At 40.4% G+C, this 143,093-nt stretch overlaps 9 protein-coding genes, 1 long non-coding RNA gene and 3 other non-coding genes across 20 annotated transcripts; 6 read left to right on the forward strand and 7 right to left on the reverse strand.

Moving 5' to 3' along the window:
- Positions 1–6,348: 6,348 nt before the first annotated feature.
- On the reverse strand, positions 6,349–7,464 carry LOC139928578 (uncharacterized). The gene is made up of 3 exons (XR_011785379.2): positions 7,328–7,464; positions 7,095–7,224; positions 6,349–6,958 (listed from the first exon to the last, which is right to left on the reverse strand). It is a non-coding gene; the product is annotated as an uncharacterized LOC139928578 (long non-coding RNA).
- A 6,667-nt stretch (positions 7,465–14,131) lies between these two features.
- Positions 14,132–18,936, reverse strand: LOC139928540 (gamma-aminobutyric acid receptor-associated protein-like 2). Its single transcript, XM_071921131.2, has 4 exons — positions 18,716–18,936; positions 17,178–17,233; positions 16,908–17,080; positions 14,132–14,366 (listed from the first exon to the last, which is right to left on the reverse strand). Exons 1-4 carry the CDS (start codon positions 18,747–18,749, stop codon positions 14,276–14,278), a joined length of 354 nt encoding a protein of 117 aa, XP_071777232.1. The 5' UTR covers positions 18,750–18,936; the 3' UTR covers positions 14,132–14,275.
- A 369-nt stretch (positions 18,937–19,305) lies between these two features.
- nqo1 (NAD(P)H dehydrogenase, quinone 1) lies at positions 19,306–27,594 on the reverse strand. Its single transcript, XM_071921167.2, has 6 exons — positions 27,437–27,594; positions 23,115–23,282; positions 21,963–22,093; positions 21,275–21,388; positions 20,718–20,819; positions 19,306–20,032 (listed from the first exon to the last, which is right to left on the reverse strand). The coding sequence occupies exons 1-6, from the start codon at positions 27,438–27,440 to the stop codon at positions 19,691–19,693; spliced, it is 861 nt and encodes a 286-aa protein (XP_071777268.1). The 5' UTR covers positions 27,441–27,594; the 3' UTR covers positions 19,306–19,690.
- Positions 27,595–37,054: 9,460 nt separating this feature from the next.
- On the reverse strand, positions 37,055–47,511 carry LOC144539373 (uncharacterized). The gene is made up of 4 exons (XM_078283889.1): positions 47,499–47,511; positions 47,183–47,220; positions 38,990–39,261; positions 37,055–37,475 (listed from the first exon to the last, which is right to left on the reverse strand). Exons 1-4 carry the CDS (start codon positions 47,509–47,511, stop codon positions 37,232–37,234), a joined length of 567 nt encoding a protein of 188 aa, XP_078140015.1. The 3' UTR covers positions 37,055–37,231.
- LOC139916597 (beta-1,3-galactosyltransferase 2-like) lies at positions 42,003–56,420 on the forward strand. Of its 5 annotated transcripts, XM_078283240.1 has the most exons (4): positions 43,353–43,618; positions 51,288–51,489; positions 54,230–54,342; positions 54,628–56,420. In XM_078283240.1, exon 4 carries the CDS (start codon positions 54,647–54,649, stop codon positions 55,682–55,684), a length of 1,038 nt encoding a protein of 345 aa, XP_078139366.1. In that variant the 5' UTR covers positions 43,353–43,618; positions 51,288–51,489; positions 54,230–54,342; positions 54,628–54,646; the 3' UTR covers positions 55,685–56,420. The 5 variants fall into 5 exon arrangements, with proteins under 5 accessions (XP_078139363.1, XP_078139366.1, XP_078139362.1 ...); XM_078283237.1 differs by lacking the exons at positions 43,353–43,618; positions 54,230–54,342 and adding an exon at positions 42,003–42,033; XM_078283236.1 differs by lacking the exon at positions 54,230–54,342.
- A 23,876-nt stretch (positions 56,421–80,296) lies between these two features.
- LOC144539468 (uncharacterized) lies at positions 80,297–85,273 on the forward strand. Of its 2 annotated transcripts, none has more exons than XM_078284546.1 (4): positions 80,297–80,461; positions 80,596–80,867; positions 83,184–83,335; positions 85,164–85,273. In XM_078284546.1, the coding sequence occupies exons 1-4, from the start codon at positions 80,438–80,440 to the stop codon at positions 85,169–85,171; spliced, it is 456 nt and encodes a 151-aa protein (XP_078140672.1). In that variant the 5' UTR covers positions 80,297–80,437; the 3' UTR covers positions 85,172–85,273. The 2 variants fall into 2 exon arrangements, with proteins under 2 accessions (XP_078140672.1, XP_078140679.1); XM_078284553.1 differs by having other exon boundaries at positions 80,596–80,861.
- A 3,753-nt stretch (positions 85,274–89,026) lies between these two features.
- On the reverse strand, positions 89,027–91,055 carry LOC139914652 (beta-1,3-galactosyltransferase 1-like). Of its 2 annotated transcripts, none has more exons than XM_071903014.2 (2): positions 90,899–91,055; positions 89,027–90,353 (listed from the first exon to the last, which is right to left on the reverse strand). In XM_071903014.2, the coding sequence occupies exons 1-2, from the start codon at positions 90,931–90,933 to the stop codon at positions 89,093–89,095; spliced, it is 1,296 nt and encodes a 431-aa protein (XP_071759115.1). In that variant the 5' UTR covers positions 90,934–91,055; the 3' UTR covers positions 89,027–89,092. The 2 variants fall into 2 exon arrangements, with proteins under 2 accessions (XP_071759115.1, XP_071759116.1); XM_071903015.2 differs by having other exon boundaries at positions 89,027–90,349; positions 90,899–91,011.
- A 9,186-nt stretch (positions 91,056–100,241) lies between these two features.
- LOC139914654 (voltage-gated potassium channel regulatory subunit KCNG4-like) lies at positions 100,242–108,027 on the reverse strand. Its single transcript, XM_071903016.1, has 2 exons — positions 107,269–108,027; positions 100,242–101,090 (listed from the first exon to the last, which is right to left on the reverse strand). The coding sequence occupies exons 1-2, from the start codon at positions 108,025–108,027 to the stop codon at positions 100,242–100,244; spliced, it is 1,608 nt and encodes a 535-aa protein (XP_071759117.1).
- A 21,212-nt stretch (positions 108,028–129,239) lies between these two features.
- Positions 129,240–134,560, forward strand: rpl12 (ribosomal protein L12). 2 transcript variants are annotated; one of them, XM_071904444.2, is made up of 6 exons: positions 129,240–129,399; positions 131,250–131,323; positions 132,357–132,455; positions 132,698–132,779; positions 133,691–133,777; positions 134,402–134,560. In XM_071904444.2, exons 1-6 carry the CDS (start codon positions 129,363–129,365, stop codon positions 134,518–134,520), a joined length of 498 nt encoding a protein of 165 aa, XP_071760545.1. In that variant the 5' UTR covers positions 129,240–129,362; the 3' UTR covers positions 134,521–134,560. The 2 variants fall into 2 exon arrangements, with proteins under 2 accessions (XP_071760545.1, XP_078139395.1); XM_078283269.1 differs by having other exon boundaries at positions 129,372–129,492.
- Positions 131,384–131,510, forward strand: LOC139915758 (small nucleolar RNA SNORA65). The gene has a single exon (XR_011784825.1). It is a non-coding gene; the product is annotated as a small nucleolar RNA SNORA65 (small nucleolar RNA).
- LOC139915760 (small nucleolar RNA SNORA65) lies at positions 133,419–133,545 on the forward strand. Its single transcript, XR_011784827.1, has one exon. It is a non-coding gene; the product is annotated as a small nucleolar RNA SNORA65 (small nucleolar RNA).
- Positions 134,050–134,176, forward strand: LOC139915759 (small nucleolar RNA SNORA65). Its single transcript, XR_011784826.2, has one exon. It is a non-coding gene; the product is annotated as a small nucleolar RNA SNORA65 (small nucleolar RNA).
- A 594-nt stretch (positions 134,561–135,154) lies between the features above and the next one.
- pole3 (polymerase (DNA directed), epsilon 3 (p17 subunit)) lies at positions 135,155–139,263 on the reverse strand. The gene is made up of 4 exons (XM_071904451.2): positions 138,844–139,263; positions 138,620–138,705; positions 137,309–137,427; positions 135,155–136,666 (listed from the first exon to the last, which is right to left on the reverse strand). Exons 1-4 carry the CDS (start codon positions 138,907–138,909, stop codon positions 136,488–136,490), a joined length of 450 nt encoding a protein of 149 aa, XP_071760552.1. The 5' UTR covers positions 138,910–139,263; the 3' UTR covers positions 135,155–136,487.
- Positions 139,264–143,093: the final 3,830 nt, after the last annotated feature.

The following is a 143,093-nucleotide window of genomic DNA, read 5'->3' on the forward strand; positions in this document are numbered from 1 at the left end:
ACTTCAATACAGAGGTACTATCGGTCCAGAAAACTGACTCCCGCAGTGACATTCGCAACTCCTTCCTCCACAACTTGTCCATTCTGCTCGCAACCACTGCAGCAGTCAGCTCCATGCGAGGAATGGTGATGGATTTCAACGGAGCCACACGCGCCTTTCCCATTACAAATGCACAGTGGACCTGTCTGTGTATGTTATGCAGTAACAGGTAAGTCACCGTTCCATACCCATCCTCACTTGCGTCTGCAAAGTGGTGTAGCTGGGCAGAAGCTACTTCTCCAAAGTTGAGCGGTTTCAAGCACCTGTCAACCTTAACATCCTCAAGCTGATGGAGCTCCTCTAGCCAGACTGTCCACTCTTGGGCAGCAGCGACTGGCAAAGCATCGTCCCAACCCAGCTGACTTCTGCACAAGTTTTGAAGGATTCTTTTGGCAGATAGCACAACAGGCGCCAGGAATCCTAAGGGATCATAGATGGAGCTGATAGTAGATAAGATCCCTCTCCTTGTCAGTGGTCTGTCCCTGAGCGTGATCTTAAACTTGAATGAATCTGACTGTACACACCACTGCACACCCAAAGCTCTTTCCACAGGCAAAGTGTTGCTGTCCAAGTCCAGATCCTTAACCTCCATGGATCTTTCCTGTTGAGGTATGGCAGCAAGCACAGTGCGTCTGTTGCTAATCCATTTGGTGAGCTTAAAGCCTCCTTTAGCACAAAGAGCACGAAGTTCTTGATAAAGTGATACTGCCTCCTCTTCAGAACCAACTGATACAAGGCAATCATCCACATAGAAATTATGCAGAACAGTGTCAACAACCTTTAGACTGAACTGCTCCTGGTTATCTTCTGCACATTTCCTCAGGGCAAAACTCGCACAACTTGGAGAAGATGTGGCTCCAAACAGATGTGCAACCATTCTATGCTCCACCAGGTCCTGACCGTGGTCTCCATCTGGCCACCAAAGAAACCTTAACAGGTCTGAGTCTAAACTTGGTACTCTGACCTGATGGAACATAGCTTCAATGTCCGCCATAAGTACAACAGGCTCTTTTCGGAACCTGGTTATGACTCCAATCAGCAAGCTAGTAAGATCTGGGCCTTGAAGAAGTTGGGCATTTAGAGATGTTCCTTGGAATGTGGCTGCACAGTCAAAAACGACCCTCATCTTTTTCTTCTGTGGGTGGTACACCCCATGGTGTGGTATATACCATACCCTACCATCACAGCGACCCAGATCCTCGGTTGGCACCCTCTCAGCATAGCTCTTGGAGATGATATCGCTCATGAAGTTGGTGTAGTCAGCATGGAACAAACTGTCCTTGTTGAACCTCCTTTTGAGACTCAGAGCACGCTGTTCTGCAGCCTTCTTATTGTTGGGCATTTTCACATCACTTTGTCTCAAAGGTAAACCAATGTTGTAATGACCGTCAACCAACTTAGCTGACTCGGTGACAGACTCCATGAAGTGACGATCTTCTCTAGACAAACCAAGCTGCTCATCCTGAGTGCATTCAGGGAAGTCAGCCTTCGTCTGCTGCTCCCACAGTTCATCAAGTCTTGCGACGGAAATCCTGTTGACGGTGACATCACGCTTTACACAAGTAGCGTCTCTACTGCAGTCTCCTCTGAGAGGACCATTCACAGTCCAACCTAGCATAGTTTTAACTGCATAAGGACCGCCATCCACACTTCGAACAACTTCCCATGGCTCTAGGGCCTTGGGAACATTGGTTCCAATAAGTAGGTCCACCCCTGAGTCAATCTCTGTTGTCTTCACATGTTTAAGGTGTGGCCATCTTAGAAGATCCTCCTGTCTAGGAATGTTGCCTTGATGGACAGGCATGCATTTCTGCGTGAACATATCAGGTAGCTCACAGAAACAGTCTGCGTCCAGCCCAGCTACCTCCAAGCCTGACACGATGCAACTGCCAACAACTTTCTCCTGACCCATTGTCCGTAGGAGAATGCCTGTTCTTCTCCCTGTGAGATTCAGCCTGTTCATGAGCCCTTCTGTACAGAATGACGCTGAGCTCCCAGGATCCAGGAAGGCATAAGTAACCAGTGTTTCATGCCCTTTCTTAGACTTCACTTGTACTGGTAGTATGGAGAGTGTACAGTCACGTTCACCGGCCCCAGTGAGTCCACTGGATTGTACAGAGATTAAAGCACTTCCATCCGCTGTCTCTGCTTCCCTTTTAGCTTGCACTGAACCAGTTTCCCTTTCCTTGGAGTTGACATGCAACATGGTGGGATGCTTCAGATTGCATACTTTACATGAAAGACGTCTTCGACAATCTTTGCTCCTGTGCCCAATGCACAAACAGCCGAAACACACCCCATTTTCTTTCAAGAAGGACATCTTTTCACTGTGTGTCTTCCTTTCCAATAGAAGGCACAGATCCAAGGTATGTCCGGCTCCACAAAACAAGCAAACTTTTATAACAGGTGAGGCCTTTTCTCTCTTTATTCCAGATTCGACTTTCTTGTCCACCGTAGCAACGGTGGTGGCGAAGCTACTTCCCTCTGCCTTAGAACAAGGTTGAGATTTAGTGTGTCTAACATCCTTTCTTGCTGCTGCAGGAGAATCCTGTAGCTCTCCAAAGAGTGGGTCACTTGCAATTTTTACTTGCTTTTCAATAAACTCAACAATGTCACAAAAGGTAGCTCTGTGATGAAACCTCTCCTGTAAATCACAGGCAACATCTCTCCATCTATCCCTGAGTTTATAAGGCAATTTTTTTATGACTGTTTGCATATTAGCAGGGACATTCAACTCATGTGTGGACTCAACCTCTCCCATTGCATTGCAGCATCCCCGTAACAAGAAGCTATATGCCTGCAGGGCTTTCACGTCCTCAGATTTTATCACTGGCCACGTGAAAACTTTCTCCATATAGGCAGAAGCGATTGTCAGTGAATTGCCAAAGTGTTCTTGCAGCAAAGATTTGGCCTTAGCATATCCACTATCATGGGGCATGTGCTGACAGCTTCTGACCATCTCCCTAGGCTGCCCTCTGGTATATTGCTCAAGAAAGTATAAGCAATCTTTAGCACCGTGAGTCTTTTCTTCAATGCTATGTTCAAAGGCCCTCATGAAGGTTTGATACTGTAAAGGGTCCCCATCAAAAATCTGAATGTCTCGTCTTGGAAGGAAAAAGAGAGACTGTTGCTCAACCAGCAAGGATGTAATTTCATTTTGTTTCTCCAAGACCGTTATTAGGTGACGATGATCAGTACTGCTTTGCATTAGAGGTGCAGGATGGTCCGGTTGTAACTGAAACTGAGGACATGCTTGAATACTCTGTATTCCACTTTGTTGCGTCTTTGACTCCAGCTTGTTTGACGATGCGGCTTGAGGCTGTAGCTCCACATTTCTCACTTTAGGTCTCGCATCCAACAAATGTGGACGTAGCTGGTCACCTGTAGAAATATACTGAGATGGCTGCCCTACTGCCACAGGCACATATGTTTCAGCATCAGCATTCAATGTTTGAACTTTCCTTTGTTCTCTCTCCACATACGAATTCATTCCATCTGATTTACCAAGCACAGCACTAGACACTCGAAAGCTGTCAGAGGCCTTTAACACATTTATTTTAGCTATTGATGCAGCTATTTCCATCTCCAAGTCAAGCTGCTCCTTCCTTTTCCTGAGCTGCTCCTCCTGCTCTTCCAAAGCATGTTTGTCCTTTAACAGCCTTTGGCGAGCGATGAGTGCAGCCATGTCTGCCTCAGCTTTAATACGTGCCGACGAGGTAGATGAAACAGTGGACTTACTTCCTGCTGAGCTCCTTTTCCTTGACGATCTGCTTGCAACATTAGAGACACTGTCACTCGGTTTAACATCATCTACTGCAGCAGCGTTTCCCACGCTATTCTCAGAATGTCCAGAAACACAAGACTCATTTTCATTGTTTTGTGCATCAAATGGTTCAACACAAGGTGGGTGTGACTGAGGTAAGATGAAAATGCCATCTGTGTTTATCTGGGCTGTACTCTGGTTAACCTGCCCGTTTGCATCAGAAAGCCATTTCTTTACCTCTTCAACAAATCCAATGCTATGATCTCGTACACTTGAAAACCAAGCATTTTGTTTTTCTTGTTCTTCCTGAGGAAGCAACGGAATCACAGAATCATGGAGCTGGTTTGCATCCTCAAACAGCACAGATAAGTTTTCAAGATGAGTTTGGATAATTGGAGCATTATCTTCAGTTTGCATAAGCTCTTTAATTATTTTTACAGCACCTTTAATTTTGTGAACTTTTGCTTGTCGTTCTGTTTGGAGCCTTTCAATTTTATTTACCAATGCTTTGGCAGTGAGTTTCGTTTGTCTTCTCATTTCACCTTTTGCACTGACATCAGATCACGACCTTGATCCACTCGGCTCCATTTTCCATTTGTGAATGATCAGAAATCATGCTAAATCCATCCACACCCAAATACCATAATCAGTTCACACAGCCTTTTAACAGCGTCACTTGAGGAGAAAAAATGGCATTCACTGCAACACGCTTCGTAAGAATCAAATCAAAGCAACAGGCAAATAGGTAAAATTTATTCCCCCCTAAACTGCCTATAGAAAACTAAACTATCCGACTCACCCTAGTCTTCTGTGCATACTAGCGGTGGGTACTTATGTACCTGATGCCGTTAGTCTTGAACCAGACATTCTGTCTTAGAACAAGAACTACGGCGGTACACCCGAGCCGATGGCTCCACCCGCCTGATGACACGAAAACAACAAACGGCTAGAAAACGAAAAACAATACAACCACCTAACGTGGCTATACTGCTAAAGCCTAACAGGGGAATAGTTTAATTCACAAAAAGAACCTGTTGTGTGTGTGTAGCGGTAGCCATACCTCAATTCCAGTGGCTGTGATGAATGAACCGTAGTAGCAGGCTGGGAATGAATGAATGAATGTAGACTGGCGGTAAATTAACTGTTGTGCAATAGCGTCTATCCGCGCGCTCCAGCTTCCTTGTTTGAAGCGTTCCAAGAGGATCCCAGGAATCCGGCATCAACAAAACTTTTCCGTGGATCAACACTTCAGATACTTTTCTGTTGACTATGTTGCGGCTAACTGGTGAACACCAAAAATAAAAACAATAAGCCGCGGGAGGCTAAGCACGGGAGAAAACTGATGACGCGCACACCAAAAGATTCACGTCCACTTCTGAGGTTCTGTTTACCACTCTTTATTTCCATATCACCACGCTGCACAACCAATTCCACCTAACAGCTGCTTACATGCGCCAGTGCAAAGAAAAGAGAGGCCAAGACACAGGTAAAACTCACAATACGCAATCCAGTGCCTGTGATGCGGTCAACAGAAAATTTCACTCCCGATGCTCACCCTACCCCATGCCCAAAACCAGAAAAAGGTGAACAGGTGAGTGCAATTACTAGTAACCACCGAGTACACACCCATAATGACACTCCCACCACCCAGGTGCCAATGCAGTGTGCGCACACAAACCAAGCACATGAATATGCAAAAGACTTACATATATGGCTCCTACACATTTATATCATATTGCCGTTTATTTCCATGCACATGCACGAGCTCAGTCCACCTGACAGCTCTCTGTTCTGTCGGCGGAAAGAAGAGACACAGAAGCATGGAGGTTTCGACGCGTCGGTCAACGCTTCCCGGAGGTTCCCGGGGGCACGGTGGCGTATGAGAAATACGAAGATTTACGAAAAGAAAAAAAAGGGTGCGACCAAATAATGTGCTGGTGCAACCAACTGAGAAAGTTGGTAGCACCAGTGCTACCAGTGGAAAAGTTAGTCTGGAGCCCTGGAAGGTCAGCTAGCTAACTAGCTAACAGATAACTTAGTATGGCTAGATTTTTTCTGTTAGCAGCAGAGCGCTAGGCTTCATGATGCTTCCTCCTCTCTTACCTCTTGTCTTCTTCACTGGGCTTCAGAAACACTGAAGCCCAGTGTCTTTAGATGTCTTTAGTAACTTTAAGTCAAAAACCTTTATAACAGTACAAGAAAGGCTAAGTTTGTCAGTTGCTGATACAAGATTACTGGGACAACTCTCTTCTCTCCATCAGTAGTAGTAATTCATATTAATAATTCATTATTAATTATTATTACTTTTATGGTTAGTAGCAGTGTAGTCAAATTAGTATCATAGTATACATAGTATCAACAATTAACGTTAATTTGGACGTCATGACATGGATACTGAAATATTAGCGCACTGCTGAAGTAAAGACCTGACTCCGCCTCCTCTTGGTTTCACCAGGAGCAAAGCAGAGCTCCAAACTAATGAAAGCGTCTCGTGGACCAGCAAAATCATGAGAGCAGAACACCAGATCCCAAAAAAATAGAGCTTTTATTTAGATAGGGTCAGTATCAAAGGTAATAGTTCTGGACATATATTCTAACTACTATAATAAGATGAAAATAGCTGCTTGTCATCACTGCAAACATTCTTAACTTAACAATTCAGTAAAGTCAGACTACTCGGTCTACAGTGGTTTGAAGTACACTCTTGTCACAGAACACTTAAGAAACTCTGGCTGGGCTGATTAACATTTAAGAAGACAATGGCATGCTATAACTTAACATCACTAATCCAACACAAACATTTTAGGAGTAACAATGTCAGTAAGGCAGCAATTTTATCCTACAAACTAGCTTTTCCTTGTAATACTCAGTGCTCATCACTTGAGGGGTTACAACAGCCAATCACACCTACATTGAATTAATAAAAATACATAATGTATGATATGCAAAGCAACAGCATCCCAACACATTTGCACATTTTTTGACAGATGCACATTGGCAGTTAGATCGCAGCCTTCGTCAGCTTCTGTAGGAGTTGGACTCTAGCCTCTGGTTGTTGATACCCTTGCTGTCGTGGTCGATAACTTTGAGATATGATCCTTCACCCATTTCTGGTCGGGATCAGCACAAAACATCTTATTGGCCACAGTTGTAAATCTGTAAGAAACACACAACACATACCAAACACCATTAAAACTCACACAGTATAAGGTAGACAAAAGCGAAAATTGCACACTTGGCAATGCCAGTATCGATGATGGAGTCAAGACAGTCACAGTAGACTTATACTTACATCACTGCTTTGGGTTTACATTGACTTGCGGTCCAGGTTATCTCTTTCACTCTGCCCAGTGGAATTGTGTATTGAATGAACTTTGAACAGCAGTTGCCCCTAGATATATATGTTCCTGCTCCATGTGAATCTGTGAACACAGTAACACACTCATCAACAACAGAATTTGCAATATTTTATCTCTTCAGTGCGGTTATGCTGGCAGCTCCATGAAATCCCACAGAGGCACTGACCTGCAGATGGGAGGTGGAGGGAGCAGAGCAGCCCCAGAAGGACGAGAGACATCAGCATCTTCATGGAGAGAGAGAGAGAGAGAGAGAGAGGTGCTCCTGTCTGGCTGAGGGTCTTTGATCTGCTTGAGTGATCTTCTCTGATCTGTGTTGGAGACTCTGCTCTGGTCTCTCTTTATATAGAGCTGAACCACTGATGCCATACTCCGTCACTAACGGTGAGGTTCTTTCTAAGAAGCTGGCCGGTTCCTTCTGCTTCCTGTTCCTCCTTCCTTGTATTCACAGTATTTTCTGCACTACACAGAAAATGTTAAGTGGTTATGTGAAGTGATATTCTTCAGAACGCATGAGTCGGACAATCAGATGTGGGCTTCTACTGTTACATGCCTTTTACAATGTGCATATAACTGCCAGCAATAAGGGATTTTTGGCATTTATCTTTGTTCAGGAAGAAATCAGCAACATAAGCACTCTTCAATAAGCCATGAAAGGACTGTGATATAAAACCTCCTTGACTTGTGATGCATCTGTGACAGACACAGACAACTGTGGATTTTTTTTTTTTAAAGACCTTCAGTTTGCATTGGCAGTAATCTTTACTCTACCAGGGGTGAGTGAAGTGATGTGGAGGCCTTTTTCAAAAGCCTCCCATTCCCCACTGCACAGAACAATGAAATGCCGGTGCCACAAACAAAACAATACAGCAGGAAAACCACAGTCTACAGTGAGAACAGAGGAGCATTGCTCTGCTGATGCAGCCACTAATCCATCGCTTTTTCCAGGAGCGTCACTTCACCCTGAGCTATGGAAAAGTCCCTGCATTTAATATCACTTACTTCCAAACCTGCTTATATCAACTAGATTTTGAGTAGTAGCAGTAGTAGTAGTAGTAGTAGTAGTAGTAGTAGTAGTAATAGCAGTAGTAGCAGCAGTAGTAGTAGTAGTAATAACAGTAGTAGTAGTAGTAGCAGCAGTGGTAGTAGTAGTAGTAATAGCAGTTACTAGTACTAGCAGTAGTAGTAGTAGCAGTAATAGCAGTAGTCATAGTAGCAGTAGTAGTAGCAGTAGTGGTAATAGTATTAATAGTTGCAGTGGTAGCAGTACTAGTAGTAGTAGTAGTAGTAGTAGTAGTAGCAGCAGTAGTAGTTGCAGTAGTAGCAGTAGTATAGTTGCAGTAGTTGCAGTAGTAGTAGTAGTAGTATATAGTTGTAGTAGTAGTATGATGTTATGAACTCATTGACTGCATTAAACTGAATAAATGTTTTGTCTGAGAATGTCTATTCTCACTTCCTCATCCGTTGCCATCTGGTGAGTAGAACTGCTCTTCTAAGAACAAACTTTCACAAAACAGGACTGTTACATGGAAAAGCAGAGCGTCAAAAATAAATAGGTTGTTGATACTGCTTGATATCATACAATATAATTAAACTCAGCCTGCAAAAGGGTTAGGGTTTACTGTCAGAATAAATAATTAGAAAAAAAAAGAAGCTGGTTCTGGACTCCTGTAATGGCGCTCAGCTTTTGTGTTATCGAGCAGATTATGATAGTAATGAAAACGGAGAGAAACACTCTTTACAGAACATAGATCAGTTTTCCTAAATTATCTTAAATCTTTATCCCCCTTTAGTCTCCATGAGGAAATACTGCTGACTTGCTTCTGTATAAACTGTTGCTATTATGAATCTTAAACCTTGTACATTCCATTGATTATCCTGAATCACAAGTTGTTTTGTGTTTGATATAGCACAATTATATTCACAATTATATTCTATTGTATAGGCATTTTGTTTTGTTTAGTTTTTCTCTCCACTCCTTCCTAACTGGAAGGAACTGAGGTTGATCTGAAGATTGAAACATTTTCTTTCCACACTTTTCTGTTCTGCACTGTTTTTATTACATTGAGCACATTAAGTTACTACGTCTCAGTCCCTTTTTGCATCAGCTGTCCTCTACTGGAATATTAGTTAGTCAGAGTGTTAGTTTCTCTCATTTTATTCCAGAATTTGCCACAGCAGGGTTAGGGTTGGACACACAGATCCAACCAGGTCTCTTAAAAGGACCTGAGGCTCTCACTCTGATCATGGTCAATACAGCAGTAGGTGACAAGTGATGGTAAGCGATACTGGTTGAAGAACTTGCTGATGTACTATACCGTGCTAAAGGTCACATTCCACTAAAAATTATGAAGAATTTTAACAGGACGCTAACTCACAGCTACTGACAGAAACGGCCCAGATCATGTCACGTTAGCGATGCCCCCTGTCATGTGACACTGTGGTATTGTTGCCCCTGTGTGAGGGCGCCGGTGAGTCTTTTGAAGTTGTGGAAATGATTAACTACGATGGTAACGTTATATAACCAATGGGATGCCCTGTGAATAAAAATATCCACATGCTGCCGAACAATGTGCAGCTTGTCACGTTTGCATCACGTCGCGCAATATTGCCTTATATTATTCTATCACATGAACCAATCTTAGCTAGCTAGCTAGCTGGCTAACATATAGGCAGCAGGCTACATGCAAGATAACTCCTCAGTTACGACCATTACATCAAGTGTGCGTTCTGTAGAGATACGGGGATCTGATGGTTTTGACTGTTGAATCATGCTAGATTAGATATTGTTTACAGTCAATATGAAGCTACGTGTCGTGTGCGAACAGACCAACCTAACGCCACGTTAGCTTCTTTCTAGCTTGTGACATGAGCTGCTAGCTCTGTTCTTGAACATGCTTCATTCAGGTTGTGATGAATTTTCAACCAACAAGCAGATGTAGCTGATAGAAGTCGCCTTATTTTTTGTTATGAGATGATAACTTGTAATGTTCAAATTGGTTAAAATGTAATGCATGTTTTTTTTTTTTTATGTAATGTTAATTTTGGATGCTTACAGTTTGCTTACTATTTTCTCAGAAGCATTTTTTTTTTAAGTTGGAGTAGGCTAATAACTAACTAAAAACGAATATTTCAATCAATGATAAATGCACAGTATATTATATCTGTGCATAGTGTTGTGAATGAGTTTCATCTTTAACATAATGTTAAAGAGAGTGCTTTTCTGTAGGGGGCTAACCCCAAAAGCTCCAGTTCAGAGAGCGTTGGAGTGCCTGGTGATCAAGTAAAATACTTCTAATAGCTATAGTGAAATATCTATGGTATTCATTCATGGAGATATGAGATATGAATACAATCAAATACTTGGTTTTGGATGATACAGTGAAGTATATTAAATTTCCAATGACTCGAATTTGCAAAATCTACTTTTAAATTTTTACTTTACATGATGTATACAATATCAACTCATAATTATCTGAGTTCAAAGAGTTTATGTTTGAAGTTTGAATATTGTGGTTTTCACTTTTTTGGTTTCAAAAATGTTTCCTCAAAGTTTGAATGCTTTACACAGCTTCTGCTGTCTATAACAAGTAATTAAATGAAGGACCATTGTGCCGTGTTGAAACGGTGTGATCACCATACAGGTACACGTCTTTTACAATCAAATTGATAGATGGCAGTGTTAAGCTCAAGACGCAAAATCATATTGCTGCTTAAACTAGTTACAAGAAACTATATCTGCAATAATGTGTTAACTTCAAGGTCCCCACGGGTCCTTGAAATCCTTGAAAGTTTGTGAATTCGAGAAAAAAAAATCAAGGCCTTGAAAGTTTTTGAAAATAGACATAAATAGACATGGGTCATTGAAAGTGCTTGAATTTATATATTTGTGTTAGAGAAGGCAAGAGACCACATAGTCTGCCATCACTGTAACACAGCACAGTTGAGAAGTGTTCACACATTCAAGCCTCTCTCTTTTTAATTGTTGTCTGTGAGCTTTTGTAAAGCCTGCTAGTTCTCATTATAAAAATTCTCAGTGTTGTAACAGTAATTAACCTTGATCCGTGTCTCAAACTATGCCGTGTTGGGTCCTTGAATTTGAGGGAATTGGGCCTGGAAAGTCCTTGAAAAGTCCTTGAATTTGATGTTTAAGAAGGTGTGGGAACCCTATAACTTGCAGTGTGTAGTTTTTTTAATTTCATTAATCTTTAAAATTTAAAACAATTAACAAATTTAAAATTGATTTGTGGTTAGTTAAATTACCATATTTTACACCATTCAGGTACATGCTGATGGGTGACACCTAAAATGGGGGGGGGGGGGGGGGGGGGGGGGTGCCCTTTTTTCAGGTTAGAGCAACAGCCCCTCAAAATGTCTGTGCACGTCCCTGACTGGGGATATAAGCTGTAAAATGTTCCAAAGCATGGCACGATTGTATGTTAGACTTTGTGAATATTAGATTCAGAGATATGCTTATTTGTGAGCAGCACATCCCCATTGTTTAATAAATCAAATGTTGAGTTATGTTGTGAGTTATGTATCAGTTTGTTCTCCCGGCAGCTCAGATCTCAGGATGACCTGTGCCACACATTTGAGAAATATCTCCATGTACTTCATTAGGCATGTGTTGCTAAAGGTCATGTACAAGCTTCCCCATGAGTTCATCTTAAATCGAAAGGGATTTCTCACCGGAGGGGAATCCTGCCTGGCTGATACCAAGTACAACGTGTTCTTAGAAAGGCTGCAGGAGAGATGAGGAAGTGAAAATTCCCCCAACAAAGTATGCTGCAGTAGCATTTTATTGCTTTTTCCATTTATTATCTATGGATTACAGTGCTGAATGCTTACGATTATTATAACTAATTGTCAAACGAACCGCAATCAAAGCTAAACTGTTTTTTGGAGAAATAGCACTGAATTTCCATATAGAAATTAAATGTGGCATTAATATGACGGTTTTCTGCTCTTTCAGAGTGTGAACACATCAGAGGTTTCCTGTTAGGCCTACATCACTTCCTACCATTTGATGCATTTCTCTTTCATTAGCACTAATGTCACAATTTCTATCTATCTATCTATGCTGTGACTTTAATAGTCACTATTTGTAATAATAAATGATTTATTAATAGGTCAGTATTATGCCTCCAACTTTGTTTATGCTTACTTCTATTTGCATCTGCCTTTTTTTTTAATATCAAGAACAACTGACTTCACTGATAAATCAAATGGAGAAAAAGGTGAATTTGGAGCATTTCAGCAACCTTTCACAGCCAGTTGTGTTTGATGTGTTGGGACATGAGGCTCGATGAACTGTGAACAATTTCAAGTTGAATAGGATTAGAAATGCTGACTTGCGTACTGCTACGACACACGATTTTATCCATGAGATTATTTCTATAGCACATTTTTCAGCCCAGTTCTCTAAGCCCACATAGTGTATATGACAGTCAGAGTCTGTAAGACAGCAGTTTTGTCTCTGGTTGATTTCTAGTCTGAATTTAAAAACAGAATAGGCTATCAAGTAACATTACTCAACCCACGGCACATTGAAGCAGTATTTCCAATACTAAATACCATGTTGGTTGGACATGTTATTGTGAGTAGGCCCCACATTGTTTTCTTTTGCCTACATTTCCCAGTCAACACCATTGTAGCCGGTTCCACCGCAAAATTTGCTTTGTATGAATCTCAACCTTTGAGTGGAAAGAGACCTTTTTTCTGCATATTCACGGTTTATATATAGGACCCTTGATATCGGCTTTATCAGCAAGAAAGACATTATAAAAAACATTATCAAGAGAAAATACGGGTAAAAAAAGTTAATACAATCTAAAGATGATGCCTGAGTGCCATATGGTGTGAGATATTTAACTTGTTTTTTTGGCAGTGTGTTATTTTAGCCTGAATGAAGGCTTCCCAGTCACACCACCAACTCCGATTTACTGGAATGCTTTGCATAAATCTAAAAATTTAATTAAAATCTCATAGAACTGCCTGTTTTGGCACCTGTGGTAAATACTACTGTGATGGACGTGGGAGGTTGAGTTCATTCATGAGAATTTCTCTACTGTAGTGACTGCTACTGTTTTAATGAGTTGACATCAATTTTACTTCCAATGGTTGTGCAGTGCCAGTTGGGACAAGAAAGACCCATTTAATCAACCGAAGCAAACTAATTAACCCCATTTCTTTAGACAAGAGCTGAAAGACAGCTTTTGTTTTGGATGTAGTAAAAAAATGTTTCTTTTGCGTTTGTGATTTTCAGTAATCCTCTTTTTTTGTACCACAACTTTAGTTGTACTGTGTGCAAAAATTAGTGGCAGTGCAGATTCATTATGTTTTAAATTCAACATCACCACCTAGAGGCTGACTTTCATTGTGACCCATATCAGTACCACTACAGTATGTTTTTCAACACACAAAGTATGATACTGGTTAAATACAAAGGGCAAAGAATTAATTAAGTGACTGGTAGGGAGAGATGTACAGACTTACACACAGACACACAAGAGCATGACACGTTCATTGTTTCCAATTAAGTTTTGTTGGAAAGTTAACATTATCACATCGCATGTTGCAGCTTGTCAAAACCCAAACGTACCATAATAAATGTTGATATTTTGAAAAAGAAAAGCACCAGGATGAATTGTCATCTTTTTTATTGGTTAGGTCATCCAGCTACCTTACCTTCAAATAGTTAAAATTCTTTTAAATATAATCTTCAAAGAAGAAAGCATAACTGAAAGCAAAAACTCAAACCCAAAAATATCATTCAACTGGTGAAAAAACAATCCAGGTTCCGCCTAAGAGTAAAACTCCTCTATGCATAACGACATCAAACAAATAATAATTCAAATTAACACACTATACATAATTGGATCTATGGATTTATATAGAATTGGTGCAACATGGGCCAGAACAAACACACTGGTGCACTCAAAGATTATTATCCAGTCAAGTGAGCAGTCAGTCAACCTTGCCAATGCTTTCAGGTCATTGAATCTCTCTGGGGCTTCCCACAGTTTCTCCAGGGGCGAGTGAGGGCTGTGATTAGATGTGGTGGGTGTAGGTGTGGCCATGTGGTTCCGTAGGTAAGGCCGATCGTCGTCATGGCTTCTTAAAAACCAAAGGTGTTCTCCCCGCTGTACGCCACGTATAAAAAGCCGTCTTCGTCCTTCTCTTTCTCGTACAGCTGTCCCATTGTGATGCTGAAACATGAAGGAAGACGGAGCGTTACGCACATGAGCACCGACTGCGGGTTAGTCGCTCTCATGTGGAAGTGTTTCAGTATTGACGCTTGAAGTAAATACTGTCTAGAGAGGGCTTTCAGGTGACGTAACACACCCTCTGGCGGCCATGTTGGAGGTCCTCAGCTCTTGGCTAACAGTGGCTGGGAACAGTTGTTTGTTTCAAAACGTACCTCTTCCCGTCTCAACTGAATTTAGTACACATGGTTAATTTCGCCACTGACACATCTGATTGATTTTGTGTTTAGATAATGTCAGCTTGTTAGCTAGCTAACTGTAGTATCTGGTCAGCCAACCATCACTGTCTGGTTGTTAACACATCTGATGGACGCATTCATATCTAGTAGAAGCTACTGTTAGCAGTGGCTAGTAGTCGTATGTTAACATGACTTAGTTATTCCCTTTCAATGACTCTTGAAGCTGCTAATTTTGCTGTTATGGTGTCTTAAATTTGTGTCTGGTATTCTGTTTTTGTCTGTTTGATGTGTTTTCATCTTTTTAATTCTGGTTTTTATTGTGACACACTTTGTAACCTTGGTTTTAAAAGGCGCTCTATGAGTAAAGTATAAAAGTATAAGGAAAATATATGCTGCCTAATTAGCAGCTAGCTAACAGTTTGTTCAGGTTAACTGAGCTGACTCTTCTGAAGCTACAAGTCAGAGTGTTTTGGAGTAGAGACTAGGGCTACAGACAAGACAGTTTACTGTGTCACAGTAACCTACATTTGGAAACAAATCCACCTCATCAGACTATTCACTTTTATTTGTAATGTTACTGAATGGATCTACTGATCTACAGTCGCACCACAACAAGTTTTCCGGGTATCTCTTTTCTAGTCTGGTTGTTATTAATCTGATCATTATTTGCGCCCAGCTAATTCTCCACTGGACCCTCATGATGACACCAGCTGGTTGCTGGGTGATTTATGATTTAGCAATAGCAAGATTTGTGATGCAACTGCTAAGCTCTAAAGTGTAAAACATACCGAGAAGAAGTACTGAGTAATGACTAGTTAGTGGGGAGAGTGTGGGTGTAACCTGTAACTCCTTCTGGGTGTTGTCAGACTCCCATTACTGAGTCAGCCTACACACACAATCCTAACAATAAGTTAATATGTTATCATCACTCATGTTGCACAGCATTATGGGTAGCTTTTATTTCCCACAACCCCGTTCTATGACTGCTGCTAAGTAAATCATGCCTTTTTATGCCAGCTGAGTTTTGGTCATCTCATCACGGAAATGTTAAGAAGGGCATTTTATTTGCTGCCAACACTTAGTTGTAGTGAAAGCGCCCCACACAGTGTGACCGGACCAGACTCTCCAACAGGATTCTGGGTGATTCTACTCTAATTCACTCAAACAACTTTCATTCAATGACTGTTTACATGCAGCCTGGTAATCCTTTCATAGGACCGGTAAAGATGTTGCTCAGAGTAGAGTGATCTGATCATTTTCTAGCTGAAATTTCAATCTGACTGAAGAATATGGGTTACAATTTAGAAAACTGAAACTTTATGTAAGAAGTTCATCGCATCCCACCTGAACTCTATGCATTTCATTCACATACCAATAGCAATTTGATGTGCAAATCTAGTTAAGTGATACCTACAGTTGATTGCAACACAGACCCATGTGAACCAGTTAATGAAAGAGAATGATGCTGTACTTAAGAAAACTCTTGAACTACATATACGCGCGTGTGTGTGTGTGCGTGCGTGCGCGCAATATGGCAAATTAAAATCTGTTGTTGCAATTTGGAGAGAAAACCTCACATGCTGAAAAGCCATTTACCCTCCAGTGCAGAGCTGACACCTGCTGTCACATACTTATCAGGCTTTTTCACCTATACAGGCTGATGGGGTCGAATACCGATCATGTCTCCATGTGAATGTAGTCAGGCATGTATTACACTTTAAATTATATAATTTTTAGTACACAAACATAATGGTATTGACCACTGAAATTACATATTGGGTAATGGTCAGTGTTGCACCTGGCTATGCCAATCTGATCAAGGCAAGGCATAGGATTCAGGTAAGATCGGAGGATCCTGCACACCTTGAATACAGGCAAAAAATGCCAATAATGGACAAAAGCACAAAAGATGATCTTATTTAATCATATTAAAAAGGTGTACAAAGTGCAAAAAATTAAAAAAGCAAATGTTTCAGTCCCTCTGGACTATCATCAGTGCACTTTGAGCACCTCTTCTTTTGTACACCTTTTAATATGATTAAATAAGATCATCTTTTGCTACCAGTGTTGCCGTGCTTTTGTCCATTATTAGCATTTTTTGCCTGTATTCAAGGTGTGTGGGTTCCTCCTACAATTTTTTGAGCCAACGCACCCTGAGTAAGTTCAAGTTTGGCGCAGTATCAGATCTCCATTTTGTATAAGGCATATTTATCATTTACTTAAAGCAACATTTGCCTTTATGTTTCTAACCCTAGCCCCCCACCCCCACCCCCACCCCCCGAACCTCCCGTGACCCGGGCCTGACCTGGACTGAGGCACGGTCTTGTCCACGAACAGGAAGATGGCCTTCTCCGAGGGCAGCTGGATGCGTTTCCTGATGATCCACATGAACTGAGCCACTGTGATGTCGGAGGGAACCAGGTACTTCCTCTTGTCGATGTCCACTATCTGTGACCCAGACACTTTCTCCACAATCACCTGACGCACACCACAGACAAACAAAGCAGACATGTGTTTAACCATGCAACAGATGATGAAACAGGATCAAGTGTAAGATTACGATATTTTCACTCACCGGAACCCGATCAGGGTATTTGTTGCGAATTTTGGCTGACTCTACGCACCGATGTTCTGAAGGACAAAAACCAATATCAGATGGAAGTGATAAGTAACAGCACAAACACAGTGTTGCTAGATAATGCCTCCTCTTCAGTATTGACATGTGAGGCAACCGGTGACTGACTAGATCAACATTTAGCTGCTGAGGTTACATGACACTCTGACCGAGATTCACAGGCAGCAGCTGTGGATTAGGACACGCTGTGGCTGGCCAAACCACTAGACCCGTCAATCCAGCCGCTTAAAGCTGCTATGTGTGGCATTTTAACATCAATAAATCATTACAACGTTAACTTTGAGGCGTCAGTGTAATTACCGTAAATAAATGAGACCATCGCAAGAAGACTTGCAGCCTCTAGACTGCATTTTACATTCTGTGGCACTGGGTCGGATTTGCTTTACGGCACAAAAAGCAAAACTGGAAGAGGGCGCTGTTCCTCCAGAGCAAACTGAGCTAAAGCTTTTAGAGATTTTGGCAAGGGCAGATGGTGGAAGAAGTGAAAGGCCGATGGAAAAAAATCACTTCCAACTTGTTTATCCTCTCCAGTAAAGCAAAAGCGAAAAACTACATCCTCTTTGCGACAGGGTTTATGGGAATTGTGGTCTTAATTTTGAGAAACACTAGCACTCACAATATCACTGGTGTGAGATGGAGGCTACCAATAATGTCAGCCTCAATGTCTCATTTGTTTACAATAAATACACCAAGGTATCACAATTAATTTTACAACTTTAATATTGATGTTTAAAAATACTACACATAGCACCTTTGAACGGGACATTATTTCTCAATAGTGAAATGTCAACTGTGCACACAAGTACCTACACTGAGCACAAAATCCTGTCTAAAACTATTATGTAAAAATACTAAAATTAGGAAGACAAAACTAGCCTAGAGGCCTGCCACTGAACTGCCAAAACAACTTGTTATTTTCACCGTGGTGAAGCCTCACAGGCCTGCAGCTGAAGGCGGGTCTGAGAGTGAAATATGTCCTGTTTTAAGTCAGATGTATTGACAGAAACACTTTTTTATATCCAGTAAAAAGTAATTCGTCTGCACAATGGAGGCTTAACAGCTTGATGTGACTCTATTGTGTCAAAATCCACCAGCAACCTGAAATCAGGTCGTCGGTTGGAAACAAGAAGAAACACACGACGTTTTGTAAAACTACACTGTTCCAGCTGACTCATTTTTAGGTGGGGAAAGGGAAACTGACTTTTACATTAGCTGACACGAATATATTTATATATATATATATATATATATATATATATGTCTGTCCTGTGGCTATAGCTAATGCCTCTACAGTCATAAACAAAAGGCTGAAGGATAGGCCAGTCTTTAGTCCAAGTCGGACATAGGTAACAGTGAGATTTTCAAAACAGTTAACCCCAACTCAAAAAACAGACAGTTTACGCGAGGTTGCGTCAGTTGCTACTCTATGAACGGATTGTTTTATTAAGATTAAATTAAAAATAAAATAACCCTCTTACCCAAGGAATGATCCTCTTTGAACATCCATTTCATGTTTGCCGTGTCCGGGCTCTGTCGCTCGATGATGCAGGGTGTAAACACGGTGACACGAGTCGAGGCTTTGGGGAAAAAATGGCTGTTTTTATCGCTAAACTCAAACCAGAATCAATGTTTAAACGTTAAACTAACCGTCAACAATTTAGCAAAACAAGCCTCCTCTCAGCTGATGAGCACTGCCCGAACGGTGACGTCACTGCTGGACTGTTCCATTCACCCCCGAGAGGGGGGGGGGCGGCCAAGGGTGAGAACAAGTAGGGAGTTTTATCGTAAAAATTAAAGGAAAATAGATTAATATAATGTTAGGAGACATTCAATTCAGCTAACTATGACTTTGTTGTTTTACTGGTTGCATTAAAACTTTCGTACTGGATTCGCACAGCTGACGATGACACCTTGTCCATAACTCAGATTGCCTTCCTGGCTCTCATATTCTGTCCTATTGATCCTATTACTGTGAAGAGGAACAACATAAATAGTCTTTAGCATAGAGTGTGACAGTGTATGTGCAAAGGACATAGTTTCCCTCTGAATAAACCACAGTACAAGTCACAATTATCAGAATTGTTTTATTTCAGCGTGTGTAAATATAATAAAACATATAATATTACATTGAAAAATGAAAAACTCCTGCACTACTGAAAAAAAAAAGTTTTTTAGGGTGCTGGTAAGTGTTGATTTTTGCCGCACACCAAGTCTCTAGAAAAAAGTTCCTTTATTTTACATGAGATAAAAAGTTTAGGAGCGATCTAAGCAGGAAGCAAAACACGCCGTTTGTCTCCTAAACCTTTTATCTCATGTCAAATAAAGGACATTTTTCTAGAGACTTGGTGTGCGGCAAGAATTAAGAATTTGCAGATATAATATTACATATTTTGGTGTTAACAGTGATTTTCTAACATATATGCATGATATTACAGACACGTGAAGAGAAGGTCCTAGTCGTCGGAGGCTGACTTGTCACTGTTTCCCTCTGCAGGCGGAGCTATCAGCTGGTTGTCGGGGGGCAGGGGTTTCCCCAGGTGGTGTCCCGTGGTGATGCCGTAGGGCAGCGCCTCACGCTCCTGCCGCACCTCGGGGTGAAGCAGGAACCCACCTTGAAAACTGAGGTCAAAAAGCTCACAGGGGGCAAAGGTCAAAGGCTTTTCGGCCAGCAGTCCTTTCACTCGGGCCCGCCACCCTTCTAGCATGGCGGTGCGCACCACAGGAGGACAGTGAGCCGGACACCAGAATATCTGAGGAGCGAGCACCTGGAATCCACAGAAGTGGAGAATGCCGTTCTGAAAGAAACAAAACACAAACAAAGAAGAGAGATGAATGATAAATACCACTAACCAGACAGATGAAGTGGATGAGAGAATTTCTATACCACTTCTGAAGTCCTTAAAGGAGAATACCTGAGTCATTTATAGTTACAGCCCATTTACTTCTGTCTATGTCTACTGTACATTTCCCCTGATCATTTTGCAATGCATGGCCACGCCGTATGTGATTGTACTTTAACATTTACTTGTTTTTCATAGGTTTTAAAATGTAAACTTTACAGTATCAAACCCGGTCAAAAAAGACGCCCTAAATAAAAAGACCTGGATGTGGAGGAGACTTCCAATTGGGGTGTCCTGTGGGTGTCAGCTGACTGACAGCAAGCAGAACGTAACGCAGCGCTGAGATGAAAACACTCAACTTGAAACAGAAAGTTTGACCAAACCAAATGAAGGCTTCCTGTTTACTGGGATTGATTCTCTCCTCTGTGGAAGTTAGTATTCTGGACAAGAATGAATAGCAGCAAATTCTTCGGAAGAAGGAAAACGAGCCTGATATCTCCAACTATACTGACTGTGTGCAGACACCAGAGAGGAACCTGGACCATTGGCACTAACTTAAAAAAACACACCAGTATTCTCCTTTAATAGACTGTCCACATCACACTTTAACACCCACAGAGTTCGTCTCTGTGTCTCTCACCTGAAGAGGCCACAGAGTGATGTTGATGTCTCCGTTGATGCCGTCAGGGCGGAACATAGTCTGCGTTGCTCCAGTGCTGAAGGACAGCATCGCTTTCTTATCCTTCAAGGAAACATAAACACAGAAATACAGACACAGAAATAATATAACGTCAGGAACAAGAAAATATTTCCTCTCACATAGCTGCTAATCAATGTGGAAATGAATTGCATGTTGTTGCTACTCGAGAAGGTTACAGGTAGAGTGACACGATTTTAAAACATGATGAAAATGTAGATGTGAAAAGTCATAGTTTTGTTCCAACATGCATTGGCCAATTGCCTAAATAATGATATTCATGTCTGAAATGTAAGTATTTTATTGGACTACGGTGAGTCAGGTATTTCCACATTCATTCATTCAAAACATCTGGGTCAACGTCAGAGCAGGTTTTCATTTTCAACACCTTGAAAGTCAGAGAAATAGACCAATCTGCGTTTTTTTTGTATTATTAATCATCATATTCTTATAATCTTTTGAGCTGGGTCAAGCGATGCAGTTGTCCAGCTGACACAGACCTTGAATATACCGTTATTGTATATCTTTTCCAGGGAGAAAGCGAAGCCTTGTGCTAGCACTCTGTCCATCCAGCCCTTCATGATGGCAGGCACGCTGAACCAGTACAAGGGAAACTGCAGAGAGAGACGGAACAACAAATCACACAGAGAAAAGACTGAGGCGACCGTAACTCACACAAGTAAGTCAATTTTCTAGAGATCTAAAAATTGACTGGATATGTTTAATAACTTGGAAGCTACAATTAGTTACATCCAGTATTGCAGGTAATCAATTGTAACGTATTGTGTTAGAGTAGTCAGTGGTCTAATGTGTTAACGAATGGTCATTTACCCCATTCATTTGGACTGTTATTTCTGTCCCCCACAATGAAATCAGGGGAGGGACTGTGGATCTATGGAAGCACAACGTTGTTTTTGAAACGTTCATTCCTGTAGCCTTTCAAATGCAAGTTGCAGAGAACTGTGAATCTCTGAATGGCTGTAATCATCTTCTGGTCCATTTTGCACTTGGCAGGCAGAACTATTTTTCATGAAACAGAATCACATCGGTAGAGAAACAATGAAGCGCGGAAATTGATTGGCTGATTGGCTTTTCACGGCCGACAAGCTTGTTGACCGTCCGCACATTGGCTAAGTTTCCCTTGACGGGACAGACAGGGACGAAGGAGAGATGTGTTTGACCTCTGACCTGGAAGATGATGAGCTCAGCCTCCTCGACTTTGCGCTGCTCGGCTGCGATGTCGTCACTGAGGCGGCCCTCCATCCAGGCGAACATGGTCTCGTCTCCATACTGGAAGAGCCCCGGGTTCTTCAGCTCGCCTGGACGCAACACAGCATCACACTGTCAGACTCCACCACGCTGTGTGTGTGTGTGTGTGTGTGTGTGTGTGTGTGTGAGTGTGAGTGTGAGTGAGTGTGTGAGTCAGGGATAAGTTTTCACCTTCAATTCAATCAATTCAGGGATTACATTAGATTTTCTTCACAAATCAAAATCTGGAAATACTTTTCTAGAAAAAGGTGCTCATACACAATTTATGAAGAAGTTATTGAGAATGCAGGATTTATCATTATTATGTCAGTTACAGTAGATATTTTGTATTGAGTGAATTGAAACTGAGTTGAATGTGTGTGTGTGTGTGTGTGTGTGTGTGTGTGAGAGAGAGAGAGAGGCGCAGAGAGAGAAGCAAAGAGAGAGAGGCAAAGAGAGAGAGAGAGAGGCAGAGAGAGAGACAGAGAGAGAGAGAAGCAGAGAGAGGCAAAGAGAGAGAGAGAGACAGAGAGAGAGAGAGAGAGAGGCAGAAAGAGAGAGAGAAGCAGAGAGGAAGAGAGAGAGACAGAGAGAGAGGCAGAAAGAGAGAGAGAGAAGCAGAGAGAGGCAGAGAGGAAGAGAGAGAGAGACAGAGAGGCAGAAAGAGAGAGAGAGAGAAGCAGAGAGAGGCAGAGAGACAGAGAGAGAGATAGAGACAGAGAGAGAGAGAAGCAGAGAGAGGCAAAGAGAGAGAGAGAGAGACAGAGAGAGAGAGAGAGAGAGAGAGAGGCAGAAAGAGAGAGAAGCAGAGAGAGGCAGAGAGACAGAGAGAGGCAGAAAGAGAGAGAGAAGCAGAGAGAGGCAGAGAGAGAGGAAGAGAGAGAGAGACAGAGAGAGAGGCAGAAAGAGAGAGAGAAGCAGAGAGAGGCAGAGAGAGAGGAAGAGAGAGAGAGACAGAGAGGCAGAAAGAGAGAGAGAGAGAGAAGCAGAGAGACAGAGTGAGGCAGAGAGAGACAGAGAGAGAGAGTGGGAGCTCGAGAGAGAGAGAGAGAGAGAGAGAGAGAGAGAGAGAGATAGAGAGAGAGAGGTTACCGATGATGTCATCTCGCGTGGCGTTGGCTCTGAACTTCATGGCGTACAGGTCGGACACAACGACCCTGCAGCCCTGCTCCTGCAGCGCCTGCACCGCCTCGTCCCGCACCGCCGCGTTGAACGAGCCCGGGCTCTGATGGGCGTACACGATCAGCACCGTCTTCTGAGCTGTCCCACACACACACACACACACACACACACACGCACACACACACACACATGAACAGTATGGTATTGAAACAACCAAGATATCTCAGCAGAATCAGAAATTCAGCTTTTCAGAGATAGAAATTGGATTTTTACCAAAATACCACACATCCGATCATATTTACACCCTGCACACCCTAATTGATAAACATGTAGTCCAAAATAAAAACAAAATTTTTGCATGCTTTATTGATTTCAGAAAAGCTTTTGACTCTATTTGGCACCAAGGATTGTTTTACAAAGTTATTGAAAGTGGTGTAGGGGGTAAAACCTATGACATAATTAAATCAATGTACACAGAAAATAAGTGCGGCATAAAAATTGGCGATAAAAGAACAAATTTCCTCTCTCAGGAGCGTGGAGTGAGGCAGGGATGCTGCCTGAGTCCAACTTTATTCAACATTTACATCAATGAATTGGCAAAAACTCTCGACCAATCGGCAGCACCCGGCCTCACTCTATACGACTCAGAGATTAAACTCCTGCTCTATGCAGATGACCTGGTTCTGCTGTCCCCTACTGAACAGGGCTTACAGCAGAACCTGGACCTGCTAGAGCAGTACTGCCAGACCTGGGCCCTGGCAGTAAACATGAAAAAGACCAAAATTATGATTTTTCAAAAAAGATCCAGATCTCAGGGAAAAAAATATACATTTACGTTAGGAGGAAACCACATTGAACATTCCCAGAACTATAATTATTTAGGTCTAAAAATCTGCAACACAGGAAATTTTAACCTTGCAGTGAATGAACTGAAAGAAAAAGCACGCAGGGCTTTCTATGCCATAAAACGACACATTTTTGTAGACATTCCAATTAGAATCTGGCTGAAAATATTTCAATCAGTAATCGAACCAATTGCCCTTTATGGCAGTGAAGTGTGGGGTCCAATCACAAATCAAGAATTTAGCAACTGGGACAAACATCCAATTGAGACCCTGCATGCGGAGTTCTGTAAGAACCTCTTACATGTCCAGAGGAAAACAACAAACAATGCATGCAGGGCAGAATTAGGCCAATATCCATTACTGATCAGAATACAAAAAAGGGCAATCAAATTCTGGCAACATTTGAAAAACAGTGACCCCCACTCATACCATTACAAAGCCCTGCAGTACCAAGAGTTGAGCAAAACCAGAACCAGTCCCCTCACTCAGCTGGTCCTGACGCTCAGTTCACTAACACACACTAACACTTTCACAGCCTCAGGACCAGAACATCAGAATCCACCAAATTATAACTCAACAAAAACTAAATTATATTACTTATTGGGACACACAAACTAAAAACCAAAATAAAATGCAATGCTATCTGCCCCTAAAAAGACAGTACACTGTGGCAGAATATCTGCACACAGTGACTGAGACCAAACTGAGAACCACCTTGACAAAGTACAGACTCAGTGAGCACGGCCTGGCCGTGGAAAAAGGCCGACACAGACAAACATGGCTGCCGGCAGAAGAGAGGCTGTGCTCACACTGCGACATGGGAGAGGTGGAGACAGAGCTGCACTTCATCGTCACCTGTCCTAAATATAACCAAATTAGAAATTACTATTACCCAAAAATCGAACAGATCCACCCAAATTTCAGAAGCCTCCCTGACATCAGCAAACTAGCCATCCTACTGGGAGAGGAGAAGACAAGCTGCAACACAGCAGCTAAATATATTGTGACATGCCACAATCTGAGGGACAGCGAGTGAGCACCCCGTCCACCCACCCACACACACACACACACACACACACACACACACACACACACTCACACTTTAAACCAGTCCCAGAATGAGTTTTTTTATTGTTTTTTTTTTTTTTTGTCCTTTTACATTTGTATATAATTGATGTTACAATTGTAGTAACAGTAGTAATAGTGTAATGTTTTTATTTTACTTGTTTCACACTGTTCACATTGTTCATATTGTTATACACATGTAATATGCTTTGGCAATACAAATGTGTACATTTTGTCATGCCAATGAAATTGAAGTGAATTGATAGACAACCTGTCTGTCTAAATCTGACAACAGAGCCACTCCACATGGGCAGGACAACCTCTCACTTTTAAAGAATAGAAGAATAGAATACAATAGAATACAATAGAATACAATAGAATACAATACAATGCAATACAATACAACTTTATTGTCCCACCAAGGCAAGATTTTGGTCTCACCATCACATCACATCTCATCACATCCATGTACATCACATCAATAAAAACAAATCACATCACATCAGTGAGAGACGGGGATAGATTAGTGCAGTTTGTTGATTAAGTTAATTGCAGTAGGGACAAAAGATCCCTTGTAGGTCTTTTTTTTTTTTTACATTTCCCTCAATGCTGTATGTAATTAGATTCTTTAACATCTACTCATTTTTTGTAATTTTTCCAAAAGCGCATTTTTCCCAAATTCAATACTTGTTAAAATCCAAACTTTACGGTGTCAAACCTAGCTTGAAATTAACTGCTGTCCCGGCTAACAAAGACGCTCCTAAATAAAAAGACATGAATGTGACAATAAAGTTTTAGAGGTGACATGTTTTTGAGGGATTATTTCCTGAGACTTCCATTTCTTCCTCAACTCAGCTCAATGAAATACGGAGAAAACAGAAAGTTTGGCTTCATGTTTCCTGTGATGGATTCTCTCGCTCTGTGGAAGTTGTTTTTCATACTGGACAAGACTGAATGGCAGCAAATGGCTTCTTCTGAAGGGAGGAAAACGAGCGCTGATATCTACAACTATGCTGACTGTGTGCAGAACCAGAGAGGAAGCTGGACCGTTGGCACAAACACCAGTATTATCTTTTAAAATCTGACTGAGCAGCAGACTGTGAAAGCAGAGGGAACAACAGAGTCCCTTCCTGACACGCTGTAAACCTGCTGCTGCACTTGATACCTCACTGAATATCAAATGGTAACTTTCAAAGAGCCGGACAGCATGTCTAACAAGGCGACTGGGCGTCAACAGCAGTTTATTGTTTCAAAGCTGTCGCTCTACACCGAGGTCGACCTGTTTGTCATGACGTTTACAGCGGCCTGAAACACAACCGCACTATTAACTGGATAAAACCCAGATTCCTGAAATAAAAGGTGTAGCCGTCGCTTTCTATGAGCCGCCGTCTTCTGTCTGCTAATCCCTCATCACAACCTTTTGAACTAACACGTGTTTCCTCCACGCTGGAGGAGAAAATATGATCTGAATGTTCCCCCGAGGCAAAAGAGACGAGGAGAAAACACTGTTTGACTCCAAGGCAGCGGCAGTAACACAATAGGTTTATTTTGTGTGATGAAGCGATGCACTCAGCAGCTCTACTGTACATTATGTGTGTTAAGAGTCACGGGAGAGCAGCAACTAAACTCAACAAACTCTTTTTGTCTCATTATTCTGATGAGTCATGTCTCCTAGATGTAGGCTAGATATAATTCAGATTTCGGTGCTATTTGTCACGTTTGCATACTCAGATGTTTTGTTTTTCTCTCATTATTCTGACATTTTTATGCGTAGAGGTGTATTATCTTTTCTCAATAAAATCCTGTCTGCTGGATATAGATAAAAGTCAGATTTTGGTGCAATTTGTCACATTTGAATACTCAGATGTTCACATAAACCCCCACTTCTCTCACTTTTTGTGCTATCATGTAAATTTGCCTGTAATTTATACAGTATATAGGCTAATGTCAGATAAGATAATTTCAATTAAATAGCACTTAACCATGTTATAACTTTGAGAAACAGCACCTAGTTTTGTCAGCCTGCCCATCTGGAGATTTCACAAATTTATTACCCTATAGTAATGAACAAACCATGGCTGATTATGCAGTTTGTTATCGTCCTGAGGGTAAAATGAAAACATAAAGAATAAAATATACTTAAAGCTTAAAAATATGAGTTTTTCCCAAATAAAATCTTCAGTTGGCTGTATTTCCTAGATTTGGGAACAGATCATTATGCAGCCTGTGGTTCATTTTCCAGCTGTGTAAAGTTATGAATGAAAAATTTATCAAAGTCCAAAACACGGTTTAGCATGCAGCCAATTCCTCTTCTAGAAAAACCAGAACAGCAGCAGAGCAACATATTCAAAGGAAATGAAGGTAGTAAAACAGGAGACTTACCCATAGTGTGTGTGAGTGTCAGTGTGTGTGAGTGTGTGTGAGTGTGTGTGTGTGTTCGGTCAGTCTGCGCCAAACACCCAAAGTCCCTGTCGGTCCCGCAGCTCTTATACACCTTGCGCCTGGTTTTGCGTGAGAAACATATTTAGATCTGAACTCAGATGGAGCAAATGTGTTAAACCATTGGCTCAAGGATCAACACTCCAGTCAGGAGGAGAAAAAAAGAGTCTGGTGTCAAACCGTAGGACCGGTTTAGTCGTGTTTTGAAAGGGAGGAGGAGAAAAAAAAGTGTGAGTCAGTCAGGCTGCGGGATAAGATTGGTTTCATTTGGACTGGAAAAGAATGTTTGGGTCACTTTCAAGGGATTATCTCGCGGGTCATGTGGCTTAATAAACTTAATCCGGCTTTATTTCGCCTCGTTAGAGCGAACATGAAGGAGGAGGCGTCACTTTACTAAACCATGAGCTATGGCGGAGTCCCGGAGTTTAATATCGTTTGACACCAATTTCTTCCAAACCCGTTTATAGCTGCCACATGGAGCGATGATGACTGATATTATTATTTTGTCAGTGTGATGCCAGAGTTCACCAAACCGTGCACATAGGGAATAGCCTAATATAATATCTTCATGTATGTAGCACTTCTCAAAACAAAGTTACAAAGTGCATCACAATCAAGAGAAGTAAAAGATTAATAGATCAATAAAAACAGAAGGAACTAGAAGGGCACTCGGAGAGCGCAGACCTCAGACACACACACACACACACACACACACACACACCCTAACCCCCCACATAATTTCGGCCTGAAATGCATATATAGCCTATATTTAAATTTATTGAAAGGATAAACCCCTTGAGATGAATCATCTCGTTTTGAAGGGGGTCTAGTTTATTTAGATTAGTTTAGCATCATGGTACATGGTGTATCTCTGTAACAGTAAGTGATTGTGACTTCTCATTGTGCCATAATAGCAGTGGTAATATATTTGTTGAGAGTCTAATATGGTTTCTGAATTATGTTGAGAGGGTCTTCAGGTCCTGATGCTGAACTCAGCAGTTCAAGTTCAAACAAGTTCAAATATTTATATATTCAAACTCCCCTTCCAGTTTCAAGTGTGAATCCCTTCTCCTGGTCGATTAAAAGCTAATTAGAAGTGACATCATGTCTCATATTTGTCTGCCATTCAGATCAGGGTTTCAGTTTAACATCTTACTGTAATTCTTTTCACTCTCTCTCATACCTGCGGACGTTTCTCTGTAAATGTATATCTTTTGTTTCAGTCTTTTTGTGAAGTGAGGGAAATGGAGTTGCATTTCAGTTACTGCTATCCTATAGTAGGCTATGTCAGTGTGATTTTGATCCAGAGTGTGAAGTTAAAATTAAACCTTTGCCCTTGATGTCATTTGTTTAACATGGCTTCCAAATAAATGAAATTGTTTGTTTTATCTTTGCTTTCCATCATGATAAAAACCACATGATCAAATCAGGCCTGGGTGAGGCTCAGGCACGGCGAGCCTGAGGCAGAGTTATCCTGTGGCGGATCGGACTGCGGCAGATCGGACACGCCTTCAGTCTTCAGCCCTCAGCCTTCAGCCTTCAGCCCTCAGCCCTCAGTCTTCAGCCCTCAGTCTTCAGCCCTCAGTCTTCAGCCCTCAGTCTTCAGCCCTCAGCCTTCAGCCCTCAGTCTTCAGCCCTCAGCCTTCAGCCCTCAGCCCTCAGTCTTCAGCCCTCAGTCTTCAGCCCTCAGTCTTCAGTCTTCAGCCCTCAGCCCTCAGTCTTCAGCCCTCAGCCCTCAGTCTTCAGCCCTCAGTCTCCAGCCCTCAGTCTTCAGCCCTCAGTCTTCAGTCTTCAGCCCTCAGTCTTCAGCCCTCAGCCCTCAGTCTTCAGCCCTCAGTCTCCAGCCCTCAGTCTTCAGCCCTCAGTCTTCAGCCTTCAGCCCTCAGTCTTCAGCCCTCAGTCTTCAGCCCTCAGTCTTCAGCCCTCAGTCTCCAGCCCTCAGTCTTCAGCCCTCAGTCTTCAGCCTTCAGCCCTCAGTCTTCAGCCCTCAGTCTTCAGCCCTCAGTCTTCAGCCTTCAGCCCTCAGCCTTCAGCCCTCAGTCTTCAGCCCTCAGTCTTCAGCCCTCAGTCTCCAGCCCTCAGTCTTCAGCCCTCAGTCTTCAGCCCTCAGTCTTCAGCCTTCAGCCCTCAGCCTTCAGCCCTCAGTCTTCAGCCCTCAGTCTTCAGCCCTCAGTCTTCAGCCTTCAGCCCTCAGCCTTCAGCCCTCAGTCTTCAGCCCTCAGTCTTCAGCCCTCAGTCTTCAGCCCTCAGTCTTCAGCCTTCAGCCCTCAGTCTTCAGCCCTCAGTCTTCAGCCCTCAGTCTTCAGCCTTCAGCCCTCAGTCTTCAGCCTTCAGCCCTCAGTCTTCAGCCCTCAGTCTTCAGCCCTCAGTCTTCAGCCCTCAGTCTTCAGTCTTCAGCCCTCAGTCTTCAGTCTTCAGCCCTCAGCCCTCAGTCTTCAGTCTTCAGCCCTCAGTCTTCAGCCCTCAGTCTTCAGCCCTCAGTCTTCAGCCCTCAGTCTTCAGCCTTCAGCCCTCAGTCTTCAGTCTTCAGCCCTCAGCCCTCAGTCTTCAGTCTTCAGCCCTCAGTCTTCAGCCTTCAGCCCTCAGTCTTCAGCCCTCAGTCTTCAGCCCTCAGCCCTCAGTCTTCAGCCTTCAGCCCTCAGTCTTCAGCCTTCAGCCCTCAGTCTTCAGCCCTCAGCCCTCAGTCTTCAGCCTTCAGCCCTCAGTCTTCAGCCCTCAGTCTTCAGCCCTCAGTCTTCAGCCCTCAGCCCTCAGTCTTCAGCCTTCAGCCCTCAGTCTTCAGCCCTCAGTCTTCAGCCTTCAGCCCTCAGTCTTCTGCCTTCAGCCCTCAGTCTTCAGCCCTCAGCCCTCAGTCTTCAGCCCTCAGCCCTCAGTCTTCAGTCTTCAGCCCTCAGTCTTCAGCCCTCAGCCCTCAGCCCTCAGTCTTCAATCCTCAGTCTTCAGCCCTCAGCCTTCAGCCCTCAGTCGTCAGTTGTCAGCGCGCGACGTGTCGGCAGTGCCGGCTGGAATGCAACTAGACGACAGGAATGTCACCTGGACACTTCTGTCACCCACTCATCACCTGACTGAGCCTCAGCAGCGAGACATGGCCGGATTAACCTGCCAGGGGCCCAGGGCAAACAGGTTACCCCCCCCCACACACACACACACCCACACACACACACACACACACACCGGCGGTGCCAGGGTCACCATTTAACTCTGTAGCACAAAGACTGCTAAATGCACAACTATTGACGATAGCAGAGATAGTATGCATACTTGCATATGGAGATATGGAGTAAACCAAAACTCACAACATTAAAAATCTGATTAAAAATGAGTTCAGCACTGAAAACTATGTGAAATCTAATCTGCCCAAGAGGAAAAGATCCTTCTGTGTCCACATCAGGTTCAGAATATTGCATTTGGAAACTGGCACTGATGAACAGGATGGGGTTTGTCATTTATGTTGGTTAAATGAAATTGGATTTGAAATGCATTTTGTTTTATATTGTCCCTTGTATCATGATGACAGAAATGGTTTGTTTGATAAGATCAACAGAAGATATTGATTATTTATTGATTCATGAAAAAAATGTGTGAGAAGGAAACATTTGCTTTTGTGGACTATTTGGATAAAGCATGAACACTCAGAAAACATATGTTGTATAAGTAGTTGCGTTGTATTATATCAGCTGTCTCAGTTTACACTATTCTGCTAAGTGACCTGGAAGTCTGTTTTATATGTTGTCGTAATTGTGTGTCATGTAATCCCACATGGGATGTGTTTAGATGGTATGACACGAAAATAAAACACATTCATTCATTCATTCATTCATTCATTTTTTTTGTTAGTTCCTGAAAAGCTGACATTTTGGAGACATGAGGTTTTCACCTGACAACATGCAAAGCTGGTGCTTCTGGGATCCTCGGTGTGCTGGTGACCCTGATGCAGGAAGCTTCCTCGGTCTGTTGACTTTCATGTACCAATTTTCCGATAAACTCCCGCAGTCTGTGCTGTTGCATTGCTAGTTAAAATGTATTGAGGCTTTGGTGTTACTGTAAACTTTGGCCAAGGCTTTGACCTCATTGTCTCCCACCAGCACCTGCACAAAGATAGGAATACTGTAGCTGTGCAAAGGTCTCAATTTTATAACCAATAAAGATGTTTTTTAGAACATCCATCGACGTCTGAGAGTGGCTGAGTTTCTTCTTCCTTTCTGCCTTTACCCAGCTGATGCAGCTCGGTTGTCAGGCGAGGAAGTGACAGTTTTGTTGTTCATGTGTCCATCTGATAATCTAGACTGCAGCAGGTCATCAGACACGTTACTGAATCTCATTATTGGCCTCCAGCATCATTATCATTTCGTCAAAGTGAAAACTGCTCTGGTTCTCATCAGTCACGGTCCAAATAACTCTTTACCCACAGAAAAGTAAACATGTATATATTGTATTGCAACTCATAGAAAACATGTTCAACTTATAATTTAGAGAAACATTGTGTTACGTTCTGAACACGGGAAACATTATGGTTTATTAAAATATTAATTCTTATAGGCAACCTGATTCCTAAAAGTTGGATAAGGATTGCAGAATGCAACTTGAAATGTGAGATGTAATAGCTTTCTCACAACAGTGTGTGAGAGGGAGAAAGAGACTGTGTGTGTGTGTGTGTGTATGTGTGTGTGTGTGTGTGAGAGAGAGAGAGAGAGTGAGAGAGGCTACAAGACAGGCGTACCTAAATATACTGGATGTCTTGGATTTTGATTTATACTTACGTATAATTCTCACTATACCATATTATCATCCCAATAGAGTCTGCGAGAGATAGATAGATAAATAGATAGACAGATAGATAGATAGATAGAGAGAGAGAGAGAGAGAGAGAGAGAGAGAAAGAGAGAGGGGGGGGTAAAATAGGCAGGTCTTATTTTCTGAAAATTAAAGTGTTTCATGTGAAATCCAGAGCAAACTAAAACCAGTCCAACTGAACTGAACTGAACTGAACTGAACTGATCTCAACTCAACTCAACTGTAAATGTATGTATGTATGTATGTATCTATGTATGTATGTATAGTATGTATGTACGTATGTATGTCTGTATGTGTGTACAGTATATATGTACGTTGTGTATGCCAATGTGTTGTGAGCGCCATCTGCTGTTTATTCTGAGTTCAGACATGATCAGCTGAAGCCTCTGTGATTTTATCAGCTTACTGTGTATCAGTGGAACCCAAATACATGAAAGCTGCCTTGATGTTTTCTTTAGGTAACAGTAGATTGTGAACTCAGTGATGATTTGTATATAAGATGAGTGATGACATCACCAGAAGATAGATTTTAAAGGCATGTTTTTAAGTGGGTAACTTGAAAGTACTCCAATTAGTTACTTTTAATGAAGACTAACTCAGTAAAGTAACTAGTAAAAGTATAACTTTCCCCAACACTGTTCATCTCTTGTGCTCACATTAGTGAAAACCAAGCGGTGTAAACAAAATACTATCATAATTTTGTGACACGTTACACAACATTAATCTTTAGTGAAAGAATAAACACTGGAATACAGTTACGTAATCAGTTATTGGATTTGGATCTGATTGAACTGACTGTCTGAAGTTCACTCAGTGAGTTATATTACATTAGAATAACTAATGAAGCTAACTGTTCACTATAGCCAACTTGCAATTTCAAGGCAGCAAGGAAACCTACATTATCTTTTTAAGCTACAGTCTCTTAATATTTTATATATATTTAATATATTTTATATTTTATATTTTTTAGACGTCTGTCTTGAGGGGGACAGCAACAGGTTTAACAAGAGATATGCATCTTTTATCTTCCATTAAACCTTTGTTGTTGCTTCAGTGAAGGCTCCTGTTATCAGACGGGATCTTGTCCGGGTTAAAGATTCCCCTGGAACCATTAAAGAATAAATCCAATGTACCATAAAAATGCCCTGGATTCATCCTGGAGTCCCTGACATAATGTAATAATAATAATAATAATAATAACTTAGATTTATATAGCACCTTTCAAGAGACCCAAGGACGCTTTACACATTGAGGCAGACAAAACAAATAAAACAAGAACAGAAAATAATAATAGCAATAATTGCCGGGGATGAGAGAGTTAACTAGAGGCCATAGGCCTTGGTTAACAGGTGGGTTTTCAGGATTTTTTAAAAAGTGGCCAAAGACGGGGTGTTGCGGATCTCTGCCAGGAGAGAGTTCCAGAGGGTGGGGGCGGCCACACTGAAGGCTCTGTCCCCAAAAGATCGCAGGCTGGTGTGGGGGGTGGAGAGCAGACCCGTGTCTGAGGACTGCAGACTCCGGGACGGGGTATAGGGGTGGAGGAGGTCAGATAAGTACTGGGGGGCGAGGGCATGGAGGGATTTGTAGGTGAGGAGGAGGATTTTGTAGGAGATGCGGGACTTGACCGGGAGCCAGTGAAGGTGGATGAGGGTGGGGGTGATGAGAGTGAGAGCTAGAGGAAGAGGAGTGACAGTCAGAGGAGGAAGAGGAGGACGAGGACAAAGAAGAGCAAGGAGAGCAGTTACTGTAACAATCAGTGATTTAGGAAAAAACAAAAAAAAAGCACCATAGCTTGTTATCCCCCCCCCCCCACACACACACACACACACACACATACACACACACACAGACACACACACACACACAGAAACACACACACACACACACATACACACCTTCCACCACTCCACACGTTTTGATATCATACCTGTCAACTCTGTTAATTTAGCCTGACATTTGTTCATATTTATGGTGCAATGTAAGATGTGAATAATTTATATTCTAAAGCTTTGTACAAATAATAATATTATTTATGATAATATTACTGACTGATTTAAATGCTTCCTGAATTTGAATGTCTAATGAGTGTCTATACAATGTTGCAGAGTGACAATCATATTCAGTGGTATTCATAGCAAATATTGATGAAACAAATATCAGATATCAATTTGTTATGCGTGCCAAATGAATGACCAACTATTTTGTGGTGTCTTGGTGTCTTGACTTGAATGCACTATACCTTGCAATCATGTCATTACACTGCAAAAAATCTCCATCTTAACAAGTCATTTAGTCTATTATTGAGTCCTAAAATTGTAAGTTTCTTAAAATAAGTGACAAAATGCCAATGGCGTTAGATAATTTCACTTGTTTCCAAAGCAAATCAACTTGTTGCAACAATTTTGTAGAATCAAGTGTCATTTTCTTGATAGCAGTGCAGTGATCTGCCTTATTCTGACTTGTTTCAACATATTGACACTCCTTTGTGAAACTGTATCGGAAACAAGTGAGCAAGAGTTATCTCACCTCACTGGCAGAATTTTAAGATTTGAAGCCTCTATATGAGACGAGTGACTTGTTAAGACGGACAGTGTAGTGCAGTGTACTAACACTTTGCTGCTAGGTTCAACAAAGGTAATTCCATGGCAGGTTTATTCCACTCACATTACAGATGAAATGTCTGAGAGTAAAATTTGAGAGTAAAAGGATTTTTCAGCCTCAAGCCAGAATGTTTCCTCCTGTTGCTGTGCAGAGACACCAAGTGGACGTTTTTTAACAAGCACTTGAATAAGGTGACAAACCATCCTGAAGAAAAACCTCACAACTTGTTTTTTATTGTGTATTTGTATGACTGGCAATCAAATCAGAAACATGTCTGAGAAAATTACCTATGTATTTTATTACCATGCTACAATATGCAAGAAAATTATACTTATTTTGCATCCTAGGCAAAACATTATATTAGTGATTTTAACTTGTTTCCAGACCTATCAAGCCTATTTAATGATATTTTTAGTCAAATTATCCCTCTGCACTGGCAGATAATCTTGCTGGTTTCAATAAATTTCACTTGCCAATATGACTTCTTTCAAGAGATCATCATAAAACAATGAAGAAAATCTTAAAACAAGAAACTTTCTCCAAGACAAAATACTTTTTTTTTACTTTTACCAAGTGAATGTCCTGAAACACACAGTTACATTTTCCTGAAAAAAAAACCAAATTTGTTGAAACCAGTCAAATTATCTGCAGCAAAAAAAATCCAGATTTCACAAAAAAAAAATCCTAAAATAAGCCTGATAAGTCTGGATATAATATAAAATTAAAGCTGGAAGCAGCGATGATCGGGCCCTCGCACCTTCGTGCACGTCGGGGTGTGCCGCAGCTGTGGTGTCGTTACTGCACACCGACCGGTCGACACGGCTCTGAATTTTCATGTGTTTTGGACACTGCACGAAGGAGTTAAATGTTACTTCCTGTGTCCACAAACACACAATTACAACAACATATAAAGCTAGAGAACACCCACTAATTATGCCTCATGTTCCAGTATATCAAGAGTAGACCACACCATGAACATTTCTGGTCAACCCACTAGGAGTACATCAAAGTATAAAACATGTTATTTCCTGTTGCCAGTAGGTGGCGCTATGACTATAACTGAATATTGGCATGTAGATGTCTTCAGGCCGGGACTCTTATCAAACATGTGAAGTTTGGGGCAGATTTGACCACGTACAGCCGAGTTACAAACCACTTGAACTTCATTAGAGCAGTCCATTAAGCTCAATCAGGCTATTGTGGCCTTTCAAGAACATCAACAAATGATTAACTAAATACAGGATGTTCAATATTGTACCAGGATATAATGCAATTCTTTTTTTTTTTTCTACTTTGTGTCCGACCTGTGTCCGATATGATGCAATTCTAAAAAGAAATATATGGTAACATTTTACTAAAAGACTCAATCCATAATTGCATCTGTTAAAACACTGTTGCCGCATTGCTGGCTTGCTTTGCACATCGATTTGTTGGATTTGAGATGTTTTTTTGACAAAAGTGATAGGCAAGTATGTGTAAGAGGGTGTGCACAAGTAAGAGTAAGTGTGCTCCCTTCTTGCAGTGGACATAATAGAGAACACCCACCTATCAGTCTAATAACAACTGACTTATACTGAGTGGGGGAGTAACAATATAACAATATAGCTCCTCAACTACCTGAGATATTGTCACTTAATATTCTGTTAAATAAACAAAACAAGCCTTTAACATAATCCCTAGGAGATCACATGGAAATAGTTCATTTAAACCTGCAATATGCGATATCAGACCTTACAACCGATACTGAAACTAATGTGTGCTATGTGGAGATTTCACTGAGACATAATGATATGAAACCAATGAAACCGATATCCAGCTGTGTTGCTGTTTTCACCTCTTTTCTAAAGCTTGTTGTCAAAACCCGGACCGACTCGAAGCTTCTCCCGCTCCATTCAGTAGATTTTCATTTTTTAAAAACTAGCTTGGCTCCTCCCTCGCTGTTTAAAAGCGGCTCTCTCCCCCTCCCATTCCTGAACATTTTCTCGTAATGGCGGAATCGATGAAGCGAGCGAGTAAACTTGTTAAACTAGTAAACTTGCTACCTGCCTCTTCACTTGTCATTGTGGGACATGTAACCTTCAGCAGGAGAAAGATCTGTCAAAGTGAGACTGGTAACCGGTGAGACTTCTCTTTAGGGAGGGTTAGCTTAGCTATTAGCAAGTGGCTTTGCTGTGAGTTTGTTTGCAAATGTGTTGTGGTTTCTGTCGCCCTCTAGTGGTCAGAAAGTTTTGCTTATTGCAGCTTTAAACCCCATCCCTCAAAAAGGATTATCCTGATATGATCAATTTGGTTAAAAAAAGAAAACCAAAGCCCGTCTGAGTCTATGACTTGATGTTTTTGTGGTCATTTTCCTTTAGTAGTTGTAGGCACAACACAAGTGCAGGCCACAGGGATTTCAACCACCTGTGCTGTGATCAGGAATCTCTGTGCGTCACCTGGGCAGGTGGTCTTCCTCAGGACCCTCAGCTGCGCCCACACAGGCACAGAGTTGTAGCCCAGGTCTTCACGCTGGTTGACGATGCAGCCCTCGCAAAGACACTCGGCCATGGCGATGTGGCGCGGGATCCGGCCGTCCTCCTCGTCTATTCTGAAGGAGACGAGCAGACGAATCACACACTGGAAAAACACAGGCCGGTCAGCAAAGCAACTCTGAGTGGGCAACTAGACAAAATGTAGAACAACTGAGGAAATGCATTTGTTGTTTTCATTTGTTGTTTCATTATGGGGGCGTTGTGAAGCTCTGTGAGACTGTAACTGTGATTAAGGGCTATAAGGCAAGGCAAACTAAGATAAGATAAGATTAGATTAGAAAAGATAAGATAAGGTAAGATAAGATGAGGTAAGATAAGATAAGATAAGATAAGATAAGGTAAGATAAGGTAAGGTTTTACACGATCGATTACCAAATTAGAGAGAGTCCAGTAACCTGAGTTACTGGACTGAACACATACTACTAATACTGCTACTACTAGCCTACTACTAGCCTACTACTACTACTACTACTACTACTACTAATAATAATAATAATCCCTACATAACAGGTTACACTGCCTCAGCATCACAGCCAGTGATATCAAACTGAGGGAATGGAAGTTATATGGAGAAAGGGTCTTTGAAGGGGAAAAAGCATAAATCAATGTTGTTGTTTTCTGAAAATAATTGAATTCCAAGGGTGGAAGTAACTCCTGTTACTGTAACTGAGTAGCTTATTTTTAATATTGTATTCTTTTTATTTATTTATTTTTTTACAGTCAGTAATTTTACTTTTACTTAAGTACGTTTTTACTGCAGTATTATATTGTACTACATTTTAAATCATATCCATCACAGAGGACAGATGTTGTGGCTCCCCATCAGCATCAGAAACTGGACCAACATAAATTAACAAATTGTCGATTCACAATGAGAAGAGAAATCTGACTTTACTTTCTGCACTTTATTTTGTCATTTCAAAATTTTTCAATTAAAAGAATCTAGTTTGAACTCTGTTCTCTCATTATGTTAGAATCGCATGGGAAAGATCACAACAACGTTCTCGTTTCTAAAAAGTAACTGAGTAACTTTTGCTCTGAGTCCATTTTAAATGCTATTTTAAAAGTTAATTTTAACTTTGACTTCAATAGATTTATACGGAAGCGTAATGCATTCACTTGAGAAAAAAAATTGCCCTGTTTTTCTGAAACGAGATAATTATCTCAGAAAAACAGAGCAGAATTTTTTTTTTTTTTTTTTAAATGCTCTGTTTTTCTGAATTAACAAGATAATTATCTCAGAATTCTGAGAAAAGTTTTCATGGAAAAAAATAATTCTGCTCTGTTTTTCTGAGAGAATTATATTGTTAATTCAGAAAAACAGCAGAATTTTTTTTTTCCATGAAAACTTTTCTCAGAATTCTGAGATAATTATCTCGTTAATCCAGAAAAACAGGGCAATTTTTTTTTTATCAAGTGAATGCATTACGCTTCCGTAGATTTATACACCAGTAGGCTACCTTTACTTCTACTTAAGTAAAATGTCAGTAAAGTAACAACAGTTTTCGAGCAGGACTCTCTCCGGTCCGGTGTTGGTTTGTGTTCATGCTGCTGCTCCACACCGCCTCACCTGTACCTCCAGGGGGAGAGGGAGCGGCTGCCCAGCTGCCGTGAGGCCGTCTGCAGGGTGAAGCTGGAGCAGCTCTGCCTGTCCCAGTGCGGCTCCAGCTGCCTCAGCTCCCTCAGCCTCGGGATACTGAACTTCTCCCGGTGGTACTTCTTCTCAAACTTCGCAGTGAAATGCTCCAGCTCATTCTGACTGACGCATCTTTTCCTCGAACAGTTCCGCGCAGCCGCAGCAGCAGTCCGGCCGCTCAGGATGAACAGCCAGCCAATGCAAATCTAACAATATGTAAAATATGAAGAATCTGGTTTGTTAATTGACACACATGCTCAAATCAGCGCGCATAAAAAAAGCCGATTTCACTCTCAAAATACATATAAGCGCTTATTCACACCTGTTGGCTTATTTTTGTTTGATTAAATAAACACAGAGTAAAACCTGTGTGTGTTATACTGTTAGGACTTGGTGAAGAATAATCGTCCTAATCGTTTTCTTTCAGTCGGTTAATACGCTTGAATGCATTTACTCTCTTTCAATTAAACTTTTTTATCAGGTCAGTTGCGATTACTGTACACACAATTAGAGAGAGAGAGACAGAGAGAGAGAGAGAGAGAGAGAGAGAGAGAGAGAGAGAGAGAGAGAGAGAGAGAGAGAGAGAGAGAGAGAGACTTTCATTATCAGCTTAATTGGTCAGTGTTGCAGTGAAGTCTACCTCATTTGGTTTCTTTCCTGCCATGCCTATAAAGGAATGAATTGAATTGTGTGTGTGTGTGTGTGTGTGTGTGTGTGAGAGAGAGAGAGAGAGTGAGAGAGAGAGCGAGAGAGAGAGAGAGAGAGTTTTGCAATATAATAACAGTCAGATTTCCATCCATTTTAACAGAAAGTTCAACCCAAGTTGAACTTCTTACATCCGTTTAAAGGCGGGTCTGCGTTTGTTTTGGGCAAAACAGCGGCGTTAAAACAAAGATAAAACAAGGAAATCGCATGGGAAATGAGTAAGGGTTTCCAGGTAGTTAGTTTGTTATTCATTTATTGGCAACAGAGAGGAGAAAAAGAAAACGTTCACATTCTCATTCTCCCATTCGATGCAAATATTAAACAACCCCCAATCAATCGTTTTTTTAATAGCCTACAATGGAGTTCTATGGCTGCTGGGACATGGCTGCATTGGGCACCGGCTACATGGCCGAGACTTGTTGGCAAAAAAAATGAAAATAACAAAATCAGCAATGATTTTGTTATTTTCATAGGATTCGTTGACGGTAAGCAATGCATTAAATTTCGTTTTGCATTCGTGTTTCCAAGTTGAATGCATTAATTGATGAACTGAAATCAAGTGTTATTTTTTCACAAGGTTTGCTAGGTTTAAGTTCGAGTTCCTCATGTATCACATGATCAATACACAGTTCAGCATATATGCAACAGCAGTACACTTACTTGTAGTTGATTGCACTTGCCATGTGCATCAGAGAGAAACTTACTTCAGTGTGAATTGCCAGATACATAGATAAGATAGATAGTAGATTTTATCATGGTTTTTTATTATTATTTTTTAAATCAGAAATTGACCTATGATTCACCAAACATAGGCTACATACATAACAAGTCTCTATCCTGTAACTTCATTCAAACCAAAAGAAGGAAGAGTTTCTGGAGAGTTAAACCAAATGCAATGCATACTGGTAAGTCTGCTAATAAACTAACAGTGTTTTTAGTGAATGCTTTATAAGGTGTTCTTTCAACTCGTAATTTTAAGTCACAAGATGTGAACTCATAATTTTAAGTCATGAAGCTCAAAACTAGCACTTTTAAGTTGAAATTGACAAACACATCTATATACATTGTGTTAGTGGATAAAGATGAGTTGATTTCACTAAATTGCACTATGAGTTACATGAAAGCTGCCTTGATGTTTTCTTTAGGTAACAGTAGATTGTGAACTCATTGACGATTTGTATATAAGACGAGTGATGACATCACCTGAAGATAGATTTTAAAGGCATGTTTTAAATGGGTAAGTTATACTCCAAACTTTTAATGAAGACTAACTCAGTAAAGTAACTAGTAAAAGTATAACTTTCCCCAACACTGTTCATCTCTTGTGCTCACATTGGTGAAAACCAAGCTGTGTAAATTCACAAAATACTATCAGAATTTTGTGACACGTGAAGAGCCGACATTAATCTCTAGTGAAAGAATAAACAGTTATTGGATTTGACTGATAAACACGTAGACATTTTGCTGATTGAATTTACTGTCTGAAGTTCACTCAATGAGTTTTATTACATTAGAATAACTAATGAACTTTGGCTAAAATAGTAGTGAATAGTTAGATCAACTTGCAATTTCAAGGCAGCAAGGAAACCTTCAGTATGTTTTTAAGCTGCAGTGTCTTAATATTTTTTTTGCAGTGAAATGCTTATAGTCGTCAGTAAAGTAATGTGTTTAACAAGGCACTTGTTATAGTATGTTGTTGTATGGTGATGCTGACACCGGAGCACAGGAACAGACAGGAGTCGATCTGATCAGTTAGTAGACATTTAATGATGCATCATTGGAGAGGAACAACATGAACACAGTCTGTTAGTCTCTCCTCGAACTGAGAGAGGCCTGTGATCTATATAGTGGTCAGTTACGTCCAAGACAGATAAATAACAAGACATACTCTCCATAGTCTCCATACGCCTGATAGCTGACGTAACAGTTGACGCTCGGAGACGAATGGCCTTGTACACTGATTATGTTTATATACAGTACATATATATATGGATGCGCATTTATTATTACTGTTTGCATTTAGTTGCATTTTTGCACTGTCTATATAGTTTTATATTATGTACATTACCTTTATTTTTTATCTTATTACCTCTTCTCTTTATTATCTTCTGTACTTATTTTTCCCTGGTACTGTTCTGCCAGTTGCTGCTGTGGCACCCGAATTTCCCCAAGGGAATTAATAAAGTGATATCTTATCTTATTTTATCTTGTAGCAGGAACATCAGGTACCTCCTGACACTAGGTCAACTTGGGTCAACTAACAAGACCACAGTGTAAGTACTTCATACACTTCCACAATGTCATAGAAAAAGATATGCATCTTTTATCTTCCATTACACCTTAGTTGTTGATTCAGAGAAGCCTCTAGTTATCAAATAGGACAAGATCCTGTCCTATCTGTCTGTCTTCTGGTTAAAGTTTAAAGTTTAAAGAATCATTAAAGAATAAGTCCAATGTACCAGGTTCATGAAAATAACACCGTCCTGGATTCATGTTACTCTGTTTCTAAACTAGAAATAGTTGATTATTACCATTTTTTACCATTATTATGTAAAGAACCGTGCTCTTAAGTCAAATGTTCTGCAACATTAAAGAGTTCCACTTGAACTTCCAGAGCCTACAAAGAATCCCTGGGGAATCAGCTTTAATATGAGTGTAATTTCATGCCAAGCTAGCAGCAAAGGGATTGGCACAATTATAAGAATTCAAGTCAAATCAGAGCAGATTATTGTGAAGGCCCAGTCATTTGTCCCAAACTGTTTAACACTTTTCAGGAGTCTGATTCATAAAAGACAAAATTTTAGGAAGTTCTCAAGAAGGCTCTTAAATGCAATTCCCCTATATTATCTTCAGATTAGTCTCATCTCTTACAAACTTCTCTTGGATTACTTATTATTTACTTAATAACTTCTCAAACAGGGCCGACCTGGCAACTGTTGATGCAAACAAACATAAAAGGGGGGTTTTCCTCCGAAGCAGCAGCCCATAGTGCTTCCATCTAGGAAACAACTTGGAAGTATTATTTGGGGGCGGATATATTTATTGTTTATTTAACTTTAAGTGCAGGAAAAGGTTCAGACATTGGTTAGTGCTTTTTGGCTACAGGCTTATTTAGTGTGACTGTCTAATTTGATGGTTTATTTTCATGAGAAATGAGACAAACCAAATAAAAATAGTGACAAGCTTAAGCTTAAGTTTAAGCTAAAATGTAAGCTAAAAAGTTAAGCTTAAAATGTAAGATACAGTAAGTAAAACTATGAATACTTTGAAATACCTTCTCAATTATCTAAATTATTGGTGTTGTTAAATGAATGAATTTAGAGGCTTACCTTTTCGCTGCAACATTTTTAAAACAAGTGGAAAGTTACCTTAATTATCATTATTTATTAAATAGCACTTAAGATTTTTTTTTTTTTTTCCCCCAAGAAGCCTCTGTGAATCCGTCCCCTGATCTGCAAGCCTGTAATTTGCAGAAGGAAATGCAGTGCAGTCTTGATGGCACTGGAGGGCAATAGGAGCTCTGCTTGTCTCAACAGAAGTTTACGGCCCTTCCTCTCCCTCAGGTGTCACACCTCCCCCGGCTCTGATGGGAACCACTTCACTTTGGACTCAGTCCTCTGTAAACTGTCTGGATGTGTTACACAACCTGCTTCTGAATTTTGGGCACTTTTCTTCAGCCATCGCTCTGCTTCCTACTTTTGGGGGGCTTTTTTTTGTGGTTGTTGATGACGACCTGTTTATTTTTATTACCACAGTATGAGTTGTGGTTCAGAAAGAGTGGTTAAGCTTTCTGTCACAACTCTGGCTGAGGATACACACTCCAATGGGAAATAGCTGGCGGGAGTGTAAACTCATTGGGTAAGAAACTTATTTTTCCTGTTTTCCTGGTGGTATTTGAATGCATTCTTACAGGGTGTGAAATATTCAAGCTGTTCAGGAGACACCTGGATACACTGAAACACATGGAGTTTCTATTGTAATAAAATATGGTATGTATGTAATGTCTGTAGTGTTAGTGGCTGTGTCCAGGAATCAAGTGTCAATCAACTTAATTATTATAGGGAACTGTTTACACAAAAGCCATTTATTTTTTAAATTAGCTATGTAATCTCAGTTTACCTCTGCCCTGAAAAATGACACTAAAGTGACGGACTGGACTTGCAACCAAAGTAAAGCACACTGACACGTTGGAACTTGTTAGATATGATAATGAAGGAGCACACAGCATGCGAGTAAAACTGCTGCAACACTGCTACTGGTAAGGAAATACCCCATGTGTATGTGAAAGGTTAGGTTACTACGGGTGTGGTAAATGATGTATCGTGTTTCCTAAAGAAAAGAGTAACTGAGGTCCGTGTGAGAAGGTGCTGTCACTCCCCTCTGGCCCTGCAGCACAATGCATGTTTCACAGCTGAGAGTTGGGTGAGATTTCTTCTGCTCAAACATGAACTCAGAGGCAAAGCATCGTCGACTTGTTCCTGTGTGTGTTGCACATGCATGTGTATTTTTAAATAACAGTTCAAAAGTTTCAGGGCTCTCCACATTACTGGCAGCAAAGTAAAAAGTGGCATAAAAACTTAGTGTAAGTAGATCTAAAATGTATATATTTGTTCTTTTTTGGGTTTCACTAACATTTTCTTTTTGTAGTGAGAAAAACAAAACAGGGAAGAGAACCAGTGGCTGTGGAGTGTCTTCTGCTGCTCTTAGTATTTATGTTATTTTATTAATTTAGAAATTAAAATGTAATAGTTTGTTAATAGTTAATAATACTTACAAGTTTTCTCTCAAAACAAGAGCAGAGAAGCAACCTTAAAAGTTAAATTGTCCATCGGAGAAGGTTGTTGCAACTCTCTCTCTCCATTAAAAAAACAATTGCGATAGACCCACTGTTTCAGTCACAGAAACAACAAACACCAAGCAAAGCCTCTGACAAAAGATCCATAGATGTGTTAAGAAGTGCTTTTTTTTTTTAAAGAGATATAGGAAGATTTTGTTACTAGATATAGGATCAATGAAGAGAGCAGAACTGGAAAATCCTGCATGTTGTGACCAGGAACCGCTGCACATAAGAGACACCACCCTCCTCAAAGACATAGACAATGAGAGGTGAGGCAGAAAAGACTCATATCCAAACATCATAAGACACCAACATACAGACGGCCAGTGAACCCAAACTAGATGTACTGTATCTACTCCAGATACAGTTTGGCACTCGGCTGTCTCCTCTGCCAGCAGCCTGAGAAAGGTGCAGATGCCTCGGCTCTGTACGGTAACACTCAGGTCTGTTAACCCAGTAAGAGTTGGATCGCAGCCTCAGGTCATCGACCAAGTACCTGTTGTCTGTTCCCAAGTTTAGACTGAAAACTAGAGGAGATCTCCGCTCCCAGACTCTGACGACCTGCCTGAGGAGCTGAGGCGTCATTTTTTAAATTCCTTGTTAAGACTCACTTATATAGACCTGCTTTAATGTAAAGGATATTTTATTAATTGTCCTTGACCTCCCTTTTGTTTCTGGTCTTAAGTTTCCATTTTTTGCTTTGCTTACATTGTTCTTTTGTTTTACTGTTCATTTGATCGTTTTTTTTTTGTTTTTGTTTACTTCTTTGTGCTCCTGCTAATGCGAGCACAAGAGATGAACAGTGTTGGGGAAAGTTACTTTTGAAACTAACTAGTTACTTTACTTTGTAACTTGCCCTAAAATACTACCTAGTTACTTTAAATTAGTCTTTATTAAAAGTAACTCATTGGAGTACTTCCAAGTTACCCACTGAAAAACATGCTTTTAAAATCTGACTACTGGTGATGTCATCACTCATATCGTACTCCGTGTTTTGAAAAGTGCTACATAAATTACTATTATTATTATTATCATCATTAGTAGTAGTAATAGTTAGCTGAAGAGTAGCAGGAGTAGTAGCTGTTGCTGAAGTTGTAGTATTGTAGTAGCCTATTATAACTGAATGATTCTGTATGTGATGTGAGCCCTCTAAATAAATCAATCCATCTGAAACTGAAGCAGCTCAGATTTGCTCATCAGTCGGTCTAAACTGAGTCACTTCTGAATCCAGTTTGCGTCTCGCTTCATCTGCATGTTTGCTCCAGTTAAATAGATTCCATATTTATTCATGGGGTGTTGAAAGAACAGAGCTCATACATTGACTGAATGAAAGAAGTAAGATTTATTCTCAATGAGTAATGAGTAATGATGGTGATTGGCCAGTCAGTTCTCCCTCGTGTTTAGCCTGAAATAGTATAGTTATCATAATATCTGTTTTATTTTTCTGTTTTTATTTTATTCATTTTAATAGTTCATTTTCACAATAAAAGCACAAACTGCTATCCTGGAACTGGTGCACGACTATTCAAACTGATATACTATAGCAGCTGACATGCTGATGTTTGAGTCATGTTTTTGTTCGAATTAACAAAAAAGGTAATGTGTTTTTGTGCAGGACATTTAAAACCAGCCTAAAGTAATTTGAGTGAAATATACGAGTTGTGCAGAAGAAGATCAAAGTCATCCTCACTAGACGCCTTAATGCTGGTGTGACAGCCGTGCGGACGCTCAACTAGGTCGTATTTATAGGCCAAATTGACTACGGCACCTCAGGACTTCACCCAAAGAAATAACTACTTGAATACACTTGCAATAAACAAAGAGGGTTTCCACATACAGATTGATTCTGCTATTTTTTTTTTTTTTTTTTTTTGTATGTGAGTTTACACCAAAAAAAAAAATAAATAAAAATAAATAAAATGGAAATTACTTTCAAGTCTGATTAGCCACAAAGCCAAAATGGTAAAATAAAACACAATTTAAAACACAATTTAATATTCTAATTCTCTAAAAACATAGTTATAAAAACAACTAGAATTGGCAGTTACCAAACAACTCAATTGAGACGAATGGAAGGCTGCAGGATGGGGGGGGGGGGGGGGGGGGGATCATTTATATTAATGGCAACTCTGGCTAACACCACACACTGCAAAAGGAAAGTGATAAATAAAAAAATAAAAAATAATAAAAAACACTACAGAACACTAAACACTACAGGAAAAAACACTACAGGACACTAAACACTACAGGAAAGCAGGAGCCACATTACTGAGCACCACCTCAGAGCGAGTACAGCCTCAACCACTCACTACAGGAGCCAACAGTTACAGCTGGTACAGGTAGTAAACTCACTCTGGAATATATGTGATCACCACGCTTTACAAACATGAGTATTTGTTAAGACAATTAATCAAAAAAAAAAAAAGCCGAGCAAAAGAATCGATGCTATCAAACAAACAAACCAAAGTAAAGCAGGCAAACAAAGCAAAGCAGCAGCAGACGTCCTACAAAACAGTTTGTTAGTTGCTCTCTGCTGAGCACATTTACACACTGCACACTGAGAAGTGGGATAAAACTAATGTTACCTCAGTGGACACAAACACTCCCACAGTTGCTGTAGCTCCTACCAACCATGGGATCTCCCAGAAAGCTATGTTGGAGGCACTAGGTTGGAAGGCCAAGTGCAGCAGTCACTGGCGTAAATATCGACACTGCAACCCATCAGGGCCCAGAAGCTGTCAGAGGCCCATGTAGGAATGCGATTTTTTGCTGCTTTACTGTCCTCTCGCACATTGACCGTTTCACCCAGTCTTCAAAGTAACCATTCAAGGAGATCACTACTTTTTATAGTGATAGCTAACATTATATATACCACCTTCCCACCTTGTGTATAACACTTACGGTTTTGAGTCATAGCCTATTTTTATGTATTTTTATTTGTCCTTATTGAAGTGTTCCTAAAAATAAATATTATTTCTATCCACTTATTTAATTTGGTTGTTTTCTTCTCAAAAGTTACGAAGGAAGAAGGCTTGCTGGGAAATGCTAATTTGTTTGTCCAATGACCTTGCTCCCTGTCATTTGTGATAACTTGCGTGGACGTTGTGACGTCAATTTTTTCTCAACGCTTCAAGCTTTTAGCAAGAAGCAAGTGTTCTTCAGCAAATGGAAGATAAGTTAGCAGCATACATAATGTTTAGCAAGCCCAAACAAAAAAGCGGCGCTCAAAAGAGGAAGGAAAAAATAGAACAGGATGAGCGTACTGCTAAACTGACGAAATTAGATAGGTTTTTCCATGCTTCATCGAATGCTAACGTTAGCAATGTTGACCTGCAGCCGGAGGCTAACGTTAGCTCACCATTGCCATCTAGCTCCACAAGTGAAGCTGTATCGGCCCAGCCGTGACCCCCTTGTCTGGAGTGGTTGTGTGTGTGTGTGTGTGCGTGCGCTTGTGTTTGGGGCAGGGGGGCAAGAAAAAATATTTGCACCGGGGCCAATCACAACTATGTTACGCCACTGGCAGCAGTCCTGGAATTGCTGAAACGGCACTTTAAAATCACTAAAAGAAACAATGAACGGATGCAGGAAGCAGCAAGGGCTACACAGAAAAACATACTGGACCTCTCAGTGATGAGCGTCAGAGCACAACACCAAGGGCAAAAGGAGGGAGCATTCTGGCCGTGCTTCTACCTGGGAGGTATACAGTATATCTATACCATACACCTACTTAATTGGATGGTTGGCAGCACTGTGGTGTGAAGCTCTGAAGAAATGGGTGTGTGAAGCTCTGAGGGAGTGGGTGTGTCTGCCAACACCACCCATATTAGTAACTCTACAAGCTACACTGGCTATGCTAGGCTATAAGACAAGATTATATGTTAATAAGTAAGTCAAGATCAGTGCAGGCGATATTGTTGCAGCTGCAGGTCAAATTTCAATATGTCTGTATTCCAGGTCTAAAGGGAGTAATTTCCTCTGTATTGGATATTACAAATAATCTTGGTGTTATTGTAATAGGCTTGGGTCACCATTTTTTTATGACTGTCCTCTTAAATACAGCGTTCTTGCGCAGGTCTGGAAAGTATGGAAAAGTATGGAAAATGGTTTTCATACTTTCCAGATCTCAATGTGTATGGAAAATTGTGATTAAAAGTATGGAAAAAAATGTTTCCAAGCTTGTACTTTAACTAGTCTATTAGCGAGACAAAACTTATCTCTACTTTTTGTGATTAAAATTGAATGCATCGTTGGCTTAGATGATGCTGTCCACTTTGACCCTCAGGTACGTATTGACTGGAAATTGGAAAATGACTTTTAGAAGTTCCCATCAAAAGACTGTAGAAATGCAAAATGCGTTCAAAAGTCAAAAACTAGATCTGAAAGTCTGGGAAGCTCTTTTAAAATGGAAAATCTGCCAGAACCCTGTAAATAACAAGGTGTGGTCTCTCACCTATAAGGATGCCACATACAGTCATTTACACTGACAAGTGTACACACTGACCATATTATTTACCTGGGTGCTTGGTTTTAGTGATCAGCCAGTGTGTGGTAATGGGAAAACGCTTTGTTGAGACCAAAACTGAAATACATGATCACTATCCGCTTCTCCTGAAATATGACCCATCTTTTTATATCCTTTTACATGTGTGAAATAGAGGAAGAGGCAGAGAGATGTTATGCAACTGAGGGAAAGTGGCTAGCTACAGCAGCTGCATACAGTCACAAGGTTATCTTATTTGTTTATTTATTTAATTTATTTGTAAGGGACCATTTAGCTAGAGCTAATTTTCATCTGCAGTCCCAAATACAAGCACACAGTAACACATAATAGGTTAAAGTGTACAAAATTTAACCAACAGCCAGTGCAAGGTGCATGTGCTTTAAAAATTAAGTCAGTTACAGTCAGTTACAATAGGACATGTGAGAGAAAAATCGTAGCATGCATGAATATCTTGCCAGCATCCATGGAAAGTTTCTAATTTGGTTAAAATTTGCTTAATTCTCTTTGACAATCCTGCTGACTGTGTCTACCACCTGCATTTAACAATTAAACCATTAAACCATTAAACCATTAAACCATTAAACCAACAATTTGACTATGCATGTGAAATGGTTTAAACATTAACTCCCCAAGATTAAGTCCTGCTGACAGATCATGCACTAGTAGTCGACCTATGAGAATCATGCTTACTTATTAGACAACAAGGAATGTTAATGCAACAGCAGGTATGTAGGAATTTGTAAAAAAAAAAAAAAAAAAAATCAGGAATTTCTTTAGAGATTGTATATGGAAAGTGTATGTTATTTTGACTGAAATAATCAGATCCTATTTCAAAACGAATCCCTGTTATTTGTACTTGGGTGTTATGTGTGCCAGACGGACTGTTGACAGCCCAAAACTGTTGGATAAAGCATTTACAGTTAAACTCTGACACTATATTTTGATGCAAAAATCAACAGCAAAGTAGACACTTTGTTATCGGCAAGTGGCACAGACATAAAGATGAAAAGACTAGGTTCCTGTATTTGAAGTCCACCAAATGATGGTATGTTTCCTACAGATCTTGTAGAGGTAGTGGGTCTGTGCATGTGTGGACGTGTGGTTGGGATGTTTAAGACAAGGGAATGGCTCCAACAAGCAGTGACAAGAAGTCAAACAGGTTTTCCCATGAGAACCGCAAAAGCTGAGAACATTCTTGAAAACTATTCTTGAAAGCTCCCATTCACTGCTAAAAAAAACAAAACAAAACAAAAAAAACTGTCCAGTTTGCTTTCCACTCAGGTTTTATTTCAAAATGTCAGAGGACTCTTAGATTGCTATGTACTGTCTCAGCTAGGTCGTTTCAGGCTGCTTAAAACAACTGTTCACTGAAGCATATTCATATGAATGAATCAAGTTTATTTATCAACTCTTTCAAGCTGATAAAGTTTATCAGTCTTTTTTTTTTATTACAGCAAAAGCTGAAATGCTGCCAAATATAACAAGGACATGAAATGTGGGTAATGAAAGGATAAACGTTTATTCATTTTTCTGTTTATGTTTTAGAGATGAGTTTTATCCCCATTGAGACATGCCTAATGCGAGGTTTTATTTCTGCAAGAGGTTGGCTTGACTTCCTTAACTCTTTCCCTTACCAGAAATTATATATTATATATATTAAATATTATATATTTCTAAACCCAGTCAGCATCTGTACAGCCAGCATGTTTTTTAAAATATTATTTTTGGGGAATTTTGCCTTTATTTGACAGTAGACGGAGACAGGAAAGACTGGCAGAGGGAGAGAGAGAGAGAGAGAGAGAGAAAGAAAGAAAGAAATGACATGTGACAAAGGTCCCAGGCCTAATTCAAACCCAGGACGTCACATTTACACGTCATGAACCTTAGCCAACTGAGCCACCAGGACGCCCCTGCGGCCTAACATGCAGCAGGAAAGACAAATCTGCAGGCATGCCAAGACATGATCAGACTAGAGCCCAAAGAATCACAAATGAAATGCAACAGAAATAAAGCATTCTCTTAGGCAGAGTCAGTCATCCATTTGCAACTGTAAATCCTCCTTCGCCCTGCTCTTACAAAAGAGTCCATGCAATTATTCAGGGAGAGTTGTTGAAATGCCAAGAAAATTATGCTATCTGATTCACATGAAATACAGGAATAAGTTGTTTTTTCTTTTGTGTTTCAAAAAGGTGTCAGCCATTTTGGGTCAAGATCAGGAAATCCTGGACCAATGGCAGCTACCTATGAAGTCAGAGCCTGTGGCCAGTGAAGGACAGCAATCTCACAACTGCCGTACAACTGCCATCTTTTTGTTGTCTACAGCACAGCACTGATGGGCGTTTCCTTCAGTACCTGCTCCCATGAACACACAGAGGTCTTCAGCGAGACAAGGTGGGAAGATACAGTAAACCTGGGCCCAGAGTTATCAAGCGTCTCAGGAATTGGTCCCAGTTGCCTGAAAACTCTAAGAGTGCGCAAATTTGGTCCCACCTTTAGGCATAGAAGTAAGAGCACGCTACCAACATTCCCATGACATGAAAGTACTCATAGCTCAGGATGTATTTAGGAGAGCTCAAGAAGTGTCCTATTGAGACGACGTCAAGCACGCACACGTAGGCCCGTTTCATACTCCACGCAAGTTCTTGACCTGCGCAAACTGTCTGCTTACATAGTACACAGAAACTTCCTAAAGCCCTAAAGCTCTGAGGTAACACTGCATTTATCCACAAGGGGGAGCAAAGCTACTAGCCTGGAGCATGGAAGTAGGCTATTATATTAAAGGCATACTGAGCAGGATTGTCCCATTGAAATAGCATAAACTCATCCACAGATGATCCTACTCAATCATTTATGGCCCACTGGTAGTCTGTGACAGTGTGTGAGTCTGAAGAGAGCCTGCCTTCTGCCTTCTGCCTGGATTTTCTTATTTCTAACCCTAACCCTAACCCTAACCCATTTGGCAGTAGGTGTGTCCACCTGCAACTAAAACCACTGCTGAATCATTTTATATCTAAAAGCCACGCTTGGTGTTTTGCCTCGCTGTACTTTTTTTTGCTGTTTTTTACCATTCTAGCAACCGCAGGGAGGAGGGGTCAATTTTGACAGTTGTGTTTACAAGCCACAACCTGCAAAATCCTACTCAGTATGCCTTTAACTGCAGCATTGACATATGGGCAGGGTTTTAAAAATGGCTACTGTAGAGGAATGTGTACTTTTATACTTTCCCCATCACCGCCAAAAGAAAGAGTTAAAAAGAACATGGTATGTGCGCCAGATCAGCAAGTGTCTCTCTGAATGGGTCAGCACCATTTTAATTTGTTTTACACAGGAAATTACTTCTTCATTGGTCGTTGTTCGTTTAGCAGTAATTTCCATTTAGCGTCCCTACCTGAAACGCAGCAAAGCTAAACAAGAAATCCCTTGCATTGTTGCGTGCGTTGCTTACGTAGAGTATGCAACGGGCCTTAGGGAGAGGAGGGATGTTTTGCAAACACTTGATAATGTAAATTTAATCAAAAGACACCATTTAGACAGGGATTGTATTTATTATGTGCGTGATGCCATCTCCCCATCTACGGAAAGATCTTATGCTCTCTCAGCAGAGATATAAGTCAGCAAAGTCCAAAACTGCCTACTATCAGCAAAGCAATCCGTCAAACCCTGTGGAAGCTTACGGCACCTCATATCATACAAAAATTTAGTGATTTTCCCACCACTCAACACCAAAAATTTTCCGAAACAAGCCGCTTTCATGCAGCTCGCCAGTTTTCCGGGAGCTGTTGGTCTGACTGCACCCATATCAAAATCATTGCCCCACACTTGGGTGAGGATGCATACATCGATCGTAAGCGTTACCATAGCATCAACACCCAAGTGATTTTTGATGCTGATTACATGATTGTTGATGTTGTTGCCGACTGGATCTACACATGATTCTTTCTCAGTGGCTATGTAGTGTACTTTGTTAGCATAATTTTAATACAAATAAATTATTTTTTGCTCTCACAAGAAGCGTTTTAGCTCACCCTCGCTCTCTTCTGCTTATTTCTTCTCTTGTACTTGCACTGTCTTTTCTTCTGTTTTTCTTTTCAATGTAAAGCACATAGTTTTTTCTTTTTTAATGTAAAGCACATTGAACTTCAACTTACTGGATGATCTTGTTTTTGGAAATGTGCAGTCCACTCAGTGTGGACTGTGTGTGAGCAGTGAGTAAATTTGGACACAGTCACACATTTAATGCGATAGGAATAATTATGAGACACTTGGTAACTCCGGGTCCTAAACTCACACAGGCCCATCCCCACACCTTCTGGAAATATGTTCTCTATGCTCATTTCCTCTGGGAATAATTAAAATGAACCACAAGAATTTTATAGGGGGAAGCACAGTGACTCTGTGGTTAGCACTGTCACCTCACAGCATGAAGGTCCTGGGTTCAATTCTGGGCCCTTTCTGTGTGCAGTCTGCATGTTCTCCTCGTGTTCACCTGGGTTTCCTCCACAGTCCAAAGACATTGATTTGAACACTCTAAAGTGTGAATGTGAGTGTGTTCTGTGATCGCCCTGTGATGGTCTGGCAACCAGTCCAGGGTGTTTCCCTGCCATCTGCCCAATGCATGCTGGGATAGGCCCCAGACCCCCGTGACCTTGAATAGGAGTAAGCGGGTAACAACAATGAATGAATTACTTTTTCTATGTAACGCAGAAAGCACTGGTTGTCTGACATTGTTAAAGAGTTGCATATTAATGTTCTGAACAGTGGTTTCAACACATGAACCAATTTCAAAACTAATTATGGCCACTACATTGATAAATGTTAAACATAGTCACAGAGCTGCCGGACTTGTTTTGGTCTTGGCCACTATTGGATGTTGACTTGACTTTTTCCTGTCTATGTACAATTTTTCAAAGATATGTTTTTCTTCACCTGGTCCACCTTTGCTGATTTTCTCCCCAGCACTACAAACAATTTAAGGGATTACACCTGTATATAGTTTGCAATGGTCCTCAAACCATGCATTGATAGTAAAAACCCTATGCACTGAATAGTCAAAATCTGTTTTTTTTTTAAGAATTATTTTTGCATTTGAAAAGACATGTAAACTGTTTATTTTAGTCTTGGATTTGAATAGGACTTGATTTGCTGTGGTTTCGGTCTTGAGTTTATTTCGACCCCCTTTGGACCTGGTCTTGACTCGAACCTGGTCTTGGAATTTGATTTGAAATAAGGTGGATTTGACTACAGGTCTGAATGGAGCACAATAAAATTCTTGTGGCTAATCTTAATCATTGGCAGAGGCTAAGAACATAGAGATAATACTTATGGAACTTAAGGGAATGGGCACATCTGACATGTTTAAGATTCATTTTTTTCTAACTAATTACTTGCCTGTATTGCAGAAATATATGGTACGTGTTGCTTAGCATAAACAATGCTTAATATTATTTGTAAGGTCACAAATTGTGCTCCAGTATTTCCTTGATCAATGATAGTGACTTTTTGTCTTTTCCCAATTGTATTATCCTGCAGGAGTGAGGACATCCAGCACATGGCAAACAAAAGACAGTCTCGTAGGTTTTTCTGTCAATTGTTAACTCTGTTTCTGTTCTTGATTCTCACAACATCTGTCATCATAATTGAGGTTGGTCTGAGTCACCTCCCTTTCACCTGGATTCCTAAGTTGTGGAAAGATGGTACTGTACAGATTTTGGCTCCACTAGCCAAAAAGCCAGGCAGTTATGACCAGTACTTTGTGGAATACCCTTATGAGTACCACTTTATTATAAATGAGCCAAACAAATGCGAGCAACAGAAGCCTTTCGTGGTTCTGATGGTTCCAGTGGCGCCCCACAACCGGGAGCATCGCGACATCATCCGCAGCACCTGGGGCAGTGAAAGCACGGTACTGGGCAAAGTGGTGAAGCTGTTCTTCCTGTTGGGGCTGCACCCTGGAGAAGGAGCTGAGCAAATCCAACAGCAGCTGCTGCAGGAGAGCAGAGAGCACCAGGACCTGATCCAGAGTGACTTCCTGGACTGCTACAAGAACCTGACCATCAAGACCATGGTGATGTTGGAGTGGCTGGACTCTCACTGCTCCAGTGCCTCCTATGCCATGAAGATTGATTCAGACACATTCCTGAATTTGAACAACCTGGTCAACATGCTGCTAGAAGCTCCGAAGGACAACTACATCACTGGACTGGTGGAGTGTAGAGCTATAGTTTCAAGAGACCCAACATCTAAGTGGTACCTACCTGTAGAGATATTTCCTGAGCCACAATATCCGTGTTATGCGTTGGGACTGGGCTACGTTTTGTCTTTAGACCTCCCTAGAAAGCTTGTGGAGGCATCTAGACACATTAGAGCTGTCTACATTGAAGATGTGTATTTGGGGTTGTGCATGAGATACTTGGACATCCTGCCCACCTACCCCCCAATCGGGAATTATTTTAATGTGATCCCTGTGTTTTACAATCGCTGTGCTTACTCCAAACTAATAGCTACCACTACTTATGCATATGTCAATCATATGTGGGTTTGGAAAGACTTTAAAAGACCAGAGCCTTTCTGTAGTGAGGAGAGATGATGAAGCACTTTACTTTACTCTACTTTTTTGAGATGTACAGTAGTTTGGGATTGTGTGTGTCATACCTGTCCAACTTTACCTCACTACTTCCTCCAGGACTTCCAGATGTCATCGAGCCTCATCAGGTCAGTTGTTGCCTCCATCCTCCGCACTTCTCAGGAACGACTAGATATATGAAGACACTTGAAAAAAAAATGGCATCCATATTGACAGAAATGAAGTACAGTTGTTATGTTAGTTTTATGTTAGAATTATCATTCTCATTTAATAATTCTTCCCCTTTGTTGTTTTATAATCGCTAGTGTCCATCTTTTTTTTAATGTATATATACAGTATACTGTATATATATACACTGTATATTGTCTGAATGTGCAGCATTTTGTAACTTTGTTTTTGAAAAGTGCTATACAAATAGTTGTTAATATTGTTCCTATTATATTATTATTAGAAATATTGAGCATTGTGCCCTTAAAGTAATATATCACTTTTGTAAAATATTAACATTTTTTTAAAAACACGCCTACACTAAGAGTTGCACCATCATGGCTAATATACTTTTTGAACTATGTTGTAAAAATGAAATCAAGTTAGTGACATTATTTTGGTTAACTTGCACAGTATTGGAGGTTGATTGTTCATGAACTCCAGACATTGGCTGCTTGTTCAAAGTCTGGTTAAAAATTATGGCATGGCTGATTTTCAGATTCATATTCATGTTGAATAAACTCAGGGTTCACATTTGAATGGCATACTTTGTGTGTTTGTTTCACAGACAGCGTTTAAACCTAAACCAAACTAAAACTACATGGCACTCAATAGAGCGCATACCTCCACCAACACTATGCAATTGTCAATATATACTGGTTCCACATATCGGATTTTCACCAAAAGTTAATAATTTCTTCCATGCCACATTACCAACTTTTTTCAGGAGATGCACACATTTTCATGACTGGACCTGAAATGGGACATGAGATATGATAAATATCTCATGGTAAATTCTAGCCACTTTTAAGCATTTTAGCCGATTATTGCAATACCACATGGCCAATCAGCTCCATTAGCTGCCCTTCTACTGTACCAAGTTTTGGAAAAATTAGCAGGTCGGTTATGTCTAAACCAGAAATGAGCTCTCCATCAGTTGTTCCTTGCCCCATGACCACACTTCCACAAAGCTTCATGCAAATATGTTCATAACTTTAGGAGTTATCCTGCTAACAGACAGATAGACAGACAGATAGACAGAACAGGGCAAAAACAAAACCCTCATCCAACTAAATAACTGAACTAAGTAACATTTTATTATGGACTGCCAGATAGTGTTAAAGTCTTAAAGGAGAACTGAAATTATTTTTATTAAAATAGAAAACTCCCAGGCAATGTTACAGCACAGTCATGTCACTGGTCAACATACATTTTTATCTTTCAGATGTAAAGATACAAAGAAGTACAAATTTGACATGGAGGAAGTGTTAGTAGATGACAAAACCTGTAGTTCTGTGTCATTAAATCTAACATACTGATATAATATGTTACATTGCAACAAGCGACTTCCTGTTGCTTTGTAGCCTGTAGTCTGAATGCACCATTAGTCTTCATATACAATAAATAACCTTTCAACTAAACTACATTTATCTGTAAAACATCATGAAGAACATTTTCCTTATCATGAGTCATAATAAATCTGAAAGCAAAACCATGAAAAACAATTTGGGACTTTAAAGGTCAGATCCATGTGGAGACAGGAAGATAGAAAATCCTCGATCTACCAGTCTCCCTTCCTCAATTACTTCTCTCCATTGTAATATAAGTAGTACATTCATTCATTCATTCATTCATTCAACCTTTATTTAGTTCTTGGAAAACACACTGAGGGTTAGAGTGCCCTTTTTCAACGGTGATTACAAATAGGTAAGACAAAACACAAGAAAGAAGGAAAGTGGAGAAGTAACTGAATGGGGAATAAAAAGGAATCCAATTAATTAAAATAAGTTAAAATCAAGGCCTAAAATAATCCAGATTTAACGAGGATGCCGTTTAAAAGCAGAACTGAAAACAAAACCATGTCAGCTGACTCATATGTGACCTATGACTGAAAAACATGTGTCAGGGTTTGTTATGTTTTGCTGTTGTCAATATTGTCACGTATTTGACTTTCGCATCACCCTTGGGCTTAATTATTAAGTATATTTCCTTTCTCATCCTCCAGGCTTGTGCTCTGAGATGTCGCAGGCTGATTCATCTAACTACAATTTCCTCACAGTCTCCAAACACACTAAAATGGAATAACTCAGTGTACACAAGTTGTCAGTGACTAATAACAGCTGCAATAATCATTTGAGACTGCAGAGGCTGCACTTTTCTAAATGTTTAAAAGTGTGGCACCTGTGTCCTGCTCTGCTTCTGACTCATGTGACTGAGGAAAGACTCTGGGAAACCTCTTGATGCAGCCAGCAACTCAGTCAGTGACAAAGTGGTTGGATTGTTATGAGTGAAGTATGATGTTAGTGGATTGAGTAATTGTGGGCCTTACATAGACAGTATATGAAATCTTAGCATTGGTAACGTGTCCCACACTGTCCCACATTAACTTACTATTTGTCCCACATTTGGTCTGTTTGGTCACCCTACTCAGCGGCGGAGAGAGAACTAGAATGTTCGACTCAAGTAGAGGTATTGTTAAGTTGCTGATATTTTACTTAAGTGGAAGTAAAAGTACTGGTGTAAAAATCTACTTAAGTAGCTCATTTAAAATGTACTCAGAGTTACTTTTTAGAAAAGAGACCACTGTGATCTTTTCCATGTGATTCTAAAAGGAGAGAGGACAGAGTTCAAACTAGATTCTTTTAATTGGAAAATTTGGAAATTACAAAATAAAGAGAACAAACAAAGTAAAGTCAGATTACTCTTCTCACTGTGAATGGATCCACAATTTGTCAATTTACGATGGTCCACTTTCTGATGCTGATGAAGATCCACAAAATGTGTCCTCTGTAATGGATGTGATTTAAAATGTAGCAAAGTAGAATACTTCAGTAAAAAATGTACTTAAGTAAAAGTAAAATTATTGACTGTAAAAAAACCTCAAAAAAGTACAAGTACACAAAAAACGACTCAATTGCATTAATGTGAGTAAATGTAATTAGTTACTTCCACCCTTGCTCTTGCTATCAGAAACATGAGATAAAATCCTCCATGCTGAATGTTATCTTATATTTGAGCAAGTGAGCTCTAGGTTGCTAGGAAAATTCATTTGTAAGCTATTGAAGATAAGAGCAATGGAAAACTTTCATTATGCTACATTAGAGCAAATAATTTGTCCTACACTACAGGCATTTGACAGCTGATGGTCTGATCCAGACTGACTTACAAGCAGGTAAGGCTTCACTCCCAGATAGCAAACTCACAATGTGTAGCAACGTAACCCGGGTTGATTCAACATCAGTTTTGCGACCTGAAATAATGTTGATCCAACATTGAAAATGATTGACAGCAACCCAAAAATCAGTGTTATTTCAATTCAAATTCAATCATTAATAACAGTGAAACACTATAAAATGAACTCTGCTTTCTGTACAGAAGGATTATATGGTGACTTCCTGTCGGGTGGTTTTTAACAAGTCTCCAACTCAAAGAATGTCTTTCAACCAGACATTAATTTAGTATGTGCCATGTGTGAGTGTCTTCATGTCATTATGAGGTGCACACACACACACACACACCTACACACACACACACACACACACACACACACACACACCTCCTACTGCAGCTCAGTGTGTGTTGAGCTCTGGATGGCCCCTCAGTGAACCCAGACCTAAGAAAAGCACAGGCTGGTTTTTAATGTGGCGTGACACCCGGGAAGCGGAGTCTGAGCAGGGGGAGGAGCATAATGTGATGTCACCTATTGGCTGAAGAATGATGCAGGTACGAGGAAATTAATGATTGCTTCCTCTGAAGGTTAGTCGGCTGGCTCCAGGCCAGTGGCTGAACAGGCAAGAAATTCACTTGACTCTTCATAGACTCTCCACTGGTGTTTTTGTGTTTTGTTTGAATATGGCATAATAGATACACTTAGTTTTAACAGTTATTTGGCAGTTGACCGCCACGAAAACCAGAATATAAAGTTATCACCAAGATCGGATGCAGCTGGACGAGTTTGTAGCGTTCAGATTTTTACTTCCCATTCATCTGAATGAGCCACGAAAATAGACTGAAAACTGACATTGGACACGTTGGTGAACAGATTCAACAACAGATCTCACTTTTAAGACAGCAAAGCATCCTGAGTCTGTCGTCATTTTGCATTTCTATTCTTGGTTTAGGCTACACTAAAACTAATATTTAAAAATAAAAGTAGATCCAGTCTCCCAAACAGGAACTATCTCTCCTAAATGGTATCCTTCCGCTATGTTCTCTTCTATCAATAAAAATGCTATTTGGTGAAATTATGCTCTAAAATGTTGGACCACAGTCAGCAGGATCTGTTGTTGAATCTGTTCACCAACGTGTTCAGTGTTTTCTGGTTATTTTCGTGGCTCATTCAAATGAATGTGAAGTAAAAATCCGAACGCTACAAACTCGTCCAGCTGCATCCGATCTTGGTGATAGTTATATCGTTTATATTCTGGTTTTCATGGCGGTGCTGATAGTTATATCGTTTATATTCTGGTTTTCATGGAAGTGCTGAATAACCCCCATGTTAAAACTAAGTGTAATATTGCTTAATATAACAAAATGAGAAGATAAATAGATACAACACAATAATGAAAATCTAAATAATATATTAATACTAATAATAATAATAATAGAAAATAAGATAAAGAAGGTAAAATAAGATAGAATAAAATAGATACAAATTAAATTAAAAGTAATGCATAAAATTGGGATCATAGTGAAAGTGAAACTAAGAATCAGATCCAGTAATTTGTTTGTTCCTTGTTCAGAGCAGCAGAGGGACTCAGGGACTCTCCTTCAGAATCTTACCTGAAAATAAAAAATGTTTCCTTGATGGATCTACCTGACAGTTGTTGTCTTGTGTTTTTCTTTTTTTTTTTTTTTTACATTTTGTGTCTCTCTCATAAGACTTTAAATAAAAATGTGAAATTAAAATTCCAGTTTATGTTAATACATGTTAATTACTTGACTTCATTCATTCACTGTCTTTACCCGCTCTTTCCTATTCAGGGTCACGGGTGGCTGGAGCCTGTCCCAGTTCACTGCGGGGCGGAGGGCAGGGAAACCCCGGGACAGGCCTCATTCCTTTACTGCTCATAACCTGAAGATCATCAGGTTTCATCCTGGATTGTACACAGCTCTGTAAGTTATGATACTCACTTGTTCCCCATTTCCACCTGTTACCCATAACCCTTAAACATAAAACCTGCCCATTATCTGAATTTCTCTGGGATTAACACAGTTCTTATCTATCTATCTATCTATCTATCTATCTATCTATCTATCTACAGTATCTATCTATCTATCTATCTATCTATCTATCTACAGTATCTATCTATCTATCTACAGCAGGGGTCCCCAAACTACGGCCCGCGGGCCGGATACGGCCCGCCTCCACATTTGGCCCGGCCCCTGAACAATACCAGAGATGCAGACCCCTGTCAAAGAGAGAACGGTATAATGGCGAAAATGTTAGGTAAGAGAAAAATTGATTCAGAATGCAGGGTATTTAACCTGCAGTGGACAAACGATTATTTTTTTGTTCAATGCAAAGAAAAGGCTGTTTGTCTCATCTGTCAAGAGGCGGTGGCGGTATTCAAAGAATACAATCTGCGCCGACACTATGAATCCCGTCACAAAGACAAGTATGATAGCTTGCAAGGCCAAATGCGAGCAGACAAACTCTCAAAGCTAAAAAGTGGACTGTTATCTCAGCAGAATACATTTGTACGCCAAGCTAAGCTGAACCAGTCATCCGTTCGGGCCAGCTTTCGGGTTGCTCAACTGATAGCAAGCAGCGGTAAACCTTTCACTGATGGAGAGTTTGTCAAGACATGTATGAATGCTGTCGCGGAGGAGGTGTGTCCCGAAAAGAAAGATGTCTTTAATGCCGTGAGTCGCAAGAACTTTGAGAGACTGCTCATATGAGTCATTTAAGTGAGAGATTCTGCTCTGATAACTAAGCTAAACTTTTACCTGTTAAGATTGTGCACGGCACAACAGAAAGTTAATGTTCCATGGACTTTTTTTCTGTGAAGAGCCCAGAGAGGGTTATTTGGTTATTATTTATTTCATTAATAGTGTTATTATTTATTTCCTGACTTTTTTTCTGTGAAGAACCCAGAGAGGGTTATTTGGTTATTATTTATTTCCTGACTTTTTTTTCTGTGAAGAACCCGGAAAGGGTTATTTGGTTATGTGTGGCTTTCTGGAAAACAATAAATTTTTACGTTTAGGCACCCCTGCGATCGTCACACTTTTTCTCTTACAAACTGACCCCGGCCCCCCATCAGAGAAGGGAAAAGTTATGTGGCCCTCACAGGAAAAAGTTTGGGGACCCCTGATCTACAGTATCTATCTATCTATCTACAGTATCTATCTATCTATCTATCTATCTATCTATCTATCTAGCTACAGTATCTATCTACAGTATCTATCTATCTATCTATCTATCTATCTACAGTATCTATCTATCTATCTATCTATCTATCTATCTATCTATCTACAGTATCTATCTATCTATCTATCTATCTATCTACAGTATCTATCTATCTATCTATCTATCTATCTATCTATCTACAGTATCTATCTATCTATCTATCTATCTATCTATCTATCTATCTACAGTATCTATCTATCTATCTATCTACAGTATCTATCTATCTATCTATCTATCTATCTATCTATCTATCTACAGTATCTATCTATCTATCTATCTATCTATCTATCTATCTATCTATCTATTGAACCATAGGCTGGTACATCCAGACATCCGGACATCCAGGAGTTCAAAAGTAGAATAAGCTTCAACTCACCAACATTACAAGCAATTAATAATGAGTGGAGTGGATATTTCTCAGCTGGGTTTTCATCCAAGTATTTTTATACAAATTGTGCTGTATCGAATTAGAACAGCAAAATACGATACAGTATCCTAAAAGACGCAGTTTTTACGCTTGACTGATACAGAAAAGTTTTTTGTTGAAAAAGAAATTATGCAATAAATAGCAATGGACTGAGTAGAAGAAGAAAGAGGAAAAAGGAAAATATGGGCGAGGGGCTGTATGAATCAGGAGGGAGTGGGGGATGTGAGGTGGAGGATGGAAGACTCCACTGTTCTGACTCACTGGAAACAGGACGTCGTTGTTGATCTGTCAATCTGATGGCATTTACGGGAATCTGCTCCGCCTGCAGTGGGCTTTTCCCCCAGGCCACCCCAGTGCTGCGAGGGTACAGGAGAGGTCTGTCCCATGTGGAAACAGTCAGTTACTCCCATCTCTAATAAAGGCGACCCAAAATTGTTAAATGACCTGCGACCCATAGCACTGACCTCACTGCTAATGAAAAAATTATCAAATCGTTCATTTTATCTCGCACTGAAACAAAACTTAGATAGATGGGTAGATGATGTAAATATATTCATTTAGAATACAGTGCATGAACAACTGGAAACATCAAATATTCCTGCCAGCCTGCTATATGTCGATTCATCCTCGGCTTTTAATACTATGCAACCTTATATTTTGGTAAACTATTGCGACCGTTTTAAACCTTAACAATCAGTTTTGGTGAATGGTAATGCCTTGAATATGGTGATCTTCCTCTTTCTTCACTGTCTGTTGCCCCTTGCTCTGCTTTCTCAATACTGATGACTGTAGAAGCTAACACCCAGATCAATCCATAAATGCATTGCAGATGAGTGTTACTCTCACTCCCAACAGTTGATGGACACTGCTTATTTAAAGGAGTAGTTCACCCAAAAATGAAAATTCAGTCATTATCTACTCACCCTCATGCCAGTTGAAGTTGAAGCTGGTGAAGTTTGTTAGTCCATAAAACAATCCCGGACCTTTCCAGCACAACTTCATAGCAGCGCTAAAAAAAACCAGAAGTCTTTGGGGACCGATCTTTAGAATTCCAAAAAGAGCAGAAAAAGAACAGAAAATAACCATAAAATGACTCCTTGCAGCATAATCCAAGTCTCCTGAGGCCAACTATCGCACAGTGAGTGGAAAAGGCAGATATTGACATCATTATTTAGAGCAAATCTTCACTACAACCAGTTGATTTCGAAAAACGGTTGCGCGTCCGCTGTGTGCGGGCACTTTTTTCCTTTAATAACGTCCTTTAAATTGTCCCATGTGGGATAAATAAAGTTGTAATGTAGTTGTATTGCAGCTCATAAAAACATTATTGATCAGTTTCACCCATTACATGATGAATTATTTAACCTCTGGGTTGCGTTTCAGAATGCCAAAGGCCAGTAAAATGTTCTTAAAAGAATAGTTTACCCAAAAATGAAAATTCAGTCATTATCTACTCACCCCCATGTCCCTGAGCTTCCCAGCTGAAGTACGTACAGCCTTCTCCAAAACAACTGAAGTTGCTGGAGACCTGTCTTCAGACTTCAAAGAATAACGGAAAATAACCATAAATGGCTCCATGCAGCTCTTACAGCATAATCCAAGTCTCTTGAAGCCAGCAGATCCCAAAGTGACTTGAAAAGACCGACATTTACACCATTATTTAGCTGAAATCGCCACTCTAGCTGTTGATTTCAAAATACGTCACGTTTGCTCGCACCCCAGCCTCGATAGGTAAGACTAGCTCGAATTAGCAGAAACAAGACGTTTGGCCGTTTAGCCTTCAAAATAAAAGCGCGAGATTTTGAATAGGTAGAAATACTGTTTTAAACCAATTAGCCTACTTTGTATTTAATCGTCAAATTCAAAGTGAGCACCCATATTAAATAGTCAAAGTGAGCACCCATATTAAAGTTTGATGTCATAGTAATAATGAAAAATGCCATAATATGTGCCATTTTAACTATAAACGCTGCATGTATTATTACAGAACACATACAGAACGGAGACTAAAGTGGACATGTTTTAGAGTTCGGGACCGCTACCGTAGCCAGCGTGGCTTTTAGATATAAAACGATTCAGCAGTGGTTTTGGTTGCAGCCGCACACACCTGCTGCCAAAGGTCGACACGACACCCAGAAACGTCCCGAACATTCACAAATGAGAAAATCCAGGCAGAAGGCAGACTCTCTGCAAACACACACACTGTCACAGACTACCAGTGAACCATAAGTAATGATTGAGTAGAATCATTTTTGGATGAGTTCATGCTATTTCAAGGGGGAAATCCTGCTCAGTATGTCTTTAAATTGGAAATTTAGTTACAAGGGGACTTGGGATTTACTAAAATGTCCTTGCAATTTTGTTGAGGTGGGATAGCCAAGGCAACACCTGCATTGTATTCTGTTTTTTTCTGTGTTTTGTCTGTGTTGTTTACAAGGTTTGTATTGAACAAATTTCCACATTGTGGTCAATAAAGGTTTTCATTTTTGTTTTTGTATTGTTTTGATTTGAGTGGAGAGATCATTTTACCATCGGACAGCCTGGACAGAGAAGAATCAAAGCTGTGTGGAGCGGTGACCAAGCTGCCACAGTGATGGACAGCCTCTGCCTCTGAAGCTGAAAGCCTCCTGGACGATAATGGATGATAATTAGACCCTGAAAAAGCTGTATGAGCTACAAGTCCAAGTCACGTCTCCCTCGTGTGAGAGGATGGAAGCAGGTTACAGGCGGCTGCAGGGAGAGTGTTGTCTGTACCCATGACGCTCACAGCTGGCAAGCATGGAACAACTAGGGCTAAACTAGTTTTCAGGCATTTTCCTCCCCACAAGCTCCCATGAACTGTCTGTGTGTCTCCAATACTTGCCAACCTTGTGAGTCAAGAAACTGGGAGATTTTCAAACCAAAAGCAGGGCTTTGTCTGTGGCTCGTTCCCCAGAAAGCCTCAGAGACTTTATTTTCTGCCTTGTGGTGACTTTTTATATAAACAGTAATGAAAATATCTGCATCAGCATCAAACTTGACAGAATGCAGCTCATTTCTCTTTAAAACTTTCAGTGAGAAAGGTGAATTCATCCATGACGACTTGCAGTCGTATTTATTTTTCTTCAAACTCTCCACTTCTTTCTCCATAACCACAGACAGTAGATGTTCAGTTAGACGAATTTTGTTGACCTTTGGGAAACAGCAGTGATAGTATTTTTTGTGTTACTATTTTCAACAATGAGCAGATTTTGAAATTTGATCAAAATATGGGGGAAAAATGTGAGAAAAGACACCATGGGAGAACAGCAGGAGAAGGGCATAAAAATGACAATATTCAAATTCTCATTTTTGTCTCCATGTCTCCTGTTAGCAAAAAGTGCTAACAGGCTAATTACAATGAACAAAAGCTGGTCGCACATTGTGACATAAGAATATATTTTCCCAGGCTGTTTTTGGAGAGTTTTGTGTTTGTTATAGAGCTGAAAGTTGCACAGCAAATATGTGGCATTGACAAAATTGTCTGACTGAAGGATGCAAAGAATCACACACTGTTACCGGGTGCTAATGCTAGCTTGTTAGCTTTGGTCCTTTTGATTTCACACTATAAATCCTGACATGTTAGCATTTGTGACCCTGATTCCAACAACAGAAACAGAAAGATATCAATGACAAAACTTTCATCGTGTTATACGATTCAACAAAACAAACAGACAGACAGACAGACAGACATATATAATGCTGCAATGTGTTCATTTATGAAGCCGCTGACTCAGCCAGGAACTATCAACTTGGGGACCAGGATCACCGGGAATGTCCCCAGAAGTCCATCGCATTGCCTGGACATTTGACAGAAATTCCCATGTCAGACGAACTTAACAAACATCCAGAAGTTACTGTAGCCTACTCCACTTGTGATTGGCCCACAGTTATGTTTGTATTCAAGCCATTTTGTATGTGTATTATCAATCCATTGAGAACCTTGGTCCTCAAATCTGGTCCTAGAATACTGCTGGTTTTCTATTGTGCCAAATAGTTTTCATTCAGGGACTGATTTAGACCTGGGGTGACAGGTGAATGCAATTAACTGCCTGGTAGAATAGAAAACCAAACAGAAGTAGAATAGAGCAGTGGTTCTCAACGTGGGGTCCGGGGACCACCAGGGGTCCTTGAGGGGGTTCCAGGGGGTCCCCAGCACATTGATGAATTATTAAACTTCAGCATAATTTCATTTACATCAAGTTAACACAATTAGAGAATGTAGAAGAACGACTGTTTTTCTCTGTTATCTATCTACCTACAATACAGATAGTCATGGAATTCTGGACAAAATCATATCTAACAATACAAATATTCTCAAATTTGGGTCTGAGAAACAAAATCTCATCAAATGGGGGTCCGTGGCCCTAATATGGACTAAATTAGGGGTCCTTGATATGAAAAATGTTGAGAATCACTGGAATAGAGGACAGAATTTGAGGGCCACTGATCTAGATAAAAGATGTGTATATCCTATCAAATGAGCCACATTAAGTTATCAGGTACAGGTTTAGTCATTACAGGATATGCAGCTATCAAACTCAAATGGGTTTGCATTCTTTGATTTTTCAGATGATGTTTAAAAAGGCAACAAGATTAAATCTTAGTGCTCTGCTTGTGTTTACGTCCCCTTTTAACTTTGTTGATAAGACAAAGGTTTGTCATTACTAGAAAGTAAACAAGTGCAAGCCAACTTCTTCTAACACATCATGACTAAGCTCATTCGGTGTGTCTAAATACAGGCTGCACACATTTATACTGAGCGAGTTCAGAAGGGGAGGAGATACTGGTGGCATTGCATCACCCCACAAATAGCTGTGCCACGCAGCGCCTTGAGGAATGTCAGCTATGTAGCAGTGATGTGTTCAAGGTCCACAGTGAGTAATGGTGTTTTCATGCTGATACTGTAGTTGTACAGTAGAAGTTTAGTTTTCATTTGACGACTCCAGGCTTTGAAGGGGTGTTTTGATGCCCCCCCTCGTGTTGTCTATAAGAGACTACCCAACCTTTGGAACATGCTGGTGAAAACAGACCACCCTCCCCCCACCCCCTCACACTTTCTGACTGAGATCCCTCCTGGCAATTACCGATGTGGCAGGTGCCAACAATGTAACTTCACATATAAAACTCGAACCTTTAATCATCCTCACTCTGGCAAATGTTTCTACATCAAAGGAACTATAACATGCAATACCAAAAATTGAATATATATGCTCAAATGTCCTTGTGGTCTTGCATACATTGGCAAGACAATCAGATCCTTGAAAACCAGAATTATTGAACTCAGGAGTGCCATCATCCTGTTCATTTTACTCAACACAACATCTCCACTCTCAGATTCATCGGAATAGAAACTGTTAAATGTCCTCGCACAGGGGGAGACATTGACTCTCTACTACACAGGAGAGAACTATTTTGGATCTATACTCTTGGGACCCTTGCACCAAGGGGTCTTAACGAAGACTTTAGTATCAGACCATATTTGTAGCTGTATAGGCCTATTGCTATCTGGCATTTTTGAGTTTCTGGTTTATCCTCATGTGTGTTTTGAGTTTTCTATATGACCATTTGGAAGTTATGTTCTGCTTTCCCCTATAGGACATCATGGATGTTGCATTCTCCTATATCTAACTGTTATGGACAATCTTTTTAGAGTATAGAGGTGCTTCTACTAGACCTGGCTTTAATTGAGTGCATGACGGCTATGTGCCTGATGTTTTTCCACTTATGCATGGACGTTCTACTATTCTATGGATAGTGTAAATATGTTTATACTTGATATGTGTATGACTATCATGATTAGTGTGTCTTTGTGCTTTTGTTTCTTATGTGTATATAGATATGCTATATGATTGCACTTAGAGGGGGGACTTTACCACACCATGTGACTTACCCCAGGTGGCCTGATTTGACTAGTTGTTTGGTCTATTTAAGGTGGCGACTGTATACCTTGTTTCAAGTCTGAAGAAGAGCAGTGTGCTCGAAACGTCACTGACTTTGTGGTGCAAATAAAGCAACAAAAGGGAGCTACAGTGTGTGGATTTTCATTGCTAAATATACGACTCCAGGACTGCCATTAAACCACGATGAAGCACGGATGTTGCACGGATCATTGTGATTTATTCACATTAGATTGTGAATAGACACTATTACATAATATTACATATTATATTAAAGCTGGGGCATGGGGCTTGAGAGAAATGTTAAAAAGCTCCAATTCTTAAATACAATTGACAGGTTGGATCCTAATAGGAGAGTCAGTATATAAATATGAGGATAGATAACAAGCAAGTGTGGCACACTTTAGGGCCTTAAAGCCCAGACTTGAGTTATCACTATAGCAACTAACCCTTAAAATTCCATAATCACCATTTTATGCTGTACCAGCCGAATTACCATGACAAACAGTAGAAGGACCGTTCTATCCATTCAAGTTCTGTGTTCTGGAGCATTCAGGGTCTTGTGAACACCTTACGCCAAGGATAGAAGATGTCTGTGTTATCAGAGAAGCAACTGTCACTGCTCATCAGTCTCAGAGGGATTATAAAGCCATTACCAAAAAATATGGAGTCCATCATCCCACAGTGAGAAAGATCATTTACAAATGGAGAACACAAGACATTTGCCAATCTACCCAGGAGTGGGCGTCCCAGCAAATTCAACCCAAGATCAGACCGTATGTTGTTCTGAGAAGCAAAGAACCCTAAAGCTCACCCACACACAGAAAAATGGCCGAAGTGCCGAAAATGGTTCTTCGGAGTGATAGAACCATTTGGTTCCACAAAGAACCAGACCAAGGTTCTTTAAAGAACCATTTGTGCTCTCCTTTGCTTAGACACCTGCATTGTGTTTCTGTTTATCTGCCCTTGTACAGCCTTATATGTAATTGCACAATATATAGGGGGTTTGGTTATTTTCCACATTTATGCCATCCAACCTTTACCATTTCTTGGACCAGGTCTCTCTTGAAAAAGAGATTGCATCTCAATGAGACAACCTGGTAAAATAAAGATTAAATAAATCCAGAAAGGTTCAGAAATTGTTCTTACATGGCATCACTCCAAAGAACCATTTTTGGTTCCAGGTCGCACCTTTATTTTGCTGTGTGATCAAGCCTTTGTCAACATGATAACGGTTAAAGTTTGTAAGTAACATTCGGAAAAGATTGAGCAAATATGGCTTTTATTGAAAGGTATCCAGGAGGAAACCTCTTTTCTCCAAAGACAACATTGCAGCACAGCTAAGGTTTGTCAGAATCTCAGAAACAGGGAGGGGGGGGGGGGGGGGCAAAGAATAGGACAGAATACAGTACTTTATTAATGTAATGGAATATCCCACAGGGAAATTTGTTTTGCAATAGTATTCTGGACGGACCCAACGTTGCTGTTTTGGGGAAAACAGCAACGTTAAAACAAAGATAAGGCGGGGAAATCGCATGGGAAAGCCGGAAAGATTATGGGGTTTCCAGGTTAGATAATTATTTAGTTTATGCTAGTAGTCTGTTTCTTCTTTTTTGTATGAAGTAGCTCCGTTATGAGCAAAGCCTTCCTGTACTTCTGCCTCGCCCACCATTGTGTTTATCATTTGTTTATTTTTTTTGGTCGCACTTTATTCCTACACTAATAAGACTTAACAAGCCGTACTTTGTATCAAATTAGACAAAAACTAGAAATAATATGTTCTTTATTAGACAGTAAACAAACACAGCTATACCCTAATTAGACACCATATAAATTATGCTGTAATTAGAAGCCGCATATAATACCGTATTAAACCCAAAATATACCATACTTAGACACTATTATACCAAATTATACTCTAGAAACCAAATAGGAGATCTTAATACACTATTAGACACCATTTTACAAGATCATAGTCTAATTAGAAACCAAATACAGTTCTGTTGTAATGTGTCCCAAATTACCCTCTAAGAAAATCTAATAAGGGTCTAACAATAATAAATAAATAAAGATGCAATGTCCTGGCAGCTTCCATAGCCTAATGTTACTGGGGTCGGATAGTGACATGGCATTAAATGGTCTTAACTGGTATGGGAGTAGAGCGTCGAGGAAGCATGTATTATGTATTACGCTATTAGTCTAGGGCAGTGGTTCTCAACCATTTTGGGGCCAGCGCCCCCCTATCCATTATCCAGGTCCCTTACCGCCCCCCATCAAATAAAATGTAGGCTAATTGTCTTCCCTGAATATTAATGTTGATTATTATCCTGTTTATTATTATGATTATTATGCTGATTATTATTATTGTTGTTATTATTTATATAATGTATTATATTTATATTAGGCCTATATATTTATTCTTTATTTATATTCTTATTATATTATTATTATTATTATTGTTATTATTAGTATGATTATTATTCTGTGTTATATCATTAAAAAACATGTCATTGAATGCCAAATAACAGATTTGCGCGGGTCACATATGTCACATAGCCTATGTCACATATTATGCAGCATGTAACTTTCTGGCATTAAATAGGGCAGAATTAATTTAGCAGATTTTTGAGTGGAGTTTGGTCTGACATTGTTTTGTGCTATTCCAGGCAAATTAAACCTGGTAAATGTCCCATTTCCTTTTATTCATAGACTTATTAAAGATGTAGACCCCATACCAGTAGAATTCTAGAAAGTTGCTGCAGTTCACTGGGAATTCTCACTTAAATCAGCATTTTCTTGCTCATTCCAAACAAACAGCTATATCTCAAAAATAAAAAGAAATTGACAATCACAAGTTTTTCCATTTAAAAAAAACACAACTTTCCCTTTAATTTGGTACCAAATACATGGCAAGGCGATGCAGGGCGTCTCCTTACTTAAATGTCATTCACAGTATGACAACAAAACAGATCCTTCCTATCTTGGCTAACGATAAGCTTTCACAATCCATACAAAACCTCCAGCGCTTCAGCCCACACAGTAATAAGATCAGACAGTAACAGTCGCCAAACAAATATGGAAAAAGTTGCCAAACTTAACGTTATATGGATAAAAGTCGCGGCGACCCTGCCAGTCCTCCTACCGACTCTTCGGCGCACCGCCTCCCGGAAAACAGCGTCCGTCTCCAGCGGCGAGAGCCAGGTAGGTCCCGCTGTTTAGTGAAGGTGATCTTGTTTTATCGAGCAAGAACAAGCGATTTCGATCAAAAGATTATAACTCACAATGTCTTCGTAACTTTCCACTACATACGGCGGGTCAGGTTCTGTCTCACAGCACAATCTGACAGCTTCCAGAAGGTTTTAAAAGCGTGATGCTTAGCCAGCGAAGCCATTTTTAGATCTACTGGTGGAGGACGACTAAACCCGGGGAAAATCAAACGTCTCAGTGTCACCAGATAAATTTTCCGGTTCCGGTTAATCGATGACAACTTGAAGTATATATAAAACAAAGCTGATAACTTGATTTTCAGTTTTTGGTACATTTTAAACGATTTAAAAATGACGGGCGTTCTTGGGCGCTATAGTGAACTATAGAACGGGCGCTCTTGGGCGCTATGGGGTCTGAAGACTTTAAAGTTCACGACTAGACGAAATGCTGCAGAGAAAAGTTGCAGCGGTGTAAACTCCCCCGTCTCAGCTGGAATCAAGCTGGCTGATGGCGTTGCTGTGACTCAGCTTGTCAGGTGGCAGGTGTCTGGTTTTAGAATATTGTTTTAGAAAATTGTTTATTTATGTTTATTATGGTCGTTTGTGTTAATATGCTTTGGCAACGTTGTACTGTATGCAGTCATGCCAATAAAGCCACTTGAATTTAATAGTGTTATAGTGTGTGTCTGGATGCTAGACGCTAAGTTGCTTTCACGGGAAGTCCGACAGCGGAATATCCCTCTTGTAAATTTGTATCCACGGCGATAACACGGCGTTATCCTCGGGAGAAATGAATGCTTTCAAGAGGAAGAAACTCTTAATTTCCTCCACGGGTAATACCAAGGAAGAGAGCGTCCATTTTCCTGAGTTGACACAGTAAACGCCATGTTGGTGAAATTTTATAGATGATACTCTGACGTCCCGTTCCCGTTAAGGCAGCATGAAGCTGCGCTACAGAAAGCTGACAGAAACACTGAAGTAAAGAGTATGGAAACTATACACCGTCTCGTCTAGTCTCATTGGTGTAAACTGGCAGGTTTTAGAATGTTGCAGACCACATTCTTTTGCAAGCAGTTGCAAGTTTCAACTCGTCTCGTCATGAATCTTTGGTGTAAACTCGCCTTAAACAAACGCCCCCCAAGAACACCTCAACGCCCCTCTTTCAAAAATATTGCTTCCAGCGCCCCCCCACGTTCTCTGAAAGCCCCCGTTGAGAAACACTAGTCTAGGGGATAACCACAACAATTGTGCATTTTATGAGAAAAGCATGACATTTCTAACATAGGTAGTGCATACCATAATGTTTATTTTCAGATGTGGAGGGAAGTCAGATTTGACCTCTGAGGACCATGAGAGGTCAAATCCAAGATGGCTGCCAGTCCCCCGGGTCTAATGTTCAAATGGTTCAAACGCGTTTAATTTTGGAACCAAACAGTGTAGAAAAACATTTAAGGTGCCATTTCCAACTAAGTTGGGGATGCCCATTCATTTGGTGATACTTTTGAGATCGCCAGAACCCAAGGACATGCATTTAGATCAAGGTCAAGGTCAAATTACGTTAAAAACTTTTGGACATTCTTTTGCTAATACATTTATTTTAGCTTGGACACTGGATTGGACCTATGCAATATAGTGAAACTTCACTTCCATTTTGACACTATAGGGATAATAATACAAAAAAATTAACAGAATAGACCCATGGTTAATACTATATTAATAGTAATGATGATGATGATGATAATGGTAATGATCAAAATCTAACCGTCTCCAGAACAGAAGCACAGTGCAGTGCACTTGAGTGCAGCTTTGGCACACTTGCACCGTCCAGTGCACCCTTTCTCGCAGCGACAGCGGATCAATTCATGGCACGATTTTGATGCTTCAGGGAGAGTGGTCCAAAGCGGCTGCCACCCAGTTGTTTCCTTTGTCCAGCCCCAGTCAGATGGCTCTGGCATCTCTGGATCCAGGACCAATGCCTGGTTCCAACAGTTGGCCTGGTAGCAAGTGCGCTTGATGTGCTGCTTGAGTGCTGCCTGGGTTGGAGGAACGTTCTCTAAAGTTCTAGACTTCTGTGTGAAGAGCTGTTTCCTGGCATCATTCACTTCCGTGCTCTCACTGGCTGCACATCAGGTTGTACATCAGCACCACAAATCGCTCTAGCAGTAACATTGATTCTTCACTGACCTCACTTGGCATGCATAGGAGTTCATTGAGAGCATCATTCACCTCTGGGAAAGACTTCCAAGTTTCCCAGGCAGTCTTCTTTCCTCTGCCAGCGAATGCAGATACTGTGTCACACCCGGTGAAAGCATGAAGGACTGGGAGAGTCAGACACTGTGTTGGATTCATTGTGGCAACCATTTCCTGAACAGCTATGTACCGAAAGCTTGACCCGACACCAAAGGCAACCCACAGCTCATCAGGAGCTGTCTTGCTGAATGAAGCCACAGCCAGTACCACCACATCAGTATCAACGGTACGTATGGTCAGCTTCTTACACCCCTTTTGCACAGCATCTGCCACATGCAGAAGTAGACGAGTGTCGGCCTCCTCTTGCGAACATGGGGCAAGGCAGGCCAAGTATGACTCAGCAGGAGAGCAGAGGACTCCACTTCAATCTGTTGCATACAGTTCCTTGCCCTCTGCTAAAAGAAGATGAACAGCTTCGTGTGACAGGAAAGCAAACAATTCGGTTTTGTTCTCATCACATCGAAGGAAGTCCTTCCAGTTCTTTGGCATCACAGTAGAAGGAGCCACCTTTTTCCTGGTGCCCTTTCCCCTCTTCTGTCTGGTTGAGGCTTTCAGGCTGGCAGGTAGGTATACATCCCAGACAAGGTCGATGTGGCTGCTTTTCTCAAGTTGAGCAGAGATGTATGGTGCAAACACTCTTTCTCCATACTCTTGAAATGTTCTTGATGTTGTAAATTTTTACCTTGACCTTGACCTAAATGCATTTCCTTGAATTCTGGCGATCTCAAAAGTATCACCAAATGAATGGGCATCCCCAACTTAGTTGGAAATGACACCTTAAATGTTTTTCTACACTGGTTCCATAATTAAGGGCGTTTGAACATTAGACCCGGGGGACTGGCGGCCATCTTGGATTTGACCTCTCATGGTCCTCAGAGGTCAAATCTGACTTCCCTCCACATCTGAAAATAAACATTATGGTATATACCAACTATGCTAGAAATTTCAGACTTTTCTCATAAAATGCACAATTGTTATAATATGAGAGCTTATCCGCTGTACTATATATATTACTACCTACAAACTCCACGGGACTCCGGAGAACATCCAGGCTACGAGGGACGTGTGAAGTAGCGACCAGATGTGGTTTGACCTTATGGTACAGTTAGCTTCTAATGAGCAACAAATGACCCTGTAAGAAAGTGAAACTATGTTAAATAAAGGCCAAATAAATGTATTGTCCTCTGAGCTCTCAGTGTTTTGTCTATTATAAAGAGTTCTTTAGGGAGGGGTAAAGGCCCTGACACACCAGGCCGACAGTCGGCCGTTGGCCAATGTCGGGCCGTCGGTAAGCGTCTGTGTCCCTAGTTTTTGCGGTGTGTCCCGCACCGTCGGCACTAGTCGGACCCCTGTCGGCGGCTTTTCGGCCGATTGAGCATGTTGAATTGCCGGCAGAGCCCGTCGGTGAGAGAGATCACTCTGATTGGTAGTTCGTGTTTTGCCTCTGGATGATTGGACTGATAAATTCCTTCAACATGTGAAACTGAACAGGAAAGAGCCGAGCGAAATTTTTAAAATCGGAGGTTTCATTTATCTCCAGCTCTCGACACAGGTTCGGGAAAGCCCCTTGAGCCTGTCGCTGGAGTATCCATGATTTCACCCATTTAGTGCGGTTTCTCCTTATTTTTCGCCTCCGCCTCTTCCTTTCTTCTTCCACAACCAAAAGACCAAGGGCTGACAACGGCAGTGCCATTTGCAACTTCTTATCAGACATATGGTATGGAGAGTTATTTCCCCTCACGCAGGCGCAGAACATACGTGCTAGTTGCCCGTTGGCTGTAGTCTTTGCAGTGTGTACAAGTGCAACTTTTTGGACCAGACACAGGCGACGTGAGGCGACGCAACAGTCGGCCTTCGTCGCCGCTGGTTCTTTGAAGCCGGTTTGGTGTGTCAGGGCCTTAAGGATCTACCTAGAACCATTTGCCTCTAAAGAACACTTTTTTGTTTAAAAGAATCCTGAAGTGTTCTTTGTTAGACAAATAGTTATATCAAGAACCATTTTCATTTTAAGAATCCTTTTGGGAAGAAATAGTTCCTCTGGGATCCCTCATAGCACTCGGCACTCTGCACTCCATGTGCCATGGAGGGCCGAGAGTCTGCAGGTTTTCACTCCAACCAAAGACGACACCAGCTGATTTCACTGACTAGTTCTTCCTCCCAAATTGAAGTTGTGCTAATCAGTGAAATTGCCTGGTGTCAGTATTTTAAATGCCCCATATACAGTAAGTTAACTTGATTAACCAAATATTATTAATTATTAAGTATGTTATAGCCTATTATTATTAAAATTTTGACCATTAGCGGGTTTTGAACTCTGACCCTTAATGATGGGAATGTTATGCTCTTGCCAACTGAGCCACACTGACCAACAACACAGTGTGTGCAGTGTTTTGGACATTTTAACTTCAGCACATAAACCAACCAAAGGTTCCCTAAATTGAAAATCACTCACTTTAGACACAATTAGCAGCATTACATGTTTCCTTTTAAAGTAGCAATGATATATTTATTTAAATTTCATCCAGGAGTCAACACAGCTGTAAGGGAACCTCTGATAGAATGCATCATGCCAGAGGGATCAGGAAGACTGTAGCTCACGTGGGATCTGAACCTGCATCTCGCAACACAGCTTACGATGGTTTGGAAGACATGTGCTTTAACCACTACACTATCTGTGATGTTTTCAAGCATGTAAGAGCAATATTTTGATCAACACATTTCCTTTTCCACCAACGAGATGTGACATGTAACCAATCAGGCAAATTTTGATCAGCTGTTTGTGCGCCATGTGGCCAGAAACTATCTTCAAAAGGAGGAAGTCAAAGGTGAGCTCCATCTAACATCCCAATTCAAGCTTGAATCTAGCAAAAGTGTTGTGTGTTGAAAGAAAACTAGGCTATTTATTTATTTAAACTGTTTGCTTCTTGTTTTGTTTTTTTGTTGTTGTTGACAACTTCAACTGGTGTTGAGGAGAGCTTGTGTGGACAGTTATCTTGCTGCTTTAGCTGCTCCTGAGCTTATTCATGATATACTGAGGAGTGACAGAAGTTTCCAAAAGATCTCCAGAGCCCACGGGCATAGGAAGCACGGGGGACAGGGGGGACATGTCCCCTCCAATATTAAAAGATGTTTAAAATGTCCCCCTCAAAAAATAAACCACGACGTTGTGTTATTTTGCCTCGGCATTGAAAAATCAACTGCGGGACTTTTATTTTGAAAAGCCTTTGACTTCGTGCAATGTGGAATGAAGTTGAATGAAGTATCTCCATATGAAAAAAGTACGCCACAAGAAATAGACTCGATAGGGCTTCATATCGGTGAGGAGCAGACAGCAGTCAAGGCAGTGCTCCAAACTGCAGCCAAAAACAAAGCTGCATAGATCATGTGAAGAGGTGTCACTCTGGCCCTAAATTAAATATCTTGTAGTTACGTGTTCTGTTCTATAATATTAAAATCATTCCACTGACGTTTTGGCCCGCAAAGGCAGATTGTAAAGAATATAATGGCTTACATTCTGATGCAGACCTTTGTGGGCAAAACGACAATGGAATGATATTAACTGTGTAGAAAAAATAAATACATTTACATTTATCTTCACTTGATCTGATGGAGCAGAGCAGTCAGAGAGCACAGGGCCGTTAAAGTGTCAATCATAATGAAGAAATTCATGGTAATCAAACGGCAAGATGTCAAATCAACACTACTGGTCAGGTGCCGATAGAGAGAGAAAAGGAAAAAGAGGATGTGCAGCAAATGAAAGGTATGATATTGCACCAAGGAGGAATAAATGTGTAAAAAGTTTAATATAAAGCTAATTTTCATGACTGTCAACAACAAAAGGTCAATAGCTTTGTTGCCACTGCTTCCAAAAAGCACAGACATCTGTCCGTCAGTTATGTAAAGACAATACTTTGTCTATTTGCCTCAGTGTCCTGTATGCTTGTAAGTATGTAATCTTTCTCTGATATTATTACAGCACTATATTTTCATCTGTGCTGATTTTTAAAATGGCAAGGTAGGTTAGGCCTAGTTGTTTTGCAGCTTAATTCTTCACCATATTGGATGGCTTGCATCTTGTCTGAAACGTTTCTTTGCATGGCTCATTATCCTACCGTAATGGAACAGGTACTGTGCTGGCTTTTTGTATGTACTTTATAATTAACATCTTTTCAAAGTAAAGCCAGTCAGTGTTGTAGCAGGGCTTGGAGAAAAAACACACTTGGCTCTTAAAAAGGACCAGTGCATCACAAAAACGAAATGACTAGAAACCAGATAATATCAGTGCAGTTAGTTGGAAGGAAAATACAACTACATAAAACACTGTCATTCGAAGACGGAAATTCCTACAATAGGGTTCCAGCTGGAACCCTATTGTATTTGGGAAGGGAAGGGAAGGCCAGGAAAGGCCAATTTAGCACCTGCATTCTTTCTTTATTTTCAGATAGCCTTTTTAAAAGTTACTAGAAATGAGTATTGCAGAGCTGTTTTTTGAAAAATGGTCCTCCTGCGGAACCACCTGGATAGATTCTAGGTGTAACCCCAGGGTTCTGTAATGAACCCTGAGGGATGGTTCCTGTTAAAACCTCCGGGTTCTTTACTGAACCCTTCTTAGAAGGTTCCAGATGTAACTACCTACTGTGAGTTCTAGGTAGAACCATTTAGTAAGGGTTCTAGATGAATCCCTCTGAGAGGGTTCTAAGTCTAACCTTCAAAAAGGGTTCTCCTATGAGGACAAGTCAACGAACCTATGGTTCTAGTTAGCCCTTTTATTTCTAAGGGCGTTTTCACACCTGATAGTTCGCTTCCTTGGTTCGCACCTGATGCGAGAATGATACATTGTTTCGTTTTTCAGCTGGTTCGGTTCGCTTTCACAAAGTCAAAAATCAAACGGTCCAGATAGGGATGCCAACCCTCCCGGATTAGCCAGGAGACTCCGGTAATTAGCCTCAGTCTCAACAATGGGACATCATATTATTATTAGTTTTTTGTTTGTCTCCAATTTATTTTTTCCATCCCGGGAGACTGAGGCTAATTACCGGAGTCTCCTGGCTAATCCGGGAGTGTTGGCAACCCCTTTGATTAAGCAAACTATCAGGTGTGAAAACGCCCTAAGAGTGTAAGATCAGTGGGAGGAATCAGGCCCAGCTCACTGACCATAGACGGGTCCTAAGGAAAGCCAAGGCCATCTTGTATCACCCTCCTCTGTGGAAGGAATTTGAACTTTTGCTGTCAGGATGCCGTTTCAAGGTGCCAGGAGTTAAAACAAAGATATTTAAAGTGTCTTTTGTCCCTGCTGCAATCAGAATGTTGAACTCCACCTCTACCTTTCTCATCCTGCTTGGAAAGCTCCTTGCTGACGTTCTCTGTTTAGAATTGAATTGATTAAATTGACAGAGACAAGAAAAAGAATGAACTTTCAAACTTTAACATCATTCAATAAAAAATATCAAACGATACACCCTGTGTGTGTGAGGGGGGTGTATGAGATGAAAAAATTCAGTTACACTTAGATGCACTCACTGTAGCCTCATCACTTTGACTAAACCATCAGTGAGGTTATAATGAAATAATGAGTTTTACAGCAACGTTCAGGCTCTGGGAGGCTCCTGTATAGATATAGGTGTTTATCTCAAGCTGACAACGTGTATTAAATCACTGATATTTTACTTAAGTAGGCTAGAAGTAAAAGTACTTGTGTGAAAATCTACTTAAGTAAAAGAAAAAAGTCTCATTTAAAATGTCCTCAGAGTAAAAGTTACTGAGTTACTTTTAAGAGAAGAGAAAGCTGAGATCTTTTCCATGTGATTCTAAAAGAGGAGAGGACATTGTTTAAATAGTTTCTTTTATTTGGAAAAACTGGAAATTCCAAAATAAAGCGTACAAACAAAGAAAGGCCAGATTCCTCTTCTCTCCTTTGCTGGCTGACCGTTCACTCTGAATCACTTTATGATTGTCCAGTTTCTGATGCTTATGTTGAGCCGCAACATCTGTAGGACACAATCTGTAATGGATGTGATTTAAAAATGTACACCTCCTGTTTCTCTGCTGTTTTTCAGTGCAGAAGCTGTTACCATGACGATGTGAAAAGGGCCTATTAGACTTCAGAGGTAGAGCCAGTGCAGAGAGGAATACACCCTGAGCCAAGTGGGCGCGGTTAGATGTTGCAGATATTGCGTCACGGTGATTTAGGAAAAGGAACTAAACAGCTACATTTTATTGAGCCGGCTGCGTCAGGATTTCCCCAAAAATAGAGTAGTGGCACAAGCCTATAAAAAGGACCAATGGAGCGTTTGGACACCAGCAAACCTGTTTCAACATTAGGACTGCGGGCTGAAGATGACTTGGGTCAGTCTGCAAATGGTAATTCATTTAAGTGATATTCAGAGGATGCGCCCTGTTGCGCTTACAGAGTGAAATCGGCTTTTTTATGCGCGCTGATTTGAGCATGTGTGTCAATTAACAAACCAGATTCTTCATATTTTACATATTGTTAGATTTGCATTGGCTGGCTGTTCATCCTGAGCGACCGGACTGCTGCTGCGGCTGCGCGGAACTGTTCGAGGAAAAGATGCGTCAGTCAGAATGAGCTGGAGCATTTCACTGCGAAGTTTGAGAAGAAGTACCACCGGGAGAAGTTCAGTATCCCGAGGCTGAGGGAGCTGAGGCAGCTGGAGCCGCACTGGGACAGGCAGAGCTGCTCCAGCTTCACCCTGCAGACGGCCTCACGGCAGCTGGGCAGCCGCTCCCTCTCCCCCTGGAGGTACAGGTGAGGCGGTGTGGAGCAGCAGCATGAACACAAACCAACACCGGACCGGAGAGAGTCCTGCTCGAAAACTGTTGTTACTTTACTGACATTTTACTTAAGTAGAAGTAAAAGTACTGCTGTAAAAATCGACTAAAGCAAAAAAGCATCTAGAATTTAAAATGTCCTCAGAGTAAAAGTTACTGAGTTACTTTTTAGAGAACTTGGTTAGACGTGATCTTTTCCATTCCAACATAATGAGAGGACAGAGTTCAAACTAGATTATTTTAAGTGAAAAATTCGGAAATTATAAAATATGGTGCACAATGTACCTAGGGATTATATTATTATTATTATTAGTAGTAGTAGTAGTAGTAGTAGTAGTAGTAGTAGTAGTAGTAGTAGTAGTAGTAGTTGAGATTTGAAGAAAATACAGCCATTCGAATTTCTGTTGTCTTTTGATGATAATAACACGGACTCCAATACCCACAATGCCTTGCAGGGCAACCAGGAAGCTCAATGCATTCTTTGTCATGTTGTGGTTAGATTATACAGATTAATATCAACCTCAAACGGCAGGTAAACTCTCTCTAAACTTTAACTCTATTCTATCCAACTCTATTTCACAAATGAAGGTGTGTAATGTGAGCTGAGGTTTACTCTGCACTAGAGGTCTTCACGGGTCTACCCGGACCCTAGGATCCGAGACCCCGTACGGGTTCGGGTCCACGTTTTATTATGGTCAATCGGGTCCGGGTCGGGTCCCATTCTATTGGTCCCGGGTCTGTTTATCATTATGTGTAATACCCGAGTGGATCCGAGAAGACCCGTGATCAGCGCTGATCACGAGAGAAACGCATGAAGCGCTGTGTAACTTGCGGTATGATTACTGACCATTAGGATCAGATAACAAGAGCGAAAATTTGGTGAAATCAATTAATCAATCATCATTTGAAAAGCCATACGTGATATTACGACCAATTTATCACTGCAGGAACGCAAAACTGACCAATAGAAACAATGTAGCCTACTGCAACTATTGTTTTATCATTAACATGAAATTTAATTTCCTTGTCACTTATTGTAGGCTATAGCTGTTAGATCCCATTATGGAGTCTCACTGTCAACTAGACAAACTGTAGAACAGCACAACTTGGCAAGTCTTTCTGTTATTTTGATCTCCTTTTATTAGGCTACCATATGTTGTATCCGACATGATAAACGTTTTTAGCAGTAGAACGGCATTTTCAATAGCAATTTTAATTACCGGGTTTGACCCGAGTCTCTCTCCTCTCGGACATGCACCGGGTCTGTAATATCTCGGGCAAAAACAGGTCGGTATAGGCTATATATATTTAAAAAAAATTGTCGGGTCCAATCGGATCTCGGAACGAATTTCCCGGGTCCATTAGGGTTCGGGTCCGTCATTTTGGGCCCGTGAAGACCTCTACTGTGCACTGTAACACTGTAACAACTTCTTTAGCTCTCAACTTCAGACTATTTCTCTTAGATTCTTATCTTGAACATGATCATTCAGAAACATTGAGTAACACGCACAAGAATGAAGTTTGGTTTTCATTCACTTTCACTAGCACTCCTGTTTTGCTTTCCTACCTGCTGCCATGACAATGTTTAATAAATGACTCATCACTTAGGCTATCAGTCATCCAGTTCCATAGCTTTATTATTATTAGGAAGAGTGATACGTGAACTCAATATCAAAACCAAATACTTTTGTAGCGACATCATGAACATCAGACCCAAAACACTTTAGGATGGGGCTGTTGAGGAAGAAACGGAAAAGTCCCTAAACTAAGCAACATCCCTATATGCTCAATTAGATGTAAATATGGGTCAAATGTTACATATTAAGTGAGCATGTGGGAATGTTGCTTAGTGTAGGTACTTTTCTATTTCGTTTTTTTCTATTGTCGTATTTCCTCAACAGGACTATCATCAATCACCAATATTTGTAAAATACATGATTTCCTGGTGTTGAATGATGTTATTAGGTCTGTATGATCCTATATGATAAAATCAAATGTGTAACTTGAATACATTATGGAAGCTACTGGTGTAAAACCTCACCTTATCTTACCTTATCTTATCTTATCTTATCTTATCTAATCTAATCTTATCTTATCTTAGCTTGCCTTATAGCCCTTAATCACAGTTACAGTCTCACAGAGCTTCACAACGCCCCCATAATGAAACAACAAATGAAAACAACAAATGCATTTCCTCAGTTGTTCTACATTTTGTTTAGTTGCCCACTCAGAGTTGTTTTGCTGACCGGCCTGTGTTTTTCCAGTGTGTGATTCGTCTGCTCGTCTCCTTCAGAATAGACGAGGAGGACGGCCGGATCCCGCGCCACATCGCCATGGCCGAGTGTCTTTGCGAGGGCTGCATCGTCAACCAGCGTGAAGACCTGGGCTACAACTCTGTGCCTGTGTGGGCGCAGCTGAGGGTCCTGAGGAAGACCACCTGCCCAGGTGACGCACAGAGATTCCTGATCACAGCACAGGTGGTTGAAATCCCTGTGGCCTGCACTTGTGTTGTGCCTACAACTACTAAAGGAAAATGACCACAAAAACATCAAGTCATAGACTCAGACGGGCTTTGGTTTTCTTTTTTTAACCAAATTGATCATATCAGGATAATCCTTTTTGAGGGATGGGGTTTAAAGCTGCAATAAGCAAAACTTTCTGACCACTAGAGGGCGACAGAAACCACAACACATTTGCAAACAAACTCACAGCAAAGCCACTTGCTAATAGCTAAGCTAACCCTCCCTAAAGAGAAGTCTCACCGGTTACCAGTCTCACTTTGACAGATCTTTCTCCTGCTGAAGGTTACATGTCCCACAATGACAAGTGAAGAGGCAGGTAGCAAGTTTACTAGTTTAACAAGTTTACTCGCTCGCTTCATCGATTCCGCCATTACGAGAAAATGTTCAGGAATGGGAGGGGGAGAGAGCCGCTTTTAAACAGCGAGGGAGGAGCCAAGCTAGTTTTTAAAAAATGAAAATCTACTGAATGGAGCGGGAGAAGCTTCGAGTCCGTCCGGGTTTTGACAACAAGCTGTAGAAAAGAGGTGAAAACAGCAACACAGCTGGATATCGGTTTCATTGGTTTCATATCATTATGTCTCAGTGAAATCTCCACATAGCACACATTAGTTTCAGGATCGGTTGTAAGGTCTGATATCGCTTATTGCAGGTTTAAATGAACTATTTCCATGTGATCTCCACAGTGTTAAAGGCTTGTTTTGTTTATTTAACAGAATATTAAGTGACTTCTGATGGAAGATAGAGAAAATATCTCAGGTAGCTGAGGAGCTATATTGTTATATTGTTACTCCCCCACTCAGTATAAGTCAGTTGTTATTAGACTGATAGGTGGGTGTTCTCTATTATGTCCACTGCAAGAAGGGAGCACACTTACTCTTACTTGTGCACACCCTCTTACACATACTTGCCTATCGCTTTTGTCATGTAAAAACCTCCTAACTCCAATTTTGGTGCTTTTTATGTTTTAACTTAAATTGAAGGATTATATCTTCCTATCTTCCTAAATTCTGTGACCCTTCAGCTTCTATATGAAACCCTCTTAAAACCTATTGGATGATAGTCAGAAATAGACTCTTGTCAAGCTGAAACCAAGGCTGTATTTTTTCATTTGCAGTCACTGATGAATGTGAAATATGACAGCATCGATAAATGAACCGAACGTTGCAGATGTTCAGATGATGCTGACGCCACAAACTGAGCAGGAAACGCTCCAACAGTTAAAACAGGGAACACAGTAGGCTATTTATAACAGACGTGACACACTAATCCTTAAACCAAGCCTAGACGGGTAAAACTTGTTGGGAGTAATCTGTGCATGGGAGTGTAGTGAGTTTCCTCACATAAAGTTGTGTTTGTTTTAAAACTCATTTGGCAAACAGGAAATGTAAGCCTCTACTGGGTGAACTAGGCCCAGCACTGATGTAAGACACCTATGGATGTTAAAATTGTAAAGAGGTGTTTTAACCCTCATTAGATTTTCTTATACTGTTGAAATGATACTGGTCTAATTTTGATCTTTCATGTTTTAGTAAGTAAAGTAAAGGAGTAAATTCAGGGGTAATGATGCCATCAAATGAGCCAGTAAAAAGTCACGTGTGTCAGATTTTGTAATAACGTGTCTCTAGCTAAAAATTCCCTCATCACAGCTGGAATTTAGTCTTGTTATTTTGTCTTGATGTGTATCTACTCTGTACTGTGAACATACAGTCGTCTTATCCATATGCTTCATGTCTGTGTGTCTTTCTCCACAGAGTGCTGAGTGAAGCATGTGGCTGAAACATTTGTCTTTTTTCATTTGCATCAATGCACTGTGGAACTGTTATTTAAAATCAATAAATTGAGTCGTTTTGGCAAGACATCAGACCTGTTGCATCTTTTGCACCATATCATTTTTTCCAATTAATTTTGACTTTACTCTCCTGCATCTAAATTCTAGCAATGTGAGTGCAACAGCATTTCTTTCATTTTAAAATACAATCTGGAATTTGTGTGACATCTGAATTTTGGGTATATTTATATACGCTCTTAAAGAGTTGGGCTTGTAGTTTAAATGTATATAGTTTTGGGGAATTTTCCTAAACCATCATACCTGAAAACACTGTTTAAAACTCCAGTGATTAGATACACTAAAATTGTGAACAAAACGAAACTTTCTACCGCCTAGCTGTCTCATTCTGTCAGTCCTTGTATGGAAAGCACAGACAGTGAGTTTCAGAGTGGAAAACACGTCTCAAATCCAACAAATCGATGTGCAAAGCAAGCCAGCAATGGGGCAACAGTGTTTTAACAGATGCAATTATGGATTGAGTCTTTTAGTAAAGTGTTACCATATATTTATTTTTAGAATTGCATCATATACAGGTCGGACACAAAGTAGAAAAAAAAAAAGAATTGCATTATATCCTGGTACACTATTGAACATCCTGTATTTAGTTAATCATTTGTTGATGTTCTTGAAAGGCCACAATAGCCTGATTGAGCTTAATGGACTGCTCTAATGAAGTTCAGCTGCTGCACTGCAAAAACTGACAAACTGAAGTTATTTTATCTTGTATCCAGACTTATCAGCTTATTTTAGTTGTTTTTTTTTGGTGAAATCTGGATTTGTTTTTACTGTACTAGCCAATAATTTTACTGGTTTCAACAAATTTGACTTTTTTTCAGGAAAATGTAACTGTGTGTTTCAGGACATTCACTTGGTAAAAAAGTTGGAGAAAGTTTCTTGTTTTAAGATTTTCTTCATTGTTTTATGATGATTTCTTGAAAGAAGTCATATTGGCATGTATCAAGTGAAATTTATTGAAACCAGCAAGATTATCTGCCAGTGCAGAGAGATAATTTGGCTAAAAATATCATTAAATAGGCTTGATAGGTCTGGAAACAAGTTAAAATCACTGAACAACTTGTCATTTTTTGTACATCTAATATAATGTTTTGCCTAGGATGCAAAATAAGTATCATTTTCTTGCATATTGTAGCATGGTAATAAAATATATAGGTAATTTTCTCAGACATGTTTCTGATTTGATTGCCAGTCACACAAATACACAATAAAAAACAAGTTGTGAGGTTTTTCTTCAGGATGGTTTGTCACCTTATTCAAGTGCTTGTTAAAAAACGTCCACTTGGTGTCTCTGCACAGCAACAGGAGGAAACATTCTGGCTTGAGGCTGAAAAATCCCCCGCTGGCTCTTCAGCAGACACACAGCAGGTCGCGGCATGTTCGCCTCACTGCACAACGAGTTTTTACTCTCATATCAGACATTTCATCTGTAATGTGAGAGGAATAAACCTGCTATGGAATTACCTTTGTTGAACCTAGCAGCAAAGTGTTAGTACACTGCAAAAAACGTCCGTCTTAACAAGTCACTCGTCTCATACAGAGGCTTCAAATCTTAAAATTCTGCCAGTGAGGTGAGATAACTCTTGCTCGCTTGTTTCCGATACAGTTTCACTTGTTTCAGGAATTTTCTAGAAAGGAGTGTCAATATGTTGAAACAAGTCAGAATAAGGCAGATCACTGCACTGCTATCAAGAAAATGACACTTGATTCTACAAAATTGTTGCAACAAGTTGATTTGCTTTGGAAACAAGTGAAATTATCTAACGCCATTGGCATTTTGTCACTTATTTTAAGAAACTTACAATTTTAGGACTCAATAATAGACTAAATGACTTGTTAAGATGGAGATTTTTTGCAGTGTAATGACATGATTGCAAGGTATAGTGCATTCAAGTCAAGACACCAAGACACCACAAAATAGTTGGTCATTCATTTGGCACGCATAACAAATTGATATCTGATATTTGTTTCATCAATATTTGCTATGAATACCACTGAATATGATTGTCACTCTGCAACATTGTATAGACACTCATTTGACATTTCAGGAAGCATTTAAATCAGTCAGTAATATTATCATAAATAATATTATTATTTGTACAAAGCTTTAGAATATAAATTATTCACATCTTACATTGCACCATAAATATGAACAAATGTCAGGCTAAATTAACAGAGTTGACAGGTATGATATCAAAACATTGTGTGGAGTGGTGGAAGGTGTGTATGTGTATGTGTGTGTGTGTGTGTGTGTGTGGGGGGGGGGGGTTTGCTCATTTAAAAGTGAGAGTATTTTTCAAATTGTGATTATTCCTCATCTAGCAGTCAGTATTTGGCTTCCTCAGTCGTTTTTCCCTAATATTAATATTTACACCTTAGCTTGTGATCTATGACAGTCGAATAGTGCAGAAAAATGAGGTAGAATGCAGTTTATATGAGGAAGTACAGTGGCAGCTACTGCACTTTGCCTTTGTTTGCTACTGCAGTTAGAGATAAGACCAAATCAAAATGTTTATACACAACACAGATAACCATACCACAGAGGCAATATGAAAAAAAAAAACTTGTGTCAAGATTAGTCAGTTCTTCTTGTGTCCTTTAGAAGAGAGACATTTCTTTGTTGTTCCATCACTGGTGGACAAATACTCGGTTCGCAAAACACAATGAGAAATTACTGACAGAGCACAATAAGGATTATAATGGAGTGAGAATCCCAGTGTTTGCCAGAGACGATGAAACTCATTATTCTATCCCATTTGGGTGTGGCACTAAAATTTCGACAGACTTCAGACTTCAGACTTCCATGATCGTGTTTTAACAGCAACCTGGTTAAACCCGTCACATTTTGGTTAACAGCTTCATTTGACCCTTTGTTATATTAACAGTGTACTCAGACCATCCCGCATTTTAAACACCAAACTGTTACAGCTCTTCTCTTCTTTTTTCACCTCAACAATTAAGGCTGCTGGTTACCTTGCCTGTTGCCAACACACATAAATACACGCCTCACTAAACCCTAGCAATTAAATCGTTAAACATTATTTGATCAGGTTTGCATTAGGAGCATGGTCAGACTTGGCTATGATGTCATATGAGGAACTGAAGGCAAACCGGTATGTGTTGTACAGTAATGCTGGGCTCAGATTACAGGAGTTTTGAAATTAACTCACACACATATGGAGAAATTTAACCGATTTTCTTCTCTCTAATCGCAAACAAGCTCACACTACAAGTTTAGAAAATAACGGTGCATCACACACCACAAGATGTTATAATGATCTTGCGTGAGGGAGCTACTTTACACAACACGTCACGTGATCATGGGGAGGCACGAGGAAGATGGTTACAGACATGGAGGCTGAACAACTGGCTTTGGTGTGTGCTGTAGTTTGCAGTACCAAACAACAGCCTCCCAATAATGGATGAGGAAATGGTTGGAGAGACGTGGGAAACACAGATTGTCTGTTCCTCAGAGAGAACTGGAGGCGAGAATTTGGTACACTATAGTCTCAAGGGCTAAAGGTTTGCTGTTGCTGTAGGCGATACCGTCAGCTGTCACACTGCGGCCGGGACGTTAAAGTTGTATTGTGCACCGTCCAGATTTTAACTTGCAAATATCAAACAGGATATACATTATCGGGGCGGCCTCGATGCGCCTGCGAACAGTTTGGGAGGGTTAAGATTTGATTTCTCAACAGCTCACATTACCAAATATTCTGTGCCGAACATCAGTACCGACCAAGGCCCAAAAGAAAAAAAAAAAGAAAAGCAGTTTCTTGAGCCTTTCTCTGGCTGTCATTCTGTTTTTTGACTCCTTCATTTCAAGATTGTCCTCTATCAACAGAAAGGCTGCGGTCTTTTAAAGTCTTTCCAAACCCACACCCGATCAGTGTTTTCATTAGCAGTGGTAACTATTATATTGGAGTAAGCACAGCGATTGTAAAACAGAGGGCTGACATGAAACAGATTCCAGTTTGGGGGATTGGTGGGTGAAATGCCCAGGTGTCTCATACACAACCCCAAATATACATCCTCAATGTAGACCGGTTTAACGTGTCTGGACGCTTCTACAAGCTTTTTAGGGAGGTCTAAAGACAAAACGTAACCCAGTCCCAACGCATAACGTGGGTAATGTGACTCAGGGAAAACCGATACAGGTAGGTACCACTTAGATCTTGGGTCCCTCAGAACTTGAGCTCCCGTTGCCACAAGCCCAGTCATGTAGTTGTCCTTTGGAGCGTTTAGCAGCATGTTGACCAGGTTGTTCAAATTCAGGAACGTGTCTGAATCAATCTTCATGGCATAGGAGGCACTGGAGCAGTGAGAGTCTAGCCACTCCAACATCACCATGGTCTTGATGGTCAGGTTCTTGTAGCAGTCCAGGAAGTCACTCTGGATCAGGTCCTGGTGCTCTCTGCTCTCCTGCAGCAGCTGCTGTTGGATTTGCTCAGCTCCTTCTCCAGGGTGCAGCGCCAACAGAAAGAACAGCTTCACCACTTTGCCCAGTACCGTGCTTTCACTGCCCCAGGTGCTGCGGATGATGTCGCGATGCTCCCGGTTGTGGGGCGCCACTGGAACCATCAGAACCACGAAAGGCTTCTGTTGCTCGCATTTGTTTGGCTCGTTTATAATGAAGTGGTACTCATAGGGGTATTCCACTGAGTACGGTCCCGGAGATACATAAGGAATTGGTGTTGGCAGCACAGCTTTGTTTTGTGTCGTCAGTTGAGTGACCAGTGGAGCCTCTGCAGTGGGAACCGGTGGGTTCTCCGTGAGGTGGACCACCTCAGTCTGTGGGACAGCTGGGGAGGAGTCAGAGGTATTTGTATTGACATCAGTGGTGTTGGGAGGAATTTCCATGTAGGTTGCACTTTTAAATTGCATCCACCATTTTGCTGTATTATTTTGCATCCACCATTTTGCTGTATTATTTTGCATCCACCATTTTGGCTTCCAGTCAGCTGTCATTTCCATTATATTCGTGTTGTAAAAAACCCAAATTGCTGCCACAAGCAGAATACAGAGGAAGCAGCGACGCCGTGGCCAACTAAAGCATCTCCCACTTTCTGCCGACTTCCCGCTATCCATGATTTCCTGGCTGAGAGAAAAGAGAAGGTGATGAAATAGACCTGTGTATACCCCAGCACTCCTTTAATGCAGTGTCTTTGATTTACCAGAAAGGCTTTGTGTGGTTACTTATTGCTTGGTGGAATAACAGTGAAACTCACACCTAGATAAAGAGCAAACAAAGGCAGAAGTGGAAGAATAGGTACTAAAACTTCAAAGTGTTGATTTGAAACTTTTGACTGAAAGTAGGATTAATGTTTCCTTTTTTGTAATGCTGATACATTACTCTCTTGCTTCAATTCTTTATGTTAAAGTCATAAAAATGTCATTCATCAGTGTTGTTCAATACAGCTCAACACAGGCAAGCCTAAGTAATGAATTAATTTATATCAATTACAATGACTATAAATGAAGGCTCCTACTATGAGATGACACATTGAATGCTATAATAGCAGTATGTTTCATATTTTACTCTTTTTTTTAATACTTTTTCATAAACTGGTGCTTCCCAAGCTATAGCCTCTTTGAAGGAAATGTTTCACAAATACAGAAAACAGTACAAAAAAGCCCACATACCTTCGTCCTCCGTTGGCAAAGCCATTCTCTGGCATGTTGAGACTCCGCTGCCTAACTGTTAGAGTGAGTCCTTTGCCATGTGCAGCAGAGAATAAGCCTGGTAATGTATGTTGCTCTACTGGTGTTTCCAGTTTCCCGTCGTGTTTTCACCGCCTCCGTTTTACCAGGAGAATGTTGACACATGAACTGTTCTTGAGGCACAAAACACCTGGACCAAGATTGCAAAATGATACCACTTGATAAGGCATAGAGTGGGAGTTAAGCATGACTTCTGCCTGTTTGTTACAATAACTTATATGCCTTACAAGCACATCAATATAAAACAAGAAGTTACAAACAGGATGTCCCTTCTTCAGCTGACTCTTCATATGGCCACATGTTCACCACAACCACCATAGAACATACTGAAAGATTAAAAAAAAATGTGTTTAGTGTCTCTGCGCATTTTCTTATCTTAATCCAGCTCAAGCAGTCCCATATAGTCAGTCATGCTGCTGCGTTTCCATAGCCGTCTCTAGAGTTCCTGGGTATTGCCACCAGGGTATGCAGATCATGACATGTAACCATGGTGCTCTGATCTTTTCTACCTGCACTGGAGCCACACCTTTGTTTTTGCTGGAGCCCCTGAATTGTCAGTGTGCTTTCAGGAAAAACTCGGTGGAAACACCCAGAGGCTTTGGGAGCAGCTCACTTCAGCCGAGCTATCGTCCTTGTTTGCATGAATGACACTTGTACCTGTGGCAGTGGAATACTAAGAATGTGTGTGTTTGCTTGTGTGTGTGTGTGCGTGTGTGCGTGTGTTTGCTTGTGTGTGTGTGTGTGTGTGTGTGTATGTGTGTTGAAAGAGTGATGACGAGAGCGCCTGAGAGAGGAGAGCCAGTAGAAAGCTGTAAATACATCCCGTAGGTTTCAGGATCACGCCAGGCTGGACTGGGCAGATTTTCACAAATATTGACTTTATCTGCTTGAATTCACAGGAATAACAAACTGTAGCTGACTTCTGTTTTAGGACTGATGCCATATATTTATCGCCTTAATCTAATATTTTGCTGTTGTGTTGGGCTTGTACCTTGAAGTGCATTCACACAGTAGATGAGAATGGGAGGACAGATACCTATAGGCTACCTATAGGCTATGGAAATGTATCTCATCCTTACGTAAGCCTCGTTTTAGGGTGTAATATAATCAGATAATGAGAAGGAGCAGGGTGGGGGGCGACAGAGCTCCCTTAGGAAACTAAAGGCTACTAGAAAGTTGAGTTTCAGCCTTGAGGGCTACTGATGTCAGTTGTGATCTATACTACCAGTCAAAAGTTTGGACCCACCTGATTGAATGCATTATGTTTTTCATTCTCTTAAAGCCATTTTGATCTAAATGCGTATGCTTAAATGCTTGAAATTTGTTTTTTAGACAAATATAAATAGTGAAGTTGATGAATTTCTTTCCAAAGCCTTTGCCTTTCCATCAAGGTAAAGGGCAGCTACTTTAAAGAATCTAAAATGTAAGATAGTTTTGATTTGTTTAACACTTTTTTGGTCACTGCATAATTCCATTTGTGCTATTTCATAGTTTTGATGTCTTTACTATTATTCTACAATGTGAAAAATAGTAAAAAATAAAGAAAAATGTGGTGTGTCCAAACTTTTGACTGGTATGTATGTTCCGATTGTTTGTGTCTATGTATTATATCTATGAAACTATGAAGTAACACAAATGGAATTATGCAGTGACCAAAAAAGTGTTGAACAAATCGAAACTATCTTATATTTTAGATTCTTTAAAGTAGTCGCCCTTTGCCTTGATGGAAAGGCAAAGGCTTTGGAAAGAAATTCATACATAGGATCAACTTCACTGTTTATATTTGTAGATGATTAGATTTGTAGATTTATAGATGCAAATTTCAAGCATTTAAAGGATAAGGCCGGTGTTTTTTAATGCATTTCTTACTGTCAACAAATCCTATGAAAATAACAAAATCAACAATGCTTTGCTCTACTCCCATTACTTTCTGACTTCCCATGTACTGTTTTTAGCCGTCAACCCGGAAGTCATCGGCTCCATTGTAAGCTAAAAACCTTGAAATACAGCTCACAAAGACATAGTTTCAATTTTAAAAATCGCTAACTGTTACCACGAAAAGTCAGACTGTTGTAGTTATTACCAAATCAAATTCAAATGGGAACAAATTCTTCATTACGCCGGGGACTATTTTCTGTGCTACGGAACTACTTTCCTGAGATCGCAAACGTGTTTACAGCCGGCTTATTAAAGTCGAGATTAAATGAAAAATGCCTTTTTAACCCTTTTAGATCACATCCCCGGTCATATTGTGCACCTATTTAACAATATATGCCAAAAAAAAAATACAAAAAATCAATTTCTTTGTATTCTTATATCAAAATTCAATCATGTTTTCTTCCTGTAAAACAAAATATGCCGTGTGCTTACATAAGCATGTCTCAACCAATTTCAACCAATAATATCATGACATCCACCCATCAATCAATCTTCAACTTTTAGCGCACAGAGCTAAGATTCATTAGTTAGCTAGCTAGCAACAGCATGGTACTTCGTTGTGTCTTCGGGTGTTATGACGCGCCCACTATTAAAGGAGCTCACTCTTTTACTGAGCTACTGAGATGTCTAAACCAGGAGTGACCTGGTTGACGCGCTTCGCTAATTTGATGTTATCATACGCTATCATTTGCTGTGTGTTGCGTTCAATACGGAATCTGCAGGCTGTTCTTCAATTGCAAAATCACGATCTCTTTATTGTTTCCATCGTGCGTAAGTGTGAATACAGCCCATTTTCCTGTTTCCATTGAAAACCAAACACAGCTCACAGCATGACAAAACAGAACTTTAGCGCCACAGCGGTCAAAAACCCTTTGCCCTTCCGGGTTCAAACACCTGACGACAACAGTGAATTACCTACCTATATACCTGAGCTCTAGATAATAACACAGCGACACCCAATGTACACACAGTAAAGGGCAATTAAATTCATGTTATTTCAACAACATATTTGGCTCCTACACCCACTTTTCAACATTCAAATCAATTTCCTTCCAACGTTATGTCCCGCCTGTCTTTCCTGTTTCACTCGGAAATACGTCACGATACGGAAGTTGGATACTCTCGAAATGCCGTTTCATCTCGACTTTAAGTTGTTTGAGGAAAAAGTCGGCTGGCCCGGTGCATCGCGATGATGAAATATGTTGCCCAGAGCAACGGCATGGCTCTGTGACGTGTTTTTAATCGTTTTTTTAATACGATGGAGTTCTATGGCTGCTGGGACATGAGGCTTCACTGGGCACCGGCTACATGGACGAGACTTGTTGGCAAAACAAAATCATTGCTGATTTTGTTATTTTCATAGGATTTGTTGACGGTAAGCAATGCAATAAAAAAACACCAGCCTTATCCTTTAAGCATAAGCCTTTAGATCCAAATGGCTTGAAAAACATAATAGGCCTACATTCAATCAGGTGTGTCTAAACTTTTGACTGGGAGTGTATATGTAAAAGCTTTTCTAGTAGATTGATATACAGTAGAACTACAAAGTAAAGAAAAAAAAACTCCCCCCACACCCTACCCCACCCAGTGCGGGCAGAGGTTCAGCGTCTTGCTCAAGGAAACTTTAATAGGAACGGACACTGAAGCTGACATCTGATCTGTCACCTGTCAGTCATTGGGAGTGTCTGTCACGCCATCGATCCTAATCACATGTAGCTGCTCAAACATAACAAAGTCCAAGAGGTCGGATAAACTGATGTGTGAGCTTTCATTTGATTCAAGGTTTCAGATTAAAATAAGCTCAGTCCTTCATGTCTGTCGACCCGGAACTCCAGACCGGGAGAGGCTCACCATGAGGAAGCTGTAGTCCTTTCTGGCATGAATAACATCTCAAGCCGATTAAGGTGATGAAATAATTGAAATTATTGTCATATAAACGCCTTTATCTGATTATTAGTAAGCATAATCTGGTTAATACATCTAGATTTCTGCTTCTTTTTTTTCTTTATCGGGGCATAGCTTTATTCAGATTTATTTTGTTTTTTTCAAACTTGTCATAAAGTTTGTCATCTTACGTTGGTTCCTTTAGACCTATAGACAGATTATTAAATGAATCCATAGCTACACCAGGTTATTAGAGAAATTGCGCCACTTTGAACCATGTTGTAATTGAAATATTGCCTTAAAGTGATTATTCCCAGTAATGGGAGCATTGCTGTGCGTGTGAACGTGCTGATTGGTGCCGTGATCCGGATCGTGTTGCTGAGGGCGGGTTGTGGTGTGTGAAGGGGCTTAATTATTTATTATTAACTTATTATTTATTAAAGCGGTCAGTAGAATACACTTGAGAAAGCCAGTTAAACTCACGTCCTTTGCGTTTGCTTCATCTGTCGCATGCACGGGACACATTTGATTGTAAGTGAGACGTCCTCCTTGTTTGCATGACTGACGCGCTGAAAGCTGACGATAAATGGCCATCAGCCCGTCTGCGTCAGTCCAGTTGATCATAGATTATTTTACCGTTAGGCGACCCAATACACAATTACTGTAGGTGAGGCACAGAGATATGAGATAATGAAACGCCTTAGTGAAACATTTACATGTGTTGAAGCAACTTCCATGGAGACTGAGTTAATAACTCAATACTTCCAGCTGACACTCAGAAACTCAGAATCTGCACCCGGGTAATTCTACAACTGTGGGACATCTATGGAATGTCTCTCACGTATAATTTTATTAAAACTTTTTTGAATAATATGGTTTTATTTTCATAAATTATGTTTGAGCAAATACCAGCATTATGTATTGTAGCAACTGTATAATTACACAAAGAAGTAATAAAATGAGTATATTCATAAATTCTTTTCATCATTTTCATTTTATGAACATGAGGTAATCATGACAGACAGGCATTCATTGCCAGCACACCAAACATTAGGTGTGAAATAACAACTTTTATGTTTCAGTTCAGCATTTCTGTCTTCTGATAAATATCTGAAATCATTATTCAATCAAGTAGTCTCTCAGTTACAGCAACTTGAGAGACTACTTGGTACATGCGTATTTTGCACATAAGAATAGACCTGCACAACCCATTCAGACACTTCTCAGCCCTCTCACCAATGGGAACTACCGCTGTGGTAACTGTGCACAATGTAACAACACCTCCAAGATTACACATTTCAGTCATCCACACACAGGCAAACAGTTCCCTATCAAAAGTGTGATTACCTGCTCTTCCACTCATGTGGTTTACATGTTGCGTTGTCCTTGTGGTTTATCATACGTAGGTAAAACCACTAGAAAATTGAAGCAACGCATCAGTGAACACAAGAGTGCAATACGCAGAAATGACTGTGATTATCCTGTTGCTATGCACTTTAATGATAAAAAGCATGACATCTCTTCCTTACGTTTTTATGGTATAGAGAAGGTAAAGGTGCCACCTAGAGGTGGTGACCATGACTTGTTACTGAAGAGATGTGAAGCTTTTTGGATCTTCACATTACAGACATTGTCCCCCAAAGGTCTTAATGATGAGTTGCTACTTAATGTGATGCTGTGAATATTAGTTCTGTATGGGATCAGCCAGGACAGATTCCTATTTGATTGTTATTAGATTTATAGATTCATCCACTAATGATGAATTTTCTTCTATTGCCCAGGTATTGAAGCCCTGTTTGGATGATTTTTGCACATTGTCTTCATCATCCCTATGTTTATGTATTTCAATTGTGAGATTCAATGTATTTTAATTGTGAGATTCAATGTATTTTAATTGTGAGATTCAATGTATTTTAATTGTGAGATTCAATGTATTTTTCTATATTCATATTTTTTCTTAATTTTTTTTTTCCTATTTTCTATTTCTACTATTATATGATTGAATGTGGCTATGTAAATTTTGTATTGTGGTAACCTACTGCCTATTTAGAGGTATATTTATGGGGTAGCCTAAACAGTGAAATTATGATAATGTTACCCTGAGATTTGCCATTAGCCTAATATTATTATTGTCATTATGGAAGAGATGATTTTGGATTAATTGTTTTCAACTTTAACTATATGATTTAATGTTTGTATATAAATTGATGTAGTTGCCATCCATCATAGATTGTGGAATGTTCATTTTTGATGGTGGGTTGTGCCTTCTAATTGGCTAAATGCACACAGACTGTGGGACTGATTGCCTGACAGCTCATGGTCCCTGATTGGCCTCACCTGAGGAGGTGTTGGCTATATCTGTCTGGAATGTTGTTTGTTCCTCAGTTTTACCTGATGAAGGTCTAAGGACCGAAATGTTGTATCAGTAATAAAGTTTATTGCAAGTAAAAGGACAGTGTGTGGGAATTCTCTCTACTTTAATCTAGACTACAATCTTCTCAGCAGGTCAAAAGATACGGTGGAGGGATAAACTTCTAATCAGTTCATTCCCCATTTGGTGTTTGAGCTGGTTGACCTCCTCTCTGGAGGTCAACCAGCTCCACCTTCCCCAAGGTCAGATGAGTATGGCAGAAGACAAAATGGCAGAAAAGCAGTGAGTCATAAGACCAAAAGGCCTCCCCAGTTGCTTAATCAATTATCACAATTATAAGTGATTAATTTTCTATCGATCGACTAATCAATTAATCGACTAATCGTTTCAGCACTAATTGGGTTACACTGGGCACATGTCAATCATTCTATTTGCTTCTTATTGAGCATCCTGTGCTGAAGTTGTTGTAGGCGATGTTTTTGGCAGCTCGTCTACTGATCTCCACTGTTGGGACAGCAGGCAGCGCGGGGTGCGTGTCATGGAGGAGAGGAAGAGGGAAGAGGTGCCGGAGGAAAAGAACAAGTGACTGTTGGACTTTTGAATGTTTCCATTGTGTGTGAGTCTGTGTGGAAGTAAGCATGCCAGCAACACTGTTTAAAGAAGTTCTGTAAAGACACCAAGAGGCTCTTCAAAACACTCCATCTGGGTCGTAAAACGCTAAACACAGTCAATAACAACAGATGTCGGTGTGATGAAAGTTTATTCAGTTTCAAATGTATGAATAGACTATTATACTGCTGTACACACAGGATGAAATAGATCTTCAAACTTGTTGCTGAAACAATCAGAAGCACCTTTCAGTAATTTTAAATGGGAAAAAAGTGTGTATCTTGAAGTATATACAGTATCCAATATACCTTTTGTTGACCCCATACATTATACTGTATATCCTATAATGTTGAGATGTTTCATTTAAGAGAGGTTTGCTGAATATATTATATAAGTATGATGTGAATTATGATAATCACATTTTATATATTCTCTTGTCATAACTGTTATGGTGATGCAAAATTATGGCATCATAAAGGGCTTTATTGTCAGTGTTAGAACTGTTCCGTGGCTTCTCCTGGACTTTTACATCAATACACTAGCTATAGTCTGATTAAACAGGTGCTGCTCATATTTGCATTTATAAAACAGATGGTTGCAGTCCTCCATTCTGACTGGCTGAGTCATGTTTGAAGTCATTGTAAAATTCCTGATAAACACACACCTGTGCCTGCAGAACAGTTAAATTAAATATGAATGCGCTAATCGAAAATCACCATGTATACAATTACTTATTAGCAACCACTTCATTAACTATTGTCCAAAAACTACATTGCTTGGCGAAAGAACAACAAACATTGCTATTATTATTATTATTATTTATTATCATTTAAAAATAAAAGTTTTATTGAACATTTGAGCTCTTAAATGGTGTGTTCCTGACATTTTGCAGAAGCAACGCTTTACACCGTGCTTTATTCTGCTTATCATCGAGCCTAATAACGCCTCTTTGTTCTTCTAAAATGACTAGAAATCATGGCCTCTTGTGGTTTATTTCTTATTTGTTAAGCAAACACAGGACCAGCCCCAAAGTAAATCTTTAACCATCAACTTCAAGACAAGTGATGTGTCCAGCTCTGTCCCAACAGATAGAGCAGCGCTTAAATAATGACTTAACTGAGTTAGCTAAGGGAGGAAAACAAATAAGATGGAACGACTCTAAAGTAAACAAACAAACACATGTATGTGCTTTTCAGAAACTTGATGTGTGAATTTGTTGAAAAGAACATTTGAATTCATTATGCATGACCTGCATGGGGAGAAAGGATTACAATCTCATGTTGCCTTATCCATCGTAGTTTACAACAGTGCAGCAGTAGTTCTTGAGCTGATATTCCAATATAAACTATGTACAATGAGAGTTTGGGTACCACCAATACCAGATATCCTTCCTTGGCATTAAGCACCTCGTCACAGACAGTGTCTCATGCATTCACAGTTGCTTGCAGCAGGTACAACACTCTTTTACGCTTTTATGTGTGCTCTCATTTGGACATCAAATTCAAGGATTTTTCAATGAGTTTCAAGTCTTGTTTGGTGAAATTCAAGGACTCAAAATTGGCATTTTATGGTCAGAATTAGACATCATAGAAGCCTCATGTTCTTGTCAAGTCAAAAAATCCAATTGAAATCCTTCATTTTAACACAAATCTCCATCACAGGGTTTTCCTCAGGTTGTGAAGTGTTGATCCGAAGACAGAGAGAGCTGAGGCATATTGATGAATTTGGGTGTTATATTTTAATGAAAGGAAATCAAGCACTTTCAAGGCTATTCGCTATTTTAAAAACTTCCAAGGACTTATTTATAAACCTTCAAGGGTTTTCAAAGCCCGAGGAAACCCTGCTTAGTGTGTCGGTTGTCCACTGTTGTCCGTCTGATGTCTGATATTCCACAGATGTTACCTGCCTCACTGTGTTTATATTAGTTGTTGCTGTCTTGTTCTGCTCTGTTTGTCATGTTTGTGCTGCTGTTGCCCTATTTCTTATCCATCTTATTGGCTTACATGCTAGTAGCTTTGTTGCCGTTTCACTGTTAAGAGTTTGTGTTCGATATGCTATTGAGTGCTCATTTGTCTTGTAGACCCTAACCCGTATCAAAAAGCATTTTACCTTGTGCCAAGCCATCAATGTAAGTACATCCTTAATTGATCTGTCTCATTAAATAAAGCTTAGGTAAAATAAAGTGTTCCATGTATTTAGTTACATGAAAAAGTTTAAGAATCCTTAGCCTGATAAGATACTAGATATAGTTTGTTGAAAGCTTAATGGATGTAAGCATGAATACAGATTATGAATAGACTAGAACTGGAAGTTTAAGTGTAACACAATGTCCATAATATAACAGTCACAGCTTTCTATTCTAAAGGTACTAATAACAGATACTGCATGTAGAACATTTTTGCCAATTTAAAGATGTAATTACAAAAGGAATGGGTCTGAGTGTGCAATGCATTTCCTGATCCGTCAGAAGGCCGTAGATGGAAGCTCAGATTGATGACTCCTGCTTGACATTAGCCCAACATTGTCTTTTCTGGACAGAGAGTTGGGCTCATCTGGGCACGGTGAGAAATCGGCCTTGGACCAGTTGTCCTGTGACTCGGCGGCGAGTTCGGCGCCCCTCTCCTCCTTCCACAGCCTCTCGTACTCGTGCTTCAGCTCCTGATAGGAGCGGGAGAAAGTGTGGAAGATGGAGGTGGCAGGGAAAGCCATGATGAGGATCCCGCTCAGGATGCTGGTCAGCGCGACAATCTGTCCAGGGATGCTGCGCGGCACCATGTCGCCATAGCCCACCGTGGTCATGGAGATGATGGCCCACCAGTAAGAGGCCGGGATGCTGCTGAAGCTGTGCTGGTGGGGCGTGGCCGCAAACGGCGCCAGTTCGCTCTCAGCCAGATGGACCAGAGGTGAGAAGAGCGTCACGGCCACGCAGACGAACAGCAGCAGCAAGCCGAATTCCCTCATGCTGCGCTGCATGGTCACTCCCAGAGTCTGCAGGCCCAGAGAGTGGCGAGCCAGTCGCATCACGTATAGGATCCGCAGCGCCCGCAGCATGCGCAAGATCAGCCCCAGTTTGTCCAGGTAGCCTCTGCCGCCCGCCGGGGTGAAGTCCTCCTGGGACTCATCTCTGACCTCGACGAACAGGGACACGTAGTACGGCAGGATGGCGATGGCATCGATGACGTTGAGGGGGCCGCGGGCGAAGGCCAGCTTGCTCTGGGCATTGACAAATCGCAGCACAAACTCCAAGGTGAACCAGGCCACACAGATGGACTCCACCACAAACATGCTGCGACACTTTTGGGAGCATTCACCCTGCGGACACAGAGACATGCAGCGAGGAAAAGACACTGAGTAACTTTTGAATGAGATTCAAACGTTCCTCATATTGTTTGTTTTTAGTACAACATAACTTGTGTCCTTGAGACAAGCCCATAAACAAGGTAACAACATAAAACCATATTTTGGTTTTGTTAAAATCGATACTAACATTTCAGATGAAGATCAATGTATTTGCCAATATTGAAATCCACTAATCTTGATCAAAATCTTGAGATTAATTGGCAGAATTAAGTGTTGCACAATGTGTTTTTTTTTAAGGGCTTTTCACACAGCACTTAGCCCTTCACACAGGTAAATTCCAAAGTGGGATAACCCCAACTTTAGCCCAGGGCTAGCTGGCCCTGCATCCCAAACTTTTCAGGGTTATCCCCAGAAAATCGTTGAAAACCAGGGTTATCTGTTGGCTGTGTGAAAAGGGTTAGAACACTTTGTGTCACTTGTGTGTTTTCCAACTTCTCCTTCACAGTGTTGCTAAGCAATGCTGTGTGGCATTCCTGAGCTCAAGTGTTTTTATTACCACAAAATATTCAGACATGCAAGCCCTGAGCTAACAAGAATGCCGGTGAATCATTAGCCATAGGCTAAGAGTTAGCCATGGGTTAAATGTCTGTGTGTGAAAAGGGGTTGAGCTAACCCTGGGCCTGGCCCGGGGTTAAGATAACCCTAGACTAAGAATGTGCTGTGTGAAAAGCCCTTTCGTGTTCTGATGCCATAGAAATGTAAATTAACACCACTGCTCCTGTCTCTGATAGCAAGCTACCTACCTACCCTGCTCTCCACATCCTATTGTGTTGATTGCCAACCTGCCAACAGGGGTTGGACCCTGTGCAGTGGCGAAACTATCATATATGCAGGTAATGGAGCTGCATTGGGGCCCGCACGCACAGGCCCCTCTTTATCTCACCACTATCGTATCATAAGATCTCAAGCACTGACTCTACAGTATACACACAGTCACTAAGCTATAATGGTAAGCGGTAAGTATTTATAGTACTCAAAGTCATCTGCTCCATGGTGTCAAATACTTGATGTCATTCATTCACCAAATAAATAACAATACAATAACATAAAACAGTTTTACATATAGTTTATTGACTCCTCTATGTTACATTTCTAAATTAAATTTCAATAAGGATTAATGGGCGATTCTGGGTTATGCTGATTATGGACACATGCGTACTACTATGTTAGAAGAGTTAGAAGTTAGAAGTGTTAAGACAGCAAGTAAGTGTCATCAATTATGTTTTCATCTGTGTCAAGGTGCACTGTCACCGATTATGTTTTCATCTGTTATGGTGCTCCGACACCAGATTTTGTCAAGTATAGCACGGCGGTCTGTTTTCCTAGTAATCATTTAATTTAGGCGTCAACTGTGCAGTGCATTTCGCTGTTGCTGGTCGTTTTAAAGCTGCATGCTTTCACTTCTTTCATTCGCTACTGACATTACGTTATGTTACCGTAACATAACGTAACCTTATATATAACAAATCTTATAAGAGAACCTGATCACAATAACTTCTGGTGAGGTTGTAACGGAACGATCCGTACCGAAGGGAGAGGGGAGGAGGAGAGGCAGGAGGAAGGCAGGCCGCAGACTAAATAGCAAGCGGAACATTATGCAGTCCCTCCAGGAACTTGCGATTTTGCGATCGCAATAATTAACACAAATTCAAGAAATCTCCGCAATATTTGCGAGAGCTTGCAGTTTTGCAAAATTGCTGCAACTTTTCCGCATGAAATGGCCAAATCAACAGACCGCTTGTGATTTGGACCAATTGTCGCATTCGGTGTCGTGGTAACTTACGTCATCGCAGCGCACATTCAGGTGGAAGATGAACAAAACTCACCTGTCAACAAAAATGACTGCCATAGACCATGCAAAACAAAACAAAAGCAGCAAGAATCGAGGTGAGTGCAAAATTCAAGCTCTTGGAAGAGTTAATAGCTTAAACGGAGAGTGGGAGAGAATAGGGGGAGGCTGTGTGTGTGTGTGTGTGTGTGTGTGTGTGAGTGAGAGAGAGAGAGAGAGAGAGAGAGAGAGAGAGAGAGAGAGAAAACTTTTTTTTTCTTTGCTTGCAATTTTTCCCAATTCCCGCAATTTTACCGCAAAAAGAGCACATGAAACCTCGCAAATTGTATCGCAATTTTTGAGAAAAGCCGCAGCAAAATCAAGCATTTTTGGCCACAATAATCACAAAAAAACTCTGCAAAATCCTGGTGGGACTGATTATGATGCAGGACCCGCTTTGAACATCTTGCATTGGGACCCGGCGCTGACTCGTTACGCTACTGAAGACCAGCCAAGTTGAGTGGGCAGTGATTCCTCAAAGAACCATTGCATCAGTGTGTTTCATTCAAGTCAAAACATGAATGAGTGAAATGACATAGGGTCCAAATTCAAAAGCTAACTTATGATCACCTTCCCGAGCTCTACATAACTCTACATAACACTAAACCATGAATACAACTCACCAGTGCAAACAACGGTAGTCTGCACTCTTCTCTCCTGTTCTCACTGGTGAAAACATTTTTAAGTCTCTATATGTGTATCCTCTCACAGTTGTCTCAGATTCATTTTTAAACATATGTTATTGCGTCTTCGATTCGACTTCTTGATACTAAGAATAAATCTCTAAATTTAAAGTTTCATCCCTGTATGGTCAACTACAGACAGGATGTTAGACTAGATGTCAGTATGTTCTCCAAAGTAGAGTTTATATCAGTACAGTACAGGGGCTTTATTACCTCTAGTTTCTCACATTTCTCAGAACTCTGGCTTAAACATATTGATTTTAACACTTGAAGAGATAGGACACCCTCAATTTTATGCTTTCTCTGCCTACTGCGTGATTTTAAACATTTTTGAGAGAAAGGAGAAAGGGCAGTGACATGTATGACATTTTAAAATCTCTGCACCACCAAAACAGCAACATTCAAAAGTAATTTCAACCAACATAAAATCCAGAAAACAAACATTATGTCAAGATTATAACCAGGATGTATGTGTTTCATTATAAGATTGCCATGAACATTGATTAAAAGCTGAAAAAAGTGAGTTTAGGGTGTCCTATCCCTTTAATGAAACCTGCCCTCTGCTTTTTCTTGCCTGTAGAAGTTGTTTTCATCTCTGCTCCCGTCTTTAAAATCACAATGAATTGAAAAATGACTTTTTCACCTTGTCACCTCTTTCAAAAAGTAGGCTCAAAACATTTATTTTCTCTATGGCCTTTTGCTAAATCATCTTTCTTTCTTTCTTACTTACTTTCTAATGTCATTTTATGAGTTTATGAATGTTTTATGTGAAGCACATTGAATTTGCCTTGTATATGAAATGTGCTATATAAATAAAGTTTGCCTTGCCTTGCCTTGCCAAAGTGATGAGTCAACACCATTGAAATGCTGCTTTCTTGTGACTTTAACTCCACTTGAGCTGATCTTGCTGCTTGTCAACAGTGTTAACTTACTAAATCATTTCAAGAATCTATGTCTGTCTTCCTTGGATTCTTCAGTTTTTAATTAAATGTTTTTAATGAAACACACACACACACACACACACACACACACACACACATACTTTTGGAGCGCGGGCACGACTCACTTTTTCTTGACTGGAAAAACTTGCTTTCTTGCTCTCACAGTTGCTATCACTATCACTTTCTCCACCTACATGTTAAACCCACAGCTGAATTTGACAAATTCGACGAAAAAGTTCTCTAGGGGTTGTCAAAAGGCATTCTGGAAAATGTAGGAAGTCACTAACTGAAATAGAAGTAGACACCAAAAAAGTTAATTACAGCACTTCATCACAAAATAACTCCTGGAATACATTGGACATCATAGGCTGATGATAGTAAGAGTATCCGAGGGTGGAGTTTTCCTTCAAGCAAAGGGATCTAGTATCACCGCCTGCACATAGTATCTATGGTGTCCCCCTAGGGTCAATAATAGGCCCATGTTTAATTATGCTCCCTCTTAATGACAAAGGCTGTCATCACAATATCTATTTACATTGTTAGGCAGATGACGCACAGCTTTATTTACCTGTCAAACTGAATGACAAAGCCAGTTTCAATAGCCTTCTAATCTGTTTTGCAAACATCACATGCAAGATGTCTGCAAGACCTCGACTTGAAAAAGACCTTGGTCTCCTGTCTAACAAGTTAAAAGGAACCATAGCTTCTTCTTTGACCTCTGAACCAAATTAAGAAATCCAAGTTAAGAAGGATGGACAGTTCAGCTCTCATCAACAATTAAACATATCCAAAACTAGAAGGGCACTCGGAGAGCGCAGACCTCCGCCAAGGTTCGTACTATTATTGCTTGTTCGTGAGTCGGATCCAGATCCGCTCCAAAATTTAATGGGTTCTTCCTTGGCCCATGCTACACCCTTCCACGAAGTTTCATGAAAATCGGGCCAGTAGTTTTTCCGTAATCCTGCTAACAGACAAACAAACAGACAAACAAACAAACAAACGGCACCGAAAACATAACCTCCTTGGTGGAGGTAATAAAGCTGTTTGCTTTAGCGTCTGGCCTGGAGATATTCATGCTTTTATTTTCCCTCATCTTGTCCAACTCACTGAACCCGCGTCTCAGTCAGAAAAGCGATCCATCGTCTTATCCATCAGCTTATTTAACACGCAGCAACAAAGCCTTTAAGCTCAACCAAGAAACATAATCACATCACCCCAGTTTCGGCCTCTTTACACTGATCAGTTTTAGAATTGATTCCAAGATATTACTGATCTAGCTAGCGCCTGTCTACTTCTGTGATCTGGGTGCGCGCAAGTGTGAACGTTTCTGAAAACAACAGCTGTAGTGAAGATCTGGGTGTAAATATCGGTCTTTTCCAGTTACAGTGTGATCGTTTGGCTTCTAGCAGACTTGGATTATAATGCACAAACTGTATAGAGTAATGTTATGGTCATTTTTTGTTCTTTTTAGAACTCTAAAGAACCGGTCCGGACAGTGGTGTAGTCTACGTGATACGCAGGTATACGCCGTATACCCACTAAGAAAGCTCCAGGATTTCTGTATACCCACTTAAAAATGCGCAAGGATACGTAACAATATAGTTTTGTGACAGAACTTTCACTTCAGTGATTTTGTTTCACAAATACCGGGTAGAGTATAACTGCAATAAAATAAGTTTTGCAGGGGAAGGCATCTCCTCCATTCACACTTCCATTTATAAAACTAGTGCAGTGCCCGTTCGCCCCGCTGCTGCACAGAGCGCTGTTCGCTTGTTTATTCAAAGTTTATTAATATTGAACGTGTCGTGTGTCCAAATTGCACCAAATCGGACACTGCACGTCCTTGGGTCCCCAGCAATACACCCGCCAAGTGTGAAGTAGATCGGACGAACGGTTCTCGAGATATGCGAAGGACACACACACTCACTCACAGACAGACAGACAGACAGACAAACAGACAGAGATTCCTTGCTTTATAGTTAGATTCACCCTGTGCGCTCTGTCTGTGTTACGAAGCTTGGAACGTGGTGGCTTCCCATATAGGAGGGGCTTTGAGTTTGGCCGTGGCCCGTGACCTAGACCTGACGTCACCTACCGACGAACACAGTTGCTTGACGGTCATTTCCCCGGCTCTATACAGGGTATACAGGGAGGACCGCCAGTCCTGGGTCCCGGGTCCCGGGTCTGGCGGTCCTCCCCCAGAAAAAAATAGTAATTTAAAACAAATTTCCTGCATTTCTACACCGCCTAACCTCTTGGATTAAGTCAAGAAACAGCAACCCTGTATAGAGCCGGGGAAATGACCGTCAAGCAACTGTGTTCGTCGGTAGGTGACGTCAGGTCTAGGTCACAGGCCACGGCCAAACTCAAAGCCCCTCCTATATGGGAAGCCACCACTTTCCACGCTTCGTAACACAGACAGAGTGCACAGGGTGAATCTAACTATAAAGCAAGGAATCTCTGTCTCTGTCTGTCTGTCTGTGAGTGAGTGTGTGTGTTAGGTGGTGTAGAAATGCAGGAAATTTGTTTTAAATTACTATTTTGTTTGTTCCTCACTCATACACCACAACCTAACTTTCCTGTGACATTTTCAGAAAAGGCTGCATGTGTGACAGAGGTTTATGTCTCCATGCATCCACTCATGTATAGTTATATATTGTCATCTGCTTCATACATACCCTGGTTTCTTCCTCTCTGAGATCCGGCATGGTGCTGATGCACAGGCTGACAACAGTGATGACCACCATGATGACAGAGAAACAGGCGAACATCTTCCCTGCCAGGCCTGAGTGAGGGTTTTCCATCATTTCTCTCAGTATCCTGATCAGTCTGCGATAGCCCTTGTCGGCCTCCACGGGGCTTTTCTTAAGCGCCACCCTCCTCTGCCTCCACTCCTCTTCCTTGCGCTCACGCTCGGCTACTTCCTCCACACGGGTGACCATGCGGCGGCGGCAGCACCGCTCCATATGGCCCGGGTCCACGCCCCAGTAGTCCAGCTCATCGTGCAGTGACACGGCGCACAGCTCCCGCAGCAGACGCAGTTTACCCGCAGCCAGGAAGTTGAGGATGACCCTGAAGGCCGTAGGGTTGCGGTCAAAGAAGAACTCCTGGCAGGTCTCGTCGTAGTCGTCGCAGAGCCGTGCGATCTCCTCCGGCGTGGTGCAGAAGCGTAGGCGGCCCAGGCGGCTCTGGGGAAACTGCTCCAAGGTGCTCCAGGGGAAGGCGTAGCGGTTGCCCCCGACATTGACGAGAGCCTGCAGGGTGTGGTCGACCACGTACGAGGCCTCGGGGTCGCGAAGCAGCTGAGCGCGCTGGAAGTACACGCCCTTGATGGTCTCAGTCTCCGGGATCTCTGTGAAGAAGCGGTCGAGGCTGCTGTCATCGCTGCTGACCGAGTAGGTGCTGAAGTCGTGGTTGGCGTTGCTGATGATGGGCATGCTGGCTTCAGGAGGTGCGACGGGACGGAAGACTTGTCAGTATGTCCAGGTGAAAGGAGAGTAGGAGGAGGATCCACAGGAAAGTTCTGATGACAAAAAAAGAACAATGTCAGTCCTTTGTATACCAAGTTCTCATAAAATGACATTTTTCATTACAAATGCAGGATTGTGTTTGATGCAGGGCTGAAGTACTGGAGTCTGGTCTCCACACCACTTTTCTGACTTCTTGGACTTGCTCGGTCTCTGTTGGATGTTGAATTTTTCCTGCTTATCTAAAAATATCTAAAGATATTATCTTCTCCCCAGCACTACAAACAATTTAAGGGATTACATATTTGTATAGAATGTAATGAAGTGATTAACTCTTGCATTTATTAGATAAAATCCTATGCATTGATTAGTCATAATCTTATGCACTGATTAGTTGGATTTTGAAGGGTTTAGTACTGAGCTTCTGCAGATAGCTCTGCATCTTTGTTGATCCTTAAGGGAATCCTAAAGCCTTGTTTTTGCATTTGGTAAGATGTGTAGACTGTTTATTGCCTGTTTATTGCCTATTTTGGTCTTGAATAGTCGGTCTTGACTTGGTATCTCTCCCATCTGGACCTGGTCTTGACTCAAACTCAATTGGGCCTGATCTTGGAATTGCCTAGAGCCCTGATTTGATGTAGATGTAGGTAATCCTCCTTCGCTGAAAATATACACTTTAAAACATGGCCATCTATGTATGTGTTAAATCTTATTATTTGTATATTGGAAGGGAAGAATTTGCTATCAATTAATAACATTTATACAAAGTATTTTTTCAGTTTGATGAGCTTACATATGCTTGCATAGGCAAATGCTCTGTATAGACAAGCCTGAATGGGATTCATCGGCCTTGCTGCTGGCTGTGTTCATTCCGGATAGAACCCCCATTCATTTTCCCATTGACAAATACCAAAAAGTTTCATATGAGCAATTTCCTGCATGAAATTCACCAGGACTTTGCTTTTGAACAAGCTTAGGGCTGTATACTACAACCTGAATAAAATTCAGCACAATTAAACATTACAAAACCAACATTTCATCTGTAACAGCCCACGGACGATTACAATCAATAGAGAAGGATGCTATTATATGGAAATGAAATCACTGTGATGCTTAATTCAATGTACTCTAATACAACTTCCAACTCCTTTGGCAGAGGTCTTGCCTTTGAATACAGCCACCAGAGGACAACATGAAGACTTTTCAGCTGCTTCATACTGAGATATCAGGGTAGATATTATTATTTTAGATCTGATTAAAGAAGATAATGTAGACCAGTGGTTCCAAAAGTGGGATCCGGGGACCTCCAGGGGTCCTGGAGGGGGTTCCGGGGGGTCCCCAGCCATATGAGCGGTGTAATTTCACTATTATTTCACTCCCTAGAAGTTAGGACAATAAGAGAGTGTGTAAGGATGGCTACTTTGTTTATAGGTTTCACTGCACCCACTGTTAAGCCTTATCTAACAATTTCAGACAAATTATTATCATATTAGGGTCCCTCGCCTCATTTATCTATTTGCAGGTCATTGTCATAAAAAAGTTTGCGAATGCTTGCTGTATACCCAACAGTTGAGTAAAAGACCCATGCATAAAACACAGGTGTCTGTTTTACGTTGAGCATTTTTAACTTGCAGAAAAGTGGTTCAAGTTGTTTTCCTCAAATATCACAAAATGAGTAGATTTCTCCAAGGTTTACACCAGCAACCCAAGACTTAAAAGTCCCATTTTATTCAGTTTTCATGATTTTGTTTTCAAATAATGGATAGGAATAATGTTCTTAGTAAAAAGTTTAATTGAATTAGTTAAATTGAATGTATTTGAAGACTAGGGTTGTCAAAAGATTTTTTAAGTATCAATTCAGATTTTTTGAAACAATATCAATATCCAGTGCACCATACATTTGATACCAGCCTCGCTGTTTCACACAAAACGTTAGCTTAAATTGACTTGTCAAACTGAAGGGTGAAATAAAAAGAAACAGAAATCTGTATTCATATACAGACACACACCGGCTCACAAACTGGAACTGCACTAATGGATGTTGATGCATATTCAGACACCAAGGGCTCTCCAGCATAGTGTGTTTCTGTGCCTGTTGTACAACAGTAACAGTATTCATTCTTTCACTGTTTAAATGGTTATCTCTGTTGGATAGGGCCTCTTCTGGTTTTACTGAGTGACCGGCTCTGTTTTGTTCGAGCGAGCTGTTTCCTCAACCTGACAGTCCTTTTACAGAAGAATACAGAGTTGACAGCACTCTTGTTGTATTTGAAACATGTCGGCTTCTGCCTTTAACTTATGTTCTGTATTGTTACTTTCACTTCCTCAAATTATCTTGAAACTAAGGCCACATCCACACTAATACATTTACGTTTTAAAACGCATAACTTTTGCTACGTTTACGCCTAGCGTCCACACTACTCCGGCATTTTCGGACCCCTAAAACGGAGACTTTTGAAAACGCTGCTGACCCCGTTTTAGTTCGAAAACTCCGGGATTGCATTTTAGTCTGGACGGGCGGAAACAGAGACTTTTGAAAACGATGACGCAGACACCCACGTTCGCTTCCTGATTGGGTCTTATCACTCACGACGTCCGCCTTGACCGCCTTATACTCTATACTATACGTTTTAAAACGCCGTTTTAAAATGAAAACGTATTAGTGTGGATGTGGCTTAATGAAACAGTATCATTTTGTTATCATAAAGAATAGCAATAGTTATAATTCATTTTACAAAATGCTGTTCTATTTTGTGTGCCTGAGGTGTTTCCTTTTGTTTAGTTTTTTTTTGCCATGGAGTTGAAAATCCCATTTATATCAATGAGACCTATGCACTGATGGATGACATGGAGTGTGTGAAAATATCGCAATCCAGTCCATCAAAAAAGTTTAAACTAGTTGAACGTGGAGCGGCGGTAAACGTCATCTGCTAACAGACTTCATCAGCCAATGAAATATGTGCAAACTGCTTTAAAAAGTTTTTGGGACACGATCAAAACAACACAACCTGGTGGTTTCAATGCAGACTTGTTTGTGATTCTGACAGATGACAAATGTCCCACGTGAACACCGCCTATAAGAACAGTCACAGTACTGGACCCTGATTGGCTGACAACAGCAGCTCCTCAAATTCAAATGAGGTAAACCTGCTGAGTGGAGGCTTTCCAGTTCAAATGCTGCTGAAATGTTCAGCTGGCCTGATTGGACGGATTTCAGTAATTCTTTAGTGAGGGAGCCAATCAGGATCAAGTCCAGTTATAATGCGTTGACTGGAGTTAGTCTGAAACTGCCTGGAAAAAAGGGATGGGTTATTGAAAATGTAATAACTTTAAATTTAACCAATTAAACAAAAACAAATTTTAACAATGTCTTCATTAAACATCTTTGATTATATATGTATATAAATAGAGGGAACCTATAATATGGGACCTTTAAAATCCAGACTATGGACAAGGAATGGCAATACATCTTCCTGCCTGATTATCAAGGGCGGGGAATGGGTAGATTTCCAGACTACGTATAGCTGAAAGATATGAGTTAGAGAGAAAAGGTTTTTATTGATATCTTCAAATCCAACATCACTATGAAAAGGAGGTGAGGGGGTCAAACCCAAAAGGGCTTTGAAATGTCATTCAGATGTTTATTAAAGCGTCCAACTTGCAGTCCAGCAGGAGGATTATTGGGGACCTTTATCGAAGTATATTATTGATGAAGGACTATTCAACTGGCTATATAAAGCAAAAATGGGGAAAAAAGACCTGGACATTGAAATTTCTCAGAAGGAATGGGCATCTACAATGAGCACCACATACTCACACAGGAGAGACTGAAGAAAGACAAAAAACAAAACAAACTGGAATCCAGAACGAATGCTGGAGACGGTGCAGGCATTTCATGGCAGATCACTGTCATCTTCTGGTCGAAGTTGGGGGAAAAGTGGTACTGTCTCAAGTGTCTGGACTAAAATGCCTCAAGCATAGATTTATAAATATTTTATACTTTTACTTCACACTGCTCTGGTTTTGAAACAGAGTTTGGTTGAAATCTGCAAAACTGCAAACAACTTTCTCAAAAATGTGATACAGCAACTGTTGTGTTATCTCAGACAAACTGGAACAAGCATGAATAAAATCTGGCTTGGTGTTGCAGACAGACAGACAGATTTTGATTTTTGGTTATGACAGCTGATTATCAGCTCAGCGACCAAAACCCAGAATTTCAATCAGAGATGTGTCTGAAAATCGATCAGTAAATGATTGAGTGGAGGTGTGGACAGGTTGACAAAGATGATTGTCAAAGTTGAAATAACGGTGGTGTGAGGATGAGAGGAAATCGAAGGGGGGCGGAGTCCCTTCCTGTGCAAAAGGCCCATAATTCCAAACTACACCCCTGGTTTTGCATAAAGTCTTTGTTCATGATGTCACGACAAAAGTATCAAGTTTGGAGACTGAGTTCACTTGTCTCTTTTTATTGCTATGGAACTGGGTAACGGTGATAAGTATTTGTTAAAGAATAAGTTTGGTGATTTTGGACCTACAGTATATATATAATTTGCTTCTTCCATACCTGTAGTACTTGGACCCACAGACAATACTGGCTCCAGAGTCAGCTGTCGGTTGAAACAGCGAGCTCCGCTGCCTCTTGCTGCTAACAATGAGTCCAAACTGTTTTTCAAAATATTTCCAGAAAAGCCAGTCTGTGAAAACGATACGAGAGCGACCGATGTATTTCTATCCACGACCCGGAAAGCAGCGGCACCGCACCGTTTCCACTCAGTGGATCGTCTTCTACCAAACTCTACTGTTTATAATCTGACCTGACCGTCCAGAACTAGATCACTCCGCCAGGAACCACCTTTCACCCCACAGCAGTCTGTGCTGCAGCAGAGAAAATTAGTTCTGTGATTTCCTGATTAGTGAAAATTGCGTAACGGAGGAACTGAGTCATGAAATCAGCGCTAATTTTCATTTATGTATTTCACATCTTTTCCGTTTACGGAAGGAGGAACTGAGTCGTGTTTACTCTCAGGTCCCTGTGGAGCCACAAACAGCTTTTTTGGAGATATTTTGACAAATATTTGGACTCATTGTTCGCAGCAAGAGGCAACGGAGCTGTTTCAACCGACAGCTGACTCTGGAGCCAATATTCTCTGTGGGTCCAAGTACTACAGGTATGAAAGAGACAAATTATATAAAGGTCCAAAATCACTGAACTTATCCTTTAAAAATTCTCATGGCAGTAAGACAATTACAAGATGCTGGCTCCTAACCCCTGACTCTGAATCAGTGGATAGAAACTGTGACCTGAAGATCTGAAGAAACTATTTCAATGACATCTGTTTACATAATATGCAAAATTAAATAACATTCTACCTGACATATTTTTAATCAAAATTGAATTATCCACAAATTCATGACCTTTGAATGTTGTTATGCTTGTGTAGTGTTTTGTTGTTTTTTTTAGTTTAGTTTTTTTTTAGAACCTTTTTGGGTCAAAGCAGTATATAACAGTTTTTCCAGCTGGTATGTCGAATCTTTGAAGCTCAACATCTCAGAGCTGCACTCCACCCAGACAGATGCAGATAATTCCAAGCTCACAACATGTTAAATAATGAAACTGATCTCCGTTGCATTAAACTACATGGTAAAATAAAGATATAAAATATGCTAAAACTGTAATTTTCAAATAATAACCCCTAATTTGTTTCAGATCTCATTTTGTGAGCGATTTTAATTAGCATTTGCTTTTTTATCATGAATTTAGACAACAGAATTCTACATCAGGATAACTTGATATCATTATTATTCATCAACTACTGACAACAACTACTGAAAGATGATAAAATATTAAATCTAATTATGATATAGTGAACGGTATTTATTATATGGAATGTAAGACTTCCAGTTTAAGGCTATAGAAAAAGCAGAGCAGTACTGGGACATATAGCCTACCTGTTACTTAACGGTCAAAAACATCTCATAACATCTCAAAATCATAGTTAATGTAACCGGGAAGCATACAACTGAAAGTGAATGAAAGCAAAACTTGATGTGACTAACATTTCTTGTGCATTATACTCATTGTTTCTGCATGACTTCGTGTTCAATATGCAATAAAAAGGGAAACAAGAATAAAGTTGAAAACAAAACGAGTAGGTTTGCATATTCTCTCACCTTAAATTGAGCAGGTCGACTGTTTCAGTCCCGCTCTGTCTCTGATATTTGTCCAGGCGCTGTTCATTTTATCATCAGTCATTGGTGTAATGAAGATGCCTCACACTATTTAATACACAAGACAAACCGTCTGCCAAATTGTGACCGGAGGACTTCGCGTTTAAGTTACGAGGAAACGGCAGCGACAGCAGCTCAGAAACCTACCGAACAAATGAAGGTGGTGTTTTTTTTAGTTATCTCATCTTTAAAGTTGGAGTGAGGCTGCACTGAAGTTTGCAGTGAGTCGCTGTGTCTCTGCAGCATCACCAAGCGCGTTGCATCTCCAGCAGCGGAGTTGGAGGAATTAATATGATTTTGTCATCAGGTTGACGCTCCGCTTCCATTGGTCCGCGCTGCTTCCCGAGGAGAGAATAAATGCGATTATCTAACGGCGGTGCCCTCCGAAAACCTGCCGCTGTATTTTCATCTGTGTTGGACAGCAGGATGATGATGGTGATGATGATAATGATCCTCCTCCACCTCCTCCTCCTCTTCCCCCCCTCCTCTTCCTCCTCCTCCTGTTTCCACCCTCCCTCCATCCATCTCTGTCGACTCTCCGTCTCTCTCTTCCTCTACACTGTAAAAAAAAAAAAAAAAAACATTAAGGCACTTCAATTTAAAAACACAAGCTTGTTTTCTGCCTTGAAATTGCAAGTTGTACTTATTGCAAGTTAGATCACCACTGCTCTAAATGTAGTGAAACTAACTAGTAAAACAATAAGTTTAATCAACAAATGTTGACAAGAGTTTTCAGATGAATCCACTGATGAACCACATTACAGTGTAATTTATTCTTTAATTAGTGAGACGGTTTTTAGTGTCCATTGGTCAGACTTTTGCAGAGTAGCGGGGTAAGGATTGAACTGGATACTAATTTTCATCATGGTTATCAGTATTTACATTTTTCAGAGAAATAGGCTACACTTAACCACCTAACATACAGAAGGCACATGGAGGGTGCAAACCTCCACCATCATTCCTATGACTTCAATTTTAAGTTAAATTGATTTCTTGACCCTGCAAACATCCCCTTAGGATTTGCCATCAAGTCTCCACCTCTGTTAGTTTCATGGCTACAAAACGATAATCATCTAATGGTGGAAATCTTAATCCAAATCACCAAAAAAATCAAATCAATTGTTCCTTGGCCCAAGGCCGATCCGTCCACCAAATTTAATGGAAATCCATTCCTAAGTTTTTTAGATATCCTGCTGACAGACAGACAAACAAGCAGAAAATATAACCTCCTGTGGAGGTGACAGTCTCTATTCTGTAACTTTATTCATACAAGAAGGAAGGGTTTCTGGAGAGTTAACTCTAATGCAATGCATGCTGGGAAGTCTGCTAATAAGCTAACAATGTCTCTTATTCAACTGTTACATGATCAGTTTAGTGAAAGCTTGGTAAGATGTTCCTTCAATTCATAATTTGAAGTCATGAACTCATGTTTTTAAGTTATAAAGCTGATAACTCAACTGAAGGTTGAAATTGTGATAAAGCTTAAAGATGAGTTAGTTTGACTATATTGCACTGAGGGTTTTTACAGTGTATGGTTGCTTGAATGTACAGGATCCTGACCCTTCAGTTTAAATTGGGCGCATACTGTAAGCCTTTGGTTTAATGCATCCAAAGCCTGATTGTTGATCACTGAAGTTTGAAGAGTCAGACATCCAAACAGAAAGAGGATTAATAAAGGACAGAAGACACAGAGACAGTCTGTCTGTCTGTCTGTCTGTGTCTCTCTCTCTCTCTCTCTCTCTCTCTCTCTCTCTCTCTCTCTCTCTCTCTCTCTCTCCCTCTCTCTCTCACACACACACACACACACACACACACACACACACAGCAGGAGATGAGATAGAGAGGACTGTTGCTTATTATGTCAGTCATGATTTGCATCTCTGCTTTGCAAGAGGCAGGTGGCTGTTCTGGACCAGGCGCAAATGAAAACCCTCTATGAAGCAGGATGAACGTGGCATCCATGCTCAGAAAATACAACCTGTGTAAAACACATTTTTGGTCGGTTTGGGAAATGAGGCTCCATCCAAGTTTGGATTATGTATTTTGTAGCATTGCTGATGGACAGACACACTTAGGCCTACTATATGTTTTAGTATATTTTGCATATATTGTTATGTTTATTTTTCCAATTGATGTAATCTAGGAGTGTTACCTGATTGGCTCAACATAGTATTGTCTCTCATTTCTGTAAAGATAACCTGATGAAGGTCCCAATGCTGAAATGTTGTTCCTAATAAAGATGCTCTAATAGCAAAGTTCAGTAGGCAGTGTGAGTATTCGTTCCTTCCTACGCACCTGTCACCATGTTCTCAGGTGTGCAGAAGCTCTGCTGTTGGAAATTACAGCCAGCTGTTACAGACCATCGTGCCTGGAGGAAGTACAGTGTGGCTATTGAAGATGACATCACTGTGAACCATGTCTGCCCTCCTCTTTAACCCTGTTCCACTTATCAACCTTGCCTGTCCAACAGTCGTGCCCTTCTAAGCCCCATAGGCAGCCCATACAGTCACTTTCTTGTCAGTTGTAACTGCAGAGTGTTATCCAGGGTTACATCAGTATTTACTGCAAAATACCACCAACCCCCCTCCCAAACCAATACAATCCAGTTCATTTAGATCAGGACAAAGAGCGACGTTGTAATAAGATGGCCTCTGATCCCCAGGCTGATGAATGTCAGGGATTACGTGATAATCCACCGGCAGGAGGGAGGGAAGACTAGCGAGCATGCTGGGACAAAACGAGACTATAAGAACATACTGGGAAATTCAGTCAGAAGAATCAATCATGACTGTCAGCTGGTGGACTGGTGATAACCCTCCCCATTACTTTCTAGACCGTATTGTACTGGGAGTGGGTTGGGGGTTTCATGAATGCCTGAGATCATTATGTGTGTTAGGGAACACTAATCGTCATTTTCATATGGATGATAAAAGTTGCAGGTGTGCAGATAGTTCCGAATGGTTAATTCCAAGAATTAAATGAAATCAGTGCCTTTTTGGATATTTGTGTTATGAAGTAATGTGGATACTAGGTATTTTGACATATATTGATATTCAACCATAATCGTAGCCTTAATTAAAACTCAATAATTCTCTGCACCCATTCTGTGTGCCTGTACCCCTCTCTCTCCTTCCCTCATCAAACCTGTTTAGGTACCTGTCAGGTAAGTAATAACTGACTTCAGCGGGAACAAGGGGGAGTGCACATAGGCAAGCCTACAGGGAGAACAGAGGGAAATTGCCCTCACAAAGGCAAAAACACCCCTGCCCCGTCCGCAGACTCCGGGGTCCTAGACGGTCCTGGGAGGTCCTCTGCCGTCCGCAGACGCAGGCGAGGTGGGAGACGCAGACGTTAGGTCAGCTAACGATGGCTGGGCTAACTAAATGAGCCCCCTGGTAAAGCAGCCAAGGCAAACTGGTGTCAGGTGACTTGGCAATATAAAACTGTTAGAATGTGGAATGTAACCTCTCTGGGGGAAGAAGCCTGAGCTGGTGTGAGAGGTTGGGCTCACCTCCACACACAGTTTTAGCTGTGGAACCAAACTCCTTTATTTTGTATTTGTATACTTTATTATCCCCGTGGGAAATTTATCCTCTGCATTTGACCCATCCTATACACACACTAGGAGCAGTGGGCAGCCGCAGTACAGCACCCCGGGACCAACTCCAGTTCTTTTGCCAGTGCCACTGACCGGAGTATTAACCCTAACATACATGTCTTTAATGGTGGGAGGAAACCGGAGCAAACTCCACACAGAAAGGACCTAGGATGGACTGGGGTTCGAACCCAGGACCTTCTTGCGAGGCAACAGTGCTAACCACTGAGCCACCGTGCCGTCTATAGGGGGTGGCTTCTAATATTCAGGAGTTGTCCAGGGTGTGGTGATACTAAACAGTCCCCGGCTGGCTGGGGAGTTTCTCCCAGCAGATGAGAGGGTCGCCTGAATGCCACTGTGTATTGTGGAGAGGAAAACTCTGACTGTTGTTTGTGCACAGGTGCCTAAGAGCAGTTCAGAATATTCATTGGAGATGATGGGTGGGGAGCTGGAGAAGGCTCCATCTGTTGACTCTATAGTCCTACTGGGGGATTTCAGCATTCATGTTGGCAACGACTGGGATACCAGGGAGTCATGCTTGGGAGGAATGGTATCCATGATCGGAACCTGAGTGGTTTGTTATTATTGGACTTGTGTGCTAGTCATGGATTGTGCATAACAAACACCATGTTTTAAAAATAGGAGGTTCTTAAGTGTACACGATACCAGAGCACCTGGGGTCAACTTTATCAGAACCATTTGCACATTTCATTTTGAGCGAGGAATCAACCAAAACCGAAACGAAAGTCTTTGCCTGCAGAAGCTTCACCTAAGTAATCGGTGTGAATCGGAATGAACTCTGTGACATGGCATCCATTTCTCTGCTGCGATGTTCTGAGGATCAGTTAGAGGGGGTGGAAAAAATAATGGTTACAATATAATTCAATCCAATACAATAGCCCTGCAATAAATACCAGCTTTGTGAAGCTCATAATGTTCAGTTTTTATAGACTGTGTCACAGAGGTGTTGATTCAACTCTGTGGTCATTTTTGAGGCCGTAGTTTGTGGTGTTGTTTAGCAAATATCCCTTTAAGTGTCCTACAGTCAATGTTGGTGAGGCTGTACTTGTGATCACTCTTGTCTTTGCCAGTGCAGTTTGCCTGTGTTTGGCACGTCGTCATGATTTTTGAGACTTTTTTGAGAACTTCATATGACTCATTTTTGTAGCTGCCTTTGTAGTTTTGATGTAGTTACTTCAAATGTAATGTCCTTTTGTAGTGTTTCTGTTATTTTGTCCACCCTCTGTAAATGACAATTACAAAGGCAGCTACACAATGAGTCATATTCAGTTGAATATCAATTAGCAGTATGTGTCAGCTTTAAAAGAGGCCTGATAATCACCATTTTTATAAGTGAGATTCTTTTTATTTATATATATATATTTTTTCCTTTTTATTAGAAAGTCAAGAGTGGAGGAAAGACTGGGGTAGAGAGAGTGAGGGGGATGACATGTGACAAAGGTCCTGGGCTGGATTTGAACCCAGGACATTGAGGTTAGTTGTGTGTTTCATAACATAACATAAGACAATTGACTGGCACTTTGTTGATGTGTGACTGCATGAATTTCTTTACCTCTCCAGGTACAATGACCACTTCTCGCTGGACCCTGATGTCTTTAATTTTCGTACGTTTTTTCTCAACTCCCTGGAGCCAGTATTGCTCCATTTTCTGAAATTAAAAGAGCAAATTAGGCTGTCAACATTTACACTACAATAATTTCTAATTACAATCATTTAACTGGCTGCATGAAATACAAATCAGCTAAAAATGGTATGGTTACCTCAGTGGTGCTATCCTGTCGTGAATGTTGGCTACCGCTGACGGAATAGGTTACATCTGTCAAAGAAAGAGAGAGCGACAGAGAGAGAGAGAGAGAGAAATGGTGGGGGATTGAAAGATATACAAGTTGTGTATATAAGGGCTATATTGACACAATTTTAGATAGCTTGGAGAATTTGTACTGCATAGCACACTCAGCACAATGCTCTAGCAATGGACACTTATTTTGCTGTTTCCAAACACAAATTAAAAATGCTGCTCATAGTGCAGAATGAAGTTTGGCTAGGGAGGTTAACATTGCTGATCCCAGAACAGATAATTTGTTACTTGATAATATTTAATGAACACTAGTTTAACTTTGCCCTGTGAACAGGACAGAAAATAAATCTGCTCCCAGAACAGGCATGAGTCTTATAACCTACTGTAAATAAATCTGCCCCAAGAACAAGCTTGAGTCTTATAACCTACTGTAAATAAATCTGCCCCAAGAACAAGCTTGAGTCTTATAACCTACTGTAAATAAATCTGCTCCCAGAACAGGCATGAGTCTTATAACCTACTGTAAATAAATCTGCCCCCAGAACAAGCTTGAGTCTTATAGCCTACTGTGCTCGGGGCAGATATAGGACAAGACTGCCCAAATACTAAATGATCCAGAATTCTTCTCTTCCCCCATAACTAGTTTAATTCTGCCCTGGGAACAGGACAGAAAATAAATGAGTCTTATAGTCTACTGTAAATAAATCTGCCCCCAGAGTTTTATAATCTACTGTGCTCGGGGCAGTTAGGACAAGACTGCCTACACACCGGGGGGAAAGCAAGGTGAAGGTGTTTATTTCTGCCTAAAACAAGTTAAATAAAACTAATTATGCTATGTAGCCAGCTAACATTAGCTAGCACACAAGCCATGACCAAAGAATATGTAGCTGGCTATGTCTAACTGATCTCTATGGCCGTGATCACTAACATTTAATAACTACTAGCTAACAGCTAACTTGTTTACATAGTCAGCAAACTGTTACACCTGAGCACTTGTCTCTTTCTATTTAACAGGGAAGTTAATAAATTGTGAATGAAACACCTACAACTAGCTGACTTTCCTCTGTCTTTGACAATGCCAGCTCTGCCCGCCTCCTCTCTTTTTTGATTGGTCGCCTGACTGAACCAATCATAACAGTTCCTGCCCTGAGAAGATGTTTCAATAAGCAAAACTCCTATCTGCGTTCTCAGCAGGGGTGGGGAAATGCTGACGTCAGTGTGGGACGTTGTCAGAAGGTGCAAGGAGCACTTTGAGGAACTCCTAAACCTGGCACACATACCCTCTGTTCAGGAGGCAGTGCTTGAGGTTTTGTGGGGCATCAGTCAATGTCCTTGGTAGAGTCCACTAGAGGAGCGAGAAAGCTCCACAGGGGCAAAGTACTGGGGATGCACAAGAAATGCTGAAGGCTTTGGATGTTGTTGGGCTGTCGTGTTAGACACGTCTCATCAATGTCACCTGGATTATGCGAAAAGTGCCTTTGGATTAGCATAAAATGGTGGTCCTCATTTTTTAAAAAGGGGACCAAAGGGGGTGTTCCAATTAAAAAGGAATCACGCAGCTCAGTTCCCTGGGAAAGCCTGTACCAAGGTGCTGGAAAGGACTTGCTCTACAACATTGCCCTCCACACAAAAATTGTCCACTGTGTTACCACCAACTTCTTGTTTAGTAATTTTATGGCTTCAAGGCTACTCTCTCTCTCTCTCTCTCTCTCTCTCTCTCTCTCTCTCTCTCTCTCTCTCTGTAGGCTAAACCTGCATCAAGGTGTGTTGACTGTGACTGTTGACTGTCTTTAACATAAATCGACGTGTAAATGTTTGAAGTGCAAGCTTGTTGTCACAAATAAGGATTTTCCTGCTGTCATGAGAGAGAATTTAGCAAAGAAGACTGAACTCAATCCTGGAAGCCAGTTTTAAGTTTTCAGATGAGTAGGGTTTTCAGATGTTATTAACCATTAAGACTATAAATTGGAGTATTCATAGGTAAGGGCAGCAGCTCTTATGTGATGACAACCACACTATAAATGAGTTTAGGTATACAAATGCAAATATGTTACGTAATATGGTTATTTGTCTGAAAGTATTTATTTATTGCATCCACCAAGACCAACACAGGTTCATAAAGTTTTGTGAAATGAGCCTGAGCTCTGAAACGCAGATATGGACATGAATCATGTGGAAATTACGTTCCTCCAGCACAAATTGGATTATGTGACAATAGTACAAATTGGACACATCGTTTTCTCCTGTTCGTCACATGAAAAGACTAGCTAAAATTTCAACTTGACTAAATTTAAATCTAGTCAAGTAAAATAGCTTTGGTTACGGTTAGGTTAAAGTTTTGGTCATGGTTCAGTAAGAACAACTTGCACTAAACTGTGAGTGAAGTTTTCACTCACAGTAGAAAATTTGTTGTACTGAGTTGGGAATTGAACCCGGGTCGCCGCCCATCCGTCACTTTCCACTGCACTATTTCAATGTCAAACTTCTGTTTTCCCACTTTTTGTGCACAGAGCATGTTATATGCATTTTAAGACATTATGCTCTTTTCACAAAATTTCAGGATGCCATGGCTGATTCAGACTCTAGCCAGCCTTTTCATTTCATGTTGTTTTGGAACCTTAAGCCTCTGCAACATCATTTCCTGATGGTGTTGGAGGTTAGCATGGTTCAGTGGAATCTTTTTGACCGAAGAAATTTAATCACACTCAAGAGGGATTGCTCTGCTCTTTCAATTTGTGCCAAATTGCCAGGGGACCCGTGTAGCAGGGCAACTGATAATTCACCCTTGATTCAGCACAAACACTACTCTCAGAGACGCATTCATTATCCTGCAAGACTCCTGCCTCAAACCCCAACATCATCGAGTCCCAAACTCTACACAATCCTTCCTTTAAAGTGTTGTACCGATATTGAGTGTTGTACACACAAGCCCATGTTGCTAGCTTTGGTTCATTAAGCATTCAAGGCTTGTTTGTGCCATTCCCTCCCCTACAGGTTGCCCCTTTGTCTCTTGTTTCTTGTAATGGGATAGAGGAAGGATAGAGGAAGAGAGGATGTCCGTGGAAGGCAGAGGGAGGAAACCCTGAGAAAGATCTCAGATTATATGGACCAGGGGTCCTTTTACACCTCATGACCAGCTTCTCAGCCCCCTGCTCAGTTTACCAGTCATCTGATGGATCTTAAATACATCCAACTTAAATAAAAGCCCAGGAGTCAGATTTTTTACAGTTTTAAGGAAAGTGGGCATGATATTGACATAATTGTTACAACTTTAAAGCAGAATAACTATAGTAAGGAATGGGACGATATATCGAAATTCAATATATCGCAATACAAAAATGTGACAATACGTATCCTGGGGCAGAAAAATGAATGATATGATATTTTTTCTGCTGTAGTAATCACAAATGAGACGCTTGACCATCACAATTTCACAAGCTCTCCATCCAAATTATATTATTTACACTTTGTAATGACATTTTTAAGTTGTTGTTTACATTCTAGCAAGTCAGTGACATCACTAGAAAGATTTGTGACTCAGAAATAAACATAATTCTGCACAGTCAGACTTAGTTCAATGAACTTTTATTTATTACATCGTATCATGGTTATATCAAATAGTGAACATTATCTTGCATATCGTCCCATCCCTAGTTAATATGCATTAAGTACACAGTATGATCAAAACAAGAAAAAATCAAAACACCGGTGACTTCCCTCAGTGGCTTTTCATTTGTTTGGGTTGCATTATGTGGCATGATTTTTGGTCTGCTCTCCTCCTAAAGCTTATCACTGTTAGCTTATCAAGTCTTATTGAACATTTCTGTCTTCCCACTTAATGATGTGAAACACTGCCATCGATGCCATTCCAAAACCCAACAACTGCTCAGTAGGGATTATACAGTATCTGGTTGTAGAGAAAACACTGACATGCGGCTACATTCAACATGCTGTTCAAACCATTAGGTGACCACTAGTGTTTTTTTGATACTGGCACCACTATGCTGGAAGACACTGCTATCTTTGGGAATCAAAATCCATGATGGGATGAAGCAGACCTTTTGGTGCGGCTATGTTAGTTGTGTTGTGTTGTTGTGTGGAAAATTTCCAGAAATGTAAGAGATAAACAGAGCCCTGATATTTCCAACTATGCTGACTGTGTGCAGACAAACCAGAGAGTAAGCTGGACCGACGGTACTAACCTAAAAACAAAAAAAACAACAACAAAAATACACAGCTATTATCCTTTAAGCATCTTAAAGGTAAGGTTCACCTGCTGATCAGTAATCAAGCATTTTAAGATAATCAATAGAGGCTTGGGGCCATTCATGAATTTAATTGACAATGCATGGTAAGTTCCAATTCAGTTAGTTGGAATGTGAATGTCACCCAGCTCTAAGGAAACAGAACTGGAATTGAATTGGAATGACAGAAAACAGAATTGAGTTCCATTAAATTCCATTAAATTCCACTTCTAAGAGAGTTTGTCCTAAACATATCACATCAAACACACATCAATCATAATGTATGTGTTACGATTAAGTGTTATGCATCAAATACCACCTGAATAGGAATTGGAATTGGAATTGATGAGTTCATTCATGAATTGACCCCAAACGCTGGTATAAATATATATATATATATATATATATATATATATATATATATAAAAATATGATCAAAATGTTTTCACACCCCAGTTTCTTATTTCTGAGGAATTGGCAGCAGCCTAATGTTTGCATTAACCAAGTGCCAGTCAACCAGGTATGACACTATTCCTTAAAATGGCATATGAGACGACAAATAGCTCTTGGTATGCTGAACTATAGGGTGCTTCAGCATACTGAGAGCTTGCTTAATTATAGGGTGCTCATGGAAAACAGCTGGGGGTAGAGGGGTAGAGGGGCAGGGGGGTAGAGGGGCAGGGGGGTAGAGGGATGGGGGGTTAGAGGGGCAGGGGGTTAGAGGGGGGGGACTTCACCCTGATAGACGACATTCAAGGTTTCAAGGCAGACTTTGATGTGAGTAATGACGGTTGAGTGGCCCTATATGTTCTTATTGTCACAGCTCATTGTTTGTCTCGTTCCCATGGTGCATCCGAGAGCGTCAAGAGGTGTATTCAGGCAGGCAGGCAGGCAGTCAGTCATCAACGCTTCATGAGCTGGCCTCTAGAGGGCGTCTTTGGCTGCGAGCCTCTCTAGTCTATGGCTAAATGCCACCCTGAGTCCCACTCTCTGCCGTTAGTTTACGGACGGCCGTGTCTTCTGCTGCTCTACAAACTTTAGTAATGTTAGTGGAATTAGGTTAGGGTTAGACTGATAACAGAGTAGCTGAGTGATGCTCAGTGCATTACTTGAGTTGAACTGAAATGGATTTGATTGAACTGAACTGAACTGAACTGAGTTGAGTTGAGTTGAGTTGAGTTGAGTTGAGTTGAGTTGAGTTGAGTTGAGTTGAGTTGGATTGAATTGAATTGAATTGAATTGAATTGAATTCTAGGATCTGTGCATTTTTTTGTGTTTTGTGTTTATTTTTTTCACCTTTTGGCTATTGTTTTTATGGGGGAAATGATTATGACAAATATGATATAGTGTATATACTATGTATGTCTGTAAGTAGCTATGTATAGCTCTATAAACATTATTTTATTTTATTTTTATCATAATGTTTTACATTTTATCTTTAATATGTCCCCTTTTGAACTGTGTAACACAGTATGTGTTTATACCTTGTACAATAAACCATTCACTTTATCATCATATATTTATCACTAATGACTAATTTGTGATTTTGTTCTCTTAACCCTGTAAATCTTTATTTTCTTTTTAATTTTGACTGAATGTTTGACTGCCTGAAACACGAATGAAATTTTGTCCACAAAAATATATATTGTCGCACTCTCTAGAAAAGTCTCTTAATTGAAGGTGGCTTTAATCACGATTGGATTGTGGCAGGAATTCACTCAATAAAATGAAGATTAAAGTTGGTGGGCCTATTGACTAGCTGCTGGCAAATCCAGTAGGGGGCAAATTAATCTAAAATAACTCATCAAGGTTTGTAGCTATTGATTCATTTGATTTGGTTATAGATTGGATTGATGAAGGATCACAAGTCACAGTGTTCTGGTTGCAAATGGCTGTGGGGTAGAGACCTCCAGAGAAAATGTTTTCTTCTCCTTTTAATCCAGTTCAAAGAGACAAGCCCTGTGTACTCAGCCTTGCTTCCCCTGACAATACTTGGGCCTCAAAAAATCAATAGAAGAATTTGTAAAGCACAGAAATTAGACCAAGGAACAAGTGGTGAGAGCTTCTGAGTGCAAAATATATGAAAAAGGTCAAGTAGGATGGGATAGGGGAGCTGAACGTTGTTTAAAAATTTCCCTTGAGTATAGCAACTGAGCTGTGGAAAAGTGTGTGTGTGTGTGTGTGTGAGAGAGAGAGAGAGAGAGAGAGAGAGAGAGAGAGTGTGTGTGTGTGTGTGTGTGTGTGTGTGTGTGTGTGTGTGTGTGTGTGTGAGTGCATGTGTGTGTGTGTGTGTATATGTTTGTGTATATGTTTGTGTTGGTGTGCATCTGTGCGTGTGTGCGTCTGTGTGTGTATATGTTTGTGTATATGTTTGTGTTGGTGTGTATCTGTGTGTGTGTGTGTGTGTGTGTGTGTGTGCTCCAGCCTTATGTGTGTGTGTGTGTGTGTGTGTGAGGGTTACATGGCTCTCAGGGCCACAGGTTGTTTCTGCAGAAACAACAGCTGGCATTTGTCTCCCCCCCTATACTATGTGCACACACACACACACACACACACACACACACACAGTGAGAAGGAGAATAGAATGGGAATGTAATTACATCACAAGCTGCCCTCTGCCTTGTAGGAATGAAACACAACTCCCCTCGTGTCTCATGCTGGTGTAACGTGACGTTACAGTGCTGAACCGGCTTGACGATGGACGGATGGACGCGACGTGTCCAACTTTAAAACCAGGGAGTTCACAGACAAAGAATTAATCAAAATAAAGAAAAACATATTTGCAACCACCACTAAGATGTTAGTTTGAAGTATTTTGCTACTGTATGTTACAAAGCAGAAAACTTAATTTAAACAATTCAGCAATGGTAAATCATGTGTTCAGAAACACCATGGAACCCCTTTCTATTTTTCTCTCATTTACCTATTTAATAATAACAATCATCATCATCATCATCTTTATTTATATAGCACTTTTCAAAACACATTTACCAAACATTTTACACTTTACTTTAATGTAAAAACAAGGTAAGAGATTTCTTTAAAAGTAAAATGAAATACAAAGACATCACTTCAAACATCATTATTCCAATTCTCAGCATTACAGAAAACAGAAAACATTTCTTGTTAACATAAAGATGGCATTTAAACATGGAAATTAAAAAAAACAAACATTGCCTGTCCAGAATTATTGGACTTTTCCTATAAATGCTGAGTTTTTCAAAGTACAGAGAAACCTATCTTTACAGAATCCTGACTATCCTCTCAGATTTTCATGATGCATATTAAGCAGTAGAGCACATTAGATGATCTCCACTCACCCACTTACTCCCTCTGGTGTTCTGTTGCTATTCCTGGAGCGCATCTCTGAGTCAAAAATGTCCTTCAGGAATCCAATAGGAAAACCCTATAAGACCGGTTCTTTACAGTCAACAGTAATGAAATTCATAACTGCACATCAGTCATCATCGGACAACGTGGCAGCGTGGAAACGTGGCTCAGATCTGCAACAGCCGGCCAGCTTCAGACCCATTATCCTGCTCAGTCACAGTTTGAAAAGGATGTTTGAAAGGATGCTCAGCCACTTAGCACCCACATGCAGCACTTTGGCCTCTTCTGAGTACGTCAAGCAGCTTTCACAAAACAACTCTACAACACCGGCAATGATCTCACACTCTCAAAATCCATTAAACACAACAGAAAAGCAAAAATCCCTGGCAGCAAGCTTCAACTTAGAAAGGACTGGATAAAATGTGGTGCAACAGATTCACCTCCCAAAACTGGAGTTTCCCCACTAGGAGCATCTGTGGAAAGAGATTAGTGCCAGCAGAGATTATATTTGACTTGGATAAATGTTAATTTGTCATGCTCATATTGAACCAAATTGGAAAAAAATGATGATTTCAAAAATTGAATTTGTAAGGCACATGCAATGGCTTTAAATTGAATGTGATGTGGCCATGTCCATACATGACATACACTCTCTAACGTGGTTTTCATTCTTTTTACAAGAGAGAAAAAAGCCTGAATCGAAATGTTGTCCTTTATTTGTTTGTTGCAAGTCCAGTATATGCAGTGATGTATTGGTAAGTGAAAAGGAGGGTGAATTGTGATCTCCAGTTGGTGATCAAAAGGCAAACCACCAACATAAACAGAAATCAATCTTAATTTCAGAATTTTTTTTTTTTTCACCTTAAAATATGATATTCTCATATAACTGCTTACTGTGATGTACATTCTGAACTAGCCTACATATAAAGATTTACATTGTCAACTTGTCAACAAAAATTGACCAAACTCGGTTTCTAAAATTTTCGGAGTGATTATTTGCTTTGTTCCTTTTATTTTACAGCAAGTTGCAACTTTGTTAAGAAAAGTTCTGTGTAAATATAATTCACAACACTGTTATTCACGGTGTTGCCTGCTACAGTGTCAGTGTGCCGTTCACTGGCAGTAAAGTGAAACTGCGGCTTTGTTCCATCACTAAGATGCAATATGTTTCCTGTGCTTTTATGTAACAGTGTCTCTCTTTCCTGTTTGTAAACTGTGTTTTACAAAAGTGCTATATGAATAAAGTTGTCATTATTATTATTTTTTAAGTAGTAGCAATAGTAGTAGGACCTTTTTATTACACACCTACATACAAAAACACGTACAAAAAAGTGTGCATAAATGCATACAAAACTGCTAGGGGTACATTTAATACATACAATTACTGGAAATCCTCAGAGAAAAGTTAGTAAATTTACATTTATGAATCTAAAATGTAGCCATTAAGATAATAAAATTATTTGTTAGAACATTTTACAATCAGACATTTGTGTTCATCATATAACATATGTTACAATATATATATAAATAAAATAAAATAGTAAATGCATATGAAAGACTAAAAAATATTCCTTTACAACAAAAAACATTATTCCTCTCTAAATGAATTACAATAAATTTCGACAGCCTTGACAGTTTTTTTCTGGTTCAATATCTTTATTTAAAGAAAGTACACAGTCACAGTTACAGCAAAAAGTGGATTGACGTGACAAACATAATATTAGACATTGTACCTAGTTTAATACATCCATGCATTGTACACGTGACATTAAGTAAAAAAAAACACAAGACTTCACATACATTTAGAGTTTTTCCTGCTTTTCAATTTTGTATATTTTGCAGTAACTTAAAATAATGTATCTGGGGATTTCTCTAGTCATATATGACGTCACGCTACGCTACGAGAACTCAAAGAGAAATTATCGCGTTACTTCGTGGAGGTATAAATTCCTCCGCCGCCATTGCTCGGTCTTTCCTTTGTCCCTTTAGCGGTGAAGGTGTAACAGTAATCGGTCGTCCCGAATCCGGGTTCATCCGACACCCTCACCAACCCAGCTGAAGTGACCTCAACTTCTACAGCAGCAACATGCCTCCCAAATTCGACCCCAACGAGATTAAAGTTGGTATGTTTGAAGTATCCGGTTAAAAAACTGTTTCAGAGCCAAGATGGAGTCGTTCTGTCGCGGCCGCATCCAGTGGCGCCTGCCTGAGAAATGGTAAAGACAGGGCAGTGGAAGCATTAAACAACGCGGTTCGGATATCTTAATGCATCTATTTAGGCTTAAATAACTGTATTAGATGGTTTAATCTTTCTTGGTTGTAGGCAGTCTAGTAAAAAATGAGGTTTCCATAAATGCCTAAACCACGTGGGCTCTCATGGTCACGTCATCTGTCTTAGCTTAACATCAGTAACGTAGTAACTAACAGAGTTTTGATGTAATTTCTCTACTTGTACCTACTAACTTATAATGGGTCAGAAAATGTCTAGAAAAACCCTTGATGCAGCCCTTAACCACACAAGGTAAAGTTAGTGGTGTTTGTAGCGATGGCTAATGTTGCATGCATTTAGTCAATAGTGGAAAAAGTACTAAAATATTCTCAATTATTAGTATTGTTACTGCTGATATTTTACTTAAGTAAAAGTACTGATGTAAAGTAGGAGTAGCTCATTGAAATTATTTAGTGTCAGGATGCCAAGCAGTGCATATCATAGTGGGATCACTGCTATAGAAATTGACAAAACCTGTAGTGAAGGATTTGTCCTATGGAGATGGAAAAGACATTTTTAAATGTGAAGAAAAGCGTTTGTCAAGCTTGGCAGTTGGCAGAGAGATTGTCAACTGTAATGGCATAGGTCCAAAGTGATAGCTATAGGCAGCAGAAATGAGACCCAGAATATTCAAATAGGCTATTCAACCAAGCACTGACAAATACTGGTCATAGAGGTTATAGTGATGCAAAAGTCTTGTAATTTAAGACTCTGCTGACCCTGATTTTGGTTCAGTTTTTCATAGGCGTGGTTGGGACAAAAAAGATGGGAATGGTTTATAGATTTATGTAAAGTGGGTGGCTGTCCTAAAACCTCAATCCCTTTAGGGGAATGCACAATACTGTTGATTATAGGGTTTGCAGCATTTAAACAAAATGGCTTTAAGTGGAATTAAACTTCAGATTGATCACCTAGCTTATGACAGTGTCAAAATGTTAGGAGGAATGTTAGGTTTTGAATAGCAACCTCCTTTAAAGCTTGTGAAAGCATTCTTTTATTATGCTTTTATTGAACAATAAACAAACCTCTGCATTCATTAGTGCATGTGATTTAGGTAAAAAGGCACAGTTATGCTGATTTGGTGAAAAATGCAGTCGTTTATACTTCACTGGGTAAAACGAGCTTGGAGCAAAAGTGAGTCCTCAAACTGAACACTTACTGAATGAAATCTTAATGGCACACCTTCCTGGACCCGTTCCTAATTGGTTCAGGTGGGTCAGCCTATTCAATATTGTAAAGAGATCAGTTGACAGAGGCGATCAAATATGATCAAGACATGAACTGAAATTTGGCAGTTCTCAACTTGATCTTTAAACAAAAATGCCTAAGCCTGGGGACACAGGAGACTTAAACCCTAACTGATTTTTAAAAATGGAGTGAAACTGTGATCCCCACACACTTCAGCATGTGTCCAAATGTCAGGTCTTGAACATGTGTGATATGATCAGGGCAGACCAGTGTGTTTAAGATTGAATCTGTAAACCCTTCACACTACCAGATCATCTAGGTCCACAATTGGACCCGACTAAGCCTCCAATTGGGGTTTTACCTCATAATCGTCCTGATGGGAAAATATTCTGTCTGCTGGCCTGATGATCCTCTAGTGTGTCCCCAGCTTAACCAGTCTCCTCATCTGGTGCAGTGACTCCAGCAGTTATACTCAAATATATAATATCTATATAATATCTCTCCTTTCCTTTACAGTGTTCATGAGGTGCACAGGAGGAGAAGTCGGAGCCACCTCAGCCCTGGCCCCCAAAATCGGACCTCTGGGTCTGGTGAGTTTGAAATTCATCCGCTTGTCCTTCATTGGAAGTCTGGTGTGAATCAGCCAGCCTCCCGCCACTATTCCTGTCTGTCAGAGTGACTGAGTATAATCCAGTGGAGGCTGAGAGAGACCCAGCTTTAGGAAACAGGGCTGCTCAAACCAATGGGCAACTCTGTGCCGAAAAGTCTGGTACAAACATGAGCTTCAGATATGTTTATGTTCTGTGGCTCTATCCTGGATTCTATTGTACAACTGTTTACAAAATATGGTGAATATAGGTGAAAATGATGATCACTCACATGTAAGCCTTGTAAGTTTTGAAAGTGACTATTTTAGCAAATCACAACGTAGTTTTCTATTTACTCACTTGTATTTAGTCTTTATGCATAACCCTAAAGCAGGGGTTTCAATCATGTGCCATGGAAGGCAGAGAGAGTCTGCAGGTTTTCATTGCAACCAAACCCTACACCAGCTGATTTCACTGATTAGCTCATCTTCAACCAGAGAGGGGGAACTAATCAGTGAAATCACCTGCTGTAGTCTTTGGTTGGAATGAAAACCTGCAGCCTCTCTGCCCTCCACATCACACGACTTGCTTGCCCCTGCCTTAAAGAAATAGGGCTGCAACTAACGATTATTTTCATTGTTGATTAATCTGTCGATTATTTTCTTGATTAATCGATTAGTTGTTTGGTCTATAAAATGTCAGAAAATGGTGAAAAATGTCGATCAGTGTTTCTCAAAGCCCAAGATAACGTCCTCAAATGTCTCATTTTGTCCACAACCCAAAGATATTCAGTTTACTGTCATAGAGGAGTAAAGAAACCAGAAAATATTCACATTAAGAAGCTGGAATCAGAGAATTTTGACTTATTTTTCTTAAAAAATTACTCAAACCGATTAATCGATTATCAAAATATTTGGCGATTAATTTAATAGTTGACAACTAAGCGATTAATCGTTGCAGCTCTATAAAGAAAACAAGATTGCTTCAGCTGTAGCATTTCATCCCAACTGATCCCTTTTTGTGCTTTTATCATCAGTCTCCCAAGAAAGTTGGTGACGACATTGCCAAGGCCACCGGTGACTGGAAGGGCCTGAGGATCACCGTGAAGCTGACCATCCAGAACAGACAGGCAGCGGTATGTAGCCAGCATCTCCAATATGAAGCCTTGATTTGAAAGACTTTGTATAATCCATCCTGGATTGATGTTGACTCATCCCGCAGTGAATCGTGTGTCCAGCGTTTGTGGTTCAGCGTAAGCCTGAATCATAAAAATACTGGCTTTGTGTTGCACTGTCGAGTGAGTCAGGAGGAGAATTACTTAAGAGGATGACAGACTTTATGGTTGATTATGTTCCAATGCTTTCTTTACCCTGTTAGATTGAGGTGGTTCCCTCTGCATCTGCTCTGATCATCAAGGCCCTGAAGGAGCCTCCTCGTGACAGGAAGAAGGTCAAGAACAGTAAGTCATCATCAGCACTGTTTACTTGAGTTTCTCAAACTCTAGAGATCTATGAAATGGCAACTGACACCAGAAATCAATCTGTCAATTAATCAAAATCAGTTAGATACTTCTATATCCTGTTAAATTTGTCCTGTTCAATCCCTTCTCCCACCTCCCGCTCTGAAAAAGAGCAGTGTCAGTTCAGCAGTCCTAAAAGTCCCCTCCAGTTTGTTCCCCTGTTTGGGGCTGTAGCGCAAGCATGTTAAAATGACTTGTGTTAATGTAAATGCTCCTGTCCAGGGTAATGTGGAGCAGTGATGCTAATGGATGTGCCTTAAATAAAAATCAAAGTGGAGTGACACAAAAGCAGGTGGGGTCAGCTGTGAAGGCCAGCTTGTAACTACAAGAGTACAGAAATATAAAAAGCTAATCTATCACTAATATAATCTATCATTTGCTGCCAAGTTGACAGCAAACATTCTTGTACCATTTGTGCTTCCTTTCACTTTTTTTTTTTTTATGGAATTAATGGCCACATTCTGCAAATGGATATGAGGTTAATAATCTAATTAAAACCTGTCTGATTGACTATTGGGTCATTGACAGATTGTCTTCCATGTCTGTTGCTTTGTACAAATTTGGAATATAATCCAGCCTCCCGCCACTATGCCTGTTTGTCAAAGTAACTGAGTATAATCCAGTGGAGGCTAAGATAGACCCAGCTTTAGGAAACAGGGCTGCTCTAACTAATGGGCAACTCTGTGCCGAAAAGTCTGGAACATATTGTGTCTGTTGTATCCCTGTAAGACCAATTATCTTGTCACACTGAAAGGGGAAAATAAACACTGAAACGAAGCAAGTGTCCATGCTTTTGATTGCTAACCTCTTTGAATATGATGCATTCAGTCTCTACCTGTTTTTCTTTGCAGTCAAGCACAGTGGAAGTGTGACCTTCGATGAGATTGTGGGCATTGCCCGCGTCATGAGGCATCGCTCCATTGCCAGGGAGCTGTCAGGTAAGAGTCTGGGTGTTCGGAGTTGAGATTTGCCTGAACGAAGACTCATTGAAAAGCCAATTTTAATTTGTTAGTGTGACATCCTTTTCAGACGTAGAGCCTTCTTAATTTAGTTGGGTTAAAAAAAACCTGAATTTTCCCTGTCAAACTAGGTCAGATTCTGTCTGACCCCGTCGGAAAATAGTATTTCCTTAGTGTGCAAATAGTTTCTCTTAGGTTTCTAGCCATTGTCTACCTATTGGCTTTGGCACTTGGCATGTCCTGTTCAGCCTCCCGCCACTATTCCTGTCTGTCAGAGTGACTGAGTATAATCCAGTGGAGGCTGAGAGAGACCCAGCTTTAGGAAACAGGGCTGCTCAAACTAATGGGCAACTCTGTGCCGAAAAGTCTGGTACACACCGTGCGCTTGGTTTAAATGTTTTGTGACTTTATCCTAGAATCTATTTTAGGTCATTTCAAAGAATATAACAAGTGAAAATGTCTATAGGATTTCATACATGTAAACATTTAAATTTTGATATCAAGACAAGGACTGGCAGATATTTCTCTAACCACAGTGAGTTAGGTTTAGGAGGCATGTTACATTTTGTTTTCAAGTTCTGATTTCTCCTTTTCTCCCCACAGGAACCATCAAGGAGATCCTGGGCACCGCCCAGTCCGTAGGCTGCACCATCGACGGTCGCCTTCCCCACGATGTCATTGATGACATCAACAGCGGCAAGGTCGAGTGCCCATCTGAGTAAACTGAGGACAAGAAATAAAATTTGTTTACAAAAAGTGTAATGTCTTGACTTTGATTTTATCCGGTGTCTACTCTGGAATGTGTCAATGGTGTACGTAACACTTGAGGCTATGTTTACCTGGCTTTGATAGATCTAGAGGCAAAATGACTGAGGTACTTTTGATACAGAATTTAATTTGCTTAATAGCCAACAATTATAGTGTGAGGGATTTTAAAGAGCTCACAGCAAACTTGAATAATACGGCTTGTAGCAACTGTTAAGTACCAGGAAATGTAATGTCAAAATAAAATGTCCCGCTAAATTAGATTTAGTAAAACCTGTTGATGTAATAAATTTCCAGGTAATGAATTATCTCCTTACTTTACATAAAGGTGTAACATTTTTAATGTAGTATTGCCTTAAATGTGGCAAGCTTGCAATGATCAGATAATACAACTTGTTAAAATTGTGTTACACCGTTAATGAGTAATCCTCACCTAGTAACTATCGATTGCTGGTTAATGTGATAAGTTATCTGGCAATTAATTTACAGCTATTGAAGGTCAGAATACTTGTGAAAAAAACTGGCTGTTGCAGCCTACAACTATTATCAAACTACTGTAGCTATTAATGATTAAATGCAACTTTGTTCATTTTATACAAAATATTTATTGAAAATCTCAGCCAGTGATATACAATTCTACAAAAGTATAAATGTTTCAGAAATTGTCAGAACAGCTCGGCCGATAAGAACAGAAGAGCCTGAACACATTGGACAGGCTATTTTCACTGGGTATGAAGTACTTCAGTCCAACAGGTTCACATCACAGCCGTCACTGCATGTCTTTTTCTTTTTAAATAGAGTTCCAAATTGCAATCTACAGTTCTAGAGATGTGAAAATTATCTCACAGGCTGACAGTTGCCACTCATCCAACTACACCTTTTCTTCCAACACATTTCTCAGGTTCTCTGAATCACATTTCTACAAGAAAGACATTTCTGTCAAGTTCCCTTTTAAATCTACAGATCCGATCGTTTAAAAGGAATAAACTGACTTTGGTCACCGAAGCTCTTTGATCCATTTAGCACTATGACAAGGTTGGCAGCTGTTTTCCCACGGTCTGTCTAGTGGTCCATGTGCTGCAGTGCTTTGGAAATGCTGGTTTGTACCAACCACTAATCACAATCTTAAACCTAAATCATTAGGATGGACAGCAACAAATTAATTACTGGACACAAACTTCTACTCATTTTCTCATCGCCCAACGGTAAATTGATCAAAGAGCTCATTTGCCAAAAAGTATTTGTTCAGAGGACAGGTTTAAGCACGACACGATAAAGGGTCAGCTTTCAGGACAGAGTACCACGTAGCGCTTGTATAGTTTTCTTTTAGCACCAAGAACTTCATTAATGTTGTGAACAATGTTCATAACATGATGTTAATATTATCAAGAAATCTTGTTACATTTGTATCAAAAAGTGATGTACAATATCCCTAGTGCGTTACAAAATAATATATCAAATGATAAAAAATACAAAACGGACCAAGAGGAAGCTGGGAACTTGCATGGGCCATTTTAGTCAGTGTGGTAGTTTCATTGTGCTGTTTTAACACTCGGGTGTTGAGGGTGGCTGATGGCCTGAATCTCCAGGCTTCAGTGAACCAGTTGGAAGACGGCTGCTCTACTGCCAGAGAAGCCCGGCCACTACGAAAACACAACCTCGCCTCCTATGAGTTAATCACTAAGATCGATCTGGAAGTCACCGTTTGCTGCACTTTTGTGCACGCACATGTTTCATTGCTATTGAATGGGTTGTTGGTAAACTTGATGTATTGATACATGGTGGCTCTATGAGAAAGATGCATCAATTACACAAGTCATGTTCAATCAGTGATGACCTCAGAGGAGGTGATGGAGTGCATTTCATCTTTCACCACATCTTCAGTGCCTTCATGGCCAGCGTCAGATGTTCCACCAGCCAGTCATCAGTTCTCCACTTCCTCCTCCTCCGCTTCATTCTCTGCCTCGGGCTCCTCCTCCATGCGCTCCTCTTCCTCCTCTTCTTCATCCCTGCTCTTATCATTCTCTGTGTCGTTCTTCTTCTCCTTATCTTTGCGTTTCTGCTCCGACACTTCTTTCTTTCCCTTCTGGCCCTTCTTATACACTGTTGTGGAACAAAAATGTCCATCATTAGTTGGAAAAGTACAGTTTATAAGTGATGTAACATTAAAAGAACTTCAGTTCATTTTATTTTACATCACAATCTGTAATTGTAGTATGGTGCCCCCTGTTGAAAATGTCACTCAAATACTGGCTTTGTTTTACATAATTGATCATGAGTATCATATTTTCATCCTTAAATCCACTGTCCACTTGATGCAAGGACTGACAGTGTGTGGCTATGAGGACCTGAAGGGTTTCTTTACATTTGTAATGTTAAGCATAAATACCAGTAGTTAGCAGAGAGTTGGCAAGGTTGTGGAATAAATATGGAAACTGTTTCTATAACTTCAGACTGCTGCAAGGAGAGAAGGGAATTGAATTTCTATTTTATTTGGTTTTAACAGTCTATGATGTCTGGCCATATGTTTGAGTGGCGGACATCTACAGAGCCAGAATAATGAGAGTATTTTAAAGTTGTTGAGATTCAAAAGTAGTAATTTCAGTGAATACCATAATGCATGCTGCAGCATTTAGACTGGGGTGGAAGAAAGCCAAGCTCAAAATGATTTGAGCTCTGTGATTATGCACCAACTTCCATTAGGTTTCATATTTCCAAAAAGATACGGATCACTGATATACACACCCTCCAACGCTTCTCTTAGAGGCTCCAAGAATCGTTCAAACTCCATTTCCTCCATCGCAGCCAAGACGTCTCCTGCATTCAGAGTTTTCCGCTTGGCTTTCATGGCAAAGTTGTTTGCGCTGTTAGAGATTAATCAGAAAAAAATAATGTCTGAAATGTCTGTCTTTTTGTCAGGCCACTCTTTGAAATAAGACATAATATTCAGGATTCATTAAACTTTTTATAATTCAAGCACTCGAGGTGCATAGTCAGAGCTTTTCAAGCACCTCACAGATTCAGTTACGTTGTATCAAATTCAAAGTTTGCACTTGTCTTCAGTAAACAAAATACATGATTGTAAGCTCAATTCTTCATCTTTGTGTATTACTAATATTAGAACAATGAGAAACATTTTTGTAGATATGCTTGTGCTAAAGCATTCAAATAATTTCAGATTGTTTGATGAAAGCATGTCATGTTGATTTGGCAAAATTTCCATTGAGACAAAGTCAAAACACTATCATCAGTCAAGTCCAAAGTGGTCATTTAAGTTAGTTTTATATAATACTCTAACTGCAAGCCATCTACAGTACAGATGTTTACTGTTGTGAGATTCCCATTGTGCAACGTAAACATGGAATGATGCATGAAAGGTGATAAAAGAAGGTCAGTGGAAATTCATCATAGTGCACTTTACACAAAAAATCCCAGGCATTTTAATAGAGTCAATAATTACTGGTAACTTATTCCAATTAATCAGAGTTTCCTGTATTTAGGGCAAAACAAATAACTGTTGCAATGTGCTTGCTGCACCGTTTAGCCCCAGTTGTACCTAATAGTACTCCACTGGTCATTTTTGGAGTCTCTAGATAAACAGTAGCAGAAGCTTGGCTACACTGATAATGAGGTTACTAAGACATTGAACATATCTACAAGACACAGCAGTATGCACATAGAGCACTCTTAACCACATCATCATACCATCTTCTCACACGTATCTATCATGTACAAACGTAACCAAGTAGATGTAATGATGCCATTCATTTAAATGTGACTAGTAAGCACAGACAGCACTGCCTGACTAATCTGCAAAATAAAAGTAGTAGGTATTTTAGATGGAAAACTAGTCAGTCTGTCGATTCAAGCACCTTCACTCCCATTTATGTTTTGAACACATATCTGTCTTTAACACATATACTCACAAAACCCTAAACGATCCAGCAAAAAATGAGTAGTTATGTTATGGGTGCACGACACCGCTGGTTGGCAAACAAGAATGGCTCGACAATTAAGCCTGTCTGTTAGTTTGGTAAATGGGTCAGTTTTTCTTACCATGATGTTGCATACAGCACAAATACACTGGCAGCTTGGGATATGGCTCTCCTGGCTTCTTTTGACACATTCACCCCATCTGGTAGCTGTTGAAAATAAACGGTGTGGAGGAGTTAGCTAACACAGTAATTAGCTACATGCACGTTTCCTCTGAGTGGATGTGCTAGCATGCAGGATTAGATGTTAGCAAGACAAAAACTTGTTTATCTGCTAGTTGCACTCACCGCCTCCTTGATGATACGAGTGATGACCGCGTTGGGGAGGTTGAGGTCCTCTGGTCTCTCTGCCATATTAGTTTTTACCGGGGCTTGAGAAGGACTTGTTAATGTTGCTGCCAGTCACGGCTAACAGTTAGCTACCTCTCGCTGGCTTAAAAACTACGAGAGCTAGCGCTAACTGACTTAACGCTCGCTGGTAATGTTACGTTAGCCTAAGCTAGCTAACGTAGCTAACTTTACTAGTTCAGTTTCACTGTAAAATTCAGTCGGATACCGACGTATCGTGATACATTCTATCACGTGTGGTTGTGGCAGTTATCTTACCGGGTTTAGAAAAGACAATAACCTTAAATATCTTAGTTAGCGCGTTAAGTAAAGGTACTTTAGCGCTCGCCGTGCTGCCTGTGAATTCAACACCAGACTGGTTTGTTTTGGGACGTTTCCCGCGAACCTTCCTACCACGTGCCTCCTCTGTCAACTTTCAACTTCGACCTCTGACGTAGTCAATGACGTATTTTGAATGTTCTGTAATATAATACTGCCATGTTTTTTTTATTTTATTTTTCGTTCAAATAATAAAATAACAATAAATCTAAAATAGAAAAAAATAAATAAAAAAGAGAAAATAACCATATTACAAATACACAAGGTATAAAAGTAGAACCAGGGGGTTCAGACAATAGAATAAACATATAGGTGTCATACATTATACACACAGTGAAGTTAGATTAGAATGATGACAGAGGTTTATTATTATTATTTTTTTAACATCAGAACAGAACTGAATGGTTGAGATGTAAGGTTCAAATTCCTTTATAAATATTACAATCTTCCATGAGCAAACCTGTATTTATGGATATGAAATGTAGCTACAAGAATAATCAAATTCATTAAGAACACAAGAAAACTACTACATGATATAAATGATGAGCATCATAGAGCATGGACATCATTTGTGAAGCTGAAAAGAAGGATAGTGTGCAAAGACTTGGGTAACAATACATAACATGGTAATGACAGTAAGTAAACATTTCTTGTGCGTGAGTCCAGAGATCGTGTGGTGGAGGCTGAGTCCATAGTCTTAAAAAGATTGGTTTATTTATATATTTTCTTTACTTTAACAGGGACAGTGCACATTAATAAACATTACTCAGAATGTAAATGTGCCAGAGTTAGCCAAAAAGCTCATTTTCATCTGTAGTCCCTGGGCAGATGTTACACAGGCTGAGTGACATCTCAATTGAGTGTTAAGTGCCTTGCTCAAGGCATCTCCAAGCTTGTTGCTGAGGTAGGGGAGAGGATAACTTATCCACTTTTCCTGCTGGTCCAGGGATTCAAACTGGTGACCTTGTGGTCACAAGGCCGCTTCTCTGAGCTTTACACTGCCACTGCCCCTATTGGATACTGTGTTGGAAATAGAGTGATAAACTGACAAATGATTTGATCAATTCAAATTCAATTTGATAAAGTAGGGTTGGTTCGATAACAACAGAGTCACGTTTCATCATTCATCATTACTGTCATTCATCATTTAGTTACCTTATCTTTATCTACTTTGTCTTCTTGCTGTGAGGCGGCAATACTAACCACTGAGCCACTTTCATCATTTAAAGGAATACACTGACTTTTTGGCAAATGGGACCTGTGATCACCTTACCATTGTGCGATGAGGAGATAGGCTGGAGTCTGTCACTTCTGTCTGTATTTAGTGTCTGAGATGATGCTATAGCTGGTAGCATCCATTAACACAGTGGATCTCAGTGTGGGGTCCGGGGACCACCAGGGGTCCTTGAGGAGGTTCCAGGGGGTCCCCAGCAAATTGATGAATTGTTAAACTTAACCATTATTTAATTTACAAGAAGTTAACACAATTAGAGAATGTAGAAGAATGACTATTTTGATCATAGTTTCACTGTTATCACTCTACCTACAATACAGATAGTCATAGAATTCTGGACAATGTCTATATCTAATAATAAAAATATTCTATATTCTCAGATTTGGGTCCAAGAGACAAAATCTGGCCCTACTGTGTACTAAATTAGGGGTCCTTGATATGAAAAAGTTGTGAAAAAAGTGAGAATCACTGCATTAACATACACGGTGTGCTGAAGCACTGGCATTCACTGTGGTGAACTGGACACACTGAGGTGAAATGCTGCCACGCGCCTTGTCACACATTACCTTACTAAGTGGAGAGATAAATGTTAGCTATCATCAACCCTCCAAATGCTTACCTGGGCAGACTTCCAGCTCAGCTTACACTGTAGTTACAGAGTGGGGAAGGTAATGGTTTGTTGGGGGAAAAGGTATTTAGGTGGTTTCCATGGTAGCTGGCTTCCTCACAAATGCAGCAGCGGGATGCAGCCCACACATTGTAAACCACCCTGTAGTGTAGGCTATGCAGTGAAGGCACTCTCTACGCCCACCAAGTTCAAGCTTCTATAGCTGTTGCTGTGCAGTACTCCAGGGTGCAAAACTTCACTCAGCTTAATATCTATGTTGCTGCAACAATCACTGCTGCAACTCTCTTTCATGTTGCTTACCTCACCGGTCCAGAAGTTGCTGCAGATGTGAGAAACTCCAAACCATGTCAAACCTGATCAGTGGAAGAAGTAGTCTTTTCCGGTACTTAATATAGCACAAAACAGTAGCATATAATTCCCTGGACATTTGAGTTGTATTTTTATTTGTTACATGTAAATCTTTATGGTAACTTGCAACAGTGCATACGGTCATGCATAAACACATTACTGGCAGTAATTTGTCACATAATCTTAAACCGTCATCTCTATCAAGTGAGCAGGCCACATACTAATAGAGCAATCACGTATAATTCATTCAGAAAACACCATGCTGCAACAATGACTCTGTTTACATGCATATGTAACTTAATTATTGCTCTCACTCTGATTATGAGCATCATTTGATTAAAATGTTGATTAAACATTGTGGAATAATATGTAAGGCTGTTCCACATCATACCACAAACTGTCGACTCCCTAGATAAAAGTATGTCAATCAATTTTTAGTTTGTTTTTTTTAGCTCCAACAGATACGTCTAATGTGGTGAAAGCATAGACTTACATTTTTTGTAAACATATTACATATACTCAGTTTGCCATGTAAGCTGTCAAACAATTACGAGCCCAGACGACACTGAATGACTTAACTTTAGCAAACTAAATGTCTCATTGCTGCACGCTTACCATTGATATCCCGTTGTTCCCTTTGTCATCTATTTTCTCTACCTTTGCCTTAGGTCTGGCATGTGGAATGGATTTCCAAAGCATAAATTAAAGGTATTTTATCATTACTTTTCCCTTTTCTTGTATTTTATCACCTTTTCTCTCTCCAAACTCTCCTCACCTTCGAGTGAGGAAATACTTTCTGAACATTCATGAGGCCCAGTTGACCTTTTGAGCGCCTGGATCTTTTTCTAATTTTGATAAATTAAAGGTTTGTTTTTTCAATCAAAAATCAGATAACATGGGAGAACATTGTAAGCAGTTGTGAGGACACAAACAAACCAAACATCAGGTCAGAATTAGAGACAGGGAGGTGCTCTTTATTCACAGGCAATGATTTTTTTTATTCAACAGATATTCTAAGAAAATAATTTTGTTGTTTTTAAAGAGGTTGTATAAATGTTCTATTCAGTTTGATTCTATATTATGAAAGAGAAGGTTGATATTTAACTAGCTCAGAGAACCTACCACAAAATAATCTGCAGCCTACAAAACATCCAATCAAAAGCTAAATAATAGGCCTACAGTCCAGTTCACAGCTGAACACAGTTGGGACCAGTTGGGCCTGTTTAACTTAACAGAATGGTCCTTGAAAATGGTTATAGACAACATAAATGCAGGCCTAGTGCAGTGTGTAGTTGCCGGACACTCTCTTAAACAGTAATAATTAGCACTTGATCACTCAGCATCATGTAAAATCTGGAAATTCAAATGTATAGAAAATCAAAATTGTTTTCCAACTTGTTTTTCTGACAAGGCAAAATATCAATTATGCCATTCTTCAATTCACAACTGCTTTAGGCTGATCTGGGTAGTGGTGTAGGCTACTGTACATATAAATGCTGCCATTATTGTGTAGCAGGTGGCAGCAAGATCTGGCATGTTTATGTTTATGTTGCTGGTGTTCTCTACAAAGTTTAGCAGCAATAAATAATGAGATGAGCACTTGCACTGGTGACCTCTAGAAGACCCAGGCTGCTGTTGGGGAGACTGAAGGTGAGAACAAGT

The sequence above is a fragment of the Centroberyx gerrardi genome, chromosome 1 (genome assembly GCF_048128805.1).
Source record: "Centroberyx gerrardi isolate f3 chromosome 1, fCenGer3.hap1.cur.20231027, whole genome shotgun sequence".
NCBI classification, from domain to species: domain Eukaryota; kingdom Metazoa; phylum Chordata; class Actinopteri; order Beryciformes; family Berycidae; genus Centroberyx; species Centroberyx gerrardi.

Bases quoted from the DNA above. Each gene is read 5' to 3' on its own strand.
- LOC139928540 (XM_071921131.2), bottom strand. From the start codon at position 18,749: ATGAAATGGATGTTCAAAGAGGATCATTCCTTGG. The intron at 17,234-18,715 runs GTAAGAGGGTTA...TTTGTCCTTCAG, and splicing joins CAAAGAGGATCATTCCTTGG to AACATCGGTGCGTAGAGTCA. The intron at 17,081-17,177 runs GTGAGTGAAAAT...GGTGTGCGTCAG, and splicing joins AATACCCTGATCGGGTTCCG to GTGATTGTGGAGAAAGTGTC.
- nqo1 (XM_071921167.2), bottom strand. The intron at 20,820-21,274 runs GTCTGTGTCAGC...GTTTCCTTGAAG, and splicing joins ACAATAACGGTATATTCAAG to GATAAGAAAGCGATGCTGTC. The intron at 20,033-20,717 runs GTGAGAGACACA...TGTTTCTTTCAG, and splicing joins TCACTCTGTGGCCTCTTCAG to AACGGCATTCTCCACTTCTG.
- LOC144539373 (XM_078283889.1), bottom strand. The intron at 39,262-47,182 runs GTAACATTAGTT...ACATATTGTTAG, and splicing joins GAGTGTTTGTGTCCACTGAG to ATTTGCATTGGCTGGCTGTT. The intron at 37,476-38,989 runs GTGAGGCGGTGT...CGTCTCCTTCAG, and splicing joins CTCTCCCCCTGGAGGTACAG to AATAGACGAGGAGGACGGCC.
- LOC139916597 (XM_078283237.1), top strand. From the start codon at position 51,431: ATGGGCGTTTCCTTCAGTACCTGCTCCCATGAACACACAGAGGTCTTC. The intron at 51,490-54,627 runs GTGGGAAGATAC...ATTATCCTGCAG, and splicing joins GAGGTCTTCAGCGAGACAAG to GAGTGAGGACATCCAGCACA.
- LOC144539468 (XM_078284546.1), top strand. From the start codon at position 80,438: ATGACTTGGGTCAGTCTGCAAATG. The intron at 80,462-80,595 runs GTAATTCATTTA...ACATATTGTTAG, and splicing joins CTTGGGTCAGTCTGCAAATG to ATTTGCATTGGCTGGCTGTT. The intron at 80,868-83,183 runs GTGAGGCGGTGT...CGTCTCCTTCAG, and splicing joins CTCTCCCCCTGGAGGTACAG to AATAGACGAGGAGGACGGCC.
- LOC139914652 (XM_071903014.2), bottom strand. From the start codon at position 90,933: ATGCCAGAGAATGGCTTTGCCAACGGAGGACGAAG. The intron at 90,354-90,898 runs GTATGTGGGCTT...CTTTTCTCTCAG, and splicing joins TTTGCCAACGGAGGACGAAG to CCAGGAAATCATGGATAGCG.
- LOC139914654 (XM_071903016.1), bottom strand. From the start codon at position 108,027: ATGCCCATCATCAGCAACGCCAACCACGACTTCAGCACCTACTCGGTC. The intron at 101,091-107,268 runs GTATGTATGAAG...CTGTGTCCGCAG, and splicing joins TCAGAGAGGAAGAAACCAGG to GGTGAATGCTCCCAAAAGTG.
- rpl12 (XM_071904444.2), top strand. From the start codon at position 129,363: ATGCCTCCCAAATTCGACCCCAACGAGATTAAAGTTG. The intron at 129,400-131,249 runs GTATGTTTGAAG...TTTCCTTTACAG, and splicing joins CCCCAACGAGATTAAAGTTG to TGTTCATGAGGTGCACAGGA. The intron at 132,780-133,690 runs GTAAGTCATCAT...TTTTCTTTGCAG, and splicing joins CAGGAAGAAGGTCAAGAACA to TCAAGCACAGTGGAAGTGTG.
- pole3 (XM_071904451.2), bottom strand. From the start codon at position 138,909: ATGGCAGAGAGACCAGAGGACCTCAACCTCCCCAACGCGGTCATCACT. The intron at 138,706-138,843 runs GTGAGTGCAACT...TATTTTCAACAG, and splicing joins CTCGTATCATCAAGGAGGCG to CTACCAGATGGGGTGAATGT. The intron at 136,667-137,308 runs GTGTGTATATCA...GTTCCACAACAG, and splicing joins TCTAAGAGAAGCGTTGGAGG to TGTATAAGAAGGGCCAGAAG.